Source organism: Fundulus heteroclitus, chromosome 11 (genome assembly GCF_011125445.2).
Source record: "Fundulus heteroclitus isolate FHET01 chromosome 11, MU-UCD_Fhet_4.1, whole genome shotgun sequence".
NCBI classification, from domain to species: domain Eukaryota; kingdom Metazoa; phylum Chordata; class Actinopteri; order Cyprinodontiformes; family Fundulidae; genus Fundulus; species Fundulus heteroclitus.
The window spans coordinates 32298075-32440647 of NC_046371.1; the positions used below are offsets into that span (position 1 = coordinate 32298075).

Sequence of the window (142573 nt, forward strand, 5' to 3'; positions counted from 1 at the left end):
GTCACAAATGTGCTTCGAGCACCCTCGGGGATAAGCTCTGTTCGCTGTGCTCCAGGGACCAGAGGGAAGGGAAACGTCTGCGCAGCGCAATCTGATTTGTGGTTACAGGGTGCAGCAGCCCTCACCAAATAATCAACAGAGTAACACCGTCGGCCCAAAGATCCCGGGAGCGCCAACATCCATTTAAACTGCGAGTTGCTCACAACAGCAGATGTGTTTCTGCATTGTGATGAGCTCTTCTGGAATTGCCTTGGGAGGCCCATGAATGTCTTACCTGCTGTTGACAGGTGATTCCCGACCTGGGGGGCCCCAGGGGTCCCCTGGGAGTTCCAGTGAATTTGCAGCTAAATTATGCACATCAGCTTTCTTTCCCTCTTCGTGTTTCAACAGATTTGCAAACCTCAGCGCCCTGAAACAAATCCCACTTCTTTTTTGTGTCGAAACAACAAACTTTAGTGTGCTTAAATGGATGAGGTGTGAGACCAACAAAAAGTTGAACAATACTGTGAAGAACGATGAACAGATAGCTGTCAAACATTTTGACATAAGATCTCAAAACCTTCCAACCCCCTCCCTCAGATACCCGTGAACAACCAGCACCACTGAGACCGACCAACACAGCAGACAGGTCGGGGAGAAAGATGCGGAGAATTACAGCAGGAATCAGCTATCAAACAACGTCACAAGCCTTGGACAACTCACAGGGCTCTCCTAAACCCAACCAGTTAAAGGTATACTATGCAACCGGGGTTGATTTTCCAGCGAGGCTCCCCCCAGAGGGCAAAAGTAAAAGTGCACTGTCATAAAGATGCTCAGCTGTTCTGGTTTCTCCGTCAAGCCAGGCGCCGTTGTTTTGAGCTTAGCGGTAGCATCTCGCCAAAAATAAAACTCGATCTGCTTGCATGTTTATTTGACGTTAACACGCGGTTCTTTGTTGTTGCTTTCGCGCGTGCATATAGTGAATGGCAGGGAAAAAACACATGGAGTTCTCGCCGTAAAGCAAGACCAACTCTCGCGGTCTTGCACGAGAGTTCTGAGCCTGTGGGTGCGAGCCGAGGGCTCTTGCAATTGCGGTATTTCCCCCACAGACCACCAGGGCGGCCGAGAAAACCTTTGTTCGACCTGAAATGACTCATTTAATCATCCAAAACGGTATGGAACACATTAATTAACGGAAAAATGTTGCATAGTATGCCTTTAAAAAAGAACAAATATGTTTAAGATGGTACTTAGTGCTCAGCCGGGTGTGACTAAAATTCTACTTCTTGGTCTATGTGCAAAGCGCTCTATGTGGTGGAAAACTAGCACATCAACCTGAACACATCATGCCATTGTTGAAGTAGGTGGTGATATATGTTGGTGGGAGGACAGATGGAGCTGAATACAATGCACTTTTACAAAAGACTTGGTATTGGCATGGAAGAAGAGACGACCCAAGGCAGAAGCAAAGCGGGCCACCACCATCAAGAGTCTCCCATAAATGCTTACATTTTAACACAAACTCTAGATCTACAATTTCTATCGTTTTTTTATGAGAACAGGAATACTATTAACTTTGATTTGACCATTTTAGCATAGACAAATTAAATGATTTGTTTCACATTTAAATTGAAGATTTAGAGGAATTAGGAAGTCTACTCTGTAAATGTACACATAATAATCTTCAAAGTTTGATTGTTGTGTTAACATAGTTGCAATCTGAAGCTACGTGTTTATTTTTTTCTTTGTTTTTGAGCTTGGTTTGTTCACAAATACATCACAGCACATAAAAGCCAATCAGCTGTAATTGCTTTTAAGCTCAGGTTAATTACACTTCCCACTGTAATTGCGATGGATGGCGGTTTCACAAAGTAATGGCTAAATGCAAATGAAGGTCTACCTCTCCAAATTTCTTTATTTTTCATGTTTTGCAAAAATTTATGTTGGTCCTTCACATGAAAGCCCACAGAATACCACAAAGTTTGTACAAAAACAAAAGGTGAAAATATCAACAGATATGAATAATTTTACGGTTTTGCACTACAATGATAATAATATAAATAAAACATTGTATATTCTTGAGAACTTTTACAGTTTTGAAAGAAAATGTGTAATCCGCTTATTAAAAAAGCTGTTTACACATTTGAAAAGCTTCCTCTTGATAAGTCCATTCAGGTTAAGGAAAGGTTGTCTTGGAAGTAGAGCAGAGGTAAAAGAGAGAGAACGAAAATGAAAGCCTAAATTATTCCTTTCCTTGATCCTCATGAGGAATCTAAGGAAAAAAGTCCAACAATCTTGGAGCACAGGTTGTAGTCACATAATGAGAGTCAATGTTGTATGTCACCGAGACATGGCTGCAGGCACGTCTTCCAGACTCAAATTCTTCTCTGTCTCTGTCAGGATGACAGCAGTAAAGACGGTATCGCAGCGCCTGTTGACACTAGACAGCGTACCCCTGAATATGTTTGTACAAATGAATCTCTCTGTGCATAGTGCATTAACCAGTTAATGTGAGGTCCTTTCCATGATGTTCGTCTAAACGCCAAGAGGGGACATGGTCCTTAGCTACGAACAATTATAAAGTTGCTTGATTAAATTATTAGAGATTACAGTAATACATCTCTCATTTTCAAAGCAATGTAATTTTTCTTTGAGAATGAAGAAACTTTAATTGTTATCCAAATAGTTGTTAGTGACGTATTTGTTTGCTTCCTTGGTGGCGTGGACTTATGCAATTATGTTACGGTCCTTTACACAACAAAGTAACAGCTGGTGCTAAAGAACAGAATCAAGAATCTTTGTTGTCATTATGTGTTACCATAATGACATTTATGATGAGACAGACGCCAGCTCAGAAAGCACACAGATTACATGTAACAAGCAGATGCAAAAATAACACATGCATTGAATCACAACTACCTGCCTGTACTTCTACCTGTTAGCTCAGTACTACTCAAAATACTGTATAGATAATCTACTTTGTGTTGGTAATCTACCCCTGTTTGTAAATACTCTTCATATACTTATTATTCTCTATGGTCTGTTTATAACTTGTTCCTAGTTCATAGGTTGTACATTCATAGCCTGTATATACAGTACTTATAATTGTTTATATTTACTAACCATAGCACAATCACAACAATGTCATTGTGCACTACTGAAGCACTTCTGGATGGATGTAAACTGCATTTCATTGCTTGTACTTGTGACATATGCGATGACAACAAAGTTGAATTCTATTCTATTCTATTATCTTTCCTAACTTTTTCTTTTTCTTCCTGAAATCAGGTGATTGCACTGATGGACAACACTTCCTGAAAGGCTTAAGGTGTGCAAATGGTCCTTTGCATCTAATAATACTCATTTTGGAGTCATAAAGTCAGATAGCAGTCCCATTAGAGCAGGCATGTGCAAAGTGTGGCCCGGGGGCCATTTGTGGCCCCTGTGCTGATTTTGCGTGGCCCCCCCAACTGAATTTCAAGAAAGATTTGGTCTGCCAGTACAGGTGGCTGATGAAAATGGAAGATTTTAGTTTTAATTTAGGGCAAAATTATTACAGCACAGTTAAAATCCCACAATTGAAAATGTTAAGTACATTACAACAAAGTATTCATCTTTTAGTAAACACATATTTGACATTCTCTTTAAATTCATAGTGACATCTATCCAATGACATTACTCAAATGCAGACTTTGGTGCATTAAAGTCTGCTTTGAATTTAACTATTAAACTTGACTAATTACAGCAAGTGTTTTCAAAGTGACACAAATACTGTTCTTATATTGCTAGACCAAAAAATACTAAAGGTTATTATTGTTACAAAGTCAAATTTAAAGTTAGAGTTAAATTATTCAAAATAATTTGCAAACTTGATCATCAAGTTGGTGACCGTATACAACAAATGAGCAAACCCCCTTTTTTTTATTTTGGATCTACAATGGTTTTTTTTGGCCCTGGAGTTCCTTTGACTTGACTATTTTGGCCCAAGTACTGAAAAGTTTGGACACCCCTGCTTTAGAGGATGTAGATTAGTGTGCAGTTGCATGAGTGTATCACTATGCAACATGAAATGGCTGTTGTTCTACTGGATTTTGTGAATAAAAATAAATGTCATGTATACGCGTCAATTATCAGACTTTGTTCTTTTCCACACCCCTGATAAATGTGCTGTGGTTGTATTTAACTTTGACAGCAAAGCCTTTTATTGTGGCAGAAGTGTTGCAGTTACCATAGTGTTCGTCAGGGGGCGGTGTAGCCGTCACATGGCTTCATACGGACGCTCCTTCAAGCGGAAGGTGCTTCTCGTTGACTGAAGCAACATGGTGTCACCCTTTAGGCAATGCGAATGTAAACAAGTGGCTCGCCTTTGTAACTGTATTCCGTGTTTTATTTTCTGGAGTAGAGCAGCTTCGTGTTGAAGAGCCTCATGGCTCTCAGGGTGTGCGGCCGTCTGCTCAGAGGCGGAGCCGTCAACCCGGGGCGGCTGGTCGGAGCCGCCCGTCAGGAAAGAGCGGCATGTCTTCTCCCTGCTGGTTAGTGCTAACACCAAGGTTCCTGCTCGTTTATCTGACGCTGTTTAACAGGCAGGGAAACTTACCCGAGCGGTACTAAAGCAAACCATCGGCTGTAATCATGTGAGCTTTGGCTTAATAAACGTCCACGTAGGGTTTTACGTCGAGAAGGACGCTAATATTATGCCGACTAAATGTTTTACAATAATCACAAACACAAAGCCTGCTCCTGGTTCAACAATAATTACTGTTCTTTAACTTGTTTATGTTATACTTACTGCCGAAGTAATGCAAAATTATTCTTCTTTTCGTACTGAATTATCTTGACCCCGTTTCAAATATTGATTTGGAGTAGTAATGAGTGGGCGTTCTTTTAATAATCGATTCATTGTGATTTGTTTTAAGTGTTTTCTGTATTTATTGGTTTGTTTTAAAAAAATGCCCAATTACAAGCAATTATCCACATATTTTTTATTGTTTTATTATTAGAATAGTTTATTTTAATAAACAGCTTTTTATCAGTAAATTGTCAGTTTTCTACACATTAAACTTTAATCTAAACATGGCACCATTTCCACAAATTTAGTTTTTGAAATCAAATATGTTTAAATTTAGATCAATCCACTCAAAATGGGACCTTTTCAGTTAAGTAGTTTTATTTAATGTTTAATAGCTTGTCCTTTAAACATTGGTATTCTTTTCATTTGATTATGTAAGAATTAAATGTAGTATTTTCGTTTGTCATTGCAATATTTAAACTAACTTGAGAAAGTGTTCAGTTCTGACATGTAAAAGTGAAGCAAAGAAGGTCATGCAATAAAGGAGAATATATTAGGTTCACAGCGCAGAGAGCAGACCCCCGCTCTCCGATTGTCGCAAGGAGTCTGGGGCCTGGAGGAGAGGCGGGCCACCGGGTCCGGAGTCTGGGTTGTTGTGCGGCCCGGGTGGCTTGCCGGGGCTGGGGCTGACACCTCTGCTCTCCCCAAAAAGGAGTGGGGGGAAGGGGTGGCTAGGGTAAGGAGGGGGAACAAGTGGGCTTAGGTATTTAAGGGGGTGGGGGGGGGGGGGGGGGGGGGCTCTGGTTGGGTGGCCCGTGCAGTTCATGTTGGTCCCCTACCCCGGGGAGCTTGGGCCGGGGGTGTCTGGTCCGGGTGCGGGATGGGGGTTCGGGACCGAGCATATAAAGTGGATTGTGGTGCCCCACCCCCACTTGGGATTATTGCATGTGAGTGTCACGTTCAAATGTGTGTACGGCATCGTGCGTTTTTATTTTTATTTATTTATTTATTTTTAGCCAGTGCGTTGTGAGTGGGGCACTAGGGTGGTAAGGTGTGAATGAGATTGTTTTTTTTTTTTTTCTTGCCAGGTTGGCAAGTTCAGGTCCGATCCGCTCCGTCTCCCAAGAACATCTCAAGTCTCCGCTAGGTGCGAAGCCCATCCCCTCTGTCCTGCCCCCCTCCGCTGGCTGGCGCTTTGGCCCGCTGGTGCATTGGTGGCCCTTGGATTCGGGGCGGATCCCGGGGTGGGTGTTGGTTCATTCCTGGTGGCTGCTTCGCGGGGCCTGGCCCCCCGGGCTCGGTCGGGGCTCCCGCCGGGGGGCGGGTGCCCCTGGGGCCAGGGGGCTCTAGGGCCCATGGCTGGTTCTACTTCAGCGTAGCTGGCTGCCGGCGGAACCCACGGGCTCGCCCCCGTGGCTCCTGGGGGCTTCGGCATTGCGGTGGCTGGGGGATTTCCTCTGGGGCGTCTCTCCTCTTCCCTTGGTGGGGGGGGGGGTTCTTCACATCCACTATTGAGCAATTTTCTTTAGGATAAATTTTACATTCACAAGTGCACTCTCACAAACACCTACAGGTGCTGGGTTCCAGGTGATGTTCACTTCTATACAGAATGCCCATCATTTATTTATTTAAATATTTATTTTCTCTCAGCTATCACATTATACATGTTAGTTTAAATAATACATATAATTTAGCAATAATATCAAGGTGTTACTTCATTGTATCTGTTATACTATATCTGTTGGTTGTGCTGTTCTTTTTACATATCTCTTTGCAGGTGATGAAGTAGACTGAAGCCGTTTTATCACTCTCTCCCTTTTATCTCCTTTTTCTTTCACGTCTTTTTTTTCTCTTCTTGTTCTTCCTTTACTCTTCTACTTTCCCATTGTCCACATAATGTGATTACCTCCAGCATGAATCACAATAAAGCTATTTACATGCATGAATCAAGCGGAGCACTATGTCAAAAGCTGACTGCTCCACTTGTGATTTATGTCTGAGAAGCTAAAACACAGTTTACCTCAAAGCATTAAATATAATTTAGGATTTACAAAAAATAGGCAAAGGTCTTTGCTATTCATTTGTTTTAAAACAAGATGAATAGTTAATACAATAATAATACAAAGTTATTACAAAGGTTCAAAAGCGTTTTTCAGTGTGTCATAGGAATCCCCTCACCACCAAAGCAAAATAACTTAAAAAAGGACAAAAACGTTAAAACAAGCCGACAAACAAAAAGATTGGTCCAAAGTAGAATTTAGTATAATACATTTTAATGAAAATATTAAACTGGTTCATTTTAAGACAATTTAAAGGTGATCTATTGTGAAAATGTCACTTTTTGCATGTTTTTATGCTTCCATTTGGGTCTCTACTTCTTCTAGAAACAGTCCAAGCTCTAAAAAAATAAACACCCAGCTGTTTATTGGCAATAATGAAATGTTTTTTTGTTGTTGTTGCCGGTGTAGGTCACAATCAGTAGGAACTGCTCCTCACCTACCAACCCGTGCGAAGTAAAACTATGACATATAAACACACAACTTTTTTATCACATCTTAAATTTAACTTCTAAATGTTATTGGAATAAATCATATACAAAACTTAACATTGGCCTTAATACAAAACAAAAATACAGCTGTGGGCTGAAGTTGTGGAAGGTTTACTAATGATTTAAAAATATTTGTATTTGTCTTCTGTATGTTGTATTGAAAAACGGGAATCTCAGTGTCGTCTTTGTTTAAATGTAAGAAAGTCCAGAGAGGTTCATGCTTTCGTTAATGCATTTAAGCATAGATTTAAGAAACCATTATGATTCTTGTTGCTCATTGGGTTTCATCTGAGTGCTTTTAAATTTTTCAAGTTTCTTGATTGTCCATAAAAGTTTTTCGGCCCTATAGTTAAAACATGAACTAGCCTGTCCCCATGTTTGAAAACCAGCTGGGGAAGATATTAAAACCTAGATAGAAACAATCCGAGACTATGGATTCTAATTATTAGGTTTGCTAAAGATTTATTCAGAGGCTATTCAGTGTTGCGCTATGTTTGCTTTGAATGTTGATGAATAAATATACTGACGGTTCCAAGCATCACTTCAGTGTATTTTTGTGGATCTAAAGAAAGCACATCAAAGTGTGCCAGGAGAAGAGCTCTGATGCTGAAAGAGGCAGCCAGGTGATGGAGACATGGTGCTGGACATTCACAAAGGCAGTGGGACAGTGGTAGGGTGTGTTGTAGGAGTGATAGCTGGCATAAAGATGGGGGATGGGTTAACATTAGGGATCAACTCCAAGCCCTTTGCATAATAGAGCTGTTTGGTCTGATTTCAATGACCAGAGTTTTATTTTTTCTTGTTTTTTGGGTTGTCTACTCTGTTCAGGGCAGGTGTAAAAGCTAACCTGAACTCTGGTACAGAACAAACAAGCGAACTCTGGTCCACCTAAAAAAGTGGGTCTTTGTTTGCTTCCCAGTAAAACCCTGGTGCTGCTCACCTACACCGGCAAAGCAAATGAGCTGTCCAGTGAACCACAGAGAGGGCGTAAACCTGCTGCTTTTGACTCATGTACAGAGCAATATGCACCATCCTCTTGACAAAGAGGATGGTCAGGTTGAAACAACAAAGTAGAAACTGACACCCCAGATGTGCAGGAATTTGGTGTTTCTCCAGTTGTTTGTTTTTGTTGTAAAGGTTGCTTGGTTGCTGGAGGAGATTGACGTTGCAGTTGGAAATCCGACTTCGGAAAAATCAACTGTAATGCCCTCTAGTCGGACTTTCCCCTTGGAAAGTCGGGGAAATTTTTGAAGGCTGATTGTTGGCTGTGATAAAACATGTTTATTTTATAAGACACAGTTGTAAGAGTGCATCTAAAATCAATGTTACCTGTAGCAGCTGCAACTGAACCAAACAAGTTAACTGGTCTTTCATGTGGAAAGTACAGCTTTAAAGGACATAAGACGTACTATGAATAAAAAAGCTTTCCTGGCCGTTGTCGTATTTTGGTTTTCCGAGGCAAACGGAATGCCCTTTTCCAAGGGAACAAAAGCGAATGAAAGCGGGAGATTTGTCAGTTTCCCACCCAATCAGAACGTGTCCTTTGGGCCCTCATGGTGTAAAAGCGGAGTGTTGATGAACAGGTCGACAGAGTGGGCCCGGATTATGATGTTTGCAGATGACGCTGTGATCTGGACCGTGAGAGAGGAGCAGAGTAGAGGGAGCAGGTGAAGATGGAAGTATGTCCTGGAGCTTAGAGGAACGAAAGTCGTCGCAGTCAAGGAAGACCACAAGGGAGGTTTGTGACTAAAGATATGCAGAAGGTCGTGGGGTGTGACAGGAGAATGTTGTGGATAGGATGAAGTGGAGGAAGACGATCTGAAATGGAAAAGCCTGAAAGGAGCGCCCACATGAAGAAGATAGATTTTTATGAAAAAAAGGTTGTGAGAAACATATATATATAATAATGTATTATAATTCCCATAATGTGTCAAATCAATTTGCGTCCAAGAAGTGTAATCCGTCATCTTGCTGCAGTGCAGGCATCAACGTCACTGAGATTTTGATGTCTTAACAGGAGCCGCTGCCTGCAGCCGAGGCGGGAGGCACGGATGCATCTTCACTCCGGCTTGTTTTATTACATCTGAAGCGTTTCTCAGCGGGCTGATGAAAGGCAAAGCAGCAGAGACGGACGGCAGCGTTTATCACCTTCCAGCCTCGGTTCCTCCAGACAGCAGTAAGCATGCCGCTGCCTCAGAGATTTACTGGTCTGATTGCGCAGGCCTGGCTTTATATTTCAAAAAGTGCTGATGTCATGCTGCCACCCGGCTGGCGTGCTGATTATTTGCTCTCTAATTATCTTCCTGTGCGCTGTGACTTTAAAGGCGAACAGGTATCCTTGCTGCTGAGACATCCTGATCAGCCTCCTGACTCGAAGGTGTTGAAGGTGGCAATAATCGGAGCTCCAAATGCTGGGAAGTCCACGCTGTCCAATCAGCTCCTTGGCAGAAAGGTCTTTGTCCGTCTTTTAAAGATGCTTGCTGCAGTCGTTTCAGCTCACTGGTGCTTACAGGTCTGTTATCGTTGCTTAAAAGGTGTTTGCCGTGTCCAAGAAGGTCCACACAACTCGGCGTCGTGCGCTGGGCGTCCTAACGGAGACCGACACTCAGATTGTAAGAGCTTTATCAGAGGTTTTGGGTGGATGATGCGGCCCGTGTGAATCATTTCTTGTTTATTTTTGCAGATTTTGCTGGACACCCCTGGTCTCACCACACCATCAAAAGTCAAGAGGTGCATTTCGTGTTTACTTTAGCTTGCTATTTAATGTTTCGGCTCTCTCTGAGGTTTTCATGTATGAACGGACCCTTTGTTTTCACAGACACCAGCTGGAGAAATCCTTGCTTGTGGATCCCTGGAACACTGTCAAGGAAGCTGACCTCAGTATGAGACGTTTACTGAGCTGTTCATCAGCTAGACCTGAGCTGCACTTCTCCTTAGTTTGTTTGTGATTGGCGTTTTCAACGTTTGAAATGCTTATAAAATCTGTCGATTAACAGTGGTTGTCATGGTGGACGTATCAGACAAATGGATGTGCTCCGGGCTGGATATCGAGGTGCTGAAATGCCTGTCCCAGCATCCGCATGTCCCAGCAATCCTGGTCCTCAACAAGGTACTCTTTCCTGTGTTTCAAATGTTTTCACTCAGCACAAGAAAAACGTCCACAGATCACAATGCAGCCACAACCATGTTGTACGGTGACGATATTGTATTCGGGTTGCTGTGTGTTAGTTGTTAATTTTCTTCAACTTCACAGTTATGCGCTGCTTTGTGTTGCTTTATAACGTAAAATGTCAGTATGATAAGTGCATTTGTGGTTGTGATCTAAGGCAGTGTAGACCTTGTGCTTCTTAAAATGTCAATGGAAATCCCTTATTCATTCATCGGATCTCTGAAGGAAGCAATGATAATAAAAGGTCAATCAATTATATATTTGTCAGTCTGCCATACCGTCTATTCTAACTCCTTAAATCCAGTTTGTGGCACTTGGCTTCAAGCCTTTTGGCTGCCGCAGCTCTGCTATGGTTCCCCTCTCATCCATTTTTAATATATATCATGTGGAGGAGCCAACGTTTTCTTGAACATAACCCAAAACTGTAAAAATGGCTACGCTTTCATGTGCACTTTACCAAAAGTGTTTGCTAACGTTGTTCTGGTTTTAAGGTGGATCTGGTGAAGGCCAAGGACAGGCTGCTGGATATTACGGACCAGCTGACATGTGGAGTGGTGAACGGACGCAGAGTGCGGGTCAGGCCAGTGATCAAGCCTCCGTGGGCTCAAAAGAAACCCGAGAGCACCAATGAGTTATCTCCTGACGAGGACACGGCAGCGCCTGAGCACGGCGCAAAGCCGACCTCCGCGCTGAGCAAAGAGAAACCGAAGGAGCTGAGGAGGCAGCAAGGCTGGCCTCGCTTTAAGGACGTCTTCATGCTGTCGTCTGTGGACAGAGAGGACGTGGAGACGCTGAAGGTAAACAGTTTACAGCCATATAAGGAAAGAAGATATGGAAGGTTTAAAGTATGGGTTGAAAAAAATAACTTGGTGTTTATGGTAACTCTCTATCCTGGTTATGTAAAATAAATCAGGAAACGAGTACATTGAAGTAATTAACCCAAAAAAGGTAAAGCATGGCTATGCTGTAAATATTAGAAGACACAGAATCAGTCCCTATAAATATATAAAAGTGCTAACTTGGCTGTTCATACTGTTTGTGTTGTCATTATGTCTTGTATACTCCACTGATAGTTTGGGGTCATTGAGCCTCTTCTGTTGTTTTAGGGTTCAGAGCAGGAAGGTTTTGGGAAACACTGCAATTAATCCCGATTTTTCTGACATCCCTCACCTGCAGTGCCCTGCTAAAGTATTCATACCCCCTAAACGTTTTCTCATTTGGTCATTGTCATTACAGCCAAACATTGTAAGTATTTTATCAGGGTTGTATGTTATAGAACAACACAAAATAGTGGGTAATGAAGTGGAAGGAAAAGACACATACACGCTCTTTTACAAATATTGTTGCAGTGTGTTTGTGTTCAGCTCTCCTGAGTCAGGACTTTGTAGACCCCCTCTCTGCTGCAGTCACAGCTGGAGGTCTCTACCAGCTATGAATATCTAGAGACCAGCGGTGGCTTGTCAACAGGGGGCGCTAGGGAGCCGCTCAGTCAAAATTGCAGGAAGAAACACATGAACATGAATTACAAAATAAAAAGTAATCATCACATCTGTTTTTTCAGCATTCTTATTCCATCATGGGTTCATTTGAGGTTATTGTTTAAATTGAGATTTTTCTGTGGCGAGGGATGCCGGCCAGATGAGTGCGTATGTGGCCTTTTGCTTCCATTTGCTGCTCTCTAATTGGTCAGATGCTCCAGGTTTTTGACCAATCAGCTATTTTTGTGTTATTCTTCGTCCAATCAGATTAAATCACGATGCCCGTCAATCAAAGCCGCACCCCTGGCCGTTTATACACACAGGCGTTGATATCACTCAAACATACGGACGCAAACAGAGGAGTCAGACAACGACAAGACAGGAGAAAATGGTGCAGAAGACAATTTGGTCTTTTATTTAGAAAATCTTAATTTCATGAGGCATTTGCTGGAGGAAAAAAAGTAGATGAAGGAACTTTGAACGAACCGACCAAACCTAAAAATACAACAGCCGGCGTGTGACCGGTGATGGGTTTATGTTCAAGAACAGTTTATTGTTGTGTGGTCATTTTTAAATTGGGAAAACTGTTCACGCTTTTCCTTTTATTCCATGATCATCCGCTCCTTTCTGTTGATCTGTCACAGCAAACCCAATAAATGCGCTGACGTTTGTAGTCGTCACGTGTTTTATTTTTATTATGAAAATTCAGTTTAAAAAATAAGCACAACTATATGCAAAGTCATCCTGTTTACTTAAAGCAGGTAAATGAAAAACACGTGTTCCGTTCTCTCGAGGTTCTTCCAACACCCTGTTGGAGGAAACTAAAAAAACAAAACAGGTATACTTATCTCTCTCTGTCTAGTAAGGTTCAGCTTCTCAAATTCCTGAGTCTCAGTAATCCAAAGTAATTACGACACGTTTCCTCACGCCATGCCTATACCGTCCTGCAATGTTCTCTCAAAAATCCACAAAACAGTTTCCAACAATCCACAGTTTTTCCTTCAGAGAACTGAAAATTCAGTTAAATTCAATCCCTTGCCACCAGGAGTAACCTGTTGACATATGAAAACAAACACACGTTTGCAAGGCAATGTACTCGACCGCCAATTACAAATACCTTTTTCAGCTGTAATATTACACAATGTTACACTCAACTCTTTTGTCCTCACGTTTTCTCGTGCTTTTTTTTCTTGCAGAGCTACTTCCTGGCTGCAGCTAAGCCGGGGTCCTGGCAGTACCACAGTGAGGTCCTCACAGACCAGAGTCCAGAGGAGGTCTGCACCAACATCATCAGAGAAAAGCTGCTGGAGTATCTGCCACAGGAAGTGCCCTACTCCATGACACAGGTGGGTGGTGTAGCGGCTGAGGGCAGTATTTGTGACAAACACTATGACAGCCTAACGTCTCTTTAAGGAGTTTTCTACTTAAAAGTAACAACACACACAAAAGGAGAAATATATTTACACCCTCTGGATCTCCTTTATGAGCTCTTTTTCTAACTCCACAGCCGTTCAGTTGACCTGACATGTAGTTTTTGTAAGTTAGTGCGGAGAGTTTCTCTTTTCAACGCGTCTCTGCTTTCAGTCTATTGAACTCTGGCAAGACGGAGAAAACGGCGAGCTGGATATATCTGTGAAGCTGTACGCCAAGAAAGAAACTCACATGGTAAGCACTCCCATGCGTTTCTGTCCAGTGGCGAAGCGACTGGCGGGCTCACATGCCTGTAGGTCCGCTTCAACGCCCCCCATGTTTACCTGCAGAGTGGCTTGTGTTTACGCCAGGTCACGAGCTGTGGCAGCTCAGCCCAGGAGCGTCTCCGCTCTGTTAGACGGAGACAAACGTACGTGTCCAAGTCAGTGTAAACGCCAGAGACTTTGGCTTTCCTCAAGCTCTTCATCCAGAGACATCAATAAGGAAAAATGTGCAGCTGCACGCTGTTTACAGATGAGCGGCACATAAAAACGCCCATGTCAGCATTTGCCTGCGAGTGTGTGGCCTCACAGAGTTAGCCTGGTTAGATTAGCGGCTCTTAAAACGCTGCATGGGATGTTTTGTGTAGAACAATTCTTTTTATGCTCGATTTGGTTTTACAGGGTTCCCGCGGATCCTTAAAAAGTCTTAAAAGGCATTGAATTATGTAACTTAAAACTAAGGCCTTAATTGGCATTAAAATGTCTTAAATCAGTCTTTCTTATGTCTTAAAATTGTTACCAGGTCATAAATAGGATTTTATTTTTGTAATCCTTACCAAACAGTAAAATAATTGACACAATTATATTTTTTTAATTTACCGAACGGCTCAATGTAACAATTATTGGTTCCGTCCCGATAGCGGAACCAATAAAAACTGTTGCGGCCGGACCATAGCTGGGAAAAAGAGTTGGCACTGGTTATGTTGTGGTTTTTAAAACTGATCTATAGTTTATTTTAGTAGGGAACAAAACAAAGTTTGTGAATTCAGTTCAGTAGTTGTTAAAAATATATCTGTAATTTGTGTTTTTTAGCTTTCTCCCTATATGAAATGTTTTTTCAAAAATTTAAACATGTCTACTGGGCCAGAAAGTAATGGTTTATGTTAAAATAAACATTTGGGTGAAGTTGTCGGAACCAGGTTTTTCTTGTTTATCGTGAATTTGGTCTTAACTTTTTATTTCAAGTGGCATTAAAAAGTCTTAAAAAGTCTTGAATTTAACTTGCCTTATGCTGTAGGAACCCTGTTTTAGTTTATGATACAAAGTTTAAAATTTTATGTAAAATGTGTAATGTGTCTTAATTAATTTAAACATGGACATTTGACCACCACTAACAAAACAGCTTGGAAAACTCATGCCATCATAGGTTCAATAAGATATTTTTCTTTTTTGGTACCTCTCCAGACTTCCCTCATCATTTTGTAGGTCAGAGTAGTTAGTGAATCAGAAATGTTGTGACTATTTTAGGTAGCTGAGGTTGAAATGAATGAATGAATCCCTTCTCCCTCTCTGATGGTCTTCAGTATATATATATATATATATATATATATATATATATCTTTTTCCCGGTTGTGTTTTTAACTCTTAAATATTTAAGGAGCCTTTTTGGGCTCTGCATATTGGATGAGAAAGAACATTTGTAGATGCACATCTGTGGTGCTGAATGGTTAGAGGCCACTGCCCTTTTGAGAAGAGCTACTTAGAACGTCTCTGTTTTCCAGGATTGTTAAGGAAAGTAATGACAGAAGTCCTCAGGAATGCAGGTCAGAGGTCTGTAAACCGATGACTGACCAGAAGTTTGCCCGCTTCTTAATATTTTTTGACACCAAGCTTTTTTTTTTCTGGTCTTTTTATTGTACTGCCTCTGCCAGGATGAACAAAATCAAGAGAAGGCTCAGACACAGTGTTGGTCACAATTACTGGTGTCCCATCTTACAGTAATTTGTAGAGCCTCCCTTTGCCAGTAGCAAAACATTAGGTTGTCTAAAGGAGCCTAGGTTTGGAGTATACAGAGATACTTCCTCCACCGTTCCTCTTTCCACAGTCTCTGGATCATCTGGTCTCCTCAGGCTTTAGGTCTTCTGCCGTGGTTTAGATCAGGGGACTGAGTTAGCCCCTGACGAAGGTCGATTTTGGTACCGGAGTGGTCCTGGGCTGCTTGCCAGTTCTAAGGTATATCAAGGTTTTAAACAATTAGGGGTGTTACGCTGCAATAATGTTTCCTCACAGTGTTGCTACAGTTTAAAGTCCTTTGACTGAAATGCCAAAGAAGGTGGCAGAGTGACCTGAACCAGGGCGCAGTGCAACGCAGAGCTCCTTCTCCGCCGCCTGCTAGCAACGGGGCCGCTACACCCTCCCCCCATTTACATGAAAGACAAATTCACCCGAGCAGCCAAGGTGTCTGTAAGGGAGCGCCACAGAAATTTACTGTTAAGATACAAATGTTAAAACTACTGGTGGTAAACGATGATTCAAGCACATAGCATGTAAAGCCAACCCGATTATTTAAAATCATCATCACACTCCCACTGTTTATAAAATGACCAAAAAATGTGGAGCATTCAAGGCAATATGCAAAATGGCAATAAATCTATGTTATAGATGACATATAGGTGATAATAAAGACATATATAGGTATAGCAGGCTTGGAAGAACGCCGGATTTTGGGTCTGGTGAGCTGTTGCTGTGTTGATCAGGCCAGATGTATTAAATCATCCTGTTGAAAGACAAGATGACGATCCGCTCTCAGTTTTCTGGTTGGGTCCGCTAGATTTTTATTCAACATTTCCTGAAATTTGAAAAGGTTCATGTCGCCATGCGTCATAAAGAGGTACCCTGTTTTTGTGATTATTATTCATTCTTTGTTTGAGCTGCATTGCTGTTCTCAGTTTGACTTTTTATCTGTGTTTGATACAAACGTGCCTGATCAGTTTTAACCAGACGGAACCAAATCCGTTTCTCCTCTGGTGTCTTTAGAGAATGGTGATCGGCACGGCCGGCCAAATGGTGGCGCGGATTGCCCAGGAGGCAGGGGAGGACCTCAGCCGGGTCTACCTGAGGAACGTCAGGCTGAAGCTCTCTGCCAAGCTAAAGAAGTGAAGAAGACTGATGAATCCTGTAAAATGAGAGCTGTCTCTGGCCGAGCTGTTGCGACTCTTTGCCTTTGCCAAAGACGGAGCTTGAGCTAAAGAGGTTATGATCTCATCGTGAGTCTGACATGGAGCCGGGGGGGCAGCATATGCTCTATCTGCGCTCCAAGAACTGCCGGTGACCTGTCGGAGGAAAGGACAATTTACTCCTGCTTTGTTCCTGGAACCACGTTATCATGTTTTAGAACCCGTTTACATGGATATGTTACTGTACTGAGAGTGAAGGGTGGCCGGCTTTCATACACCGGCAGACAAATCTAAATGTTGCAGCAGAATAAACCCCGCTGAAGTGTTGGCATATTTTTTAAGCTCCGATACCTTTTTGGTCACAAACACGACACGGCGGCTCATCAAATGGATGTTTTGACACGACTTTGACAGCTCCTTCATGGCTGAGCGGTTTTGGCAGGCTGTGAAAGGGCCGACGTTTTATCTTTGGCTCTCAGGGCTTTTCTTTTTTTTCTTTTTTTTTTTTATCCTTGGCGGGCACAAACGTGCACTGTAGATAAACCGAAGGCAAGAGCTGCACCGTCATGTTCACTCACATGTCCCCGCTGTACCGTCCAACCCAGTTCCCTCCACTCCCTTCATCACTTTAGCCTTCTCAGCTGCCTTTTGAAGTGTAGCCATCCATCTCTGCGAGCATCACTTTTTTTTGTTCTGCTGCTTTCCTCCTCTCCCTCCCGTCTCTGCTCGCTCTGCTCTTTTGGCTCTCATAAAGCCCCGCTCTGCCTCCCAGGGCTACATTGTCTCCCTAATGGACGGCAAAGTGGAGCACTAACCTGATGCTAAATTGGGTCAGATAATGGCGATTAGATCCGCCCCTGCTGCCCCTGGGTTAACTCAGCAGCTCAGGGCATCTCGACGAATAACCAGCTAGTGTCCGTCCCTGAAGCTCGCCTTGTAACCCAGTGATTTGACCGAGCGAAGATCGCTGGCAGTTTTAGGCCAAATGCAGCTTAAAACCGTGAAAATCATGTTCATCTCATGAGAAGCGATCCAGATACAGAAACATTTAGTGCAGATTATCCAAATAAAGAGGCGCTCATGCAAAGGGAGGCGTTCATCATCTTTATTTTACATCATTTATCTTTCACAACACATCAGTGTGTCCGGTCCTTCGTCGACATCGAGCGAAGGCAGGAGAACCCTTACCATTACTAAAACTCAGTAATGGTAACGGTTTACCTGCCCCCCTCTGCTGAGCGTTCGGTCCGTTCAGCCCCGCGTCCCTTCTGGTGGAGGTGGAGGTGGAATGATACCCTGGATAGTACATCATCTATACTGTAGTGTCTCTTTAAAAAACTTACAGTATAAGATGATATCCTGTCCAGGGCACAAGACAGAGCCGTGGCGCAGCTAGTCCCACACGCATTTGGAATCTGCATCAAGAGTGAATATGTAAACTATTTAACGGTAGAAATAAAGGATGGTTAATAAACTCTCACCTGTCTGCGCGTCATGTTGTCGTCAGACGTCTTCATGTCTGGTCCGTGTCTCCTAACTGCTCCGTCTGTTGGGCTCGGACACTTAAAGAGGGCCCCCCCTCAGCTCATTAGCATACCGCGATGACATCTGGGGTGGACCAGAGAACTTTTTTTCTTCCTTATCTGCTCTCAACCTGATTGCCACAGTCTAGTAATGGTCCACACCCTCCTTAACAAACACCCAGATGGTCTCAACAGCAAAGAGACACTCTAGTCCCAGTTTTAGCCTTTACTTGCTTTGATATTTACCTGGCAGTTTGAAGTAAACGTGGCCCAGGTTTGATTCAGTGATGGATGACACAAAAATAGTTTTTTTTCGTGTGCACAGTCTTACGGCCGTTCTGCAGTCACCACACGGGTTTTCTGAAGGCAAAAGGATCTGTACCCTAATGATTATTGTCACGTTACAACTACAAACTGCAGCGTATTTAAAGCTAGGGCATGAGTGCACTGTAAAATAATCCATGCTTTCTGAAAGTTTCTTTACATACGTTATATTCAGCCCAGTTTACACTGTTACCTCTTATTAATATCCAGACCAATTGGAGTCGTTTTTTTTTATTGGTTGCTTAGGAAAATATACCGTCCGTATAAATCCAGTTGTTCTGTGAAGGCCTTGGAGGTTCTTTAGAGAACATCAGTGAATAAATGAAGACCGAGGAATCCAGCAGACGGGCCACTTACTGACCTCCACAGCTCAGGTAGGGGAATCGGTCCACAAAACATCCAGAGATCTGCCCCTTTCGTCCAAGAGGGGCAAGAAGAAAGGGACTCTGGAAAGAAAACCTTACCAATCCAGTTTGTAGTTTTCTACAAACCACATCAAACCTGGAAGAAGATGGTCCGGTTGGATTAGACCTAAACATAACTTCAGTACACAGGTACATCTCCAGAAATTAGATTATTGTGGAAACGTTCTTTGGCCCTCTTTTCAGAATATATTTCAAGCTTTTTGTGTATTTTTGAAGATTATGGTAAACAGACCATGAAAACCCAAAAGTCAGTGTCAGAAAATTAGAATACTGTGAAAAATATATTAGTGGAAACTCGTGGTGTCACACCCTAATCAGCTAATGAACTAAAAACGTCTTCCCAGGTGACCCGAGCCTCTAAAGTGGTCCGTCAGTCTGGGTCAATAGGACAAACGATCATAGGGAAGACATCATTGACACCATCCACACTGAGAGTTCAGAGTGCTACATCCAAGCAAGATCATGGAAGGAAAAACTGAGGCTGGAGTCCGTGCATCAAGAGCCGCTACATATAGATTGAACCCCGCATTTTCGATGAAAGTAAATCCTGCATTTCATTTTAAAATCAAGGTCTCAGCGTCTGGAGGAAGAGCGGAGAGGCAGGGAGTCCATGTTGCTGGAAGTCTATGTTGAAGTTTCCACAGTCGGCGATGGTTTGGGGTGCCATGTCATCCGCTGGTGTTGGTCCACTGTGTTCAGCTAGCTTTATGTGTATTCTGATTTCATTTCACAGCAGAACTTGTTACCTTCATTTTCACCAGTTGAGCACATATGGCAAGCCCAGACAAATAGACGTTAACCATCGTGTTTTGAGCAAACGTCTAACATGTTTCTGTATTTAGCTCAATTTATCTTCCTGTTAAACCTGACCTGCTCCCTTGCCCCTGCTGGAGAAAATCATCCACACAACATGATGCTCCCACGGGCATGTTTCACCAAGTGGACTTCTTATTTATACAAAGTTTCAGACTTTTATTTGGAATTTTTTTTTTCCTTATCTCCATCTTGTGGCCTTTGACCTTTCATGGCTGCTCACAGAAGAATCCAAGGAGAGTCCAAGGGACCAGGATGACGTCGTTTTATAAAAACCACTAGGACCCATATCTCCCCACCTGGAAATAAATCATTAAACATTCAGCATCCCTTCGCAACTCTGGATTTATGAGCGACGCGTTCACTGTTTGCAATCTAATACCACTATATGACAGCTGATGTGGTGTTAGCTGACTTATTAAAGCTACCTTGTTTCCGTTTTCATGTGCCCGGCTAGGCTGAAGGATGTGGAGGACGTGTTCTTGTCAGGTTCACAGCATCGAATCATGGCTGAGCTGTGATGGAGAGCGCTTCCTGCTGTGTTTTGTCTGTAATCCCTGACAGTTTGTCCACATGTGCTTAAAAATAGGCTGTTTTTCTGGAGGAATCAAGTCTGACTTGAAGGTTTTCAGCCCCCCGCCTGCCTGCCAACCCCCCCTGTAAAGCGACAGCATTCAGCTTCCAAACGGGCGGCAGGAAGCTGGTCGAGCTGTAAACAAACAGCTTCAGGGTGATTTAGTGCAGAGGAATGCACAGTAGGAGGAGGTTTTGTCCAGGTATGCTGACTTTTCAAGCAGCACTGATGAATGCTCCTCCTCTGAAACCAAGTCATTAATATGGAAATATCCACCGTATTCCCATGTCTTTATGCACTCTCTAAGGTCAGTGTCATTTATCACAGTTCCCCTCGTGTACAGCTCCAGTAATTTACTTGGGTAATTATGCGGGAGCTACGTGTAAGCCAGCGGTGTGTGCTCCTCCGTCAGGGCCCGGGTTAGGTGGGACCCGGTAACTCCTGGTCAGGGTGTGGGATCTGCTTCGGGGTGTGAGGAGGACTCCTGCTGGGGCTGATAAAGACAGAGGATGGACTATCTGGGTGGTTTCCCTGGCGTCCAGCATCTTTATCTGCAGCAGAAAAGCTCCGGCTCTTTCTACAACACACTGATAAGTTTTGGGTTGTATCTAAAAGTTGAATGACCAGATGAGGAGCACGCTTTCACTGCACATTAAACATGCTTTATGCAGTACGATCGAGGTAACCTGTTGGTGTTGGATTAAAACAGGTACTCAAAAAACAAAAAAGGTTTTCAGTTGCGATTTAACTCTTGGTGCAGCTCCAAGTCCCTCATCGGCCACATGAAAGCAGCCTTTAGGGCTCACCCAGACCGACCTGTGCAAACAATTCCCCCCAGGCTCATATCTGATAAAAAAATTCTTCTTTTAAACACAGTCAGACTCATTAGGAGTTGACAAAAACAATAGAAATGTAGAGACACAATAAAACAGCAACAGATCTCACTAACAAGCAGAATAACGTCTGAGCAGCAAAAACAATGTGCAGTTCAATTGCAGTCTGCTGCAGATGAGGCTGATCTCCCACATCAGTGTGCATTCACACGATGAGGTTATTAAGCTCATTAAGACTTTTACAGCCAATTAGAACATTTGCAGCAAAGTAACAGAGGGATTTTTTTTTGTGTGCTAAGAAATGAGCTTCACTGGGCTTTCTTATCAGCAGAGATGAGGCTGAGCAGAACCGGGTACAGCTAGAGAAGACTTAATCCTGCACTGAAGGGGAGCTTGGGACGTTTTATATATTCAAGAAAGTTTCTCCAAACAGGTTCCTGAGTGTCGTCGGGCTGAGAAAAGTGAAACAAGGTTGTTTAGAAAAAACAAATAAACTAGTACTGTTAGAACATATAAAATCCCTTTTTATTTCAGAAACAGGTTATTTAAAGTGAGTGGTCCTCCAACCTTTCTTCTTCAGAAATAAATGTAAAACATTTATTTAGCAACCAAAGCCTCTAGTCAGGCAATTAAGCATATCAAGACAACAGAACAACCTTGATTTTACGTCTTTTCAAGTTTTTTTTTTTAATCTGCTGTATTGATTATACCATAAATATGCTTGACCACCATAATGTTTGTCTTTCAGTTTGATTTCTGAAGAGGATCTCTAAACCCCCACATCTGTTAATTCATGACCCCTGACTTTGGGAACAGCAGATCTGAGTTACTGAACAGACAACAAATTATCCTGCTTCTACATTTTCAGATCTATTGCCACCCCCCCCCCCCCTCTCTCTCTCTCTCTCTCTCTCTCTCTCTCTCTCTCTCTATATATATATATATATATATATATATATATATATATATATATATATATATATATATATAAAATTCACAATTTAAGGAGAACACAGACCCTTTTGAGAACTTCAGGCTGTTGTGAGTGAATTGGGTTTGCTTTGTTGTGTCAGAGGTCAACAATAAGGCTTTTCTGCTCGGGGCCTAAAAAACATGCCGGTACGCTTATCCTCCTGAAAGCTGAACGACAGTAAAATCTAAAAAATAATGACAGAACAACCTGATAAGTGCACTCCTGATGAAAGTCCATTCAAAAAAAGTTACAAGTTTACATGAGCGGGGTTTTAGTAGACTTATTCAGCACTGCCGTCAAAACAAAAACAGGCTGTTTATCAGCTGAGAAAAACTGTAAGAAAATGATGTAAATAAATAAATCCCAACACAGAACTAAAAGCTTCAATGCATTTATTCAATCTTTTAGAGGACCCGCCAGGGTTTTCCAGAAGTGAGCTGGTCATAGTCCTGGAACAAGTCCACAAAGGTGTCGTAAACTACAGCTCAGCTCAGCTCAGCTCAGAGTGATCCCTGCTGCAGCGTCTCCACACAGCCAGCCGTGGTTTGATGTCCCTGGACAACCTGGGAGAAAGATCCCAGATTCTGATGGAACCAGTGTACCAGGGAGAAAACATCTCTGTCATTTCAGTAACGTCGGAAGCCAGGTTTTTTTTTTTTACTTCTTATCAGGAAATAAAACTTTCTTCCATATTTCAGCGTCTCATGTTGAAGTTAAAGTGGGGAAGATCCTGTTGAGGAAACTTTAATTCTGTAGTTTGATTAAATTCAACCTGGTTCTTCTATTCGCTTCTAAAGAGAAATTGACTGACAGTTCTATTTTTTTTTTAAGTCTGCTGCTAAACTCATTTACAGTCCATGACTGTTTTTGATTAAATTCTTTTGTGTACATGACCAGACAATTATCTGACTACTTTTTTTGTACAAGAAATAACAGCATCTTACAATTCATTTCTTGAAGGTTAAAGAAAAGTGTATTTGGGGAATAGTCCTTTATTAATCCATCTGCAGAACCTTTTCATCGGTAAAAATACTGCAGGAGGGACTGTCTGATCGCCACTTAGAAAAATTGTAAGAAAAATTGTCAAAATTAATCATTTGGAGGGTAGAATTTGAAGGATGTCAGAAAATTATCTTCCAAAACGCTTCAAATACTGCTTACATTTCTGTAGTCTGAAAATGTTTAAAATGTCTCTGCAGCAACCCCTGCTGGTTCGAATTGACTCTCTCAGGGTTAATGATCAACACACCCTGTAAAGCAGGCAGATCTTTATTAGGTTATTTTATATTTACTATAATTCATTTTATTTCCGATTTTTTTTTTTTTTTACACTAAACCTGAATCATGAGCATACATCTGACCTGATGTGACATTAAATCAACTACTTTTAATCCTGAAATCACTCTTCTAAATCATCTGTAAGTTTACCGCGAGTCCAAAACCAAACATTTACGTGCAAAAGAGAAATTTCACACAGAGATGGACTGAAGGTGCTAAAACCTTTTATTAGAGTGTGACACAACACAATAACATGAATACATGCTAAATTTTCCATGCTGCAAGACAGTCATCGGTACGTGAGAAGCCACAAAATAACTCCTAGATAAAACAGATTGCAACAGATCGTTCTGATTAAGATGAGAGTTAAGGCATAGGTCAGAAAGACTTGGTGATTTCTCTCAAATGCTACACCAAGTCACAAGAAGTTGCATCTGATTAGACAACAGGCTTTGCATTCTTTGGCACAAATATAATGGCCAAATCAACAGACGAGGTCAACGTTTCAAAAGAAAAGCTTTTTAGGTATATAGATTTTATTTATTGAATAACAATTTAGCTATATATATATATATATATATATATATATATATATATATATATATATATATATATATAGATATCTATATATATAGATATATATACTACCGATATATATATATATATCTATATCTCTATATAACTGTATCTATATATATGTCTATATATATATATTCATTCATCTACAAGATTAGGGTAAAACACATTTGTAACCAAAAATCCCATCACTTCTTGGAGGTATGTACTGAAGACAGTCAGTCTGCGCACTGAGAGCAGTGAGCTCATTACTTTAACAAAGGCACTAAGGAAATCTAACTTCCTAACTTTAAACATGTATTACAAAGAGATTCTTAGCACTCCATTTAGTGAGGTCGTGCATTAACAAACTTGTTTCTGCACTGAAGTTCAAAATGACAAATGTAGGTGATATATCTATAACTGAAGTAAACATTTTTTACACAAGTTTTAAAATGAAAAAGTGAGAATGTAAGAAACCGGTGACATAATGTGACCCGAAGCACGGAGTGATGGAGAGAGCTGCCAGTAACTGAATACGCGGCCCAATGACAGACATCGGAGTCATTCAGTGATTCTCACTGACAGGAGAACTACCCATGATCCACGGCGGGCGCCCCGTCAGCTCCCAACCACTCACTTCCTGCAAATGGCTGATCACGCGGTCAAAGCACTGGCCGGTACACACAAAAGGGAAATGACGTGACACGTTCACAGGGTGATGCGATTCATCAGCTCAGAACAAAAAAAAAAAAGACAAAAAGGGTTTATTTCACACAAAATACAGACGGCGGAAGAATAAATCAGAGGCAGAATGTAAGAAAATGTTTATGGTCACAGATTTGGAAAGTGGTCATAAAATTCCTCACAAAGTGGTTCATCAGGTGTTCACCAAAAATCACCTATAACAAAAAAAATAAGGCAAGACAAACAGTCACAGTATGCCGGAAAACAGACGACTACACAAAGAGTTCAGATTTCTGTCACGTAACAACTTCCCTTCAGTCGACCCTTTAGAAAACATTAACCAGGAAATTAGTGAATGACTAGCGTAGGACATTAAAACCAACACGTTTATGTCGCAATCAGCACGGTCTAGTACAACAAGCAACACGGAGGACTGGATCAGCGGCAGCTCTCTCAGGTTCTTCTTCACTAAACCAAAACCGTTGTAAAGAAATCAAACTCCTTCACTGGCCGCCTGACCCGCCCATGTGCTTCACTTCACGGCTACTTCACGGCTAGCGCGTCTCAAGTGTTGCCAAACTGGTCACATGCTTGTTTTCCAACTCGTGACATTTAACTTCTGTTCGGTCATCATCGGTGGGAGAGGAGGCGCGGGGTTTACAACGCGAGTAGTTGTGACGCAAACACGGTTTGAAAGCGGGAACGGGAAGACTTCAGCGCGGTGACGGTCTCATGTAAGCTGCTTGAGGTCGTAACGAAGGGTTGAGTCCGGGTCTGCTGTAAGGCTATGTATGGCTTTCTGTTTGCTTAGCAGGTACCCACATGTTTATACATGTGACAAAAGTGACTGACTAAGCCCGTTTTAGAGACATAACAGACCCGAACTGCAGCGGGAAGGTTTGAACAGGCACTGCACCTCCCAACAAGACGGACGAGGTGACAAACTGAAGTGAGGATTATCATACAAAGCGATTCATACATGGGCATTTTACAGTTCCACTGAGAGGAGGCGGTGGAGATCTATCAGAGTTAGAGAGGAGCTAAACTCGTCTTTACCAACAGACAGGAAGAGGCGTGACCGTACAGCTTCCCGGAGGTGAAAAAACAACAACAACTCTACACCTGACTGGAAAAGGGAAGGACTCCAGACTCCAGGAGGAATGTGACCTGCTCCCCGGAGGAGGACGATACGTCTCTGGTTGTTTTACAATACGCACTGCTCTGGTTGGGAGAACATGGAGGAGTGAATGAACAAAACCAAGCTTAGATACAATTTGACGCAAATATAATTTTTCCTATAGAAAACTAAAATCCTCTTAAAAACAGTTATAAAAAAAAAAAAAACTCTTGGTTGGCGTCAAGTGTTCCTGGTTAAAGGCAGTTGCACGAGGGATATCTGACTGAAAAACCATTCCATGCTCGAGGCAGACGCACGTCTCAGGCCAGATCGTCTCGTCACACAGCAGCTTGGCACTGTGGGCCGGTCATCTTCTGCAGCAGAGGGATCTGTGGGATCAGAAGGAGTTACGTAAGAAACAGAAAAGATTTTCTACTGCTGCGCCACTCAGGAGTCACCTCTGACCCCACCTTCCCTCAGGATGACCCCGTCGTAGATGAACCTGCCGCTCTGAATAAACATAATTGTCTTCTACAGGACGACAAGATACTGCACGCTCTCAAGTGAATAAACTTTTCAATATCAAATGACCAATTTTCTCATATGTCAGCTACAATCCTTAGATAAAAGCTCTGAGTCACATCAAGATACGATAAAAGATGGACTTTTATTTTCCCGATGGCGTGCAGGTGCGGACACGAGGAGCTGACGGGATGATTTTCAGCTTTCCTGACCTTCACTGTCCGTCTCTGCCTGGTGAACGCACAATACCTGCGCCCTCACGGCTTGTGCTGTTCGTCTTCACTGGTGCTGAAGCTGTTGTCGAGAGAAGAGAGCTCAAAGACGGCTCCTTTCAATATCAGTGAGGGGTTTAAAACGGAGTCAGAGGGCTCAGGAGGCATAGAAAGGCTTCTAGAGAGCAGCCTAGAGTCATGGCAGCTCAACAAAGAGCTAGGCTTCAGATAGAGCTGCTCATCTTGCTCCATGGCCGTAATTTAGCAGTTTCACTCATCCTAGGATGAAAAAGTCTAGGATGAAAGGGAGCAGTCTGCCCCAGGATATCAATCCCTGCCTACACTGTGGACATTTTGTCAAAGGAGCATTTCTGACCCGGCCAACCTGAGCACATCACAGGAAGGCTGAACATATACCAGCAAAGTGTCTCCGTATTATCCCTTTAAGATTTGAACCTGACGGTGAAAGAGTTTTCTGGATTGGGAAATATTGGGAACCTTTTGAAAAATCTGCGTTAAGATGAGGATATTTACAGTTGGTAAACGTGATCATCGTGAACATAAGAAGAGCTGGACAGCTTTACGGCAACTCCTCTCAAACACATGGTGTGACGTATTTGCTTCTATTATAAAGAAACTTACTTGGCTACAAAGAAATATAAGGACTAGGGCTGGGGGATAAATCGATTTAATCGATTAATTCGAATTTACAATTCTTTAAGATTTCATTTTTGGAAAATCTGGATTTTATTTTGCCAATACACTCATTGGGTTTCCATGAAGAGAACAGCATGTGATGCTGAATATATGTTTAGGCAAATGTATTGTCAAAATATTGTTAAGTGGAAACTTTTTTTTACCATAATATGAGGTACTTCATTTACTTATTTACTTTTTTAAGTGAAGCCTGTTCTTAGCTCAATGTGTAATACCACTAGCAGCAAATGTTTTGTTATATTTTTCATTGTTTATAATGGCACGGCTGCCATCTTGTTTTACAAGCATGTTTCACAGCTTTTTAGTTGTGCTTTCAATTCAGGTCAACTCCCTGACGAAATGCTTGACATAAAGGCAAGGTTTTAAAATAATTTCTTTAATTTCTTTTTATGAAACAAAAAGGAGGAAGAAATCGATTAATCAGATTTGGTATGATAAAATCGGAGATTTAATTTTTAATCCATATCGCCCAGCCCTAATAAGGACTGCTGTTTACTATGATTGCTTTTTAAAGAGAAAGCAGAAGCAACTAAAATCTGTATGGGCAGGTTAAAGCTTTAGGAAACCCAGAGTTTAGAAATGGGTCACAAACCTTTGATCAGCTCTACCGTACGCAGGAAGAAAACAATCTAATGAAGCTGTTCGGTATGGTTTTAGGTCAGGACAGATCATCTTTCAACAATAAAAAGGGAAACCTATGACTAATAAAAAAAGTTCAACTAAGGCAGACCCGCTAAAGTGTGTCAGCTCTAATGGAGAACCGAGGAGAAGCGGAGCTCTCACCTTGGTCAGATCCACCCCAGTGAGGGCGTTGACAGAGACGGGGAGCTCAGCCAGCAGCCGATTCACCTCTCCAGTCAGCCGGCTGCCTTCGCCACTCAGGATGACAATCTCATTGGTCTTGGACAGAGGCGCCGCCACTTTACTGGCAATCTGAAGAACAGCAGGAAAAACATTCAGGCCTCAAGCGATTGAGCTGGATGACAAAAAGGTCTGTTTATATGGAAATTATGCCAAGAGAAGCTTCAAAACCTAAAGACTTTAAGAGAAGCAACACTTTCTACTCCAACTCAACATTAAATTGCCAGAGGTCATTAATGCTCAGCAGTTTACAATGAAATCCACATTTAAATAAGTGTGCCCCGCAGACCTTAGGTAGAGCCTCCAGCACCAGAGCCGTCTTGGCTGCGTCTCCATACTGCTGGTAGGCTTCAGCTTTCAGCCTCATCTTCTCAGCCTCGGCTTTGCCCACAGCTTCGATAGAACCCGCCTCGGCCTCACCGATGCAGCGGATCTTCTCTGCTTCTGCCTGTGCCGTCAGCACCTTCTTTATCCTTGGATAAGACACGAGAAGCACAAAAAGGACTCATTAGTGACTGGGAGTGCCGGCAGGCTTGTGCCATATGCCAAATACAATTAGTTTCATTCAAATGTTTATCATTCCCTCTTTTGGTTTCAAAGCTATAACTTTTCTGACTATTTCACAGCAGCTCTTGAAGTTCACACTTTGACTTTGATTATAGCTATTTGAGTTTGGAACAGTTGCGTTTTACAGTCGGTTTCTTCAGGCTTCGAAACTGCTGATAGGGCACTTTTTAAGTTTTCTCTGGCTTGTTTCAGAAATTTCAAAAGTTAGAATATCAACGCCTTGCTTCCTATGTCATTCAAACCAAGTTCAAGAACCTTGGATCCAGTTTAAACCCCCGAACTACAAGTACAGAGGCTTAAAAAGAAGTGCTAGTTTGAATAATTTTTCAGACTGCAGGGGATGGAGATAAGAAAGTAACTAAAGTTACTTCTGTCCCTCGGCCAGCTGTTGCATCTTGTAGGCTTCGGCCTCTGCGGGTCTCTTCACGGTGGCAATGAGCTCCTTTTCAGTTCGATCGATCTCCTTCTCTTCGATTGTGATCTGCTTCTTCCTCTGCACCACCTCGATTTCAATCTCCTCCAGACGGATCTTCTGCTGCTCCTTGGCCGCCTGCAGCTCATACGCCAACTGAGCCTCTGCTTTCTAAAAAAAAAAAGAAGAATTTGCAGCTTTTGTTGTTATGTTTATAATGTTAACTTTTCATTTATTTTCCATTTAAACTGGATACCTTTGTGTTCACTTCTTGGTTGAAGGAGGCTTTCTGCATTTCCAGCTCTCGTTTGGAGTCGGCCATTTTTGTATCCGCGACGAACTTAACATCCATCATTTCCTTCTTACACTCGGCTTCCTGAAGAAGGAATCGTTTAAATTGTTAAATTAGGATTGGCTGCAGCCAGAAAATGAGTTCTCTCTCTTGAATCTCATCTTACCCTGATGCCCGCATCTCTTTCTGCCTCCGCCACGCCGATGTCTGCATCCCTCTGTACTGCAGCTGTCTGAGTTTTCCCCAGTGAGCTCAGGTATTCCACTTTGTCATAAACATCCTGTCAGCAGGGAAAATAAAAGGTACAAAAAGGGAAATTATGAACATATTCTACGTGTTGCAACTAAAATGCAAGCCCAGCCCAAACAGGCTGCGTTGAATAAAGCTGTTACACACTTTGATGGTGAAGCTGAGGATCTCGATGCCCATTCGTCCAACATCAGGAGCAGCGACCTCCCGCACCAGAGCGGCGAACCTGTCTCTGTCCTGGTAGATCTGCTCAACAGTCAGGGTGCCTGAGGGGAGAAGCAGCAGATGGTGCCTGTTAAACATTTAACCATCTACCAGAGTTGGAAGAACGATGAACTCGTTTACAGAAACTTCCTCAAAGCATTTATGCCGCAGCACTAACTTGCATGAAGCCACCATATGAACGTCTGTCTACACCAGGTGTGTCAAAAGTGGGGCTGCATTTCAACAACGATTTGGCCGACCAGCCCTTTTTATTTTTAATCACGGCAACATTACTGCGGACAACTTTAAATATTACAATGAAATGTTAGGTACAACGCAAAACAGTTGTCTTTTCATAACCAAACTTTTTCATTCTTTTTACATCCTAGTAAACAGGACCACAGCTACCCAATGACCTTTACTTAAATTAAGACTTTGGTGCATTAAAACCTGAGTGAGGTTTATTTATTAAAATTAGCTAAATACAGATGGTTTGAAATGATCATATTTTGCACATCAGATTAAAAGAATTCTTTATTTGGTTATGTCATTTATTTGTATTTATTTTTTTTGGCCCTCGAGTGCTTTTGATTTGACAATTTTGGTCCAAGAGGCGAGAAGATTGGACAGCCCTGGTCTACACTATTCACCACATGGTATTGTTGAATTAACACACAGTATTTGAAAGTAATTTATCAGTAACCTGTTTTTGGACACAAGAAGAAGAAAAAAAAATTGTAGCGTAATAATCACGTCAGTAATCATAAGCAGTCCTAACTGGGAGCTGCTCCCCCCCCCAACAATATCACAGCGTGATACTAGAACACAAAATGTTGAGTTACAGGACATTCCAATAATCTGCTGCTCCCGAACATATTTATTCTTATGTCCAGGATTCCTTTCCCATCATTGTTCTAGACATGCTTATCCTTCCAGGGTCAAAAGTGGGGGGGGAGACGACGACCCTGGACAGGTCGCCAGTCCATGACCATGCAACAGAAACACACAGGACAAACAACCTTGCACGCACACATTTATACCTGAGGACAATTTAGAGAGACCAGACACATGTTTTAGGACCGTAGGAGAAAACCGGAGCACCCAGAGAGACGATTGGGGGGGAATATGAAACTCCATGCAGAAAGATGCTGGCTGGGACTGAAACCTACAAATATAAAGAGCTAATAACTGAACACCCATGAAGTTATTCGATAGGGAAGTATGTAGTTTGGCTCGTTTCTAACTCTATAGCTATATAACTGTCAAGTTAATAGATTTATAATCCAAAACCTTCTTCCACTTTTACTTCACTTTGCTGTAATAAATACCAGAAAATATTATGATACAAGTTAAACTCTATATTTAGTAGTGTTCTACATTTGTTCTGCTTTAGAAAAGGGCTCTGCGGTGCTTTAAAAAAAAAACCTCTTACTACCTTATTACCTTGCAATATGAGAAACTACCCACCCAGGATGGCACGCAGGTGACCCTCGAGGGTTTGCAGGATGACGCTCTTGATCTCCATGACGGACTTTCCCAGGAACTGTTCACAGGCGTAACCCAGCAGCTCATTTTCAGTCATCACCTTCACCTAGCGCCAGCATGGACACAGATTGTCAGCTGGACACACATTCACAGAGCCAGGAGTGGCACGCATGAAAACATGTTAGCTTTTCTGCTATCTGCAGGCAAACACACAAAGTCCTCCCACATTGGGTTCGACATCATTACTGTGCTATTAGGAGCAGTTGACTGAACACTGTGAGGCGTCACAGAACAAGTGATAAAACTGGTGACATTATTCACAGAGCTCTTGCTAAGTTTACGGTGCTTTGGTGACATGAATGCATAGTGATTTATTTTTTTATAAAAAGACATTTTAGAGGCTGCAGCTTCACAACTGATGCTGAAGCTAGCAGACTACAAAATGTCATCACCACACATTGAAATGGGGAGTTCAAAACTAATGGAAATTTCCCTAGGGACATATTTTCAGATACAAATATTTCATATAAATCCCTTAAGTTAATGTTTCTTTGTTTTATATAAACCCAAACTGCATGGTCAATCTTTATCCCCAACTTTCTCAATTGAAAATAATAAATTTTTATATTAGGAGCACTTTATAAAAGATCTGCATAGCACTTTTAAAATCTATACTGCTTATAGATATTATAGTGAGCTTATATATATATATATATATATATATATATATATATATATATATATATATATATATATATATATATATATATATATATATATATATATATATATATAAATAAATAAAAGCACATTTGGCTGCATCTTTAAAAATCATAAAAAAATTTCTAATATCCCACTATGATCAGTCTACTTCAAATCTGCATATTTAAAATGATAAAATCATGCAGAAATGTACTTTAAACATTACTCAAATGGGGCACATTTAGTTTCTGAACCATAGTCACAAAGCTACAAACAATGAAAATCATTTAAAATAGGAACAATAAAAAGCCTATTTGCTCTTTTTTTTTTATTTAACAAAAAAAAAACTGCATTAACCTAATTTTCATAAGTTGAGGGCATTTACAGGTAATCAAAAAGCACTAAAGGAGGTTTGGCCTGATAATGTAGTCCACAGGAGCTGAAAGAATACAAAAGACAGTGAGCTGGGTCCTTAGGCGAGAGGTCGGCACGTGGTTTTGCTTTACAACATGCACTCCATTCCAGAAACGGGGAGAAGGGAGGGGGGGGGGGGCACACACAAATATCAGGAAAGATGGTCTTCGTTCTGAGGAAACACTGTCTGAAGATAGAGAAGGTCACAAGCCAACCACATCACCACACACATGCCAGCTCAGACAGACAGCAGGGGGAGCTGTGCCTTGTCTCAGGCTCTCACAGGGACTTCAGGATGGTGACGGTGATCAAAACTCTGGGTCTTATAGGCAAACCCTCCCATCCCTTATGTGAAACCTCCCCTTTTTCCTCCAACTCAGGTTATTTTAAAAACTGAGACATTTCAGATCCTTATTCCCAACTTAAGTTTGACTTGAAGCCCAAAGAAAACAGTTTTAGATCATAGGTGAAAAGGTCTAATTGTGGGATTTCACCTCCAACTGTTGATGGAGCCGTCGCCTGGAATTTACACGTAATCAAATAAACATCCCAATCTTAATATAGACATTATTTTCTGCTTCAGTTCCCTCTCTAGAGGTTCTGCAGAGTATCTTTCCTCAAATCAAAACACGTTGAACAGTGGAGGACGATTCAACGTGTTGCCATGGAAAAGGCGGTGATGGCTGTGGATTAGGCTTGTGGCCCTGATGAGCCTCTGGGTTAAACGGTGGGAGTGAGAGGGGGTGTGTGGCGGTAGACAGAGGGCTCATTGTCAGTTAAAACTGGGGAAACACAGACAGGAACAGTGGCATTGCTGTGGCTAAAATGAAGAACTGATAATTGACTCTGACATGCAGACAGGAAGAAAAAATGAAACAGAGAGAGATCGTTTGGCGAAAAATGCTTAAAAAGGTGTTTTATGGGTTTTTAAAGACAAAATCCACCAGAATCTCAGGGTGTTGGTGAAAGTTTCTGTTTAGGTCTCAGTATTTACAGCATGTTCCCATGAAGTAAGTGAAGGATCGGTTTGCTTCTTGAACAAACTAGAGCCTAAATCCGTTTCTAAAATACTTGCAAACTCAAAAATGTAGCAGGAGTGTTTGAAAACTGAATGGCAATAAAAGTTTTTAGTACTGCAGCCTAAATGTAATGTACCTAACCTGCTTTAAGTTGTTCTCCGTTAAACATTAATGTACCCTGTTGTATGCAATGTGGTGATGGTTTTCTTTCTGTATGACCAAGCTGTTGGACTTGAACTGCACAGAATAAAGAGAGACTCTAAGAACAAACCAAACATGTCTTCAGTGATGTGGGAAGGGAACCTGGGTCCTAAAAAAGCTCCTAAAAGCAGTAGTTAAACTTAAAACAGCTTCTAATTAGCTCTGGCACTACAAATAATTTCAACCTCAAGCTCTATAGCTACTGAGACCTTGATGCATTTATTTTTTTTACTCCAAACACTAAAGTAATGGCATGCCAAAAGCAGGGGCTGTCACAGGAGACCACTTGCAAGAATAAAGCCTGCTATAAGCACAAGCTTTCAAGTCTTCTCACTGAGTTAAAGGATTCTGTTATGGTGGATTTTGTCTTTATTATCTTCTTTGTTTAAAAAAAATTACACTGAACAACCCCGGGCTGACGCTGTTTCAAACAATGTGTCATTGACCTGAAACCCAAATATGAACGATTAACCCAAATTAAATACATCTGATTTGATAAATTTTGGGGTCTCTACTCCTTTCTGTACAGGCAAACAAGTCCTCTGATTGGTAGCGGTTTTAGACAGATGGAGATTTTCCACTACGTGGTATGGTTCGGCTGTTCATAAGTCAACATGAGAATGAGAATCCTGTTGTTGGCTGGATGAGCTGTTTACGCTCTCAGCGTGTTGAGAGCTTTTGTTGAGACGCATGTGTTAACATTTTACTACCTTTTACTTTGCCTGTGCTTTATAAAAATAAGCACTACAAAGAAGTAGGGAGCAGTTACTGAACTTAATGACTGATACAAAAAGCACAAAAGCCTTTCAATAACACTTAAAATGACAGGCTGTTGTTGCATTTATACATCCTCATTTAGAAAGGAAAGTTAAAGTATTGTGGATGCCCCAAAGGTTACAATCCAGACATTTTTTAATAACCGCTGTTAGAGTCCCTGACTAAAACTCAACCCTGATATCGGTTTTACGTCAGCTGCCCTACCGAAAACATAGGCAGTCTGTTTATAATAACAATGGCCCATATTTTGTGCACAGTTTACAAAATGTAATTATATTGAGCCTGGTTCTGCTGAAGCTTTTTCCTTCCTGTTAAAGGGGAGTTTTCCTCTCCACTGTCGCTTCATGCTTGCTCAGTATGAGGGATTGCTGCAAAGCCATCAACAATGCAGACGACTGTCCACTGTGGCTCTACGCTCTTTCAGGAGGAGTGAATGCTGCTCGTCAAGACTTGATGCAACCTGCTGGGTTTCCTTAGGTAGGAAACTCTTTGACCAATCTGTATAATCTGATTGAATTTGACTTTGGAAAGTGCCTTGAGATGACATGTTTCATGAATTGGCGCTATATAAATAAAATTGAATTGAATTATATGGCAGGCATGGACACAATTCTACTGATTTGTTTCCTCTATGTTATTCCTAACTATCTAACTTTTTCACCCTTTACAATATACAGGGGTTGGACAATGAAACTAAAACACCTCTCATTTTAGTGTGGGAGGTTTCATGGCTAAATTGGACTAGCCAGGTGGCCAATCTTCTTTAATTGCACATTGAACCAAAAAGAGTGTGAATGTCCAATTAGCAGGGTAAGAGCACAGTTTTGCTCAACATATTGCAATGCACACAACATTATGGGTGACATACCAGAGTTCAAAAGAGGACAAATTGTTGGTGCACATCTTGCTGGCACATCTGTGACCAAGACAGCAAGTCTTTGTGATGTATCAAGAGCCACGGTATCCAGGGTAATGTCAGCATACCACCAAGAAGGACGAACCACATCCAACAGGATTAACTGTGGACGCAAGAGGAAGCTGTCTGAAAGGGATGTTCGGGTGCTAACCCGGATTGTATCCAAAAAACATAAAACCACGGCTGGCCAAATCACGGCTGAATTAAATGTGCACCTCAACCCTCCTGTTTCAACCAAAACTGTCCGTCAGGAGCTCCACAGGGTCAATATCCACGGCCGGGCTGCTATAGCCAAACCTTTGGTCACTCGTGCCAATGCCAAACGTCGGTTTCAATGGTGCAAGGAGCGCAAATCTTGGGCTGTGGACAATGTGAAACATGTATTGTTCTCTGATTAGTCCACCTTTACTGTTTTCCCCACATCCGGGAGAGTTACGGTGTGGAGAAGCCCCAAAGAAGCGTACCACCCAGACTGTTGCATGCCCAGAGTGAAGCATGGGGGTGGATCAGTGATGGTTTGGGCTGCCATATCATGGCATTCCCTTGGCCCCATACTTGTATTAGATGGGCGCGTCACTACCAAGGACTACCGAACCATTCTGGAGGACCATGTGCATCCAATGGTTCAAACATTGTATCCTGAAGGAGGTGCTGTGTATCAGGATGACAATGCACCAATACACACAGCAAGACTGGTGAAAGATTGGTTTGATGAACATGAAAGTGAAGTTGAACATCTCCCGTGGCCTGCACAGTTACTACATTTAAATATTATTGAGCCACTTTGGGGTGTTTTGGAGGAGCGAGTCAGGAAACATTTTCCTCCACCAGCATCACATCGTGACCTGGCCACTATCCTGCAAGAAGAATGGCTTAAAATCCCTCTGACCACTGTGCAGGACTTGTATATGTCATTCCCAAGACGAATTGACGCTGTATTGGCCGTAAAAGGAGGCCCTACACCATACTATTAAATTATTGTGGTCTAAAACCAGGTGTTTTAGTTTCATTGTCCAACCCCTGTAGTTCATAGTGTAATGGCTGGCTATACCGGCTGCTGCAGCTTCAAGATGTGACCCCAGACAGTTTAGACAGGAGAGCTGTGCAGAAAGAAGCTAAAACAATGGTTGTTTCATTTTATACTGTGTAAAACCCACTGCTAAGCCTAAAATGGAGTAGAACGGTGTTCTCTGGAAACTTTCTCCAGACATGATTCATTGGATTCAAATTGAGACTTTCTAAGCTGAATTATAAAACAAGGATCAAATCTTCAACACAAATACACAAAGAGTAAAGATGCTAGCTTAGCCTAGCACTTCGGCTAACGGCCTTGGCATGAAAACATCAGCAGCAGTAGGAGCAAGACACGAGTTTACTGTGTAGCTGTATGTATCCAGGTCTAGCAACATTTAGAAACAAATGGCTGTCCAGTAGAACCCCCCCTCCCCCCCTTAGCACATTATAGCTGTTGCTGTCAAGAAAAACAGAGACTGCAGCACCCAGAACCCCACTGAAGAGCAAATTAAGGATTACATCATCACAAAACTAATTTAGACCATCTAGTGCTGATAAAATATAGTGCTTTTTAACTGCAACTTAAACCTACTGAGCTTCTAAATATATATGTGACAGAATTTAATCAGACAGAACCTCTGTACTCTTTTAAGACTGATCAGTATTAGCTATGTTTACATGGACAAAAGTAATCGCAATAAAGGGCCGATCGGAATACAAATGTGTCATGTAAACAAGCCAATCAGAATATTGGGATTGGATTAAGCTTCATCAGAATGATGTTGTATTTTGAATGAGAGGGGTGCTGGTGAAGATTCTCAGTCATCCAGGTCATGGTCATTCCAAAAAAAGGTAAAAAACAAAGCAACTGGACTTGTTTTCCGTAGTTGAAGACGTTTCGCTTCCTCTCCCGGAAGCTTTCTCAGTTCAAAAAGTCTGGAGTAATGATGAGTAACAAGCTTTATACCATTACCAAACAAAGGCCTGTAATGGCTTAGATAACATGCAAATTCAATCGAAACAGGTCCACCCCTTAGTAATGGGCGGTTGTTAAAGCCATTAATGGACCGAAACTGGTCCACTCCTCTGTAACGAGGAGTCGTTAGAGTTGTTATTGGCTTGGCTTAAAGGAACAATGTTTTGATCACCTGAATGAGGGTGAGAGTTAAGTTGACGATTGGCTGGAATTAATCCTATAGCTGTGTTGTAAATTTTTGAGAGTTGGAACCTAAGGCCTCCTCCTCTGTTTAAGGTTGGTCTTTCTCTCTTGACGTAGATGGCTTCCTTCACATCCCTTTCAAACCATCTGTCTTCTTTGTCCAAAATGTGAACATTTTGGTCCTCAAAAGAGTGTCCTTTGTCCTTTAGGTGTAAGTGGACAGCAGAGTCTTGACCTGAGGAGGTAGCTCTCCTGTGTTGAGCCATGCGTCTGTGGAGAGGTTGTTTGGTCTCTCTCTCCACAGACTCGATTGAGAGACATTGCTTTTTGAAATTCACAAGGCATGAGACTATAGTGAACAGGTGAAATATTATTTTAAAATTAGAAGAATGCTGTTTTCAATGCCTGATACATGTAAGAGCTTTTTTGAGTTGATATCAGTTTGAATAATAGTGTTAGACAGATTGGGCAGATGATATCACATGATCAGACTTGTGAACTGAACTTTGAGATATCAAATATCGTATCGCCATCCAAACAAATTGATATAACAGTGTATCATGATACAGCTGGTGATTTACACCCCTACTCACAATCATATGCTATTTATCACCAGATCGTTAAAGAAAAATTCTATAATGCGTCTAAAAGGACGTAATTTGAAAAGATAAAAACATATTATAAAATTTCTAAATGCAATTTTTTTAATATATTGCAGTAGTTTTATTTCCTGTCAGTTTTATTTTAGTACACAAAGGGCACACTATATTTTAAGCATTAATTTGAAACCGTACCATGTAATGGAAAACTGGCCCATGGCCAGACTCTGTACAAACTCAGGAAGACATTTTCCTTTGGGATCCAAGTTGGGGTGAAAAGAGCCTTTAAACAGCATGGCTCAATTATTTGTGTTAGCTTATGGGTACAAAACGTATCACTACCAGAGGACAGCAGACAAATAGGAGCACAAATGGAAACTGCTGCTTATTTAAGCATTAAAGTTTTATGTTTTTCACTATGGCACATTAGTTTAAATACATTTTCATTTGATCACACATTTCACCGTTGAATAAAACACGACAGCCCCGACCCAAACAGAAAACACAGCACTGTCTGCAGCTCATCGGGGGATTTCAGCTCAATGCAATCTGGTTTGATATGAGGGAGAAAACATGCAAGCATTTTGGCCCAAAGTCTGAGAGTGCATCTGGAGCTCTGTATAGAAACCCCTCCTCTACTTTGATTACGGTCTTTCCTGCCAGAGAGAGGAAGGTATAAGGGTAGGGGGAGATGGAGTCTGATCTGGCATTCCTAGAAAAGTGTGATGATTTACCTGAGCCACCCCAGTGACAGTTATAGCTACACCCTCCGCTGTCTCTACATCCTCACACTTGGGCTGCAGGGTCATAATCTCAAGCGTTATCCTGTGAAGAATGTGGAAAAATATCAAATAAAAATTGACATGTACGCAGGGAGAGGAAATGAAGGGAAGGAACAGAACACAAAAAAAGACAAAGTGAAACCATTCACCCAAGGACTCCAGATCACCAGCAGCAGAGCAACGAGACAAATCTTACAGAGTTCAGACTCCTTTGAATCCGGATGTAATTCAGGCTTACTTATGTGGGATTGCAACGCGACTTTCTTTGAACTCCTCAGATCCGCGTTTTAGAAACAACATTCACTGCCAAACACGGACAGGTTCGTGGGTTAGTTTGTTAGTTGGCACCATTGTCCCTTGCCTGTCTTTGGCCTTGAGCGCCAGCACCTGCGTTTCTTTTCGGACCTTTTCAAGTGCGTTACCTGAGCCACCCCTGTCACATCCAGGGGAACACCCTCCGAGGTTTCGATATTCTCACAGCGACAGAGGATGGTCATAACCTCCAGAGACATTCTATGCAGGCGGACAGGCAGGCAGGCGGGCAGCAGAAATAGCAGAGGCAAAACAGTAAGTTGGACAACAGCTGTTAGGAGCATCAGTAACCAACGTCAGAAAGAAGAGGGAAGGGAGGAGGGGGGTGGGCAAAACACACTGCAGGGCTTTTCTTTTCCATTAAATTTCATTCTGATAGCTGTTTAGCACATGATAGACTTGGAAGATTCAGTAAAAGACAGGTTAAAAATCCTAGTTAGTATTTCCAGGCTTTTTGATCTCAGCGATAAATACTTACGTCCTGCTTCAATACTAACTTTCTATCTGGTTAGTAACATAGACTTGGTTTTATTTTGTTTAAAGCTTCAGAGCTGCAAACTGCAGTAGGAAACACGAGAATACAGCTCCACCCCCAGTGCTTACCAGAACAACTGGATCAATGAGTCAAAGGCCTGGACATTAAGATAATTACTGCATCCAGACAGGAAGTCAGTCTCTCTCCCCCCGTTTTAGAATGGCGTCTAAGACATCTTGTAAAAACAGGCTTTCAGGCACACATTAAAAAATCTGGGAGGCCCCAAACACTTTCTCCCTCTCACCTTCATCTCAAATGATGGCTAAACTACACATGTAGAAAATAAAACAACATGTGGATCCCTGGGGCTGTTAACATCTACATGTTGCATAAACTTCGAGGTTTCATAACTGAGGTCTATCCTAAGGTTTCCTAGCAACCACAGACAAAAAGCACTTAATGCGAGCTGAGCGACTTTAAAGCTGAGACAGGCTGAGATCTTCAAAGACGAAGCAAAGCAAGTTAGATAAGTAGAAACAGGGAGGGAGGCAAACAGGTTATTGAAACATAAATAACTGGAAGGTCCAGAGACATTGAAGATATGCTCACTTTCTTCTAAACTTATTACTATACATGCTATTTTTCTTCAGGAAACCATTATTTTTGGTAAACAAAAGCAGTTACCGTGGACAGATTTGCAAACATCACATTTGTAATCCCCCCCACCACCACCACCTGTTTGTCTTTCCAGAGACACGGTGAAGCTGCACTTCAGATGACGACATTGAGCTGATGTGTTTACACGCGGGTTAAACGCCAGCTACTAGGAAAAATATAGTTTGGCTTGATTAGAAATCCCTAATAGATTCTTTATAGATTCATTATTTTGCGTAAATGTTTTTGGCAGTGTACTAGTTAACGACTAATGGGATGCAATTCTGTAAAAAATGCAAATGTTACAAAATGTCATTTTTATTCATTAAAAGGTCCTAACATTTCAAAGCCAAACTCAAGACCCATTTATCTATTAACTTTTATATTTTAACTTTGAAATTTTGTCTTTGAGCATATTTCTAGTTATTCAGTCTTTGTTTTAATGTATTCTGTATTCATTTGTTTTTATGCCAAAAAGCACTTTGGCTGATGCAATGCATTGTTGGAAGCTATATAAACAAATAATTGCTGTATAAATGAAGGTTGATTTGACGGTTAGCTACTAAATTTAGTTTCTTAATTCAGGACACAGATTTCTCTATAAAACAGAACCAATGCAAACACAGTGGAGAAAAACATGTATATAATTAAATAAACACTTTCTGTCAAATAAATACCAAACCTTCAATAATCAAATAAAATGCAGAGTAGTTAATTATATGTTTAAATAGGTTTGTGTCAAGCTTTGAAAAATAAAAATAAAAAATGATGTCCAAAAGACATTTGGACCAAAACTCACTGCAGGCTTTTGACTTAATGCTGCTAACTTAAAGCTTGATCTGAACATTTCACGGATGACGCCTTCGTTCCCTCTGGCCGGCTCAGTCGGTGGCAGCAGATACGGCTGACCACCCTGTGAAACAGCGTATGCAAACTCCCTTTTTACTCAGATTTTAAATGTAAATTTTTAATGCAAATAAGTATGACCACACCGACAATGGCAATGTAATACATAGCAGAAAAGAACACATGAATGGGTTAGAAGAAATTATTAGATTATTAGAAAATGAAGGCATCCTCATAAGATTTGTAGAGCAACATCATAAAACAAGATAAAATCAGAATCCCTTCGATGTTAAACCTGTTCAGTTTTAGATTTGATGATAAATCTTGTTTTATGAGTCAACATCTTTTTTAAAATGGGGGTCAGTTTTACCACACATCCTAGGCGTTGCATAGTTTAATATGAATGTGGCTGAAAACTGGACCCTTCTCTTGACACTAGCGAGCAATAACTGGTGGCAGCAAACAAAAGACAAATTAGCTGTTCAACGTCATCAGTCCTGAGCTTTAAATGCAGTTTAAAATTTTTGTGTATTTTCTAGGGCTGTACGGTTTTGCCAAAAATCAAAAACTAATATATTTCAACCATAATTGCTATTTAATTTGGACTTTTCTCTGCATTAACCACAAGCAACTTAAATGGCTTGTAGATAAAGATGTTTGTAAACAAGAACTATTTAAAACAAGAAATTTAACAGTTTTTATTAATCAGAATATTATTATTCAAGAGAGTAGCTTTTAATTGAGTTGTACATCAACCCTTGTTGAAGATAAAGTGCAACCACCAAACAAGTCTATTTATTAAACAGTTTGACTGGTACTTAATGCTATGGTGAGATTCCTGAACGTTTCTGGTAAAACAGTATGATTATATAAACTCTAAAACAAATAATAAAATTAGATTATCTCACTGCTGCAATTTTCTTCCCTTCCATGTCGAGGCAAACTCACTTTAAACATATTAGCGACCTCTAAAGAAGTGTCTGATCCATTAATTGTTCCATAGCCAGAAATAGCAGACCTCAGACCTGTGTTTCTTTAACATTGCGATTGTATTGCAAATGTGATTAATTGTCCAGCCCTAGTATTTTCACAGGCATGGTAAAAAGGATGTTATGCCACTGAAACTCTCATGCACTTTCCTTTTCATTCAGGTAAAAGAACCAGTTTACCCAGTTTCTGTCTGATCAGCAGACAAGGTCTGAATGGGATTCTTCTCAGACGTGGAGAGTCTGGAGACCATCGGGTTTTCTGCTCTGAATTGTCTCTCGACTGAGTCTCACAACATTATAAGAAAATTTACAGCAAGCCGGGTTCTTACCTCTGGATGTCAGAGATGAGCCACCAGGCCCAAGCCCAGCCCCCCACGACATAAGTCTTCTGATCAGAACCGCAGCAGCCACCTTTGAAAAAGAGAGACATTAAACAGGTGTCACATGGTTGTCCTCATGTAAAATATCCCAAATACAAATATAGGTTCAGATCTGTTGGAGTTCTAGCACAAAACAATTCAGATCTAACCGCAGCGGGACACTTTTTTCCAAAATGTACCATTTGTGGGTTTTTTTAAAGATCAGTTAAGGACCCAGTTTTTATTCATTTCTTACTTAAAAGGGAGCTCATGAGCAGAACTGAGCCCAACACAGTCCCCACAAGGTCTTTATGGTTAAACAAGGTAAACACCTTGCCTCTGCTTTCCACAGAGCGCCGCTTCACCTTTTCTGATGATTTGATGCTGCTCTAGTTGAGGTGAAACGGCTTGCAAAAAGCTTGCAGCATGTGGTTTGACTACAACAACCTTCCCACGACACCCAGAGCTTGCAGCCTCTTCACATTCAGAGCTTTAAATCAACACAAGACTGACAGTGAATGTGGAATCTTTGGGGTTGGGAAATGAGCCAGCTGCAGAGCCGGTCGTGGCCTTTCCCTCGCCTCAGACTGATAGTTTAATCTGGACTGTTTAGTGCCACATTCCCAGCTGTCACGTGTTAACTGACAGGCAAAAGAAAGGGGGACCTATCTTTACTTCCTCAAAAAAAAAAAAAAAAAAAACACAACCCAGCAACAACTGACAATTATTTCAGGGCCAACTAACACACACCTCAACACCACATTGAGCAAGATGTGTGTTGTTGTTGTTTTTTTTAGCAAGACATGTTAGACATTTTTAAGTCTCATGATTTAAAAAAAGACTCTTAGTAACAGTCCTAGTGACATTTCTGGTATAAAGCACAAGTGTCACTGTTGGACGAAGGGTAATTTCCAAAATCCACACTACCAAGGCAATCCATTAATCTGATGTAATGGTGGTACACATATGCAAGGACAGCCTCTATCACCTCAAAATTTCTAAAATACGAAATCATAGCAGCAACAAGTCAAGAACAAGCGAGCAATTACCCACCGATGCCTTATTATATACGGGCATTAGGTGTAATTATTGTCCACGTTAAGCTTGTTGCCGTTCTGAAACTTTCAGGTGTGAGTAAACATGCTGCCAATGTGGAAGGACATTGGCTATGATCTTTTTGCTGCCAACACGATTCATACCAATCTAGAGTATTTTCTATCCTTTTTATCACTAATAATAGAGATATGCTGCTGCGTCGATGAGATGACATGGTAATTAATTCTCAAAGTTACTTTTAATGGTTGGTTACTTTGAATTTACTGCAGTCTGTGTATTAATGTCCAAATTCAAATTGCAATTTGGAAAAACAGAACCTTTAACTATGTCCATCTCCTGGTTAATGCCAGCTGGTCTGCCTCACCTATAGCAACACACCAGCTATAGACCAGTTTAGGCACCAGCATAGCTGAAATTCCTAAACGTACTCCTTCCACAAAGAGCAAATTACCAACAGCTCCTGGATTGAGGACCTGATTCAGCTCTGCTCTTATAGACCCCAATCTTCCACCTTCCTGTCCCTCTGTGGTGGAGCAGGCTAAAGACCGCCTACATACGAGGGACCCGGGTTTCAATCCCGGTTTCGTCAGGAAGGACATCCGGCGTAAACACTCTGCCAAGTCTGTGTGCAAGTCGTAAGGACTGGCTGTGGTGAGCGCTGAATAAGGAAGCAGCTGAAAGGACTCACACTGAAGCTGAGAAAGTGCTACAGGTTCAGTTAAAGAGGCAAGTTGGAAATCTGTGCAACAAACAAAAAACTATGTCAACTAAACACAGGTCTGTTACCAGTATGAAGAACCACTGAGGTTTTAAAATATACATTTTAATGCTGATTAATTCCATCAATACTAAGCAGAGTATTTGACATATACTGCTGGTCAGCTGGCTGAGAAAAAAATAAAGGGATTTCCCTCGTTTACAAGAAAGTAATTTAAAGCCCCCGAAGTCAGAAATCCAACTGAGACAGTCAAGTCTCTGAGCCGCTCCGGGTTCAGCCTCCAATATGGCTGCGGCACTAACACATCACAGTGAAACCTGCCGATTTAAACCTTTTCTTAGCTCTTCTGAAGGTCTGTATCGATGCAAGCCAAGTGAGATACCTGTTGTATTACTGTACCACCTCCATCTGTGTCGAGCCATGTTTGAAAGCATAACATGGAGGATTGTTTTCAGTATAGCAACTAGTAATTAGCACAACAATGATGAGAAGAACCTGCTGGTTTTCTGATTTACAACTAGAACAGAATCAAGTGGCACTCCGCAAGGCTAATTGAACGCAACATAAAAGACAGCGAATAAGTCCTCTGGGCCGGAAAAAAAATATTACTGTCAAGCGGGGTTTGATCTTAAGTACTTTAGCAGCAGTGGGAATAACTGCCATAGATTTTATGCAAATACTGAGGTATCCTGACACCGTGGCCTTATTTTCCCCATGAAAATCTCATCCTGACTAGTTTCAACATACAACAAGATCTATAAGCACAGAAAACATTTCAAAGCCTAACAGCGGTCCATGGCAGTTTACACAGAATCCAGAGAGCCAAATAGGTTTTGACTGACTACAATTTTGTTAAGAACAACATGATTGTTTAGAGCAATTTCGTATTTCTAATACGTAAATCCACTGCAGGCTTTTGTTCCTAGTCCCCCCACAGACATCATATACGTAGACGCCTTGTTGGGCTTGAGTTCGTACATCAACGTCACCGCCATATCGTATGTGGCAGAAAGAAGTTAATGTGAGAAAAAAGACAAAAGTGGTAATATGATGAGGAAAACGTCATATTATGAGAATTAAGGGGGAACATTTCCAAAATAGTCACAGTTTGCTGAACTATTTCAGTTCTGGAGTAATAGGGCCAGGTTAGATTATTTTAATAAATTTTATTCCTACGCGTATAAAGTCAGGAGAATGAAGCCAAAGGGATTCGAAAATAAACTTGTAATATTACAAAAACAAAAATATGACGAATATAAAGTATGTTCTGAGATTAAACTCCCTCTGATACCGTTTAAGTGACTCAGACTAACTGCATATTTGACACATTTAACATGGCGGACGCTCTGACGCATCCGCAGCATAGGCAGAACCCGCCCGAAGAGGCGTCTACGTATATGATGTCTATGCCCCCTTCCTTTTCTTTAAGACTTATAGTTTTTACTTTTGGTAAAAAGTTGGTTGAATAAAGGTTTTGTTTGAATTCACTGATTGTGTGTTGTCTATCTAAAAATAGGTAATTAAGAAACAGCATAAAATGACCAGGGCACTTAAAAAATATATGTTTTGATAATCAATATGATTTCCATTTTATCAATATGATTTTTTTTCTATATCGTCCAGCCCTACCATCAGCACGCATTTTTAAAACTTTTTCTCAGAGTAATAAGAGACAAGTTAAGGGTATGGCCTCCATACATGATTACAATATTGCAGTTCCTCTACACTCACAATCTCTGCAGCCCATTTTTGTCATCTAATGTGCCGGTAGTTTAGGAGGAAAATGTAATCAGTCAAAAGCAGAACTGGTAGGTCAGATCAGTAAGGCTCACTGGTGTATCTCTCTTATAAATTTGTGACATTTTGCTCAGACCCACGTTTCGAGGTTGACCCCCAATGTTGGCATTGGCCACTTGTGAGAACCCAGCTTTGACGTGATTAACACATCACATGTATATCTTGAGCCCAAAGTCAGGAGTTAGAGAAAATGGTACTATACTGAGATCCCACGGACTCAGTATAGTGCATGGAGCCGCCCTTTTTTATTTAATTACCTATGTTTCTGCAGCACAGCCCCACCATATCATTTAATCAGTGATCAGAGGGAGGAAAGACACAAGGATGCTCAACAACTTGGCTTCAACATAGCTTAATAACACAATGGTTGCTTGATCTCAGCGAAATACCCTAGTGTAAGTTATTATTAATTCATTAAAAAAGCTAAATGGTTCAAAGCGCGACACAAACGTATTAAATCTATGGCCCAAAACCTGTGAGTATGTGATGTGGATAAATACGGTAATTAAACAGAATTTATATATAATACTTTTTCAACTATATTGAACGGTTCAAACTACGTAATAACATCGCAGAAAGATTTATTTGGGGACATACTGTACACAAGCAAAAAAATATGGCGGATATTATTATTCAAGTCACAAGTTAGCCAATTTTATATAAGTCCAAATTAACACGAGGACATAGAATCTGCCATATCCCCCTTCGAGGCGAAGAAGAAGCAGGGAGTGTCGACAGAAGATGGAGCGAAATAAAAACAAACAAGACAGCAATTAGTTGTAGATAACATTCGGTGCTTTTTAAAACAGAAAAAGAAAACATTTGTTACTGGGGGGAAAAATAAGACATTTGTTGAAATCTTCAGCGTCGCTATTATTTCACGGTTTCTGTAAGGCGCCAGCCAGGCAAGCACAAACACGTCGCCCCGCAAACGTTGACGTTACCTGAGACGACGAGGGCCTCGTTCGGTCCTACGGTGTGGCAGTTTCCCATTTTAACGACACGAAAAGCCGTGTATCCGCACACACTTAACGCAGAAAACACACACACACACACACGACTGTTTCTCTTTATAAACTTGGTCGTTTCACGCCCCTGTCGTCAGTAACGGGAGGAGGTTTATCCGTTTCCTTTTTTATTTTTATTTTTTTCAAAATGGAGAACGGAGACCACTAGCTCGCCGTGCGGACACACTGTACTTCCGCAACGCCCTTTCAAAATAAAAGCATTATCGCGAGATTTTCGTGGAGGTACCCATATGCAGGTACCCTGTTCCAAACGCCTTTCTGCTTTGCTCCCCGGCAGCTTGACTCACTGACTCGCTGTGGATTACTGGATTGAATAATGTAGGCGTGGTAGAGTAAATATCCGCACAAGGAATTCTAAACAAGATCCCTACTCCTTTACAAGAGGGAAGTTGTTGTGTTACTGAATTTATCACATGATATGAGTGTCATCTAAGAGTCTGCCACTGCTAAAACGGAACAATGGCATGATCTAAGAAATAGGATGGGACTTTTGAGAACGCTCTTATTGTTCTCTGTTTTGTAAAACTGTTCATAACAGAAACATCGGAAATCCATCTAAAGCCTTAATGCACGTCATGGCACAGTAATAAACTTTTATATCTATATGGTAGAAACATGGACGTGTAAATCCTTGTATACTGGCACGGAAGGACAAGATGTACACAGATGTTCTTTGCACTGCATTTTCTTCCTAGTCCAGGCTCCTCTGCTTCCCCGCCCCCTGCCTCTCCTGCATCTAACAGATTACTTGTTGCACCATGCCCCCGCTTCCAGCAGAGTTGGTTGCAGCACAGAGAGTGATCTCCTGACAATATGTGATTCACACACACACACACACACACACACACACACACACACACACACACACACACACACACACACACACGCATATTTTTGTCTAAACTCTCAGAAATACTTTTTTTTTTTTTATGAAAAAGAAAAACAAATCTTTCTACCCTAAACACTGGTTTTACTATCAGGTGACATGGCTACAGTCAAGCAAGAATCCATATCAAATGAAAAGGTTTGGACATTAAAAGTCTGTATTTATTATGAGCTTTAGTTTACTGTAAGCTTTATTTTAAAGACCTTTACTTTTGTGTCATTCTCACATTTTTACAAATACACTGCCCTGTAAAAGTATCCTTACCCCCTACCCACCATCATCTATGTCTCTGGCAGCTTCACACATCTAGAGGTTGACCTCAGCCCGTTATTCGTTGCAAAATCTTTAATGTAGAAGTATTGCCCGAATCCTCGGCTTGATTTCTGATCTGAACTTTGACTGGGTCCCTAAAAAAAAAATTAAAAGGCAATGATCTAAATCATTCCATTGCAGGTCGAGCTGTATGTGTGTGGTCGTTCACATCCTGGAAAGTAAACCTCCACCCCTGGTTGTCAAGTCTTTCTTTCAAGATTTGCCCCGTATTTAGCAGCATCCATCCTCCCATCGGCTCTCTACAACTCCCATGTCCCTGCTGAAGAAAAGTATCCCGGCAGCATGATGCTACCACCACCATGTTTCACTGTGGGGATGATGTTTTCATGGTGATGTGCAATTTTCTGATTGTTTGGGGGGGTTTTAAGTTTTGTTTTGACACATGGAATTTTGCTTGTACTTGTGTCATTTTTGCTCCTCATACCTGGGCGTCAGACTTGGTGAATGGGCCTCTCGTGGTTTGCCGTAGTGCCATACTATATTTTAAGATGCGGGTAATGCGTGTGGGAGCTATGAATTGATGCTATTTTAGTTTTAAATTAAAGGGCATCAGAGCATAAGGGGCTGAATAAAAATCTATACCAGCCTTTGTTTAAAAAGATCGAAAAGCATGTACAATTTTTTATTTATCATATATAGTGATGATCTTTATTTGTCATTGCAGCATGCATTCCTATGAAATTTGTGCTCTACATTTAACCCATCCCTCAGGGAGCAGTAGGCTTCTACTGTGGAGTGCCTGGGGTGGATTTTGGGGCTTTTGCTCAGGGACCCAGAGTGGCTGTCTGTGGGATTTGAACTGGGGATCTTGTGGCCTTTCCGGGACAAGGACCCCGGTCTAACGACCAGGCCTCCGTGCCCTCATAGGATATAAGTCATAAAAATACTTTGAAGTTTGTAATTGTATTGTGTCAAATGTGGTCATTTTCAAGTCATTGAAATACTTCAGTAGACTACACTCTAGAGTAAATGTTTACTACTGTTTTTAAGCACAATTTAATTTCTTCCTTTAGTGACAACAGAAAACAACACACCAATCTATTCCAGAGTTAGTTGAATACACGCACACGAAGGAAGTCAAACTGAAGCTCTTCAAAAAACTCTTTGTGGTCAATGCTGGTAGTTGTTATTCCTCTAAAGAGCCTGCATTTGTCCTCTATCTGCTGACCAGAGACATGTGACTGAAAAGATTATCGTCTGGCTGTCATAAACACACAATGTACAGAAACATGTTTTGACGGCAAGATTTATGTGAATTTGTGTTCATTCCAGAGTGTTTAACAGCAAACCAATGCTGGATCGTTGGCTTTGAGATGGTTATGAACAAGCATTAACATCTATTTCATGTAGAAATTATGAATACTTTCCTTGTTAATTGTCATTGAATTTTCCAACACGTTTTTTAGAATGTTTAAGAAATTTTTTTAAAGTTTTCTTTTGACATGCTGTTTTCAAATATGGGCTTTTTGTTGTTGACAAACAATAGTAATGTTGTATAGTCATATTCAATAAATATGAATATAATTTATTTTTTTGTTTATTTCAGTAAATTCTTTACTTTGTTTCAGCGAAACACTTTATATATATTCATAAGCCTTTGAATGATGTTTTCATTCATTTGTTTCTGTTACAAATGATGATTTTCTGCTTATAGCTAATAAAAAAATACCATTTAAGATTCATATATTATTTCAGGCCAATAAGAAAACACTTTTAATACAGAAATATGGGCTTATTGAAAAAGACATTTAATACACGGGTTGTTACTTTCAAAAGGCTGAAAATAAAACCACAACATCTTAAAAAAGTGGCCACAACATCTTAAAAAAGTGGCCTTATGTATTAACTTTTCCTCATATTGATCAAATACCCCCTTTCACCTAGAAGTCATGTGAAGAGGCAGCTGGAAAGGTTGAACCGGCACAAAGACGCAAGTCCAGCAGGGCAGCTCTGTGGGATTCAACAGCACCTTTTCAACCTAAGCCTGACCCAGTGCAAGATTTCAGTGTTGTGGAAGACCTCTTCGGTCAATCTTTTCCCCAGGGTGGAAAGTTTGATTTCATGATGAAAAGTATGGGCCTAAAAGCATGACATGACTGAAACATCATTAGTTTAACTTTGTAGTCTATCGGTTTTTAATATTTGCTTTTAGTTTCTATTTTCCCATGTTTTATTTTGTTTCTACATTGTATTCCAACTTGTTTTTATTCTGTTGGTCCACCCGAGTAAGCAAACAAGCAGCTATCAGGAACCCCTGCAATTTGTTAATTGCCATGGAGTTGAAGTTGATGATTGCCCGGAATTAATTCTATAGAATTAATTCCGGGCAATCATCACCTCAGTTCTCACCATCATATGGGTAATCAAAACATCGTTCCTTTAAGCCAGGCCAATAACAACCCTAACAACTCCTCGTTACAGAGGAGTGGACCAGTTTCGGTTCAGTCTGCTGGCTTAATGGCTTTAACAACCGCCCATTACTAAGGGGTGGACCTGTTTCGGTTGAATTTGCATGTTGTCTAAGCCATTACAAGGCCTTTGTTAGGCAGTAGTATAAAGCTTGGTACTGCACATTACTCCAGACTTTTTGAATTGAAAAAGCTTCCTGGAGAGGAAGCGAAACGTCTTCAACTACGGAAAACAAGTCCAGTTGCTTTGTTTTTTTACTTTTTTTTTTTTTTTTTTTACTTTTTTTTGGAATTAACTAAACTACCAAGCAAAATTAAGACAAAAGTAAGCTAAGGAACGATGTACGCACACACAAAAAAAGGGACAATTTAAATAGTTGAAAACCATTATCAGAATTTTTCAATGAATCCTGGTTCACTGCAGATCTAAGTTAGAGAACCACAGTCCATCTTAAAGAATATGGAATGAGGTTAAATTAGCTTAACGAATTAAGAACAACATTTGATATGTGTTTTAACTCATTCAAAATGCAAATCGTGACTTAAATAAAACATTGTTTGAGAAAATATTTGAAAATTATTATTTGCTCAGTAAAAATCAATACCTTTAGGACACTTGATTTTATGCAATTATTCCTCCGGGAAGCTTGGGGCACTGTAGCAATTGGTCTCTTGATTCGTTAATCCTACAGTTACATAAAGCAGAATTAAATCTACAATAATCTTCCCTATTTATAAAGAACTAAGGGTTGTAGCACAAACATTATGTTTAAATTATTTTTAAACATATTTTCAATTTTTTTTATTTTATTTACATGATGTTTAAAACTAATCGTATTTAAGTTTCCTAGGGCCGTAGCACTAATGTTACCTGGGAAGCTAACCCTAATGCTAGCGGACATTCAGCACTAATTTAAAAGACTTTTAGGTTTTATTTGGTCGTAATGAGCAGACTGGACAACACAAACATTAATATCCCATCGGTGTATAAAACCCTTCTGGAAATAAAGTTTGTTATAAAAATAAAAACACAATCACAAACCACATCAGCAAACCTTGGTTTCCAGAACGCGAGAGGGGCTAAGGTGTTAGCTTGGCCAAGCTTTAAATACACAGTGAAAACACATAAAGTATACCACTTTACTTTCCCTGCCTAACTCTGCAAACCTGTCTTTGCCTCTGTGTCAGTTTGGTTGACTTTGGTCATCCATTTGGAAGAAGTTGGGCCAGGGTTAAGGCTGATTGTCTGAGAAGCAAGCAGGCAGCTAGCCTGAAAAGGGAAACAGCTGTCGTTTAGGAAGCCAGGCCAGGCTGGGCGAGCTGTACACGGCTCTGGGGAGGGGGTGCGCTTGGCCTGTGAAGGGGGGTCGCAACATGGACTCTCTGCAGGGCCTTTCCAGCGTTGGGCACCTCCAGACGGCCTTCGTGGCGTGCATCTTTCCTGCAACAGCTGAGAAAAATCACAAGGCTGGGTTCAATATAGACAGATTCTTCACTCCGGTGTTTGATAGGCTGCAGACTTAGCTCTATTCCTAGTTGAGCACGTTTGTGAATCTGCAAACCCCATGTGAATCCTCCGCAGAGGAGAGTGTCCTCCCCAATGCTGCTCCAATTTAGGAGTGGGAAAAAAAGAGGGTGATAAATCTGGGCAGCTAGTCTTTATACTGTAAGTCCCCCTGCTGTGAGAGGTAGTCCCTGTGTGCCCGTAAAAGTGTCACATTTCATGTTGTTTGCCAATCAGTCTGATTTTATTTCACAACAGCAGGACACAAAGAGATTCAGGCAAATATCTAATAAAATAAAATCTAAAAGTACAGAGAATACAAAAATAAACACCTAAAATAATAAGCCCATATGTCCATCCATCCATCCATCCATCCATCCATCCATCCGTCCATCCATCCATCCATCCATCCATCCATCCATCCATCCATCCATCCATCCATCGTCTTCTGCTTATCCGGGGTAGCAGTTTCAGTAGGGAGGCCCAGACGTCCCTCTCCCCAGCCACTTGGGCCAGCTCCTCTGGGGGAATCCCAAGGCGTTCCCAGGCCAGCCGAGAAACATAGTCTCTCCAAGGTATCTTGGGTCTTCCCCTGGGCCTCCTCCCGGTGGGACGTGCCCGGAACACCTCACCAGGGAGGCGTCCGGGAGGCATCCTGACCAGATGCCCGAGCCACCTCAACTGGCTCCTCTCAACGTGGAGGAGAAGCGGCTCTACTCTGAGTCCTTCCCGGATGACTGAGCTCATCACCCTATATCTCTAAGGGAGAGCCCAGACACACTACGGAGAAAACTCATTTCGGCCGCTTGTATCCGGGATCTCATTCTTTCGGTCACAACCCAAAGCTTATGACCATAGATAAGGGTAGGAACGTGGATCGACCGGTAAATCGCGAGCTTCGCCTTTTGGCTCAGCTCTCTCTTCACCACAACGGATCTGTACAGCATCTGCTTCACTGCAGATGCTGCACCAATCTGCCTGTCGATCTCCCGCTACATCTTCCCCTCATTCGTGAACAAGACCCCAAGATACTTGAACTCCTCCACTAGGGGTAACACATCCTCCCCAACCCTGAGAAGGCACTCTACCCTTTTCCATGGTCTCGGATTTGGAGGCACCGATTCTTATCCCGGCCGCTTCGCACTCGGCTGCGAACCACTCTAGTGAGAGCTGTGGATCACGCTCTAATGAAGCCAATAGGACCACGTCATCCGCGATTAGCAGAGACGCAATCCTAAAGCCACCAAAACGGATCCCCTCAACACCTTGCGCCTAGAAATTCTGACCCTAAAAGTTATGAACAGAATCGGTGACAAAGGGCAACCTTGGCGGAGTCCAACTCTCACCGGAAACGAGTTTGACTTACAGCCGGCAATGCGGACCAGACTCTGACACCGGTCATACAGAGACCTGACAGCCCTTATTAAAGGGCAAGGTATTCCATACTCCCGGATTACCCCCCACAGGATCCCTCGAGGGACTCGGTCGAATGCCTTCTCCAGATCCACAAAGCACATGTAGACTGGTTGGGCAAACTCCCATGCCCCCTCCAGGATCCTGCTGAGGGTGTAGAGCTGATCCAGTGTTCCACGGCCAGGACAAAAACCACACTGCTTTTCCTGAATCTGAGATTCGACTATCTGACGGACCCTCCTTTCCAGAACCCCAGAATAGACCTTACCAGGGAGGCTTAAGAGTGTGATTCCTCTGAAGTTGGAACATACCCTCCAGTCCCCCTTTTTAAATAGGGGGACCACCACCCCAGTTTGCCAATCCAGGGAAACTGCCCCCGATGTCCACGCAATGCCGCAGAGCCGTGTTAACCAGCACAGCCCCACAACATCCAGAGCCTTAAGGTACTCAGGGCGAATCTCATCCACCCCCGGGGCCTTGCCACCTAGGAGCTTTTTAACAACCCCGGTGATCTTTGCACCAGAGATGGGAGAACCCGACCCAGAGTCCTCAGGCTCTGCTTCCGCAATGGAAGACGTGTTGGTAGGATTAAGGAGGTCTTCCAAGTATTCCGCCCACCGACACAAGACGTCCTGTCATTGCCCACGTGAGCGTTGAAGTCCCCCAGCAAAACGAGGGAGTCCCCAGGAGGGGCACTCTCCAGTACCCCCTCCAAGGACTCCAAAATGGGTGGGTAATCTGAGCTGCTGTTCGGCGCATACGCACAAACAACAGTCAGAACCCGTCCCCCCACATGTATGCGGAGGGAGACCACCCTTTCGTTCACCGGGGTGAATCCCAACATACAGGCACCGAGATGAGCGGCAACAAATATGCCCACCCCAGCTTGGCGCCTCTCACCAGGGGCAACTCCAGAGTGGAAGAATGTCCAGCCCCTCTCAAGGAGACTGGTTCCAGAGCCAGAGCCATGCATCGAGGTGAATCCGACTATGTCTAGCCGGATCCTCTCAGCTTCGTGCACTAGCTCAGGCTCCTTCCACACCAGAGAGGTGACATTCCACGTCCCAAGAGCCAGCTTCTGCAGCCGAGGATTGGAACGCCAAGGTCCCCGCCCTCGACTGCCACCTGTTGTACAATGCACCCAACCCCTTTGGCCCCTCCAACAGGCTGTGAGCCCATCGGAAGGGGGACCCATGTTACCTGTTTGGGCTGAGCCCGGCCGGGCTCCATGGGCGAAAGACCGGCCACCAGGCGCTCGCCAACGTGCCCCACCTCCAGGCCTGGCTCCAGAGTGGGGCCCCGGTGACCCGCGTCCAGAAGAGGGAACACGACGTCCATTTATTGTATTCATCATAAGGGGGTTTTGGGCTGCTCTTTGTCTGGTCCCTTGCCTAGGACCTGTCTGCCTTGGGTGACCCTACTAGGGGCATAAAGCCCCTGACAGCATAGCTCCTAGGATCATTGGGACACTCAAAACCCTCCACCACAGTAAGGGGGCAACCCAGGGAGGGGTAAAATAATAAGCATGAAGAAATAAGTAAAGAAGGCGCAACCTAAGGAACATAACAACAAAGCATTTGTCAAAATATGTACACAAAAGAAAATAAAAAATCCAAACACCTGGTGATTGTGACAGTATATAGAATATATATAGTTTACATGTTACATGTTCATTCTGTCTTGCTACGACTAACCTTCATTACTCTCATTTCCAGGGCTAACCTCCATCTCTCTCTAGAGTTTCTTCCATCTGTTCCCTGGTCTCATAACAGGTCACAGTGTCATCTGCAAACTTCATAGTGCATGAAGATTGCTGTCTAACCTCATTTGTTGGCCTGTCCATCACCACAGCAAACAAGAAGAGGCTCAGAACGTTAATGCAGTCCCACTTCCACCTTGAACTCCTCTGTATTCTTCTGTAGTTGCCACATGTCTGCACATCTTCCTTGTTCATGAAAAGTGGTGCCAGCACACTTCTCCATTCCTCGGGCATCTTCTCGTTTTCTAAGTCTCTAGTCAGAAATTTGACTGCTGTCTCTCTTAGACATGTCCACACCTCCACAGTTATACCATCAGGACCAACTGCCCTTCCATTCTTCGCCGTTTTCAGTGCCTTCCTTACTTCTTCCATACTAGTCTTTGCTACCTCCTAATCCACAATGGCCACTTCGGCTGCTTTTTGTTGCCTCTTATTTTCCTCATTCATCATCTCTACAAAGTACCCCTTCCATCTTCCCATCACACCTGCTGCCCCTCTCAGTACATTTCCACCCAAATCCATAATCACCCTAACCTGCTGAACATCCTTCCCATATCTGTTTATCTGCCTCGCCAATCTGTATAAATCCCTCTCTCCCTCCTTACTGTCCAACCTATCATGTAAGTCACCAAATGCCCTTTGTTTTCCCTTATAGGTCTACCTTCACTTTACGTTGCATCTTGCCGTACTCCTGGTGACTCTGTTATGTCATCACCATGTCCCACTTCCTCTTAACTGATCTTGTTCTCCGAGCATACTCCTGTACTTCCTTGTTCCACCACTAAGTCTACTTATCAACTTTTCTTCCAGAAGACATGTCAAGTACTCCCCTACCTGTCTCCCTGATAGCAGATGTTGTGGTTGTCCAGTCATCTGGAAGCACCTCCTAACCACCCAGAGCCTGTCTCAACTCCTCCCTGAAAGCAACACAACTTTTTCCTTTTTCCAGCTTCCACCACTTTGTCCTCTGCTCTGTGGTTTGTGGTAGGCTAATCATTAAGGATAATAAAAAAAAGGCAGATTGCACCACCCCAGGGCCGCTTAAATCCCTGTCAAGCTCTCCATGGAGTTCGGGCCCAAACGAGCAGCCGTTATGAGCAAGGAGGAAGTCATGGATCAGCAGCAGCCCAGCAGACCAACATGGAGTAGGCAGATAGAGTTCACCTTGGCTGGAATCGGCTGTGCCGTGGGTCTGGGGAACGTTTGGAGGTTCCCTTATCTCTGCTACAGGAGCGGAGGAGGTGAGAAACAGCTAACAGAATCCTAACACCCTTTCTACGATTTTTCTACACCTTAGAAGTCAGAAGCGTAGGGGCAAAGTTTAATCAAACACACTTTGTTCTGGAGTGTTTCTGTGTCAGGTTACCTAGTTTTAGTCGATCCTGAAATGAACTCGGTATGTACAAGAACGTTTGATAGACTGATTAAAACAGTTAATGCTGCCAAGAGTAGTAGGGAATATATGATGTTTTATAGAGTTAAATGTCACCTGACTGTGATTTTAAAGATGACTTTTAAAAAAGTTAAAGTTTTGACTTACCATTCCTGTCTGCCAGGTGCCTTTCTGGTGCCCTATCTGCTCATGTTGGTGGTACTGGGAATCCCTCTGCTCTACATGGAGCTTACTGTGGGCCAGTACACGAGGAGAGGCCCTGTTCATGCTCTGGCCACTGTTTGCCCGCTCTTAAAAGGTACTTTGCCCAGTTTTTCCCTCCAGTTAATAAAAAAAAACTGTCTACACTGAAAAAAACAACAACAATATGACAGTAGGTTTTGTCTCACCCCAGGGGTGGGCATGGCATCTGTGGCTATCTCCTTCATCATGTGCACATACTACAACGTCGTCATCACCTGGGCCTTGTATTACCTCTTCAGCTCCTTCCAGGCACCTCTTCCATGGCAGAGCTGCAACAACACCTGGAACACGCCCAATTGCACGGACCATGCCACCAACAGCAGCTACTCATCCACGGCAAGCCAAGAGTTCTTCAAGTATGTCCCAGTTTATGTCTTAGTTCAGGCAAAAGCATCGCCGTTCTCCATAATGACCCAAACTTGCAAATGATTAGCTTATAGCTGCATTACTAAATAACCTACCGCTTCCAGGAGGCTTGCACAAGTTATAACCACAGAAAATGTGTGTAGAAAAAAATAATCAGTGGGAAAATGTTTTTGAAATCACATAAAAGGTTGATTAAAAACAAGTTATCTAAGTCATGTGAGGGATATCAGTTAAAGTGAAGGTCAGTGATAAGGAGCTAACAGATAAAACATTTTAAGGAAGTATGAGAAAAGTTGGATCAGTTTCAGCCTTTAGTGTCAAAATCGCCCAGATCTAAAATGCTTACATGTTTCAGACTGTTCAGGTTTTTTATTCAGAATTAAGTGCAGAGGAGGTTTTCCGGGACTAATCTTTGTATCTCACTTACTAATGAGACAATATATGCAGAGCTGATAATGTTTTTGTCTACTCATTGACCTAATCCTCCCAGGAGCTCTCTGTACAGAAGCAAGGCTGCACATGTTATGAAAACACAAAGTCCACACTGCACAACCTGCTGCCATGATCAGAAAAAAGGACTGAACAGTAAATGTAAAGCAGCAATAAAGTCAAAAGAAACCTTTGAACAACACTCAGAAAGCCTTATAACTGTTGATTAAGACTACCATACCACTGAAAAAGATAAGAAGAAATACATCAGGTTAGCTTAATACCTGGACTCCATGTTCCTATTCAGAGGTTGTTAAGATATTTTAAATGCCACATTTATTTGTTGCTCAAAAAGATAAACAAGACATTTTGAAGACACGTCCAACCAGTCGCCAACGCCCGTAGACACAGAACCAGATTACAACTATGGGCCAAAAAAATTACAGTACAGGTGAGGGCTATTCCTGAGTAGGGCTGGATTATATATAGCTATATTTTAAGTGCAGCCTTGACCATTTGATGCTGTTGCTTAGTGACCTATTTTTAGATAAAGAACACACAAACACTGAATTCAAGCTCAAACTTTATTCAACCAACTTTTTTACCAAACCGCAAGTGCTTAAAAAGACCCCAAAAAAACCCACATATGCTCTCTGAAGTTTCTAAAGGGGTGGGAGTTTAGTAACAAACCATTTCTGGCTCTGTATTGTTGGGAGGATGTAATGACTGTAGTGTTAACCTACATGATAGGGTAGAATGCAATGGAAAACTGTTCTTTTATTAAACTTTTTACCGACCCATTTTTTTTCCTATTGCACCACACGTTTGTTGATTGATATAAATTATTATTGAATTATCGTCCGGCCCTATTCCTGCGGCTTTGTTGCATTAATAAAACAGTTTGGATGTATGTTTGGGATCAATGTATGGTTGGACTACCCAGTTAGGTCCTAGTTTCCAATTCTTATCAGCTGAACTCATACGTTTACATACCCTTCCATTTTCTTCAGAGAACTTGATTACTAACGCTAATTTTTTGCCCCACACACGTTTGTGGTTGGGTGAACAACTTCAAACATTTGTGTTTGCGCCTGAAAAAAAACACTGTTTAAAAGTTTACATACCCTGGACTTTTTTGATTAATAATATACTCATAAGGGTTTGAATGAGTTATAAACCCTCCTCATATGGGATCTGTTTGATTGTAATTAGCCTGGGAGTAAAAGACAGTGAGGTTCTAGGCTTCTGACAGACAGACCTCTGCATGTTACCTCCGCTTCTGCACAGATGTGGCTGGATTCAGAACCACGGAAAGCAAATTAATTATCAAATGATCTACAGCAGAAGGTTATTGGACTTTATGAATTAGGAAACTAATATAAGAAGATATTCAAGGCAGTGAAAATGTCAATCAGCAGAGTCCAAACCCTGAGCAATGAGTGGAAAATGAGAGAGACCTACAAAAGTTTCAGCCACAACTGCCAGCATGCAATAAATCAATAAATTCCTTAATTAAAAAAAGACAAAAAAGGGAAAGAAAAAACACATAACTTCAGCTCTCTTTTAGGAAACAAAGTGATGGGTCCATTTAAAGATGCGCAATGGGGAGGCACTTGAAGAAAACATGGTCTCTTTTGTTGAATGGCCAGAAGAAAGCCGTTACTACTCATATGCCACAAAGCTGCCGGCTATGCCAAAGAGCACAAAGGCTAGCCTCAAAACATCTGCAGCAAAGGTAATCGGAGCGGCAGCAAATGTAAATGCTAGATTTGGAGAGGAATCTACAAGGCATCTGATGGAAAGTAGAGCATTCCTACTGTGAAACATGTAGGTGAATGACTGATGTTATTGGGAGGTGGGAGTTACAAAAGCAACAGGAGGTTGGTCAAAACCGATGGTGAGATTAATGTAGCAAGTTATCTAGAAAAAATAGGAGGAAAACTTGCACTCATCAGCCTGAAAGCTCTACATGGGGACCTACTTGAATGCTCCAGCATGGCAGTGATCCAAAATACAAGGCCAAGTGGACCTGTCATTGGTAGTAAAGCAGGAAAAATGGAAGGTTCTGGAGTGGATCTCTAAGTCCCAAGATCTCAGTTTCATTCATCCACTTTAGGGAGATCTTAAATGTGCATTTCATGCAGCACAGACCAATGTTTTACAGGAACTGAAAGCTTTTTGTCAAGAAGAATGGGGCAGTTTTGCCTCATCGACAACTTCCAAAGAGGACTTCAAGCTGCCCTGGATGTTAACATTGTCCAGAACCAGGTTATGGAGACTTCTGATGAGGGTCATTTGGGTGGTTTCTCTTGTCATTATGATTTAAAAAGAGTGAATACTAATATTTGATGATTAATGGCTTCAACCAACCACCAAGCACAAGTGAAAGAAGGTTTATTTTGCAACTTCAAATTTCATTTGCCCCTGTACCTGTGGATTTTGGTGCAAGAGCTTTTTCTTGGTCAAAATCCTCATCATGCATTGAATGAGTGGGTGCAAATGTCTTAACTATACTGTAGGGGTTTCCTTATTTGTGCAAATCAAGGTGATGTTTCATTTCTAAAGCTTTGAATTTCCATATGTGATTGTGGCATTCTTCTGCGGCGTCCAACCTATAGATTAAATATTTTAGACCAATGCTTTCAGGGAGCATTAAAGGAATTTCTTTGGGCACCTAACAGGGAGCACTACACATAGAAAGGCGTAAAAACACAATGTAGCACGTCTAATCTAATCTGCTTGTTGTATGTTACACTACAGTAAAATATAGAAAGGACAGGATGAAAATGATTTATGGCAATGTTTTAATAACCCCTTCTGTTTACCTGCTTCTGAAGATATAAGATGCTCGGCCAGACAAACGGGGTAGAGGAAACAGGAACGCTGCGGTGGGAGCTTTTCCTCATCCTCATCCTGGCTTGGATCCTCATATATCTTTGCATCTTTAAAGGAGTCAAGTCAACGGGCAAGGTGGGCTAACCTAGAGATGACTGCAGCTGGGGATAAAGGAATGGACCTGCCATCAGATGGTGTTTTACAATCCTTTACCCTCTGTTTGCAGGTGGTGTACTTCACCGCTCTGTTCCCATACGTCATCCTCATCGCCCTGCTGATCAACAACGTGCAGCTTCCAGGCGCATCGGAGGGGATTGCTTTCTTCATCGTGCCTGAGTGGGACAAACTGCGCTCCGTGGAGGTAAGACTGAAAAAGCATGAGGCCCTGCAGAGAAAATACTTCAGATGGTGTCGCTGGGACTTCAACGGATGACGTGGCCTGTTTTGCAGGTGTGGGTGAACGCTGCAGCTCAAATCTTCAACTCCATCGGGATTGGTTTCGGCTCCCTGCTGGCCATGTCGAGCTACAACTCCTTCAACAACAACGTCCTTAAGTAAGGAGCCACAAAATCACCTTCTCCAGACGTCCCATCTGAAGTTAAATAACAGTAGAATGCTTATGCTTAGAAAGCAAACCAAGGAACACGTTCTCCCTTTCCACAGGGACACACTATTCATATCCATCACCAATTCCCTGACCAGTATCCTGGCAGGCTTCGTCATTTTCTCTGCCTTCGGCTACATGTCTTACCTGCAGGGCATTCCTGTCAGCCAGCTGGCAGTGGATGGTAAGACATCAGCATTGTTGCATTATACAGTTAAACTGTTTGGAGTTGGAATCTGTCATACTTTAAGTCTTTATTCTTTTGAAGAAATGACTTTAATTTTGATCACAAAATGGAATTTGAGCCACTTTAAAACACAAAGGTAACACAGCAAATGTTTGACAGACCTGGTGAAAATGTTACGAATAAGAAGAATTGCACTTTTGTTCAATAACTCAAACCTTGGCAATCATTGTTCTTTCTGGATCTTCCCAGGTCCAGGATTAGTTTTCGTTGTTTACCCACAAGCCTTCGCCAACATGCCGGTGTCTCAGCTCTGGGCTGTCCTGTTCTTCTTCATGCTGCTGTGCCTGGGGCTGGACAGCGAGGTAGTGAAACCAGAACGCTGCAGTGCCTCGGAGATGTGTTCTTAAGCCCAGAACGTTTTCACATTTTGTCACTTCACATCCGCAAATGGGAATAAAAATGATCCATCGCTTTTAGGCACAATGAAAATCTGAAAAAGTGAGGTGAGATTCAGTCCCACTGAGTCAACTTTCGCTGCAATTTTAACTGCAGGTCTCTATGACTGACATTTCTGCAAGTCTTTATTTGCAAAAAAAATCCCCCAAAAAACAAGCTCAATCAAATTAGATGGAAAACATTGAGAAAAATTAACCTTTGACTATTGCCAGACATTTAATGTAGTTCTGCATCTGGGCCCTTCCAATACATGAGTCTGCCTTGACCTGAATTCTATCATCAGAGCTCTGGTCACATGTTTAGGGTCGTCAACTTAGTAGCATAATGCCGACCCTCAATGTGTGACAGTATTTCCCTTTTATGTCATACAACTGTCGTATTTGGTGGTTTGCAATAGAATAACCTTGGTTTCTCCACAGACTCTGACTATAAAGTGACAGCTTGTTCAGTCTTTCTATCTTACAAATCTTGTATGTGGAATCATTACAACAAGTTAAAGCTTTAATTACTCACACCATAATGCTTATTTGCTGTAGACCTAACACTCCTCATGCTTGGATGCTATATTACTTTATATGCAAGGATTTCAGAGGATTTTTCCATTAATTCTGTGAGAGACCCGTCATGCATGGTGATAAGGTGAGATAAGGGGGCTTGAGACCTCCAACCCATTACTACACCATCCGGTACAGCAGGTGTTAATTTGATGTCCTAGCTGAAGTCATCGCTCATTTTGTTGCTCTTTCTGGGCAATGCGATTGATGTAAAATACATGTAATCATTTACCTGCTGTATCATAGTGTAGTATAATACAAACCACATCTAGCTGGAAGGTGAACACAGTCTCCAGTCATTTGCACCATCTAGCAGGTTTTCATGCAGTAACCCCATCAACTCTGACCATCTTCCCTATCCCTGCTGAATAAAAGCATCTCCACAGCACGATGCAGCCACCACCATCCTGGGTGAAAAGACGAATGATTTGATGTTATGTTCAGATTGATGCAGGGCCAAAATGTTAGATTTTGGTCTCCTTTCACCGCACACGTTATCTTAATTTGTCCCAACAAAACGCATTAAAGTTTGTGGATGCAACGTGACAAAATGCAGGGCATTTCGAGTGATGCTCCACATGGCAACCCCAGACAAGAATTAAGGCCCAACCTCTCCTTTGTTTCGTGGCAGTTTGCGATGGTTGAGGTGTTGGTGACCAGTTTCATGGACCAGTTTTACCAACGTGTGATCCGAATTTTCAAGAGGCAGGAACTGTTTGTTCTTGCGATCTGTGGCGTGGCCCTTCTCCTAGGGATCCCATGTGTCATGCAGGTGAACCTTATGACTTATCGGACAGCGTCTAACCGAATGATGACCAGCGAGCAGATCAGCAACTGTTTTATGTGCTTTCAGGTAGGAATCTTTGTCTTCCAGCTGATGGACCATTACACTGCCATCGTGTCCATTATGTTCCTTGCATTTTTTGAGATTATAGCCGTCTGTTGGAGTTATGGTGAGCTAAAGGTGGTTTCAGGCTGATATTCATTCACCTCCAACAACGGAGACATTCTATGAAATATCTTTTGCTATTCAGGTGTAAAGAGACTTTCAAGCAACCTGGAGGAGATGACCGGAAGAAAGCCAAACATCTTCTTCAGGTTGTGCTGGCTCGTAGTTGATCCTGTTCTCATCACTGTAGGTTTACAGACATATTTTTGTGAAAAAAATAAAGAAAATTTTATCGCTTTCCCCTGACAGTTTCATGATTCTTTTCACTCTTCCTGCCAGGTCATTCTGATTTTCTCCATCATCCAGTTCAGACCGGCTCGCTACGGGGACTATGTCTTCCCTCCCTGGGCTCAGGGTGTTGGCTGGGTCATTGCGCTGGCCTCCATCATCTGGATTCCTTTGGGTGCCATTCACACCTTGTGGGTGCTACCTGGCTCGCTCATGAAGGTGATTTACACCACCACTGTAATTTAGTGCCTCGTGTAGAGGCAGCCATATTTATTGGTATTTTTTTTTCCCCCAAAGAACATAAAATAATCTGATAGCACAGACGTAAACTTATACACACATAAAACAAATCTGAAAAATCTAACCTTTAATTAAAATACATTTATTCAGGTGAATTTTTTTTAACAGTATCACCAGTGGGATAATTATTAGTAATCCAGTTAATGCTTTGTAACAAAAAAAAAAAATACCTTTTGCCCATAGGACAGCAACATTTCACATGGTCGGAGCCTACATAGAGAGAGATACTGTTGGCACAATCTTTTTTTAAGATCATCCAGAATCTCGATACCTCCCTTATGCTCGCTGCTCTTTAGCTCACTTTTCTAAAGTAAGATTTGAGGACTAAGATGGTCATGGAAAACCACTGACTTGGGGTCTGGCGAGCCATTTCTTCGCCTATGGAAGAGACAAGCCCCCAGCATGACAGACCCTCCACCCCCCACTCATCTAAGTTCCCAGTAGATTGTTTTTTGTTTTTGTGATAAACTTCACGTTTTAGTTAGTGATAGTAGTATATAAAAGCATATCCCCCCCCCCCCAAAAAAAAAAACAACCAGTTTGCATTTAGAGAGCATCTAATGGTCGTCATGGAGATATAGTAACTCCAGGATGGCGCTCTGTGCTCTGGTTCTCTAAGTGAGCTTTACCGGCTTCCTCCTCAGTGCCTGGAGGTAAATAAACATGGGTTGTTTTCCAAATTACTTGGCAGGGCCAGAAATAAATTTGTTTCTGTGTGACCTTGACGAGAAACAGAGTCCGGGATTACTTTATATCTAAAAGGAAGTACAAGTGTAAAGGAAAATGCTACATTTACACTTATTCAGAGAGAATTTACAGGGCTACCAATAATTTAGCACACTAGATTAAAATACATTTAAATACGTTTACTCAAATGTAACACCAGTTTTTATTTTCTGCATGGGATTATGCTAGTGATGTATATTTTAAGGTGTTTCTACATATCTTACTCACACATACATTACCAGGGTGTATGTGTCATAACATAAAAGCAAGGTAATATTATTGCTGTACATGTTTTCCAGAAACTGAAGCTGTCCATCACACCATACGCCCTGAATGAGACTGAAGGTCTCTATAAGGAGAGGGGTGGAGGAACTGGAGAACCGTCCATATCAGTCATCAGCTCCAACACCAGCCTACCTGAAAAATCTCAGTTTGAGACAAACTTCTGACACCTTTTTGCTCGTAATGCTCTGGCACCATCTGAGGCAAAGTGTTAAGCTCCAGCTAATCTTTAAAGAATCCCAGTCTTTGAATCTTGCACAATCTGCTCAGGAAACTTCACAGATGTGTTTTATAAAAAATAAATAAATAAAATTATACACGATTAGGGGAACCTGTTTTATGCATATCTGCCTTGCAGAGAAATGAAAAGATCAAGTTATTGTAACCTGGGCAATGTACTTTTGGAAATTGTAAATTGTATGAAGCGTACAACATTTGTTTACTCTGTTTTAAAGGAATAGAGAGGTTTTAGAATTGCTTCTGTTTACTGTATTTTACCAACACAGACCCACTTCACTGGCCTTATTTATTGACTTTACGTTGCACGAGAGAGCCATCTTTTGGTCAAATCAGTTCAACACATGCGATCAGGCAAGCAGCATGTTTTTCTAGTAAAACAAGATAATAGCGCTGTTTAACAGTCACAGTCCAAGGTGGAACTGCCATGATCTTATTACTGCTGACTCATTTATTAGGTCAACTACAACAGGGAACTGCAGATAAAACTACTTGGTCATGCTGTCATGTAAGATATAATAATAATAAAAACAAAACCTGTGACCAAAGTGCAGTTGGTGCATTTCTGTTTCAATCCTAAGACGATTTAAAAAGCACACGTTAGAAAAAGCACGAAGAACATGAGGGGAATAGTATTTATTTTGTTTATTCAGTACATGAGAAATTTCCAATAGAAGGATACGTGTATACGGCTAGCTTCCGTTTCTGAACTCCACAGTGCAGAACAGATGCTACACAGGCAATTAGGTGGACTGTAATAAAAAACAACCTGTGACATAAAAAAAAGACGTCTCCCTAAATGTACCCTGAACATCTGTAAGAAGTCATCAGATCCAATCACGGACAACTGAATGCGTTTGTGAGATGAGTTAATAATGGAGTGGGATGTACAGACTGTTCCTGGTTACTCACAGTAGGTGTGACACAGCTTTGTCTAGGATTAGTTTGTGTAAGACCACAGCTATATCTGGAATTAGAAGTCAGCATACTTATTAAAAAAAAAAAGAAGGTTCTCCTAGAAACAGCAATTATTATTCTTATTATTTCAATTAAATTCCAAAAAGATATGTCACGTGACCTACAAAAACAAAAGAAACGAACAAAACAAAAATGTGCAATCAACAACATATTCCCTCTGAGGTGGCAGCCGTGCAGACGACCACACGGCGCAGCAGCAACTCCGTCCCAATTTGTTCCTACTTCGCTTCAAAGTCGGTTCAGTTCAAGACCGAGACCAGCAGCTGCCAACGTTGCTGTTCAGTAGTATTTTATTTGTTGTAGTGGTTTACAGAGTCCATGCATGCTATTCCTTGCACAGCCTCTTTAAGGCTCCAGCTCTTCTTGGTTAAGCTCCTGTAGACCCCCTCCCACACACATCCCCCTCCCTCCCTCCTAACCCACATGGCCAGCAGAGGCCGCTAAGGAGTCATGGTGGCTGCCTTCCAGTGTCACTGCTATGATACCTGTTCCACTGGTCTCATCTGCACATCTCCGATCTGATGGGGGTAAAGGGAAACAGCGGACGGGTGAACAGGGAACTTTACCACTTCGAGAACAAGAGAAGAACAGATGGCGGCGGAACGTACCTGAACGTGAGGCGGGGCACTAAGGACAAACGTGACTGCGCTGGCTACATCCTCTGCCTTCAAACACTAAAAGATAGAGAAGCATCCCGGTTCCAACAGTACATCACATTACTAGATCTAACTGTTAACCAAATGGAAAAAGGCTTACCTTTATACTCTCGTAGACTGCAGCTGCTTTCTCTGCATCGTTGTTGTGATGTCGGAAGGCAAACTCAGTCTCGACTATACCAGGAGATATACACTGCAGGGACAGATGAGGCAAGGTTCACTTCCCATTCCTGACCTCCTCTCCTGCCCCGGCGGCAGACACCCTGAGCGAGCTGTGAGATCTCATTCGCCACTAACAACGGCACCCTCTAGTGGTGTCGTGATGGCAGCTCACTCACCGTGGCTCTTATGTGAGTCTTTTCCTCCCGGAGCTCTTGCCGTATCCCCTCAGTCAGAGCAGTCACGGCAAATTTGGTGGCACAGTAGAAATGCTCGTCGGCGCTCGGCACGAGTCGGTGCCCGCCCATGCTGGAACAGGTCGGGAGAAACATGAGAGTGATAGGATCTTGAGTTTAGGATCTCAAACAGCTAATATGTTTCGAAAGCTTAGATGAGTTCAGTGCTTCACATGGCAGCTGAAATATCAAGGCAAATACAGTGAAAGAGGCCCAAACATCATAAAGGTACAAGAATTGGTGCCGTCTCTGAACCCAAAGCACACCCCGCCCCCTTCCAGGTAGCAGAGCGTTCGACTCTTCACCCATCAGCCATTTCTCTAGTACGCTGGGGGGGGACGGTGTACTGAATTGTGAAGGTTAGTACACAACCACACAACTGAACATTTTGACTTATCCACTTGTAGCGTCGGCATCCTTCAGCTCAGATTACAAAATTGCGGCAAACATACAAAACAAACAAAAAATAATGGTGGATTCATGAGCTAAGCTGAAAGTCTATGACCTTGTTTAGCAGCTCTGCAATAAATACTGCAGTGTATTATATGCCTGGCGGGTGACTAGGGTTATTGCCCCCCCCCCGCCAGGCTAGGCGTATTTTATTTGCCTCGAAGCTTGAGAGCGACATTAAAGTTCCCGCCTAGGAGAAAGCCTCCCGCTGTAAATAAGCTAACACGCTAGCTGTTATTAGCGTGTTAGCTATAACAGAGAAAACTGAACAGATTTAAAAATAGAACAGAATATAAAGAGATCAATGCAACACATGGAGAAACTAATTTAAACTTTTCTGCACAACAAAATGTATTTAGGGGCTAAAAAAGTGGATTTTGCGTGTAATGTCCCAGTTATTAAATTAAATCATTTGAAAAGTGAATTGTAGATTGTCTCAGACCATCTTTGTCTGACTTCAAGATTTGGTTAAGCAAATTTGAAAGTGCAACAAAAAGGTAAAAACAGAACAAATCTGTATATGTGGTACAATTTTTGATTAATATCTGTGCCGCCCTTGCTTTCTGTGCCCGACTTTACCATTGCATTAAAACCACCTTGAACAAACTGCCTCTTTGTTCTTAGATTGATTTCCAGGGAGCTGGAGCAGCTCACCTGTTGATATTGATGATGTGGCCGTCGTCCACGTTCCTCTCTTTCATTGATTGGTAGGCCTCGCGGGTGCAGATGGACAAGGCTAAGACGTTCACCTGCAGACAAAGGGAACACATTCTGTAGCTGCTTATTTTAAACTCCCCTGTGAAGCTTTAACGTAAAGCATACGTTCACCAATCAGGTGTCCCGATTATACGCAACCAAAGGGCTGGACTAGAAGTCAGGCTGGGGTTTTCTTTTTTAATACAAAATGCTCCATATTTAATTGAGGGGGTGGCGTTTTAACGTTCACGTGCAGTGTTAGTCTTCACCCACATGTAGACCAAATGGGTCAAATTTGGTGTGGTTTGAACAAAGCGTCTTTTGTACAGGTCTGAAGCGCTCCTAGGGAAAACATTCGATTTGACTTCTTACGACTATCTTTGAGAAATGGGCATTTTTTTCCCAAATTAACTTTTCATATTTTTATATTGATAAAAGAAAGAAGTTACATGCCACCTTATGTTGGTCTATAACATAAAACGCATAGTTGCCACATGGCTGGAAGACATCAGCCAGGCCCTGTAACGTCTGCGGGGGTATTCGTGTTCACCTTCCCAGAGCGCTAAACCCCGTGAACCCGCTGTGCCCGTCCAGCTCCCGTCCTCTAAGCTCTTGTCTCATGGTGAAATTGACAGATCAGTGTATCGCCAGCGTGGGCGCAACATAGAGGGAGGTGACCAAACAAGGTCAGCGTACAGATTAAACACACAGGCTAAAAATACACCCCTGTACACGTTTGTGCGGGCTGCCATGACAACAGATGGGAGAGCGTCACGAATGCTGGACCACGGAGACAGAGAATTACAGCGGGAGGGGGTCTTTGGCGGACGAGAGCTGAATGAATCAAAATGGAAAGTCACTCGAGGCCCCGGAGAAATAGTGCCGGCTTTCATCTGCTGCGGCAGAGCCAGTCGAGCTGCCTCTGTGTGCGTGGGGGGGGGGGGGGCTTGTGGGTGTCCAACACAATGAGGCTTCAGCTCCTGTTCCTTTAACAGCACAACGTCCGCATGCACAACCCCTTCCATTCATGTTGGCCCGGCATTCCAGCTCCTCCCTCTGCCCGTCTGTTTACGAAGACGCCGGAAACTCAACGCAAAACACGAGGAGGAGGTCCAGCTCTTTCGTTCCACTGTGGCTCTGCCCTCTTACTTTTTATTCTGCGCTTTTTTAACGTTCACTTACATCAATCATGTTCCTCCAGCCCTCTGTCCTTCCCGACAGCAGGGGTTCATTGTGAGCCAGCCCGGCATTGTTGATGCAAACGTCCACCCCCTTGTGAAGCGTTTTGATGGCGGAGAACATGGACAGGATCTCCTCTTCGTTGGACAGGTCACATTTGTAAGGGATCAGCGTGCCACTGTAGCCCGCACTCTGACATTCGGCGGCCAGTTTCTGAAACGCACAAAGGTGGAATTTGGTGAGTTCGGCCATTCGGGACATGACGACAGAATGAGACAGCAGGGAGGTGAAAGCTAGAGATGATTAACTTACGGCAGCACAAAAAAAAAAAAAAAAAAAGCCCCACCCTATCGGGCGCCGAGAAAACAGAGAGAGATAAAATCGACGTCACATCACCCGAGCGCCACACTTTTTTTTATTTTTATTTTTTTTTAATAGCTTAAGATAAAAAACATTTATGACCCACGGTCATACTAACAGGTATCCTCATCAGGGCCGAGCAGGCTGGGTGAAATGCCACTGTCTTTAAATGTTAAAACCAGTGACTCCAGATATAAGAGCCGCTGTGCAGTGACGGGGTCAGGCAGGCCGCTCTCCATTCAGGTCACCGCCACTGCAGCCCAGGATAACACCTGACAGATCCTGGGGCGAGGCGCGGGATCTCAGTCACCTGATGTCCTGCACTGGGAGCCAGTTCCACAGGAGGCAGCGTCGGTGATGAGGGCGGAGCTGCTGGCCCACAGAAGTGATGCGCCGCACTTCACCAGACTGCCTGTGCAAACATTTATCCCACTGAAAGAAATGATCTAAGGCAAAACTAATCTTCCAGCGCAGGGATTTAATTTTTCCACGCTGTGATTCAGAGCGTTCATTGCATGCACTGTGAAGCACTACCACACAACCTTGTTCTAAATATATTATTCTCTTCATTTAATGTTTTGCCACTTTTGTTTTAAAACCCAGAAGGATTAGTTTCGAGCCAGCCCTCAAATCACCACCCAAGGGAGTCAGACTTTCTTTGAACCCTTTCACAGCAGGGGTGTCAAACTCCAGTCCTGAAACCTTTACATGTGCGCCAGGACCAAATAATCAGCTCCTTAGCAGAACTCTGGAGAACTTGGCTGCAGACTGAGGCGCCAATTCAGCCATTTGACTCAAAGGTGTTGGACCAGGGACACGTCTGAAAGTTGCAGGACGCATCCCTCCAGGACTGGAGCTCGACACCGCTGCTTTACAGGGACCATGATCGACATTTGTTTAGGCTTTATAAGGGACAGTTTTCTTTTTTTCTTTTTTACATTTTAATTTTCTGTTACAAAATAAATGCTTTCCTGATTTGGGCTCTAAACATAAATACAAATTATTCAGGCATAAAAAGCGTCCTAAACTGGAGTGATGTGTGTGGGGATATATGAGAAGAGTTATCTGTACATGCAGTCAGTAGTAGTATGAGTAACGAGGGATTCTGGGTAATCCCCAGAGCAATGGTTTTGTAACGTAGCTAAGGCAAGGCAAGGCAAGTTTATTTATAACACTTTTCAATGACAAGGAGATTCAAAGTGCTGTGGATGAACAGAACACAAACCAAACTGAGGAAATAAAGCATTACAGGGACAAAGGACATTGCAGTGGAAAAGTAGCAGCAGGTCAGATACAGTATAAGACAAGTTGGACAACAAACTTTAACATTAACATTTAAAGGCAACTCTAAACAAATAGTTTTATAAACTATGATTTAAAGGAACTCAGGCTTTCGGCACTTTTATAGTTTTCTGGAAGTTTGTTCCAGATAAGTGGAGCATAGGAACTAAATGCTGCTTCTCTGTGTTTAGTTCTGGTTCTAGGTATGCAGAGCAGGCTGGAGCCAGAAGACCTTAGTGGTCTGGAGGGTTGATACACTGATAACAAATCTGTGATGTACTTAGGTGCTAATACATTCAGGGATTTATAGACTAAAATAAGGATTTTAAAGTCTATTCTCTGACATACAGGGAGCCAGTGTAAGGACATTTTGCCAAGATCAGTTCTAGTTGGGGACAGCTTTGGTAGATCTTTGGTAGCTATGACATCCATCCATCCATTCATTTTCTAACACGTCTATCCCTTGTTGGGTCGTGAGGGGTGCTGGTGCCTATCTCCAGCATTCAATGGGCGAGAGGCGGGGTACTCCCTGTACAGGTCGCCAGTCTATCACAGATGTCTGTGGACAAATAATAATAATAATAATAAACTCCTAAAAGGGGATAAAACTTAATTAACTGTGGTTTGCCTTTGTAACCACCTGTTTATTTGGTCATGGTAATAATTGTGTTATATGACTTGTGTTCATTCTCACTGTGCACTGCCCCTTAACCACACCCTTGTCTGTTAGCTGTTGAACATTTTTTCACAGACAGACATGAGCGTGTTGTAAAGATAGGCATCTCAGTGTCGGGTCTTGGCGATGCTAATAAATCACAGAAAATGCTTCGAGGGTGCGTTGGACTTTATAACGTCTAATATCAAGAATGGGACTTTATGAAAGCAGCAAGATAAAGGTGGTGTGACTCACATGTAGCGCATGGTTACATGTGACTGTATCTCTCGTAGTTAAACATTTGGTGCCAGGGCATACGCTTGCTAAACATCAACTGCTTTGTCGGGGAAATTATTACCAATTATGATGGTTAATAACTGCCATTCATTTATTTTTGTGAAAACTATACTTGTGCGACCTTTAGTTAAAATCAGGGGCGGGTACAGGATGAAAGGATCATTTCAGTTCTTTCTCCAACAAAACACATGATAGTGTGTGCATCCTTTCTATCGCTTATGCCGGGCGTACGCTGTATGAGTTTTTGCATTATACGGGCCGATTCTTCAGTCGTGGCAGAATTTTTTGGATCGGGCCGAGTTTCAGCTGGATTGTGCGTCCTGCTTCGTGTAGTATACAGGGGGTAACGAAGGGCGATTCGCCTCTCACGACCACCTCCCGATCAGGGATCGGACGGTCGGTTGAAAATCAAACACGTTCGAAATTCAGTCGGCCCTCGTGAGCGATCGTGAGTGATTGTGAGCGATCGTGAGCGCGTCCTGCTGTTGAAGCGGAGTTACGACCGATTTCCCCCGACCTCGCACACTGCGCACACGCAAACAAGTAGATTCTTCTTCGTCTTCTCAAACGAAAACGTAGGAGTGGAGAGAAGCATGGCGGCGGTACGTGTGACATGGAGTAAAACTACGGAGGAGCAACTCGTAGGATTTCCAAAGCAGTGCATTTTGTTCTAGTAAGTCTCATATTCACGTGAGCTGTGAACTTTTAAACCCTGCGGTTCCGTCGTACAGTTTGAGATGTATATAAGTACCACTACTGAAAAACTCGTACAGTGTATGCCCGGCATTAGCGAGCACCGGTTTCTCTTCTTCCTCTAAGCTGTTAAACTCAGATTATCCAGCAAGGAATCATTATCTGAAACACTGAAAATAACAACATGATGTGGTGTCTATCTCCTACATGGGCGAGCCCTTTCCTCCCTTTCTTCCATCCTCTGTTATGTGTGACCGCTGGTGTGTTCGGCTACAAAAATGTCTTTAGAAGTTAAATATCTGAGAACAAAGCCGTTTACTACATAGGCGCTCAGGCAGGACTGGGCCAGCGGGCTGCCTGGTTGAGAAGCTCAGCTTTATTTGAGAACGGAGGGTGAAGCAAAGGGGAAGCTGGGCCAGACTTTTGTCGGAGAGGAGGATTTAGTTGTGTTACTACGGCTGAAGAGGGAGCAGCAGAACAAACAGCCTGTGATCACAGTCCAACCACAGGAAGTCCCAGGCTGTGAATCTCTGCGTGGATCGCACGTGGGTATGTTCTGGCAATGTTCTGCTGTGGTCAGTCCCGGGCCTCGCACGGCCCACAGATATGGAACCGGGCCCGGAGATTAGAACAGCAACAAACGCTTGATTCCTATGGCACAATGTGGCTGAACTTTATCACATGACGTTTTAGTTATCCTACAAGACACCAGAAAGGAATGGGTGTAAAAAAAATGCTGTGGTTTTCTCACATCGGGTCACATTTGTAAATCTGAATGGTGTTGCGTATTTTGGCCCTCTGTGTGTCGTTTGTCAAACCTTCTTCACTTTCAATTACAGCTTTTTAAGTCTTTTTGAGTTATGTCTCCAGCAGCTTTGCAGATCTAGAGTCTGAAATCTTTACGTTCTTTTTGGAAAACAGCCCAAGCCAGTCAGACTGGATGGGAAGGGTGAGTTTATGCCACAGATTCTCAATTCTATTTAGCTCTGCTCTTTGACCACGCCATTACAGCACACGAATATACTTTCATCTAAACCAGGGGTGTCAAACTCATTTTGGTTGAGGGGCCGCATACAGCTTAATCTGATCTCAAGAGGGCCACACGAGTAAACTCATTGCAAGATTAAATAGAACTAATAAATGTGGACTTGTTGTTGATTTTTATATTAAATTAATTTCACTTTTACACAATATATTATGAATAACCTCAGCGTTTTTAAGAAAAGTATGTGCAATTTCAACAATACTTTTACTCAGTTAAACATTTACTTGTGCATTATGCATAAGAACTGATCACAGTGATTATACAATGTTTAAAAACATTTATTCACATTTTTTGGACCCTAAAAACACTGTCCTGCATGACAAAATACATCAAACAGATAAAAATTAAGAAATTATTTAAATTTTTCCACACCTGAAGCTTAATCTGCTAATTAAAACACAGCGCCCCTTGTGGACAATATAGGAACTGTATATTTTCAATTAAACAGAGTACATGTTTTTTCAATAATTGTTTTATCATTCTCTTCCATTTATCTCCTCTTTCTTTCACCTTTTGTTTTTTTTCTTCTTGTTCTTCCCTTCCTCTCCTACTTTCCTATTGTAGTGTCCATATCATTTGAGATATTCCCCGCATGAATCATACCGGCCAGGCATATTTTTACCGGCCAAAATATTAACCCTCACCAGACCTCTCAATATTTACAAAAAATTAAGAGTGAGATTATGTTAATTTGGTGGTGGTGGTGGTGGTGGAGGGGGGGGGGGGGGGGGCGTGGCTGGGGGTGTGGCTGACTGGACCCTGGAAGAGAAATCTTTGTTTCCTACCTTTGGTAGGAAAATATTTTCAAGTTTATTATAAAAGGCACAATATGAATTATCAGATTCACATTCAGGCAATAAGAAAACACTACATATTATCATTATTCTATCCATGTTGGTCTCATTAGTGAATGAGGCAGAGTTTCATCAAGCCTATACCGTCCAACATTTTTCCCTCAGCTGCCACACTTAAAGCACGCTGTGGTTCGCGCTGCGTCTTTACGCTGATCCAGCTGCTGGATAAACAGTGGGGAAAATGCATAAATGAAGACTGTAAAGTAAAGGGCTCCTTTAGAGGGTAGAGAAGAAAAAATGGGTCTGAGCTAAAGCCCCTGATGTTACAAGTTCCTTAAAATGACCCTTAAAAGTGCGCACCTAAATTATATGTAACGTAATTTTGAGCACCTGAATTCAAGCGCAAGGAACCGCGCCCACCGAAGCATCGCTGGTTCTGTGTCGTTAAAAACAAAAGAGCAGGAAATACAGCTACTGACTCCACTATTGATTTCAATTGGGACATTTTGGTACGAGTGGAAGGACATTAAACGTAGTGATTCACGTTTTGAAGGCTGGCCGCTGATAAAAGCACCTGGCTCCGAGAGGGCGGGGCGGGGGGGGGGGGGGGGGGGGGGCAGTAAGAGAGGTGAAGCACAGAGACACAGCACACGTAGTAAAGCAAATGCAGAATAAATAAGAACGAAACTTAAAAACAGACTAATTGGCGTTTTAGAATGCATCTGGTTAGCAGAACTGTTTTATGATCCAGCGTGGAGCCATGACTGGTTCTGAATAAAGGCTTCATCTGCGAGCCGCTCTGCCCCCTTGCCTCCTGCTCCGCAGAAGGCGCAGTTTAGATTGAGCTCTGGATGGACAGAGCTGTGAACGGGTAATCCGTAGCCCACATGGGTTTTGTAATTTATTTAGTACAAACATTTACTCGCCATGTGGCAGCTAGCCCTCTGAAATTCACTCGCCAAACGGGAAATTTACTCGCATTTAGCGACTGGCTAGTGTTAATTTCGGACCCTGCCTACACCATTATGCTACCGCCTCCGATTTTTAGTGCAGATGGTGTGCTAAGAGTGATGTGCAGAGCTACTTTCCTGCATGTAGGCCAGAACATTTACTCCAACCTCCACACGGCTTGTGACAAGCTTTAAATCGGACGTCTCATGGTGTTCCCTCAACGCTGCTTCAATCTTCCAGAAACATCAGATTTTTTAAGTGCGTGACCAATATCTGTCCTAAATGTAAAAACATGGTGCAAACGTGCTGTGTAGTTAGCTGTTACACTCCTTGACACGATCGCTACGGGGGGAAAAAAACGACAGGTTGAGATTATTTGGTTTTCTAATGTGGAATCAAAGCCAAGGAGCTCAGATGTCATAGCTAACAAAGAGACGACCAAAGACGCCATATCCCGATACATGTGTGTGTTCTCAGCATTTTCAGACTGGAAAGTTTGAATCAAAGCTTGTGCTGTTTTACACAGAGCTTTTAGCAGATTGCTAGCACTAGCCCAGCCTGCTGAGGCTAGCAACCAAAGTAAAAGTCAAGGAGACCTGATGTGACAGGGTGGGTGGCTGCGGCAGGTCATGTCCTATGTCCAGTTATCAAGCTCAAATGGATCGATCAAACCGGTCCTAGAGCTTTTTCGAAACAATGAACCTTCAGTACGGGGTCTAGCTCGTCTTGGTACAGTCCACTGCCGTTCTCTTTAGTACGGTCCATTTTTTAAGCTCTGCGTCTCTATCTCTCACAGCACGGCATCCGAATCAGCCGTTGCCCCAGAAATTGGCGAACACATCCCACAACGCATTGGAGAATCATGTCCCCTTTCGAGCCCCACAAGTGGACTCCCGTGTACTAATTTCACGGACTCCGTTGTCTCTTATTTAAGGGCCTCGCAGTAAATGGGACTGAATACAAATATATGAAAACCTTTTGGGAAATAAGTTTGAAAACTGCGCGTAACTTCGCAATAAAGTGTTGATTTGCCGATAAGATCAAAGGCCAGTGAAATACGCTGAAGCTTTTGGCTCTAACACAATAACACGTGGTAAAATGTAAGGGGTATGCTGCTGGACGCTTTTAGCACGGCGCTGTACCTGAAATCCTGGCCTGTAACCCCTGCAGGGTGAAACACATTATTATTGTCCATTATTGTCCTGCATCATGCCCATCAGTTATTGGCCTTACCAGGGCGGACAGGTGTTGACGGACGAGCAAAACACCTCACCTAAGAAGTGAAGAGAGATTAAAGTAGAGCTTCCAAAGTGCTGAGGGCAGAGAGCTTTGGGGGGGGGGGGGGGACAGATCGATACCACAAGGCACCAGCGACGGGCAGAGAAAGCTGAGGAATTAGATTTGACTCAGGCTGGCTGAGTAGCTCTCTTGAACAAATGAGGGATTGTGTAATCAGACACAGTGTCTCCTCTCACTCCCTGAAAGAGTGGTGGATGTCCAAAAATGACTAAAATAGCAAGAAAAATATAATTTAACCCCACAGCTACACCCATAGCCAGTAATTTTTCCCTTTCTTTAGCCAAATTGCACCTCTTAAGAAAATGTGGCACATAAAACAATTATGCTGTCAGATTATATTTTCATCCTCATTACAGAGGAAGGGACAAAGGGGGGGGGGGGGGTTGGGTTGGGGGGGCACTGGCATCAGAACGTGAACCACAAGGAGAGTGCGAGAAAAGACAAAACACAAAGAAGCGAAGAGCATAAAGACCAGCGGCCATATTCACAAAGACAAATTTCCTGAATTCTGAGATTTTTCTTGGCTTTTTAAGACTTTTGTGAGATAAAACGTTATTCACAATGCCTTAAGAGAGCTCCTAAAGTGATGTTAGGAGTAGTGAGGAGGACTTTGAGCGGGCCTAAATTGATTTAGTTTCTGTGGCCAGACGAGTTTAAGGTCTGGCTGTAGTAATGTAATTTTATTGAGGATAAATAAATAATAGGACAAATATTGAAAAATCATAGGGCTGGACAATATGGCTAAAACTTATATCATGACATATTTCTTAATGTCTGTCGATACGATATAGTTACGATATTGATATAAACAAAATAAAAGCCTCAGAAAGACTACAAAGACTGCCCACAGCAGATGCCTGTACAAACATATTTCAATTATTTTACCATGTTTATAAAACATTTGCTTTAAAATATTTGCACATAAAATTACATAAAACCCAGAATGCTGCAATCATAGATCATGATTTATATTGAAGTATTAGAAATGTTATATCACAATATATATTGATATTGAATTATTGCTGAACTCTAAATAATCATGAATACAAACTGAAGAAATATACAAAGAATATAGCACAGAGGAATTTTATTTACAGAAAATGCTCTCAATAATAAACATTTTAGAAGAATGTAAAAAGAGGCAGAAAAATCTATGCATAAATGCACTCTAGACAAGACAAAAGAGGTGAGAAAGTATTTGCTGTATTGTACATGATGATGTCAGTAGCCTAAATGGTCATCTAGAGGTTTCTGCTGTAATGCCTTCTCCTTCCTAACTTTTGATTGCTGCACAAAGAGCTTCTCACTTTCCAGGCTGGTGTGTAAAAAGCTCCAAGACGCACTGAGAAAAATGTAACCTGACCCTAGCCAAATGAATTTTGCTCCGCCTAGCTCCACTCATCCATCTGGAACTGATCCATAGGAATGGCGTTTCAGAAGGCTGGGCCTTATCAAAAAATCCTTGCATATGATTGGATAAGCCACTTGTCTGTCATCTTTATCGATGTGCTATTTCAACCACTCACACCGAAGCCAACCTGTGACGCTGATGAGAGCGACGCAGGAAAAAAACAAAACAGAACAGCCAACATCTTGGATATAGCAACAGTGGAATCAGCGCAATGTCGGTAAATGATCAATGTCGTCTGTGCCATGAAAATGTGCGGATAAAAGGCAACCTTGTGCACAGCAGACTTATTTTTAACAAAGAAGCCAACCAAAAAAGTATAGACGTACAACTTACAGAACTCCGTTTTGATCCTCTATGAGAGCAATCAGCGGGGACACAATGATAACGATGGGGTGCTGCACTAGTCCCATTTCCTTAACTACCAGAGGAGCCATTTGGTAGATCAAGCTCTTGCCAAATCCGGTCGGGAGAAGGGCGAAAACATGGTTTCCACCAACAAAAGCCTTCAGAGCCGTTCTCTGATGTTCTTTTAATGAAATAATATTAGGTAGATTGGACAACACGGAAGAAATAGCAGCATCAATGTTAACGCTTGCTTCCTCGATGCGAGCCGCCATTGCTGTCTAAATCAAAACAGTCTCACGTCACGGTCGCTTCTCCACTACGTCACATCTATGAAACTCCAGCCCTGCGTCCTGATTGGCTTGACAATAAAATTGGTTGAAGAAATCACTCTCTATGGAAGAGGTCCCAGATGGATGTGAGTGAAGCTAGGTGGAGCTAAGAGGAACGAGATTTATCTGGCTCGTCAGGTTAAGAAAAAGGTGCATTGACCTCAGCTTCAGAGTCCGCCTATTTGTGCTGAAATCCAGGGACCAATTAACCTGTTAAACCCTCCCAGAGCTGTGCAGGCAGAGGAGAACCTCCTCTCAGTTTTCTTCACCTTTTTTCTCCATTTAATGTCTGTCTTTTTGACAAATCCAACCGCTTTATACAAGCAGGAAACCTCAGTAAAATGCTAACAGCAGAGTTTGCATTAATAGATGAAGTAGGAAAATGACCACTATGACGAGTAAACATAAACACTTAATTGCTGTGTGACAATTATTTAATTTAAGTGTCATCATCATTCTTAATCCAGTTTAACCTGTTAATTTTTCTCCTTTGATTACTAGGAGCGCATTTGTGCCATTTTGTTTTTTTCTTGCACCATCAACCAATCACAGCTCTTAAAAGGCATTGCGCACCTAGCAACAGGGTCAACCACACCTCTTTACTAAGATCAATATTTCCGCCATCCCCTTTGTCGGAGTCGCGCTCAGCCGCAATCTAAATCACTCTAAAGCTAAAGGTCCTCAGTAGGAATTTTTCAGCTAAGATAGGAGCTCCCTAAGAAGACCCTGAGAATCTTTGTGAATACGGGCACTGCTAAAACAAGTGTGGTTTCCAGGTTGCTTTCGCTTCTAGATGGGAACAGACAGAAGCTGCAGAAGCTCAAAACAGCACAATAGGAAGTATAAAAGTCACACTTCTTATAAAAACTTCAATTCTGCTGAACTTCTTCCTTCAGTTAAAATTGTCCCAAGTTTTATCAACAGCGATGCAATCAGAGAGGTTAAAGGTGACACCGGGAAGAGTAATCAGAAAGGCAGCAGGGTAGAAGGGACAGTTGTGCAATTATCTCCTCTCTAGGGCGCAACACTAAGCTAAGAGGGTCTAAAGGTGGAACAGGGTGGGTTTACAACACGCCCTTTAAGACCGTCTAATCAGCCATGGAGATAAGGGGAATGATCACACTATTTGTTAGAAACTACAGATAGAAGTTCCCCACCTTCAGTGGAGCAAAGTCAAAAGTCTAACAGATCTGTGAAACTGTGACTTATTTTTAAAGTACCAGTCATCATGAAGACATGTAGTTTAAACAGGACGTTTTGCTGGGGGATGTTCAGATAGGTTAGCAAAGGAAAGCCTTGCAATTGAAGGCAAAGGCAGACAATGTGAGCAGTGGAGCATAAAGGGATACATCACAATTATGCAATTATTAGTGCTAGTCTGTCACATAATATCCTAATAAAACACATAGACAAATACTGCTTGTCCATTATTTATCTAAAAAGTTTAAAGTGCTCTTGATTCCAGGTAAAGCTTTTCCTTCTAAGGGGCTGACATTAATCCCGTTCCACGGCTCTCTCAGATGATCGGCTGTCTGTGCGCCTCATTCAGGCCGTTGTTACTACAACCGTGCAGCCTGGATACCGGCGGTGAGTCAGTGCATGCTGCGGTGGGAGAAAACAAGGAGAACGGACCCAGTGGGACCCCGTGGAGACAAAGTTGATCTGACACAGTCCAAATTGGATGGCCTTACAAGCGGGCCAACTGAGGGGCTTTGGTGTTTTCAGCCTGGGAGCTCCTAGTAGACATAAAAAGGCTTCCAAAAACCAGACAAACACTCGTTCACAAATCCAATTTGGCCCCCGTTGAGTGGAGGAATAAAACAGCATTTGCATTCATCCCTCGTTTCTGTGGACACTGCACTCGATGAACTCGTGCGTTCTCTCCCATTTGTATTTTAAAAGGTAGAAAAATTTCCCACTTTACTCCCCTCCCGCTGTTACACATGTATATATATATATATATATATATATATATATATATATATATATATATATATATATATATATATATATATATATATATATATATATATATATATATATATATATATATATCTCCCCCTCACACATCAGGGCAGTTTCTGGAAACATCATAAGCGTTGGCATGTCGCTCCTAGAGAGGACCGAGCAACAGCAGACAGAACAGGAAGTGCTCTACGTCTGACTGCAGGAGGCTCTGAGAGGAACAATTCCTGCCAGTAAACCTTAAATCCTGAAATATGAAGGCACAGGAGGACAGCGGAGGGGTCATCCGTGTCACCCAGCAGGCTAGATACCATCAACTTTTTAAAATATCATCTAAACAAACCACTTCTACTGGTCTCATTTGACATTTTATCCGCAATCTCCACACATCGAGGTGTGAGGTTTCGTTGTTTTTATCTTTGTTTTAATTGTGTTGATACAACTGAAATGTCCCCTTGAGAGCAGAATCCATGGAAACAAAATGGATTATTGGTCAGGTATATGTTGTTGTTAGCCTTCAGCTCAAGCGGAAAACGCGGAGTCAGTGGAAAAGCTTTCTGCATGGGTGAGACTTACGAGCTGAAGACGCCGTAAGGTAACCTGACGAGTTCCCAGGATTCACAGTGAAAGCAGAAGGGCAGCTGGGATAAAAAAGCTCACTGTTGAACATATGACTGGGTTATGAACACAGTGCCTCAAGTTTCAATGCACCTGATGGGATTTTACAAGACGGTCAACAGAACGCGGGGAGCAACTACCGTGGGGAAGGAATAGGATACAATAAAAATCTGAAATGTGCGGCGTGCCTTTCTACTCATAGGAAGTTGTGTTTAAAGTTTTATCACGGTGAAACATGGTAGCGGCAGCGTCAAGGTGTGGAGATGCATTTTTTTCCTCTTAGCAGGGACAGGGAAGCTGCAGCTGATGGAGAGATGTGTGGAGCTAAACGGGCCACCATCCTGGAAAAAAACCTGAAACTGGAGTCGAGCTCACCTTCCACCAGGGCGACTCTCAGTCCAGCCAGAGCTACATTTTCCTCATCACTCTTTTTCCCTTTTCTGAAATCACAAGGCCGACTTCCTGGCCACTAAAGTCTACATCAGGTTGGGGGATCCAGGGTTTCCCCCAGCGTATTATAAGCGCTTTACTCCCACCCCGCCAGACTAGGTGTCGTTTGTGTATATTAAATGCGCCGATGTTTGAGAGCGACATAAAACGGTCATTAAAGTTTACGTGTGGGAGAAAATCTCCCAGACTAAATAGCCTATGCGCTAGCTGTTATTAGCTTGACACACGGTACAATACGTTCACACTGCGCCCCCCCCCACCCCATTTGACCCGTATGACGCAACGCTACCACAAACAAACAACTGCAAATCAACATATTGTGCAGCTCAAATGGAGGGGTCTAGATCTAAACAGTCATGTGTTAGAATGTCAAAGTCCAGACCTAAAGCCAACAGAGAGTCTGTGGCAGGGTTTGAAAATGCATACATGTTCTCCTATGCTTTATATTCAAACTAACAAGATCTTATTTTGCCAAAAATAGAGAGAGAAAAAAGTTTCTAGATGTGCAATTCTCTAATGAACTACATTAGAGAATGTGGAATGGCTCAAGGGATGTAAACACCTTTGCAGGACACCGCAAGTTCTGCATTAGATTCACTTGTACGTAAGCATTTTAAAATCTTGCCGACATGCTGAAAACGTCCACCTCCTCATCTACTGAACACAAACTAGCCAAAGGAGAATCTGGGCAAGAACAAAAAGAGGTTTGCAAAATAAAGCTAACGGTATGAGACAAAGAAAGTACAGGCTGTCTTATTTGACCCACTTTAATTCCTCTCCAAAGGGGACAACTGCTCACCGTGACACTAGAAGACAGGCTGTCTAGACACAACCCCGCAGGACAGGACTGAGACGGTCTACGCGTCTGAGAGCTGAGATACTTCATGTGCCACCTCTGATTGTGAAGCATGACCGAGCGCCTTTCACCTCCCGCAGAACGGGCGCCAAGTGGAGCCAGATCAGCCAAGGTCTCACATCAAGCACCTGGCTCACCTGCCAAGAGCTTTCAGGCTTAATTCAAGATTAACTCAAGGCAAAGCAAGGATGCTTTGCCAAAGAAACTAGTGACAGACAAAAACGCCTGCAGAGGTGTGGAGGCGCCCTAGCTGCATTGACAGATTGGCAAGTCAGAAGTCTGATGACAGACGGTGCACAACAAATGTAGCCTCAAAGGGCTGGGCAAGGATTTCCAACGCAACATTAAAAATCCATCCATTTTCTGACCCGCTTAATCCCTCATGGGGTCGTGGGGGGTGCTGGTGCCTATCTCCAGCGTTCACCAGGCGAGAGGCGGGGTACACCCTGGACAGGTCGCCAGTCTGTCGCAGGGCAACACAGAGACAGACAGGACAGACAACCATTCACGCACACACTCACATCTAAGGCCAATTTAGAGAAGCCAAATAACCTAACAGTCATGTTTGTGGACTGTGGGAGGAAGCCGGAGTACCCAGAGAGAACCCACGCATGCACAGGGAGAACATGCAAACTCCATGCAGAAAGACCAAGGGTTGGATTTGAACCCTGATCCTTCTTACGAACATTAAAAACACCCTCCTAATTCTGCTTTGTCATGTATTTGTATTGATGGCCTGTATACAGCCGTGAAGTTGAAGCTGGTCGGCTGGCAACGGTAAACGCTTTGGCAGATAAGCAGCTTTTGATGGATTCTGAAGCATTCGTGCCACAACGGCTTCGACCTCACATGCCTGATCAAGAGTTTGACTGCAGTGCCTCCCAGGTCCTGCTGGATGTCGCCGCAGACGGCGAAGAGGCAGCCAATGGTAAGGATAACAATGATCCGCTTTGGAAGGGTAACAGTACGCCCGCACACTGGCACGGCATGCAGCCTGACCTCATGCAGCTTTAGCTTAGCCAACCAACTGTCCTGCTTCTGACTGCTGATCCATGGTATTTCTAACTTTTTTTTTTTATTTGACGATGTAGATGGTAAAGGCTGTACTGCAGGTGCGTGCACGGCTGGCCTAACTGGTAGAACAGGGCTCATTTTAACCCGAATACAACAGAACAGTTGCAGTTCTGCAACAAACACCGTGGGGCTTAAACATTACCTCCATGGAAAAGGTTGATGAGACCATGTGTTTTATAACAAAGCAATGAAAATGACTGCTAAATATCATCAATAATGAAATCTGGCCATTCCAGCATGCCCTTGTCTTCTTCAGCAACACCTTCCATGGCTTTTACTGATATCCAGCCAGCAATTTCCCCTTAGAGCTCCAACCATCTGCTACAGCTGTGCAGAACACAAACATCTTACAGGGTATACAGGGTAAATATACTGATAAGTTTATCTCATTTCTATTTATGTTCAAATGATTTAATTGATTTGGAACAGAAAATTGTATTTAATGTTTACCAATTGCTTTTTATGTGGTACTTGGTTGTTTGTTTGAAGTATTTCTGAAATTGATTTATTTATTATTATTATTTGTTAATTTCTGAAATGTATTTATTTCTCAAATTGATTTGTTTATTTATTATTATTTGTTAGTATTTTTATTTGTTAAATGTATTAATTGTTAATTGTTTGAAATAAACTCCTTTCATTCATTCATTTACTCATCTTGAAGGAGGGAGGGATTTGATTAAAACATGCAAAAATAAACCCAAATACAAATAAAATTGCTCTTCAAAAACTCTGAGCAGTTGCTTTATGTGATGTCACCATGTGCGCATGAAGCTTGCATTTCAATTAAATACATATTTAGAAGAAAACAAACAGAACATCTGACTATGTCGTGTTTTTCTACGACGTCTGAAGTAAGTTTCAATGATTTTAAAGAAACGCGTAGCTAGTAGCTTTAAACTGGCCAAGACCGGACAGAGAAAGGCACTCAAGTGTCATTATCTTCCCAGCCCGTGTGCACTAAACGGCCTCAGATAGAAAGATCATGGGATTGTAACTTACACCACTTATATTCGCATTATTCTTATCTAAGACTGCTGCGTTTACAGCTGAGGTTCACAGCTTGAACACTGTCTCCTTCTGACAGGCTTTATGCAGAGTCTGTGTGACGCCCTGAATTATGAGAGCTACATTTATTTAATCTCAAATCGCAGCAGTGACAGCTCTGAATTTGGCGTCTCCTTTCTGTTAAGCTCAAAGTACCATTTTTACAAAAGCAATTTTTTTATTTTAAATAGAGAGAAAGGTTATTTTTACATGAAGTCTGGGTTGGATTAACAAATATGCCTGCCCTCTCCGAACATGAAGATGCTCTCGTTCCTTTAACAGAAAGCCGTACCGTCTAGAAAGGGTATCAATATTCCACATACCGAAGCTTATGCTCTTTGGTATGTGATCATTTCACAGGTTTCCCGAAAGCGTGCTCAGACAGGGATGCAGGCGCTACATTCCACACCGACGCCCGACCTCTGAATTTGATTATGTGACCGGAGTCCGCCCTGCCTCCACCTCTGCAGCTCCGCTCACAGGCCCAACCGATCTCCTCGACACCAACCCTGATCTGCACAATCACCACTTAAAACAAAAGGAAACCATATGTGCTTATCTTAAATAAAAAAATAAATAAAGTGCAGACAAATGCTTAGGCTTTTAACTACAGCTGTAAATATGCATCACTACAAATTTGCCCTGCAGAAATCCCCCATAGCCCTTGAGCTTTGTTTTCCAATTACATTACGAAACACAGCATTGCATAATGGTAAAGAGGAAAGGACATTGTTTCCAATTTTTGAATTCAGCCTCCTTTACTTGGATCCCCATAAAAGAATTGTAACGCAACATGGCGCTCTGCAATTAACCAGAAAAGATAATAATAAAAAAAAGACAAAGATTTTCCTGTCACATAACATTTTTTGAACAACTCTATATTGATGAGCGATAACCCAGCTTGTATTTTGAATGACTCGTTTTTAAGCATTTAGCCCCCCGTCCACTTGAAGATGGACACGGTACATTTTCATCATCCACAAAGAAAATAAAAAGGTGCTTCCAAACAGCGCCGCCGAAAATGCTGTAGTAGGTATGCCAGGCCATCGGTGGCGCTGTGACAGAACAAAAAAAAAAAAAAAAAACACCGGGCGGGTACCACCGAGCTATATTATACACTGGAGTGCTAATCGCCCGCTGTTAGAACGAGTCGCTTTGAAGCCACCAGCCGCCATATTGGTACTCCCTATTTTCCTCCAGTAACTAGGGAATATGTGCGCTACAGCATCGAATAACAAGGATTTTCTCATGTTCCGGGGGGGGGGCTTAAAACTTTTAAAATGTCAAATGCCATATACTTTTATGTTATGTTCTAAACCTATCATGTACAGAGAAAGTCATGTGCAATATTTAGCATTTTATTTATTTAAATATATATATATATATATATATATATATATATATATATATATATATATCTATATATATATATATATATATATATATATATATAATATATATATATATATATATATATATATATATATCTATATATATATATATATATATATATATATATATAGTATGAATAACATGTCAAATATTTCAGCACCTAATTTCTCAGTAGTTGATAGTGTTGGTACATCCACTGACTGTAGAATTACCTATGAAACGTTTTCACACAGCCAGAAAACTGCTTGTTGTTGCAACCAAATCCTGTGGGATTCTGTGAGAGTAGGGAGTAGTAAGATGGCGGCCAGTGACTTCAGTTTTTCGTCCAAATCAGCACTCCAGTGTATAACATAGCCAGTGGCGGGCACAGACAACTGGTGAAGTAAACACAGTGGGGGTTCAGACGTAAACATCTACGCGTGTTCAAGGTGATCTTTATGTTGGCTGGCAGGGAACACGGCGTTTAGAGTGGGCTCACTAGAACGGAAGAGTCCGAGGACGCTACCGACAGCCATAACAAAGCCAACATTCGCCTAAGGTTGAACGCAACACAGAACGCCGCCATCTTTTGTTGTTATCTGTGAGAGTGAGGCACATGCGGGTCACAGAGAGAGGCGGAGCTACGCCGTCATTGCAGCCCCTCTGGAACACGGTTTTAAAAAACAGATAATTCTCCCAAAACTCCGGTCAGTGTGAGCGCACAGCCTAAGTGACAATATGACTTTGCTGCTAGACCTAATCTCCTTTCTGTGTGGACGGGGCCTTAGGGTCACATTCCCTGCGTTTTGATTGCAGCCTTCCGCTGGGTGAGCGGAAAACGAGGCCCATGTGGGCTATGTGGGACACACTGTTTGTAAGGCCTGAGAGAGACCTTCGATGGGATCTAACATGGCACAAGAATCAATATTCTTTTCCACAGCAGCTTCTTTCTCCACCCCAAAAGGATTTCACAAGTGTTAATAAGAAGCTGATTCTCTGCCGCTTGGCTCCGTCGCCTCCATTCCTGCAAAGGTCCCATGGTGACCACACATCGCCTTCCAAAACCTGCCTGCCTCCTCTGTGTTTTCTCACCAACAACAAAACAGTGCTGCCGCCACAACTCTCCACTCCACTTCACTTTCTCAGAGTTCTGTTTATACAAGAAACAGGCAGTGTCGACGTTGGGATGCATTTAGCCCAGTCCTCGTTGATTTATCTGCTTGATTACAGAGAACGTTGAAGTGAGGAGCGTTGCTTCCTGAGGGAAAGCAAAGAAAGCCAGAGAAGAAGTTGGGAACAATTGCTCGGTGATGCATGGCTCCATGCATTGCCCTGCGAACAGCATGCCAGCTTTGGCACAACTGCAAGAGAACATTGCCAATGCCGCACTGGCTCAGCCCCACACCCTGCACAGACTAGGGGTGGGCAAAATAATCGTCATGACAATGCATCGCGATTCTAATTTTCGCGATCTACTGCATCGATTCTTGACGCCAAAGTATCGATTATTAATATAAAAAAATTAAATTGCATGAATGGTTGGCAAACATCAGCCAAAAACAAGTAGAATAAAACTTCATTAGTTTAAAGGCCCACTGAGGCCATGTAAACGGCACGGATAATCTTTATTTTGTTATTTTAAGTTTTATAAATCCTAAGCACTTTTTGTCAGTGTGTCCACTCCAGTAATAGTAATATTTGTTTTCATGGCAATACCTCCAAAAGTCGTTTCAATAAATACGGCTATGTATGAATTCAGTTTCTTTCAGATATGTATCAATTGAAGACACTATCCAGATCATACACCGCCAGTCAGCCACTGGTAATGGCTGTATTTTTTCTAACAGTGTTCAGTGAAAATATCGCAATGCATCGCGATACATAGCAATGATTCAAGTATCGTGATCCATCGTGATAGAATCGGATCATGGCATGTGAATCGTGATTCGAATTGAATCGTGACTTCTTTGGTAATACCCACCCCTAACACAGACACTATAAGGGCGCATTCACACCAGCCCTGTTTAGTCCGCTTTAATTGGACTCTGGTTCGTTTGCTGATGTCGCCTCAAAACCTAGGTCTGGGCTCGGTTGAAGTGAACGCCGGGCCAGAGGCCACTCCAAAAGCAGGAAGTGGACTACAGCGCAGGGCGATCTGGGTAAATAAAATTGTAATAATGCCAATGCAGTAACTCCTATCTTGTAAATGTCTTGCTCGATTTCTGTGTAAACGTGACATCAGTTCAACGGAGCTGAACGCGGCCCCGCTCACACCCAGCCGCCTCATACAGAGCCGTCTCACCGCCTTGTGTAAAATATAACCGTCCCTGTGGTCCTCTGCCTCATCCTCCGCTCATGCTGAGCCCACTGGTCTGGCACACTTGCCAAAAGACGACGTGGCAATAACACAATAACACAGCTAAAATCTGTTGCCATTTCCATTTTCTTTAAATTTTCCCGCTAAAGGAAGCTGTGCTGTGGTGTTGACCAGGCTCTTTTCTTCTGTAATTCTTGATGCAGTGTAGGGCTGGACGATAATTCAATAACAATATATATCGATTGATAGATGTATATCAATGATAGAAAAAAAAGGGTCAATAAAAAGTTAAATAGAACAGTTTTCCTTCCTTTTGCATGCTAGCCTATCATGTAGGTTAATACTACAGTCATTACATCCAACCAATCCAATCACAAATGCAGATCCAGGAACGCTCTGCCACTAGGCTCCGCCCCCTTCAAAGAGTTCAGAGAGCACACATTCTTTTTTTACTTTTTTAAAAAGCTTGCAGCTTTGGTAAAAAAAAGTTGGTTGAGTGTGAATTAAGTGTTTGTGTGCTCTGTATCTAAAAATAGGTTGCTAAGCAACAGCATAAGATGGCCAGGGCTGCACTTAAAATATGTTTTGAATTTGTTGATAATCAATCAATATGATTTCTATTTTATCAATGTTTTTTTTATCGATTTTATCTATATGTTTTTTCCCCCCTATATCGTCCGGCCCTAGTGCAGCGCCACCGCAGGTTCGTTTGACAAAGTCCAGTGTGAACTTTGCAATGTGGTCCCCATTCAAACCGAGTCACCCAGAATATCAGGTGTGGAAACCTTCTGGAAGAAGCTCTGACATCATTAGAAGAACCACTAAGTAAATTCTATGCAGTGCTATTTTGTATTTTTTCCTAAAAAATGAAGTCTGCTCAGCCTGTAGAGAAGTAAAAATGAAACTCTTATTTTTTTTAAGGGGGGGGGGGGGTTGACCTTGTTCAGACTGACACAGGCTGTCACAGTTAACTATTGACAGGATGAGTGAGGCCATGTGACTGGGGTATGAATGGAGGGAGGATAGCTGCTGCACAATTCCCACTCATGGGCCAGAATGTGTGTTTCTAATCAGGCTAGGAGGAAAATTCCCACACAGGTAACAAGCAACACATTATGAAAGCATTAGATCTATCCAACTGAGATAAAGTATGAAAGATAAATAAAGATGATCAACACAGTATGATAAGCGTCAGCAAAAATACACTGGCTCCAGGCTGTGATAGTATTCATCTACACAAAAACATTAAAGACGCAATAAAAATGATATTATCAAGCCGCTTACCAAAAAGAAATAGAATAAAAACTCGCTTAATTTCGAAGTCGCTTTCGAATCAACATGTTTATCACACAGAAAGCGATCCCTTTCCCCTCATGCTCTTTAAGAAGCAACACTGGGCGTTTGGACGGCTGATATTTGCCTCAAAGCAGCCCTACTGGGGTAAGAGTGATGGGGTGGCGCTCCTTTCATTTCTCGAGAGCCAAACTGTTTCTAACCAGCAAACTTTGTTCGTCCCGTAAGTAGCTGGGGCGGCCTCTCTTCTGCCTGCTGACTGGCCGTCATGCAGCAGCAGGTAAGGGGGAGAGGGGGGTTGGAAGCCGCTGAGGACCTTTCTCCGCCATCTCATAAACACGCCTTTACAATAAAGGATCGGGTTGATGGAAAAATAGAAGCAGTTTTGAAACGGTACCTGCTTTAAGCTATAACTGCACATAACTGTAAAACTGGTGTAGCCGTGTTGAGAACACACCTGAGTGTTTCTTGGAAGAAACTGGGATGATTCTGGTGACGGCAGGAACTAGCTGGCTGAATAACGAAGGCTCTTGACTTGGTTAGCGAGAGGTTATCCAACAAACAGCAGGTAGAGCGAGCTTTTAAAAAAGCCATTAACAACGAGGCAATATTTTTTACATTCTAATGCTTCTAGGGTTTAAAATCCTCTGCGATACCAAAGATGGGATGGCTGGAGTTTTTCTGCAGCTGTTTAGGACATAGAGTAATGCAGCTTTGCACCCTTCTTCCATCATCGCTGCACACTGCCGGTCAACTGGCTGGGGAAAAAAAAGGCCTCTTTGTTTTTTTTTCCCCCCTCATGCTCAGAGAAAAGACCAGTTGGATGGTGTGGTTTACCTTCTGGTCCAGTGTTGGCATATCAAAAAGTTACCATGACTTCAGCAAACATCGCACGTTAGGGGCAAGCTTCCAGCTGGTGGTTGCCAGGTTATTTTAGAAGCACATATTTGTAGTTTAGCTGTGTTTCTACTGTCATTATGCCACAAAGAGCTCATAGCGACCCATGTCTAATGCTGCTGCAGCTAGGTGTTGCTATTCAAATCCAACAGTGAAGTAGTATCGTCGTGGTAACGTAGCTCTCAACCAGTGTTATAGGCTTTTGAAAGTACAGCCCTGATATCGACAGAGCAGAATGGGCGAGGCCTAAATATTCGCGGAAAAGTTAAGCAATGTGCATAGCCTTAAGGCTTACGCTTGGATCAAAACTTAGTGGGGCGGTGCGAACGAAACCCGTTTTAAAAGAGTCCGCCGTCCTCCTGCTGACATTCCAGCAGAATGTCCCGACCAGATCTTAACCGTTATTAAGTTTTAACTTAATAACGTTAAAACTTAATAACGGTTATTGTTTTAACCAATAGATACAAGAACACACCTATAAAGTATATAATCACAAATTATTTCTGCAATATGATAAAAAAAAAAACCTGAATGAAAACTACAATATCCTTTCATGAATGTAATTCAAACTAGTAATATCCAGAATTAAGCTGCAATAGTTAGACATGTGGCTATCAGTCAGAAATTACACCCAGTAATCAAACATTCTCAGTAGAGAAAGGCTGACACTTGAAATGTTATTATGTGCTTAATTTACAGTTCCCCCTACTAACACTATAAAAAGCAATGTGGGTGGGTATTAAATATTAGCCAGTAGAATTAGTATAACCAAAGCTTATTAGTTCAGTACAAGTGTATTATCAAAAACAATTATCTACAAATGCTGATTAGAATTCAACAGATGTTGAGAGAACATGAAGTATGATTTCAAAATACCCTCATTTTGGGTTGTATTGAACTGTATGAGTAGATATCCACTTGGTAAACGTTAGAAGAATCGAATCTTATGATTCCAACTATAACTAACTTAGCGAGGGCGCCAACCCTAAAGTCAAATTTGCCAGCAAGCTGTGCTGCTTCACCCCAAGAGAGTCGTCGCCAATGAACGGCGCGTCTCAACACATGCCACCTTGGAAAAGAACTTCAAAATCTACAACTATTTCTGTAACTTCTGCTGCTTTAATCGCTGACCTCCCTGATTAAAGTACAAAACAGACGACCTCAAGAAAGTCACGAGGTGATAAACGGACCATCGGCAGCCATAAAACCTGTTGGCGCAGACTTAATGGTTGCAGCGGTGAAACTGTATCCTTAGATTTAAATGATATCGATCCGTCTGAGCTTGCCGTTCTTAAATGTACATTCAGGGAGAAGGTTCTGGATTGAGAAACGTTAAACACACGACATCATCCTGCTCTTTATGAATGATTGACTTAGGACTTTGCTGATGCGTTGCTACCTCCGTTTGATGAAGGAAATGGAAAGGGCCAAATAGTGCCTGCTATGTCTGAAGTCTGTCATTGTCAATCAGAATAGAGGGAACCTGATGTGTTTCAGGAAGGCGATTCATTTTGTCCTAAAACAAAATAATTATAGGAGTTGACTATCTTTAGTGGGCACATCAGAAAACCTATGTAAGAATGTAGGCAAGCGTGTTTACATGTCTTTTTCCTGCTAAGCTTACCTAGTTTCTAGTTACTTCAGAGTGAGGGGGGTGGGGGGGGGGGGGGGGGACTGTATGCAAAGTCCTACATGAGTTCTACAAGTTTGACAGTTTGTTTTCCCAGTAAAGCAGGCTATCTTCCTTGCTTCGGCCTTACTTGGAACTGCCAACACTGATTTCTGGGCAGTCCTTTGAGAAGGGTGCTCATAACGGAGGTGATCACATTTTAGGAGTGGGATGGGCACTGGTGGGTGAACCGGATACAGAGGGATTATTATTGCTTCTTACAACTTCTAGAAATGTGCGACATCCAGTATCATTGGTCCGTGAAACTCGGTCTCCCGTGATTTAACTGTTAATGTGTTAAATAAGGTGTAATTGTGAACTAACGGCTTGGTTTAATATTTCCCCTTTGATTAATTAGCCAAACATAGCAGGGCTTGTTACATACTTTTGAATAAATAACCCAAAGCGTCTGCTTCCCCACCCACCCCTGGTTAATATCGACTTTGTAACAAGCTGTAAAACAGGGGCTAAAGGTCTGTAGCTTCAACAGTAAAGCTAATGTTAGCTAGCCGTTAACGTTAGTTAGCAGGACTGTTGTTGCTCTGGCAACACTCAACTTTGCCTTTATATATATATAACATTCCTCTAAACGACGTAGCTTACCTCTATTTTGTCGACATTCCTGGCGCAGCCGACCACCCTCATGCCCTGTTGGACCAGAGCCCGGGTTACAGCCGCTCCGATCCCCACCGAGGCTCCTGTTACCAGGGCCACTCTCCCCTTCCAGCGCTCCATCCCCAGCAGCGTCTTCACCGGGACCGCGTCTGACGCGAACCTACAACTCCGCGCGCCGCACTCTTCTGCCGAGCCCCAATAAACCAGGCGGCTGCGCCTCAGGGTGTCGCGGGGTTACGTGCGGTATTCAGAGTACGGGATGCACCCGTTCCGGAGTCCCGTGTCGGAGTGAGCAGCCTCCAGGACTGCGGCAGCAATAAGGCGTCGTAAAGATCGATCCATGCGCCTCTCGGACTGAAGAGTCCGGTTGAAAATGTTTGGTTGGTTCGCTAATCGCTTCACCTCCCACTTTCATTTCCAGCCACAGGGCTTTGGGAGTGTTGAGCGTAAGCTGTTAGCACCATCTAGTGGAGAGGATGGAATAATACTAGAAGCCCAGGTTTTGGTGACTGGGTTCGCATTTAGGGATACTCCAGAAGAAGCATGGAGGACTCAATACTGTACTTTGAGTAAGATTGGTAACATGTAGCGTGGTACAGAGTGAAGCTGTCCTTCACTACACATTTAGTTTGAAAAATCGGCTTTATTGTAATCTGCAAAGAGCCCTGGGCCGAGTACGGCTGGGTGTGAATGTTCGTTCGGCCAATCTAACTTGTGTGGCCTCCACTGTCTGTAACACTAACTTCTTAATTTCTAGCACCTCAGCCTTCAGCGCTTCTATTGAGTCTAGCTCTGCTTTGTCCTCTGCTTTCGGGCCTTGATATTTCTTACTTCTTCCCCCTTGTTCACGGTTAACAGTATCTACTGCTGCTGCCTGCACTTCACTGACTTTTGGGGGCTTGTTCATAACTGTCTTTCTCAGTTTTTGTTGTTTCTCATGTTCTAAGTTTGTTGCCTCATTGATGCGCTCAATTAACACCTCATCTGTGACAGTACGGTCGCAAAGATACAGCTTGAGCTGGAACTTAACTGCATCACTGTAAATACCCGTCTCTATAGAACGGAGGAATTTTCTCTGAATTAGCTCAGGACTAAACTGCTCACCTTCTTCGCTTTTATCATCATTGCTGAATTTTCTTATTAGCTTCTCTTTCAGTTCTATTGCTCTGAATAGTAAGTTCTGGGCGGACTCCCTTGGATCTTGTGTCATGTTCATCAGACGATGCAGTAGGTCAGAGGAAGAATCCACTTTGTAGTGACCCTTGAGTATGGTCTTCAGGGTGGGTAGGGTCAGTCCTCGCTTTATTTCCAGCATCTCCCGAAGATGAAGACCTGGGCTCACAGCACGTGTGACTGCTTCAATGATCTCCACTTCTCCATGTCCTTTCTGCAGTGCCGACTCGATCTGGTTTATGAGGCCTGTGTAGGACAATCTGTCCCATTATCCAGAACTCCCACCTCAGCGTAACCTCAGGCAGTCTGGCTGGTGCGGTGGTGGCAGGCTTTGTGTTCACTTCTTTTGTAGTAATGGGGACAGACGCAGTGTCTCCTTCTGCTGCCTGTGTCCTCTGCTTTATCTTTTCCTCCAATGAGCCGATTTCCTTTTCCATCTGCTGCTGTAGTCTCTGGTACTGCATTTTCAACTTCTCTAACTCACTTTCCTCCTGAACTACAATCTCAGCCTCATTCTCTCCTAGCGTTGGATTCAGAAAGGCCAGATGGGACAATACATGCTGGACATACGTCTGATATGACTCTGTGGACTCTTCACCCTCCTGTATTTCATCTAGTATTTTCTCGACCAACCTGATTAGGGTGCGTCTTGTTTTGCTGGCAAAACCCCCGACAGGTGCGCTACACTTTAGATCAGGGATGGGCAACTTCCATGATAAAGAGGGACACATTTTTTTCAGCAGGACCATTGGAGGGCCACATGACGGAGCACTTCAAATAATTGGATATGAAACGCGCTACAAATATATTCTCAATAAAAACAAATTTTAGATGAATTTATATCTGTATGTTTACTGCACCAACATATAACTATTTTCTGCATATAAATGCATTTTAATATGTCCTTAAGCAAAAGACAAACCGTTTGCTTTAAAAAAAAATTGCAAAAAAGGAATTTAAACTCCTCCATATCAATGCATTCAGGAGCATGGGACATTTCAAATTTACAAGAAAAGAGGCATAACACGGAATAGAACTTAACTCATACCGTATTTATCCAGAAACAGAGTGAGCTTTCTTACAATACTGAATGCTCTATAATTGTATTTCTGTTATTTTTTGATTATGCACATCTTTTAGCTTTGAAAAATCTAATGTCCCACGCTCCTGAATGCAACATAGCTTTCTGATGCTCGCGAATGCATCACACTGGTCTAATGCAACATAGCTTTCTGATGCTTGCGAATGCATCACACTGGTCTATGAACATGGTGCTGTGTAGATGCACGTTTGATCTTCTGCTTAAGACAAAGCTTTGCAGTTTCAAAACTCACGTCGGCTCTCACGGTTTATTGTTGTGTGTGAATGACAAGAGACCACAACAAATAAATCAGCCGTACCTCTAGGGAACACAAAAACCTTTGCGAGGGAACGCAAAAAAAAATGTCCCCATGTCCGTACTTCCTCCCATTTTGTCTGAAAAATGTGACTTTCTCGTTCAAGTTTTCCCTTAATGCCACTACTAGTGGCCATGGCTCTTGACTTTCTTCCTCGCTGTTGCAAAGCGGCCCGTGCCCGCTATTGTTTGGGTACGGTGCACCCTCTATCGGTCAAAAGTATAATTACAAGTTTTTTTAAAATTATTATTCAATTATTATTGATCTATTCGCGGGCCGCACTGAGTGATGACGAGGGCCGTGTGCAGCCCCCAGGCCGCCAGTTGCCCATCCCTGCTTTAGATGCTCACATAGGGGAATGAGCTCCATCTCCTCCAGCGTCAGTAATATCCTGCTGACTTCGTCCCTTGCTTCCTCCATGATGCTGCTCTGGTTGGTGCGTCTTCACTTCTATGCGACTGGGCCGTGGGCTGAATCAACCATCCTCTGCTACCAAAATATGTAGCGTGGTACAGAGTGAAGCTGTCCTTCACTACACAAGTTTGAAAAATCGGCTTTATTGAAATCTGCAAAGAGCCGAAAAAGTTATTTTTAACAACAAACCACAAGACTGAATGGCTGCATGAGTGGTTGTCCATTTCATCATTGAAATGAAAACATATTAATATACTATTGGTATACACTAGTACGATTATTAAAGAACAGCAGATTAAACTTTAAGATATGTAAAGGCCTATATTAAATTAATTTTACGACCACATCAACAGGTCAAATAATTTTTACTTTTTTGGTGTACCAAATTACCCTTGTAATGATGTAATATTTTATGGGCTAAGCCCCTGATGATGAGAATGTCTAACTCCGCCCCTAGTTTGCACTAATTTACTAATGGACAGTGTAGAAACCTTTGTACAATAAAAACAATGTAAATGGTGTTCCTTGGTTGTATTTGTGGTAATTCTAATTCTAAAAGTAGAAAAAGTGAAATAAATAAATAAATACCATAAATACCATAAATATCATTTTGTGGAATCCTAATTACGCTATTATAAATAAGTAAAAGTCTAAACAAAATATAGCAGTTGTTTAGGCAGCATCTAGTGTTGTTGTGCTGTATATCATGTAAAAGAAATATCACCTGCTATTTATACCTGAACTACATCAAGGGGTCAACAAAAAATTAAGCAATAATAGCAACGAAATATTGTTAAAAGGGAAACCCTCACCTTTTCTTTTTCAGGCAGCTGTGGCTAAGAATCAGAATTTTTAATAACCTTTGCTTTTCCATCTTTCCAGCGGTCTTCAGAACTCCTGCCTGGCACAGAATATTTAGTTTTATAAAACAGATTAGGTTTCTGTTAATAAATGCATTATACTTCAGAATTAGATGCTATTTTGAGATGCTAACGTTGGTTACATACATTTCTTAAGTTCCACAAATATACACAGTCTCTCCTGCTTCTTTACAGAACTGCACTCTGCGGATTTCACCTATCTTAGTGCAGATAATATCTAGTTTCTTAACTGGGACTAGTTTCGTAGCCTAGTATTAATTGTGGTAACCGCAGTATCCCAGTAGGAATCAAAACATCTCGTGCTCCCATAGACATCATATAAGTAGACGCCTCGTCGGGCGGGTTCTGCCTATGCTGCAGATGTGTCAGAGCGTTCGTCATGTTGAATGTGGCAAATCTGCAGTTAGTCTGAGTCACTTTAACAGCATCAGAGGGAGTTTAATCTCAGAACATACTTTATATTCGTAATATTTTTATTTTTGTAATATTACAAGTTTATTTTCATGTCGTTTTGGCTTCATTCTCCTGACTTTATACTCGTAAAGAATAAAAATAATTAAAAGAATCTAACCTGGCCCTATTACTCCACGACTGAAATAGTTCTGCAAACTGTGACTATTCTGGAAATGTCCCCCCTTAATTCTCAAAATATGACGTTTCTCTCATAATATTGCCACTTTTGTCTTTGTTTTCTTTTACTTTATTGTCCTAGGACTTTTTTCTCATATTAGTAACTTTCTCTTTAATACTCCAGCAAAACGTCTGTTCCAAATCTGTGACTATACCAGAACTTAAAAGGTTCTTATGTCACACGGTTTTATGAAATAATGAAGACCACAATGAAGATTTAACCGATTGACTTTTATATTCAAAACACATACACATACTCACACACATATACATATGTGTGTGTATGACCATACACACACACATATACATGTGTGCTGCATCGCACACATACATGTGTGCTGCCCTGCTACTACCGCTCTGCCCGGTCTGTCCTCCCTCTTTAAATCTGCAGCACATGTGACTGTGCTGTTTAACTCCACTGTCATTGGTTATACTGCTTTAAATTCCGCCTTCCCTCTTTCTGATTGGCTGTTTTCTAGTGCGTGCGTGTGTGTGCGCTTGCTCACACACACGCACATGTCTATATGTAGACGCCTCGTTGGGCATGGGTTCGTAAGTCAACGTCACCGACATATTGTATGTGGCAGACAGTTATGTTGTAATGAACGTCGATCAGAGAAGATGCCTCATTCCTGTGCTGCATGGAAATGTACCAAACGTTTTACATATATATATATATATATATATATATATATATATATATATATATATATATATATATATATATATATATAGTTGTGCAAATCAAAACTGGTCATTCACATGAAAAACAGGACCATCTTGCTACCAACCAATGGTGGCCCACTTACTGTTCCCATGGGGCTGAATCATGCTCATAATAACAGGAGGTGGTCAAAAGGGCAGGTGATTTTGCAATGCCTTGTGGGATGCGGTCGCCATTTTCTGGGGCAATGGTTTTTGTTTACATTGCAAATTCAGATGCCATGCTGTCAGAGATAGAGATGCAGTGCTTAAAAAATGGAACATACTAAAGAGACAGGCGATGAACTGTATCAAGACGAGCTAGACCCTGTTCCGAAGGTTTGCTTTTACGAAAACATTTGTAGGATAAGTGTGATTGATCCATATGAGCATAATAACTAGACAAAGAATTTATATGACCTGTTGCTGCCACCCACCGCCATTCTCAGTAGCTGAGCTTGTATTCGGTCTCGTCAGTGGAGTTAGTTTTCATATCGGTGAAGAATTCAGAAATACCGTCTTTAAAGGTTCATGGACAAAGTAACTTTGGGTGGGTTAAGAATCTTCAAACTTTACATCTTAAAGAGAAAGCCTCTCATTTCAGATGTGTGTAAACAACACATCGTCACCTCACAACACTCCTCCTTCGCTTTAGTGTCTGCGGGACAAATTTGCTTAAAGTTATTTTTAATTGTTTAAAATTGTTTTAAATTATTTAACAGAACTAGTTATACAAATAAGAGTTGGCAAAATTCTTTCAAGGAAAAAACTCCACAAGGCAGTATTATAAGTCCTTTATTATGTTCAATTATGATAATTGATGAATTTAAAGAAACAAAGAATGAATTGGGCTGGTCTCTTTTTGCAGACGATTGAGCTATTTGGAAGCGTGGAAGAAGTATTAAATGTATTGTATGGAAATGTCCAAAAAGCAATTTCAAAGATTGAATAATGGTCGTATGAATAGTTTTACATTTTCGGTTGATAAAACAAAAGCATTGCTTTTTACTCAGAAAAGAAATCAAAAAGTAAAACTGAAGTTCTGTAATCAGGATATTGAGAGAGTTAAGCAATTTAAATTCTTAGGAGTATGGGTTGATGAAAAACTATCCTGGATTTATTGATAAATGTAAAAAGATATTTAATATTTGAGACATTTAGTTGGGTATGAATGGGGTCTACAACTAATCTACAATTGGTCTACAGTTGATAATGACAATATTGTGTGTGGATCAGCATCTGAGAAGGACTCAAAAAACTGGATACCATCCAATACGAAGCTTTGCATTTGGTTACGGGAGAAATTAGAACAACTCCAACATCAACTTTACAGGTGGAGGTGGATTAAATGCCATTAGCACTGAGAAGGATTTAGCTGGGATTAAATTACTGGGTTAATTTGCAAGGACACAATCAAAATCATGCTACATAACTTTACATTCCTGCAGAGAGAAAGAAAGAACCGATAATTTTTTGTCTGGCTTTAAAATGTCAAATGCCATATACTTTTATGTTATGTTCTAAAACTATCAAGTACTGAGAAAGTCATGTGCTGAAATATTTTGCATTTATATTTATATTTATATATATATATATATATATATATATATATATATATATATATATATATATATATATATATATATATATATATCACATTTATAAATATATAAATAACAATATACAAAATAACAATATACAAAAACATATTTACATATATGTACACATATATATACATATAAACATACTTATATATACATATATTTAATATGAATAACGTGTAAAATATTTCAGCACCTAATTTCCTAGTAGTTAATAGTGTTAGTATATCCACTGACTGTAGAATTACTTATGAAACGTTTTCACTGAGCCAGAAAACTGCTTGTTGTTGCAACCAAATCCTATGAGATTCTGTGAGAGTAGGGAGTAGCAAGATGGCGGCCAGTGACTTCAGTTTTAGCTCAGTGGTAAGGACAGTCAGAGACATAGATATCCATAATAAAGGGTTAGGGTTATTTATTATGGATATCTATGGTCAGAGACGCCAGCATAGACATAATATAAGAGTAGACGCGTCATTGGGCGGGTTCTGCCTATGCTGCGATGCGTCAGAGCGTCCGCCATCTTAAATGTGGCAAATCTGCAGTTACTCAGTCACTTAAGCAGTATCGGAGGGACTTTAATCTCTGAATATACTTTGTATTCGTAGTATTTTGTTTGTAATATTACAAGTTTATTTTCGCATCCCTTTAGCTTCATTCACCTGAATTTATTCTCCTAAAGAATAAAAATATTTAAAATAATCTAACTTGGCCCTATTACTCCAGGAGTGAAATAATTCTGCAAACTGTGATTATTCTGGAAATGTTCCCCCTTAATTCTCATAATATGATGTTTTTATCATAACATTATCACTTTTGTGTTTGTTTGTTTATTTTTACTTTATTGACCTAGGACTTTTTTTTCCTCATATTATTAATTTTACCTCTTTAATACTCACCCAAAAAGTCTGTTCCTAAAGGTTCACATGTGACACGGTTTATGAAATAATGAAGACCACAATTTTATATTTAACAAATTGATCCTTATATTCATAACACATACACACAAATATATATATATATATATATATATATATATATATATATATATATATGTGTGTGTGTGTGTGTGTATTTATTGCAGCACAGGATTGAGGCATCTTCTCTGATCCACGTTCACAATAACAGAACTCAACTTTTTTCTGCCACATACAAAATGGCGGTGACGTTGACGTGCGAACCTGCGCCCTATGACGCGTCTACTCTTATATTATGTCTATGGTAAGGACCACAGACATGAATATATGATATATATGATGTCGTATATGATGTCTATGGTAAGGACAGTCAGAGACGCCAGGGCAAGCAACTGGAAATGCTTGGTCTGTGCATATAGCGCCCCTTGTGTTGGGGTTATTTATTGCAAGCTAGTCTGAATACATACACTTGAAAAAAGTTTCGTTTCCCCATACTTGACAGGATATGTTTTTGAAATGGGCGTTTCAACAACACAACATCGTATGCGCTAGTAAGCAACAGGATAATGGTTCCAGTTAAACCGGATTAACACAAAGGAGTGGCTGGCCCTATTTTCAAACCGTGGTAGGAGGTAGGACACTGAGGAAAGCAAGACATTTATAGTCCATATTAATAAATATTCTTTATTTAGTAAATTTTTCACATTGCGCTCTTAACACACCCAAAATTTATTACAAACAGCTGTTTATTCTCTGTAAAATTTTATATTTATATACACATCTCATGGTGCAACCTTTTAGCACTACACTGAAGTGTTACCGTAAAGAAAAAACACAGAAAAAAAGGAAACTAAAATTCATCCCCAATATCTCAGCTTGTAAAGCTTGATTTGTTACTCGACTGTGTTCTAACCCCAAAACCCAACACAAGACCAACAATAAATAACTACATGTATGAATGTGGTAAAGAGATGAACTATGTCGGTGTACAAGTGCAAAAGAGAGAGATGTCAAGGAGATAATAATCATGTTGATTTTAAAGAAGAAATGACACAACAAGACACCAAAGGGTACACCTGAAATGCATCTTTTCTAACAATCTTGCAGCGATGGCGATGAGTGCTTTTATTTCCCACGGGAAGATGTTACTTGACACTGGCTGTGGCAAACCACTTTCCACAGACTCGCTTGCTGTGATCAGTGGCACGGCAGTAGTTGGTGAATTTCTCTTTCAGGAGCTGTCGATACTGGTGGCGGTTGCTGTAGAACGACTGGTTTTGTTCTAAAAATGCCTGGATCTCATCTTGGGTCAGACCGCTCTCTTCATCAGAAGTTACCTCAGAATCATCCTGAGCAAGCAGCAAATGAAATAAGCTGGTCATGCATGATCACAATCGAACCATGTAAAAGTTCCTTTAAATGTTAAACAGAGTGAATTACAACTTTTCAACCGATGCTGGTCATAATAAGGCAAATCTTACCAGAAGTTCCACAAGGCTTAAATTTGCCTTCGTAGGCCTTGTGTGAAGGCTGAGGCTGTTTTGATGTCCTGTCCACGGTAACCGTAGTGCAATGCTAGCAAATTTATCACCACACAGAGAGGAAAATATTTCTTTGGTTCGACAATTGTTTGCTGATGTCAGAATGTGGCCTGTGGAGTTCCCGTCGGATGTGCATCCTTCAGTTTTTGGGCCCTGCAGCAACATCACAGTGCTGTTAAACCTTCCGTGTCTCTTAATGTTCTGTATGCAACTTAATATTTCCTCAGCTTGTTTCCTCACCTGATCATTGCAGAAGCTCTTGCTCTTTTTCTTCTTCTTTTTACTCTTGCACTGGCCATTTTCCTCAGAGAGCGGCCAGCAGTCCACACAGCTGTCGGTTCCGTCCTCCTCCTTGTCTTCAACACAGTGATGGACATTTGGGTAATCCCCTTCAGAAGGTAAATAAAAGACTAATGAGATCAAAAGGGACAACACTGCAGATAAAAGGCCTAGCAGGAAGTATTCACACCCCTTGCACTTCTTTTGTCACATTACAACCACAAACCTTAATGCACTTTAATGAGCTTTTATATGAACGACACAAAGTAGCACATAACTGAGGCAGAAGGGAAACTAGACACGGTTTTTAAAAACGTTTTGCAAGTAAGGATCTGAAAAGTATGACATGGGTTTGTTTTCTGTCCCGGTTAGTCTGATATCCTGAAATAAAGATCCAGTGCCATCGATTCCCTCAAAATAAAATAAGAGTATATTTCTGACAGAAAGCCATGTAGGGCACAAAGTAAACATGAAAAAAAAAAGGTTCTCTGATCAGCTAAGCTCAAGCTGAACCCACATTCTAAACACTATATGTGGAGGAAAGACAACTATCTGCATCTCACTAGACACACAGTCCCCAGGGTAAAGCATGGTGGTGAAAGTGTCATGGTGTGGGGATGATTTTATTCAGTGGGGACAGTGAAGCTGGTCAGAGTGAAACAGCTTAATGCAGGGTAAATCTTCAAAGCAAACCTGTAAAAAGCAGTAACCAGTAAAAGGCTCAGGCAGGGGTTCACCTCCCACCAGGAGATCGTTCATAAACATATAGCCTGAGCTTCAGTGATCAAAGCATATTCAGGTAACAGAACAGATCAGTCAAAAGCCCAAACTTTAATCCAAATGAGAATCCTTGGTTTAAGGTTTACGCTTACGGCTTCCCCAAATCTGACTGAACTTGAGCGATTTTTGCATGGAGTAATGGGGCAAAAATATTACAATTGATGGAGACGTAATCCAAAACGACCTGCAGCTGTGATCACAGTGAAAGGTGGTGCTACAAACTGTTGACATACCATCATGAACAAATGGTATGGTTGTGATTTTTGTTTGTTAAATATAAAAAAAAAAGAGCATGTATCCTTTCCTTCCACTTCATAATTATGTCCTGTTTTGTGTTGCTTTGTCACATAAAATCCAAATGAAATGCATTTTTCTGGCTGTAACCTAACAAAATAAAAAGTACGAAGAAGTGAATATTTTGGTGTGCTTATGCCGGACCTGATTCATGGTTGCAGATTCCCTCAGAGCAGGCAACATCAGAGCCCTCTCGTGATCCCGTCTCGCTGCCTTCCAAACTTGACGAGTAGCCACAGTCGCTTCCGTTACTGTTGTGGGACAAATCTGAAGACGACAACAATATGCCGCAGATCCTTATTTGTCTTTAGACTCACACACAGCAGGACTTAAAAAGTGTTTGTTTAAATGTTTATACCTGGCTTGGTGTTGTCTGAACAGCTACAGGAGCCGTTTCTGCTGGCGGCGACTGCCTCTGGGCACCCAGCCTCTTCTTCCTCCTCCTCGTCGTCGTGACTACCGCAGGCCTTACAGCTGCCATCGACAGATTCATAGGAACCCTGTAACATCGAAAAGAAAAGAGCTCACTGGCATGCAGATACCCAAAGATAAATTGGTCTTCAAACCACAGCCCGTTAGCCTTCTGTGTTTAGTTCCGATAGATTACCTCGTCCAGGACTTTCTCCTTGTTCTCTGCCTCCTGTTCAGACAGATCAAAACCGCACTTGTTTTTGCGTCGATTTTTTCGCTTCTGCCTCTTCTTCTCCAGTTTCAGCTCCTTGGCTCTCTCCTCCTCCGACAGCTCTTCGACAAACAGCTCAAGCCGACTGATGCCCTGCATCTTCTCCACTGCCATCTGGGGTCCGAGAAACATTCAGTCAACCACAGAGAATTAAAACGGTCCTCGAATGAACACGGAGCACACAGTGAAAGGGACCTCGAAGCTTTTCCGTAGTGCATCGATTCCCAGGTGGAACAGTATCTGCCAAGTCTGCTCCTCAGCCCGTAGCTTCTGCCAGATTCTGTGCAGCCGCTCGTAGAGATGAATACCCAGACAGGTCAGAACTTCCTCTTGTGCAATATCGATTGTTTTTGCATGTCTCTCTCTGCGCCTTAGAAATAAGGAAAGCCATTATAAGCTCAATTACTGAAACCTCTGATAGGAACGAAGTGTAATACTGCACTTATTTATCCATAATGCATTTACCAAAGAACAAAACCCAGTCATAGCGGTCATCGTTTCTGAAATCCAACTTACTCATAACCTCCCGAGAACTCAGGCTCTGCCCTGCCGAGTAAGTGAGCGATGAAATCCGTCTCACAGCACACGTGAATGTGCCGCTCGTGGGGGCAACAGCAGAGACCCTCATACAGAGCGGCACAGTATCCCTTCTCCTCACTGGAGTCCACCTCTCCAACCAGGATGTTGTACGCTCGGATCACCTTATTCTTACAGTCTGTGCAAAACCTGTTGAAAGTCAAAGCCGGTCAGCTTCTCTTTGCTCTCGAAACAGCGTTTTATGCAGGGAAAGGATTTTGGTGAATAAATGCTACGGTTAGGACGGAGTACCTGTGTTTACGCAAGTATGTCTCCAGCGTCTCAAGGAGACAGGCACTGTCGATGAGGACCACCTCGTCCCTGCATTCTTGTGACATCAGCTCCCACACATCCATCCAACTGCCCCTGCGGCATTCACAACAATGGTATAACATGTAATAAACATCACGTCTACAAACAGTTTCTTTCTCCTAGCACCAGGGAAATATGATGTGCACACACAGCACTGATGCCTAAATAATTTGGAGATAGCGGTGTGCTATACTGTCAGAAAAATCACTTAAAATAAGTTTTAAGTGTAAAAATAAGTCATTCGTTACAAGAAAAATTCTGCAGCAAAAACTTCTTAAAATAAAAGGTGAAACTGGGCACGTCACTTACCCCAATGGTTTAGGTTTGTGCGTGTCTAAGGAGTGCAACTGGCAGCGTTTATTCTTTTTACTTTTAGGAATGGCATCAATAATGTCATTTAACTTTGACCTGAAAGAAAACAAAAATCACAATGTAATACTTGAGAAGATGATTATATACAATAACATACAGGGCTAGAACATTTTGAAATTGTACATTTCTGTCCGGTCTTTGCTGCAAAATAGCTCCATCACTGTCAGAGGGGAATTTATAAATGCGGTCGGTGAGCATCAGTTCCCAACTCTTTGGTCAGGTCGGGACTTTGACTGGGCCACTCAGACGCTGTAAACTCTGACCATGTTCTGCTGGAAGGTAAACATCTGCTCTCAGTCTCCTGTCTTTAGCAGCACCTAGCATATTTTCGTCGCTGGTCCGAGATTTACCGAAGCAACCTCATCCCTGCACTACCGTAGAAGGAGGTCGACTTAAAAATACTTTCTGATTCACTTCGTTCAAAGACTGAGAGCCGCTTATCTCCTGGTGATCGTTTTGGCCAAACAAAGCACCCGAAGAGCCCAGAGACTTGGGGGATCCCCTCTTTCCCTGCTGCCTGATGGACCTGCGTTCGCTGAAGCGCTCCAGGACATCCGCGGATTTGGAGCTGGGACATCCCCGTGAGACAACACAAGTAAACGGGACTTTCCCCTTTTATTTGTCTTTTCACCCTTAATGTGATCCAATTGTGCCTGGGCAGAAATTTATTAAGATTTAGTTTAATGCTTAATTACTCCAAGGCGGAGTTTGTGTAACTGCTAGATATTTCTGATGTATGTGCACGCATTTTGTAAGTAATTTTGGCTGTGTTCTGGTTTGTGGTTCTTATAAGTGGCTCCGCCGAGAGACGATTTTTCCATCTTTTTCCCTTTCTCTTTCCTGTCCTCTTATCAGTTCAATCTCTTTGTGCACCCCTCTTCTAGTTCACGGCCTTTATTTGAATTCCTCATTCAGGACCGCCTCCCTAGTCAAGGCACCATCCCACATTAGCGTAAGCGCTGATTACGTAATTAAGAACCCCCCTTTACGCATGTGTTGTCATAATCGCCATCTTGGGAAGGTGCAGCGTAGCTAAGCTGTTAGCTAGCTTATTGAAAACATTGAAGCGCCCATCCAGTTCTCAGAGCTATCTCTGTCTTTCAATGCTGCTACGTCAAGTGCCGACGTCTTGAACATGATGTTCAAACAACTGTGAGTTGAACTAAGATTTGCTACCTCTCATTTTAATACATTTTTTTTAACTTTTATTTTCATATATTTCCGCATGTTTATTTTAGTATTGAGTAGAGTTTCCAAGGTTGTGGAATTAGAATAATTTCTGTAACAGGCAATTGCTTTGGTTCAATAAATAACAACCTGTGGAATAGTAATTGTTTGTGTTTATTTCAATCCAGAGTTTGCATGGTCTTTCAAGATACAGAAGTATCTCTTTTTGAGTTAACATCTGACATTAATACAGAGACATAATCATTGGATGGTGATAAAGGAGTAACCATTTAAACTCTAATTGCAGTTATATTGGGGTTCTCATAGCTTGCTGGATAAATCTCATCGGTCAGAAACTGATCAGATAACCTTGTTCCGGCATAAATGAGTTTATAACAGCTAATTAATAAATGCATTAGTGGTATTAGTCATTACAAGCTTATAGCCCTGGGATCACCACCATTTGAACCATATTTTGTTATAGCTACTAATTGAGTTTGAATGAGCTATTATTAAATGTATAATACAAAATTATAATTAATATTAATAATAATCATATTCAACCCCTAGGGGGCGCTATTACCACTCTTCACAGCAAGGAAGTGCAAGTGAGGCGAATTTGTGGAATGGCCAACAGGATTTTAGAAGCGCCTCCGTCCCTAAAAATCAGACGTTTGGGCACATTTTTGGTTTCTGTGATACGTTAAATGCATTGAACCAAATGCACTTTATTTTCCTGTTAATATATCAGTGTTCAATAAATTGAACATAAATATAATATTTGGCTGGTTTTGTTGATTGAATGACTTTGAGCATTAATTTAAAAGGTAATAAATATCGATATTGGAGTCAAATCAAATCAAGCTGAGCTATATCGAGAATCGTATTGTATCGAGAGTCCTATCGAATCGGCTCATCCTAGATGATACCCAGCCCTAGTTGCAGCTACAACGGCAAAGCCAGCAAAAGGCAATCCTACAAAGTACTAACTTTTTGAAATAGCCTAAAACAAAATTCAAAGGGTAAAAACACTTTTAGCAAGGTCCTATAATATTCAAGACTAAATATAAATACACCAATGGTGTTTGGTAACAATGATTAAGAGAATAGTCATTGTCACTACAGTCAGAATGATAAACCTAAAGGGGAGATCAGTGTGCATTATGCTGCTTATTACATAATTTTCACTATGACAATGAAAGGAAAACATTTCTTTCCCTCACCCATGGATGTAGAAGAGGCTATAAAGCTTCTTCACGTCTGCCAAACAGGCCTTGGTGAGAGTGAGCATGCCCTTGGGTTTCACTGTGAGAGGCTCCAGTGCTGGGTTCCCCATTTCCACTGCGTGTGAAAAGAGGCGTTCCACGCTGCGCCTGCAGCCCACACACGGCACCAGCTGGGATAATGCACTGTACACCTCTCTGGATGTCACCATCAAGGCAATATTCAGGTCCTGCTGCTTCAGCTTGGAATAAGACTGGAAAGGGGGGGGGGGGAGACCAGTCAATTTCACCTCCTCCACACTAAAAGCAAAAAAACTTTTGGCCTTTGTCTGTGTGTTGCGTAAGGACGTCTGAAATATGGTGTGTGTAGTGAGAACTGCTTACCTCAGAAAATTGTTTCCAATGAGTAGGGTTGATATTGTGGCCTTCAACATCCATTACACTGTCAGGAAATTCCATCACCATCTGACAACCATTATCACACACCAGTTAATGAACATCAAACTCCACAGCCGTGTTTTGTCCACAGGCACAAGTACATCTCAGAGAGCAGGAAAATCAGTTTTGGTCTTCAAATCAGAAGTTCAGTTTCAGACTGTTCCTTCTGTAATTTAAACGCAATCTAATCAGTTTTTAGAGACTGGATGTCTCTTAACGAACAATTTTGACAAACTACTTCTGCAGAACTACAGGTCCATCTCAAACCTCCCCTTTATCAGTAAGATTATTGAAAAAGCTGTGTTTCAACAATTAAACACCTTCTTAACAATGACCAGCCGCTTTGACGTCAGGTTTCCGTGCTCACCACAGTAGAGAGACCGCCCCTGTCAACGTGTTTAATGACATCCATATCAATACAGATTGTGGAAGAACCACCGTGCTGGTTCTATTGGACATCAGTGCAGCATTTGATACTGTTGATCACTCCATTCTGTTAGAGCGCCTGGAAAACTGGGTTGGCCTTTCTGGAACAGCTCTCCACTGGTTTAAATCCTACTTAAAGGACAGGGACTTTTTTGTATCAGTAGGTAACTTTACATCAAAGATGACAAAAATCACATGTGGCGTTCCCCAAGAGTCCATCCTGGGTCCCCTCTGAGTCAATATCTACATGCTCCCTCTAGCTCAGATCATAAAAAACAACATCAGCTACCATAACTACACAGACGACACACAGCTTTACATCACCATGTCACCAGGTGACTATGAACCTGTTCAAGCACTGAGTAAATGCCTAGAAGAAATCTATGCATTGATGTGCCAAAATTTTCTTCAATTGAAAAAAAAAAACTAAACTCAAGTAATAATTTTCTGACTAATAAAGGAGAGATCAAAAGTTAGCACAGAGCATCAGCTGCTTCTGCTAATAATCATTGATCAGGCCGGAAATCTAGGAGTAGTGATGGACTCAGACCTGAACCTCCAAAAGCATCTAAAGACAGTTACAAAGTCGGGCTTTCTATCACCTGAGGAACATCTCCAGCATTAAAGGACTAACGTCTCAGCAGGATCTGGAAAAACTAATCCATGCGTTTATTTTTAGTCGAATTGATTACTGCAACGGTGTTTTCACAGGTCTTCCTAAAAAGTGGATCAGACAGCTGCAGCTGATCAGAACGCTGCTCCCCGCGTCCTCACTAGGACTAAGAAAGTAGAGCACATAACCCCAGTTCTAAAGTCCTTACACTGGCTCCCTGTATCTCAGAGAATAGACTTTAAAGTACTTCTGCTAGTCTATAAATCCCTGAATGGCTTAGCACCTAAGTACATCACAGACTTGTTATCAGTGTATCAACCCTCCAGACCACTCAGGTCTTCGGGCTCCAGCCTACTCTGCAGAACCAGAACTAAACACAGAGAAGCAGCATTTAATTCCTATGTATGCTACACTTATGTGGAACAAACTTCCAGAAAACTGTAAAAGTCCTGAAAGTCAGAGTTCTTTTAAATCAAGGTTAAAAGACATGTGTTTAGGACTGTCTTCGACTGTTCTAGTTAAACTGTTTTACTAAAACATCATTAGCTCAATTTTGTAGTCCAACTGTTTTTAATGTTTGCTTTTAGCTTCTATTTTCCTATGCTTTATTTTGTTTAAACTTTTCTACATTTTACTGCGACAGTTTTTTTTTAACTTGCTTTCATTCTGTTTTTATTTCCCTATATTTAATCACGTAAAGCACTTTGCATTTTCCTTGTACTGAAACGTGCTATACAAATACATTTGCCTTGCCTAATGAAGAGCACAATCATAACTCAGCTTTCCAACACCAATATCCTTACTAGCGCTGTCTGATTATACCTCAACTGGAAACCGAAAAACTACAAAACTGAAACAATACCATCTCCTCCAGAAAAATCTGAAAAATTTCGGAGCGTTTTTTCCGTCTTCTATGGTACGTTTTGGCAGAAATAACACAGATTGTACTCAATAACTCAAAGTCCTCTTTGAAAATCAAAATACACTCAACACTTACAGGAATTGCAAACTTCAATTTCTCTTACGCATGTACTGTACGTGACAATGATCCACAGGGGCCTATCTTCTTAAATCCTAACTGTGTCCGTGTCACGCAGTTATTAGATGGATTTCCTGGGAAGATGGGGGGTCTTACCGTGATAGTGTCATCAATATACAGGGGAATCTGTCTGGCCAAAAACGCGTGGTCCTCCTCGCCTTCCCTGCAGACTGCTACCAGGCGTGCCATGTCTTCTTTGGGCTGTAGAGCAGCTCACCTGCAGGTTACACGCACACGCAGCGCCGATCACAGGTTGTGGGAAATGTGCAAAGAATGACACTCACTGGCTACACCTAACCTTAGCAAAAGCCCCACCAAGCTAATGCTATCCTGCTCAAGGGATGCAGGGCGGCCGAGGTCATCTCGGAGGTAGCGATGTATCTTTTGGGTTCGTTATCATTAGAGTATGATTTAGAATACGAAGCAAGCAGCAGAAGTTACAGCAAACTACTGTTATAGCAGCCGCTAAAGTGACTAACAGGGTTGTCTCGACCCAGATTTACTCTTCCAAGCTAGCACACGAACGCAAGGATTGATAAATTATTAAGTTATTAGCTTTATAAGTTATTCCTCCCATTTTTGGTTTACGTTGTACAGCTTAGAGAGCCGCGTCTAGCAACGCTCGCCTGTATTTATTTGCCTTTTAAACCATTACCCACAGTTAGCCTTCCTGCTAACTACACTAAACAACTTCAGAAATCAAGTATGCCGTCCCGTCAAATTTGGGAACCGCGTTATTTATCAGGCGGCGTTCCTTCCACCATCGACGGCATGTCGGAGTATTATTGTAGCTTGACTTCGCCCTGTCGAAGATGGCAAACCTGGCTAACCTGCTCGTTAACGTCGCTGTTCCTCAACGCTAACGTTAGCAAGCTAATCTAAGCTAATAGAAAGTTGGAACTGTGAGTGGCTACTTAGCCGTGAGTTTCTTTGGAAATATGCCGAAAATACTGACAACAGAATGGCGTTTCGGTAGCATAGACGAGCGCCTGCTTAAAAGTTTATATCGTCTCGACTTACCTTCGTCTGAAAGTTATCTTAAAGATAAACAAGTGTGACTGAGCCTGCTACGGTGGCGGAATCTTCATTACGGATTTCACCTTTGCCCCCTCCTCCTCGTACGTACTGCGAATGTTGTAGTACGCGCCGCCTCCAGAGGGCGCAAGTGAGGTAACTTGGCCGTTGATCAAAATGTTTTCGTTTTGATTTGATTTATTGTAAACCACTGAGCTATATTATACACTGGAGTGCTAATCGCCAACTGTTAGAACCATAGACATATATAAAGAGTAGACGCGTCGTTGGGCGGGTTCTGCCTATGCTGCGATGCGTCAGAGCGTCCGCCATCTTAAATGTGGCAAATCTGCAGTTACTCAGTCACTTAAACAGTATCAGAGGGACTTTAATCTCTGAATATACTTTGTATTCGTAATTAAATGCCTTGGCAGAACATTGTGGCTTGTGAGCTTGTTAAGAAACAGCAGGATCTTCTTAGAGTTAACTTTAAGCAGGAAAATAAATATAATGTGGACATCATGAAAGCCAAAGATTCCCTTTTACAGTAAAAACATGTGCCCAGCCAGAGATGCACTGAGTAATCAGTGTAAAAAGAAGGGTCACTATGCAATAGTGTGCAGATCTGGAACAAGAGAAATATGGGCAGCAGGTGATGACGGTGAAGAAGTTGCATTTCTGGGCTCAGTAGCAACAGATGAAATGGAGGAAGCTTGGATCACTGAAGTCAAAGTGAACAATCTGAACTATTTACTCAAAATAGACACAGGAACGGTTGTAACCGTGTTGCCAGGAAAAGTGTACGTCTCTCTGTCACAGACACCACAGCTGCAACCCACAAAATATACATTGTATGGTGCAGGTATGTCTCCACTAGCAGTTAAAGGGAAGTTTACCGCTAACCTGAGCACTCCCAGCAAAACTACAGTACAGCCTGTGTATGTAGTAGCCGATCTGACACAAGGGTTACTTAGCCGCACAGCAAGCGTAGCAATTGGGTTGGTGGCCAGGGTAGAAGCAGTAGAGGAGCAGTTCCCAAAACTATTCAGCGGCTTAGATCGCATGGAGGGTAAATACAGAATAGATCTTTAAGCAGATGCTAAACCATTTGCTCTGTCAACCCCAAAACATGTCACTCTTCCCTGTTACTCAGAGTAAAAAAGGACTAGCTCAAACAGAAGAGAGGGGTAATCTCTAGAGTAGAGCAGCCTACTTACTGGTGTGCACGTATGGTCCCAGTACCCAGACCAAATAGAGAAGAAGTTTGTGTGTGTGTCGATTTAACTAAATTGAGCAATTCTGTTATAAAATAAGGACACATATTGTCATGAGTGGAGCACACCCTAGGATAGCTAGAGGGTGCAAACTCGATGCAAACTCAGTCAGTGCTTCTCACAACCTATATCACGCCCTTTGGAAGATATTGCTTTAACACACTTTGTCTTAGAAACTCTTCAGCTTCCTGTGGATGGAATTCTAAACAACTACTGACTTCCCAGAGTTATTGAATAAGGAGACGGTGGAGTGATGAAGTTCCAGCACTTTTATTGAGAAACAGTATTTATTGAAAAACAAGATAACTCGTCACATAAATATGCAAATACAACACCAAGGACTCATAACAGTTACAGATCACGTGTGCTGGAACTTTTAGTAAAGATCAGCTTGAATGCTTAATGGAGTTTTAACACACAAGATCAAAGGTTTAGCATTCACCTACAATTTAGGGTTCAACTAATTAAGTAAGGCCTGTTTTAGGTCCCTATGTGCACATTATTTTAGTATATTAGACTACTTAAGCTAAGCCTGTATACTAATTTAGGTCGAATCCGTCTACCTTCTCCCCACCCTGAAAACCCTCCTACTCGAGCCTCCACTCACCACTTCGATGGATAACCATCCACCACCCTCAAACTTAACAAACCAGGAGCAAAAGCAGGAGAGGTTCAGTGTGGCCGGGGAAACCCAGAAAACGCTACCCACAGGGGTAGTAAAAATTGGTGAGACCCCCAGGGAGATCTGCTCTCGGCCAATCTGAGCCAGAAAACCCTGTGTTGAATCTAGGAGTTACCATTACTAGCTAATATTAAAGGATCTATAGAGCCAATCAGATCCCGCTCTGTCCTTCCATAATAAACAAAAATTGCATAAATCAGTGATCTTTGGTGTGAGAAAACTTCTCCATTTCTTTCATCAAGCAGTGACAACAAATACGAATCATGTCAGGAAAAACATTTGAAATTCCAAATATCAATTTTAACATTGCTTAAGCAAAACTGAAGTAACACAACTAAACATTTTCATTCATGCCTAAATCGAAACTGATAATAAAACAAAATAAAAACGGAAAAAGTAACGGGGGGAAAAAAACAACAATCTGACAATACTACTGTAAAACTGCAAATCAAACAAATATATATTATCAAACCCACAGGAACATTTTTAAAAGCATTACAAGGAACAGTCACCAAGAAGGAAAAAAAAAAAACTTGTGGTGGGCCGCTGTCCTCACAGCCAGCTCGGTGGCTCAGGTCGATGACGATGATTCCTGGCGTGTGATCTTTCTTGTCCTGCGATTTGTCGGCCCCTGGTGGTGGCGGCACCTTCCTGCAGTTTGACGCGTGGATCCAAGGAAGCCGTTGTTCGACCTTCACTGCCGTGTAAGTCGTGAGGAGCACCTCCAGTGGCCCTTTTCTAAACTTTCCCAAATTTAGTCACATTACATCCACAAACATAAGATAATATTTTATTTAAATCTTATGTGAAAGTCCAACATAACATATACAATTGTGACGTAGAAGGAATATCCTACATGATGTAAAACATTCATTACAAATAAATGAAAATTGCTCTGTGCAAAGGTATTCAGCCTCCTTTTCTCTGATGCGACCAATTGCTTTAAGCAGGAAAATTTATATAACGTGGACGTCATTAAAGCCAAAGATTCCCTTTTACAGTAAAAATATGTGCCCAGCCAGAGATGCACTGATTAATCGGTGTAAAAAGAAGGGTCACTATGCAAGAGTGTGCAGATCTGGAACAATAAAAGAAATATGGGCAGCAGGTGATGACAGTAAAGAGGAAGCTGCATTTCTGGGCTTAGTAGCAACAAATGAAATAGGGGAAGCTTGGATCATGTCACATAATGTGTATATTGGGAAAAAAAAAATCACAGCATTTACACATTAATGGTGTATACTACAGGTCGACCGATACAGGATTTTTTTAAGGCCGATACCAATCATTTTGACATCAGGCAAAGTGATACCCGATACGTGTGGACGATTTTTTTCTGGCCGATTTGAAGCGGATATTGATTTTTGATTTCCCATTTACATGAGAAAAATTACACAATTATAACAAATGTTACACAACTGCCAATTTAAACCAAAATATAAATATAAAATAATCATTAATTAAAAGGAGCATAGTTCCAGAGTTTTTGCAAAAGTTCTCCCCTCTGCCCAGATGTTGAAATGACACCAGTGTTGTGCATGGGAGAAGAGGAAAAGTATTAGCTCTGGCTAGCAAGCGTGGGAAGCTCTGGCTAGCAGGTGTAGGAAGCTCTGGCTAACAGGCGTAGGAGGCTCTGGCTTGCAGGCGTAGGAAGCTCTGACTCTCGGGGGCGTAGGAAGCTCCGGCTAACAGGCGTAGGAGGCTCTGGCTAGCAGGCGTGGGAAGCTCTGGCTAGCAGGCGTAGGAGACTCTGGCTACCAGACGTGGGAAGCTCTGGCTAGCAGGTGTAGGAAGCTCTGGCTAGCAGGCGTGGGAAGCTCTGGCTAGCAGGTGTAGGAAGCTCTGGCTAGCAGGCGTGGGAAGCTCTGGCTAGCAGGCGTAGGAAGCTCTGGCTAGCAGGTGTAGGAAGCTCTGGCTAGCAGGCGTAGGAGACTCTGGCTACCAGACGTGGGAAGCTCTGGCTAGCAGGTGTAGGAAGCTCTGGCTAGCAGGCGTGGGAAGCTCTGGCTAGCAGGTGTAGGAAGCTCTGGCTAGCAGGCGTGGGAAGCTCTGGCTAGCAGGCGTAGGAAGCTCTGGCTAGCAGGTGTAGGAAGCTCTGACTAGCAGGCCTAGGAAGCTCTGACTAGCAGGCCTAGGAAGCTCTTGCTAGCAGGTGTGGGAAGCTCTGACTAGCAGGCGTAGGAAGCTCTTGCTAGCAGGTGTAGGAAGCTCTGGCTAGCAGGTGTAGGAAGCTCTGGCTAGCAGGTGTAGGAAGCTCTGACTAGCAGGCGTAGGAAGCTCTTGCTAGCAGGTGTAGGAAGCTCTGACTAGCAGGCCTAGGAAGCTCTTGCTAGCAGGTGTAGGAAGCTCTGACTAGCAGGCGTAGGAAGCTCTTGCTAGCAGGTGTAGGAAGCTCTGGCTAGCAGGCGTAGGAAGCTCTTGCTAGCAGGTGTAGGAAGCTCTGACTAGCAGGTGTAGGAAGCTCTTGCTAGCAGGTGTAGGAAGCTCTGGCTAGCAGGTGTAGGAAGCTCTGGTTAGCAGGCGTAGGAAGCTCTGGTTAGCAGGCGTAGGAGGCTCTGGCTAGCAGGCGTAGGAGGCTCTGACTAGCAGGCGTGAGAAACACGAGGCAGGACGAGGTTTGGATGAAGAATGATGACGATCCAGCAGAGAAGAGCAGACTGACGGAGGTTTAAGTAGAGGTGTTGGCACGTGCACTGAATCCAGTCTTAATTAGGAACGACAGGTGGAACTAATAAGGAGGTGGAGTAAGAGCTGGGCTGCATGACAGGTGGAAAGTGCTGGAAAGTTTATGAGGAGACAGGCAGGCCAATGCAAATTGCCTTCCTGGAGAACATCTTCTGTTTGATTTATATATTAAACTTATTTTTTCTACTTAAAAAATGTCCATGTTTTATTATCCAATCCATTCTGCTCTAACTGGCCTGAAGGAAACTGTCAAAGATGGACACACAGAGGAAGACGCTCACATACGCACACAGAAAGAGCGCTCGTAGCCAATCTACGCCACTCTGTCACATCTTTCCTGCTCCAACACGTCTTACTTCAAATAGCGTTGCGACTCTTAAACTAAACTTAATGACAGCGAGAAAAGAACTTCTTGTTGTGGGGACGAGGAGGAAGAAAAAGGCCACCGCTGAACATTATTTTCTACAAAGTTAAATGCTATAAGCGTTGTGATTGTTTTCATGCGTGTACACGCCGACTTTTCATGGCAACGAGCACTAACACAGCGGTGGCCAGCTGGAAACAAACATGTTTTTTTAGACAGTGGGATGGAGTTTTATACCGACTTTAAACATTTAAAAGTCAACATTGACACGCGAGTTTCTGTGAGTGAAAATGGAAGTAAAAACCCTGCTCCATTCTCAGTGAAACCGCTGTTCCCTCCCGCTCACAGTGACCGAGACAGATATTCAAAGGGCAAATACTAAATCAGACAGTTAAAAATACAATATTTGTGTTTTCTGTTGTATCGGGATGGGACGATACACTGCATGCATTGGCCGATCCATTGGCGCATTCAGCCACCATGCTTTGACGTCCCGTGACGCGCATACGTTGCCGCTGCCTCCCTGGCAGAGAGCGCCTGCTAATGTCAGACTGATTGACAATTTAGCGGTATTTGCCCTTTGAATGTCAGTCCCTGTGAGCGGGTGGGAACAGCTGTTTTACTGAGAACGGAGCAGGGTTTTTACTTCCACTCAATGAAACTCGCAGGTCAATGCTGGTTTGTAAATGGTGGTTAAGCTGTTAAAGTCGGTATAAAACTCCATCCCACTGTCTAAAAAAAACATGTCTGATCTCCAGCTGGCCACCTGCCACCGCTGTGTTAGTGCTCGTCGATATGAAGCCATGTATGCGCATAAAAATAATCACAACACTTGAAGCATTTAACTTTGCAGAAAATAATGTTTAGCAGTGGTCAGTCTAGGAGGTTTCCTCCTCCTCCCCACAACAAGAAAATCTTTTGTCGCTGTTATTAAGTTTAGTTTGAGAGTCACAAAGCTAGTTGAAGTAAGACGGTGTCTTTGACAGTTTCCTTCAGGCCAGTTGAAGCAGAATGGATAGGATAGTAAAACATGGTCATTTTTTTAAGTAGAGCAAATATGTTTAATATATAAGTCAAATAGAACATTTCTCGGGAACGTAATTTGCACTACATAGGCCTTGTGCTGCTACATGAAGTGCACAAACAATTAAGTGTTTATTTTTTATTGTTATATTTTAAATGTTCTATATTGTTTGCTAGCCATCGTTAATGTTTTGTGTTTTTTAAAAGGAGCTTTGCACAAGTTAGAAGCTTTTTATTTCACCCTTTTTCATACATGTCTGACATGTAAAATGAGTTTTCATCCATTTACTGCAGTTGCCTCTACAGCAGGGGTGTCCTAACTTTTCGGTACAAAATTGTCAAGTCAAAGGAATGAAAAATGACCACAATTGTTTTTTAAAACCAAAACAATCACATTAATGTTTTACCTGCTCAGCAAAATATAACTATTTTAAATGTCAGATATTTTGTAGAAAATTAACGTGTAAATTATTTTAGATCCAAAATTTTAAAAAGGGTTTTGCTCAATTGTTGTATTCACCAAGTTTATAGATTATTTTGAATAATTTAATTTGACTCTTTAACAATAAAAAATGTAACTTTTTTTTGGTCTAGCAGTATAAGAACAGTATTTGGGTCAGTTCTTTGAAAACACTTGCTGTAATCAGCCAATTTTAATAATCAAATTAATAGCAGATTTTAATTCACCAAAGTCTGCATTTGAGTAATTAAATATAATTGGGTAGATGTTACTATGAAATTAAAGAGAATGTCAAAAGTGTCTTTATGTTTATTAATAATATTATTATTAAAAGATAGATACTTTGTGTTGTACTCAACATTTTCAATTGTATTATTTTTACTTTTCACGTATCGGGTACCGATTTGCATGTTGTCAAAATAATCAGTATCTGCCCTAAAAACCTGTATCGGTCGACCTCTCACTTAAACCAAATCAAGAATCTTTGGATCTGATAAGGTCTGAAAACTGCTATTCACAAACTAATCTGACTGTGCTTGAACTGATTTGCAAAGAAGAATGGCCAAAAATTTCAGTCACAAGACGTGGAAAACTGGCAGAGACTTGCAGCTGTAATTACCGCACAACGCGGTTCCAAGAAATATTTACTGGGGGATGCTGAATACTTTTGCACGTTGCTCTTTTCAGTTTTTTATTTGTTAAAAAAAGAGACCATGTATTAGTTTCTTGCTACATCACAGTTGTATACCACTTTGTCTTTCACATAACACTCCAATAAAATGTATTTGTATTTTTTGTTTGTAATGTGACTATATGTGGAAAAGTTAAAGAAATGTGACTCATTTTGCAAGCCCTGATGGCAGGTGCGTTAGCTCTTCAAGGGCTGGAAAGAGAATGCAAATACATTCAGACGTCTGTAATTACACAACATTCTTAATACGTAAACATGCAGACCATAATATGCCAAGTACCTAGTTTTTAATTCTGCAGCAGACTATTTTGTGATAGTTAAGGGAGGTCAAATATATATTGAGTGTTGAAACAGAGAAATTGTGTGTAAGTGCATATGCATGATTCTATTCAAACATCCTGAATCCAGACTAGACAGTTTTCATACCAATCTTTCTCGGGAGTCTTGTCTTGACTTTCAGACGCAGGTTGGATGTTGTCTTGGACATCAGCCTCGCTTTCTTTGCAGTCCTCTTGGTTGTTTATGCTGGTAATGAAGCAACACAAAAATCACCACACAAAAACAGATCAACATGACTTTTCATTTGAAACTTGGAAAAACTATAAAATATAAATATTATTGAGCTCCAAATAATAACTCACATCTGTGCTGTGGCAGTAGAGGACAAGACAGTCTCTTCCACTCTGCTGTTCTGGCCAGTTTGGGAGTCTCCTTCTCTGGAAGATGCAGGAAAACCATCCAGTCCTCCATCTTCGACATCCCCAAAATCACCAGTGCATTGTATACTATGAAGAAGACACAAAAAAATTAAGACTGTCCACAAGACAGTTATTAGTTTAATTTGAGGACAAGTGGAGAAAAAACTAAACAAGTAACCAATGATTCCTGGGGCAAAACAATCTCACATTTGTATTTGTATATTTATATTTTACTTTGTAATGACTGAAACTGGGTTGACCTCTAAAAAGTCTAATGTAAAGAAACTCATACGTGGTGGAGCATTGTGGGACTACTTGGAGATGCGGCTCATGGTGAGCAGAGACAGGACTGTCAAGAACAGGTGAGGCCCTGAACTCGACACCAGTCTCTCCTCCCTGAGACTTCTCACTTGTGCAACAACTGTAAAATAAAGAAAAAAATAAAATTAATTCTGTGGTGGCATAAACCTCTATAACGACAACTTAAAAATAGATGATAGAATATTAAACTGCAGTTGATGAAGTTTTAATTTACCTAATTTCTGTCACTGAAGGTGAATGGATTGTGACCGCGTCCACATCTTGTTGGAGATGGCTCTGCTTTTTCTTTTAAGTATACACAGATGAAATCAGTCAGACCATGCTGAGATTTAAAAAATGCAACCCCTTTTCTTTGCTGCTTATTTATTATAATAATCAGCTCTGCTATACATACCTTGTTAAGAAGACGCCAACAATGCCAGAAGGAGGTTTTTCTAGTTCTAGGAGCCTCGCTGGTTGTGATGGTAGAAGGAGATGGTGCTTCTGTCTGCTGGCTGATATCAGTAAGATAAGCAGAAAATGTCAGGTTTTGGATGTCCAAGTCATTTGTGGCAGGGGGAAAAAAAGTAATTAAAACCACGTGGAAACAAATTAGGATTGTTATAAAACTTTACCTCTTCTGAAGACTTAAGCTTTCGCCATTCCCAGAGCGTACATCACTTTGAGGGCTTATCTGTTTAAAAGTTGTAAAAACAGATATTTAAGTTTGATAGTGTTGCCTTTTCACAAATAAGTAGCAACAAGTTAAAAATAATAACCTAGCAATGCTGTTCAAAAATAAACATTTTAAGTGTATTTGTGTACATTTTTAAAAACACAATTGTTGGGGCCTCCCATAGCAACAATTAGAGATATAATACAATTTTATGCCCCATTAAAAACATAGAAATTAAAATTCACTGTTTTTCAGGCTTTACTATGTTGTCATACTTTCATGTAGAAACACAGTTTAACTTTCTGTTTTTAGAGAAATCCATCATATTGTTTTAAAATTGAAGACACTATTTTCATACCACCTACAGTTTTTCCAAATTTTGCATTGAAGTGCCACAAACTTTACATGTAAAACCAACAGCTGCATTTAGACGGTAGTTTGTTAGAGTGGGAGGAGGGAATTAGGGAGTTTTTCCTACATAAAATAATAAAATATAAAACTGCTGTTGATGAAAACTGCTGTTTTACCTCCTTTCTGTCACAGAGGGTGACAGGATTGTGACCCTGTCCACATTTTGTGGGAGATGGGTCTGCTTTTTCTTCTAAATCCACACAGATGAGCTCAGACTGTGCTGACACTCACAAATTACAACCACTTTTCTTTGCTGCTTATTAATTAAAATGATCAGCTCTGCTATACATACCTTGTTATGAAGAGACCAGCGTTGCCAGAAGGAGGTTTTTCTAGTCCTGGGAGCCTTGCTGTTATCAGGGGTTGTGGTGGAAATGGGAGACCATGCCTCTCTCTGTAGCCTGATATCAGAAAAATAAGCAGAAAATGTCAAATTTGTGGGTGTCCAAGTCATTTGTTACAGGAAAATAAAATCTGATAAATTAAAACTACATGGAAACAAGTTAGGATTGTTATAAAACTTTACCTCTTCTGCAGACTTGCGCTATCACCATCTCCAGAGCGTACATCCCCTGGAGGGCTTTTCTGTTAAAAAGTTGTAAAAACTGATATTAAAGTTTGATAATGTTACCTTTTCACAAATTAGTAGCAACAAGTCAAACTAAATTACGATCAAATTGAGTGGAAATCATCTTAGTGCATTAAGTCAAATCAGCAGATTACACAAAGAATCAGGTTCATACCTTTTGTCTTTTCCAAATGCAGGAAAACATCTTCACACTTACTGAGCAAAGTATCTCAAAAACCGTGATAAATTTAAACAAGTACTTCTCTATCGCCGTAATATATGGAAAGTGGGTTTTCAAATGTCTGTTAAGGGATATCTTAAGTGCTGATATTTGAATGAAATCATTTTTGGCATCATGCGGACGCATAATTACCTAGCAGCTGTTCAAAAATAAACATTTTAAGTGTATTTGTGTACATTTTTAAAAACACAATTGTTGGGGCCTCCCATAGCAACAATTAGAGATATAATACAACTCTATGCCCCATTAAAGACATAGAAATTAAAATTCACTGTTTTTCAGGCTTTACTATGTTGTCATACTTTCATGTAGAAACACAGTTTAACTTTCTGTTTTTAGAGAAATCCATCATATTGTTTTAAAATTGAAGACACTATTTTCATACCACCTACGGTTTCTCCAAATTTTGCATTGAAGTGCCACAAACTTTACATGTAAAACTACCAGCTGCATTTAGACGGTAGTTTGTTAGAGTGGGAGGAGGGAATTAGGGAGTTTTTCCTACATAAAATAATAAAATATAAAACTGCTGTTGATGAAAACTGCTGTTTTACCTCCTTTCTGTCACAGAGGGTGACAGGATTGTGACCCTGTCCACATTTTGTGGGAGATGGGTCTGCTTTTTCTTCTAAATCCACACAGATGAGCTCAGACTGTGCTGACACTCACAAATTACAACCACTTTTCTTTGCTGCTTATTAATTAAAATGATCAGCTCTGCTATACATACCTTGTTATGAAGAGACCAGCGTTGCCAGAAGGAGGTTTTTCTAGTCCTGGGAGCCTTGCTGTTATCAGGGGTTGTGGTGGAAATGGGAGACCATGCCTCTCTCTGTAGCCTGATATCAGAAAAATAAGCAGAAAATGTCAAATTTGTGGGTGTCCAAGTCATTTGTTACAGGAAAATAAAATCTGATAAATTAAAACTACATGGAAACAAGTTAGGATTGTTATAAAACTTTACCTCTTCTGCAGACTTGCGCTATCACCATCTCCAGAGCGTACATCCCCTGGAGGGCTTTTCTGTTAAAAAGTTGTAAAAACTGATATTAAAGTTTGATAATGTTACCTTTTCACAAATTAGTAGCAACAAGTCAAACTAAATTACGATCAAATTGAGTGGAAATCATCTTAGTGCATTAAGTCAAATCAGCAGATTACACAAAGAATCAGGTTCATACCTTTTGTCTTTTCCAAATGCAGGAAAACATCTTCACACTTACTGAGCAAAGTATCTCAAAAACCGTGATAAATTTAAACAAGTACTTCTCTATCGCCGTAATATATGGAAAGTGGGTTTTCAAATGTCTGTTAAGGGATATCTTAAGTGCTGATATTTGAATGAAATCATTTTTGGCATCATGCGGACGCATAATTACCTAGCAGCTGTTCAAAAATAAACATTTTAAGTGTATTTGTGTACATTTTTAAAAACACAATTGTTGGGGCCTCCCATAGCAACAATTAGAGATATAATACAACTCTATGCCCCATTAAAGACATAGAAATTAAAATTCACTGTTTTTCAGGCTTTACTATGTTGTCATACTTTCATGTAGAAACACAGTTTAACTTTCTGTTTTTAGAGAAATCCATCATATTGTTTTAAAATTGAAGACACTATTTTCATACCACCTACGGTTTCTCCAAATTTTGCATTGAAGTGCCACAAACTTTACATGTAAAACTACCAGCTGCATTTAGACGGTAGTTTGTTAGAGTGGGAGGAGGGAATTAGGGAGTTTTTCCTACATAAAATAATAAAATATAAAACTGCTGTTGATGAAAACTGCTGTTTTACCTCCTTTCTGTCACAGAGGGTGACAGGATTGTGACCCTGTCCACATTTTGTGGGAGATGGGTCTGCTTTTTCTTCTAAATCCACACAGATGAGCTCAGACTGTGCTGACACTCACAAATTACAACCACTTTTCTTTGCTGCTTATTAATTAAAATGATCAGCTCTACTATACATACCTTGTTATGAAGAGACCAGCGTTGCCAGAAGGAGGTTTTTCTAGTCCTGGGAGCCTTGCTGTTATCAGGGGTTGTGGTGGAAATGGGAGACCATGCCTCTCTCTGTAGCCTGATATCAGAAAAATAAGCAGAAAATGTCAAATTTGTGGGTGTCCAAGTCATTTGTTACAGGAAAATAAAATCTGATAAATTAAAACTACATGGAAACAAGTTAGGATTGTTATAAAACTTTACCTCTTCTGCAGACTTGCGTTATCACCATCTCCAGAGCGTACATCCCCTGGAGGGCTTTTCTGTTAAAAAAGTTGTAAAAACTGATATTAAAGTTTGATAATGTTACCTTTTCACAAATTAGTAGCAACAAGTCAAACTAAATTACGATCAAATTGAGTGGAAATCATCTTAGTGCATTAAGTCAAATCAGCAGATTACACAAAGAATCAGGTTCATACCTTTTGTTTTTTCCAAATGCAGGAAAACATCTTCACACTTACTGAGCAAAGTATCTCAAAAACCGTGATAAATTTAAGCAAGTACTTCTCTATCGCCGTAATATATGGAAAGTGGGTTTTCAAATGTCTGTTAAGGGATATCTTAAGTGCTGATATTTGAATGAAATCATTTTGGCATCATGCGGACGCATAATAACCTAGCAGCTGTTCAAAAATAAACATTTTAAGTGTATTTGTGTACATTTTTAAAAACACAATTGTTGGGGCCTCCCATAGCAACAATTAGAGATATAATACAACTCTATGCCCCATTAAAGACATAGAAATTAAAATTCACTGTTTTTCAGGCTTTACTATGTTGTCATACTTTCATGTAGAAACACAGTTTAACTTTCTGTTTTAAGAGAAATCCATCATATTGTTTTAAAATTGAAGACACTATTTTCATACCACCTACGGTTTCTCCAAATTTTGCATTGAAGTGCCACAAACTTTACATGTAAAACTACCAGCTGCATTTAGACGGTAGTTTGTTAGAGTGGGAGGAGGGAATTAGGGAGTTTTTCCTACATAAAATAATAAAATATAAAACTGCTGTTGATGAAAACTGCTGTTTTACCTCCTTTCTGTCACAGAGGGTGATAGGATTGTGACCCTGTCCACATTTTGTGGGAGATGGGTCTGCTTTTTCTTCTAAATCCACACAGATGAGCTCAGACTGTGCTGACACTCACAAATTACAACCACTTTTCTTTGCTGCTTATTAATTAAAATGATCAGCTCTACTATACATACCTTGTTATGAAGAGACCAGCGTTGCCAGAAGGAGGTTTTTCTAGTCCTGGGAGCCTTGCTGTTATCAGGGGTTGTGGTGGAAATGGGAGACCATGCCTCTCTCTGTAGCCTGATATCAGAAAAATAAGCAGAAAATGTCAAATTTGTGGGTGTCCAAGTCATTTGTTACAGGAAAATAATTCAATTCAATTCAATTCAATTTTATTTATATAGTGCCAAATCATGAAACATGTCATCTCAAGGCACTTTACAAAGTCAAGTTCAATCATATTATACAGATTGGGTCAGATTATACAGATTGGTCAAAAATGTCCTATATAAGGAAACCAGTTGATTGCATCAAAGTCCCGACAAGCAGCATTCACTCCTGGGGAACCGTAGAGCCACAGGAAGAGTCATCTGCATTGTACATGGCTTTGCTGCAATCCCTCATACTGAGCAAGCATGAAGTGACAGTGGGAAGAAAAACCACCCATTAACGGGAAAAAAAACCTCCGGCAGAACCGGCCTCAGTATGAACGGTCATCTGCCTCGACCGACTGGGGTTACAGAAGACAGAACAGAGACACAACAAGAGAAACAAAAAGGCACAGAAGCACATTGATCTAGTAATCTGTTCTACATTAGATGGTAGTAGCGGGTGAGCCGTCTTCTCTGGATGATGTCACAGTTAACAGAACGCCAGACCAGGTGTACCTACTATGAAGAGAAAAGAGAGAGAACAGAAAGTTAAAGCAGAAATGACAACACATAATGCATAATTGAAGAACAGTAGAACTCAATATAGTGAGAAAATTAGATCCTGATATACTCCAGTAACCTAAGCCTATAGCAGTAAAACTATAAAGGTAGCTGAGAGTAACATGAGTCACTAGTTATAATTTTTGTCAAAAAGAAAAGTTTTAAGCCTAGTCTTAAAAGTAGACAGGGTGTCTGCCTCACGGACCAAAACTGGGAGTTGGTTCCACAGGAGAGGAGCCTGATAGCTAAAGGATCTGCCTCCCATTCTACTTTTAGAGACTCTAGGAACCACCAGCAGACCTGCGGTCTGAGAGCGAAGTGCTCTGTTAGGAACATACGGGGTAATCAGAGCTCTGATATATGATGGAGTTTGATTATTAAGGGCTTTATACGTTAGAAGAAGAATTTTAAATTCTATTCTTGATTTAACAGGAAGCCAATGAAGGGAAGCTAAAATTGGAGAAATATGATCCCTCTTGTTGATTTTCATCAGAACTCTTGCTGCAGCATTTTGGATCAGCTGAAGGCTTTGAACTGCATTTTGTGGAATTCCTGATAGTAAAGAATTACAATAGTCCAGCCTTGAAGTAACAAATGCATGGACCAGTTTTTCAGCATCACTCCTGGACAGAATGTTTCTAATTTTGGCGATATTCCGGAGGTGAAAAAAGGAAACTCTGGAAACCTGTTTAATATGGGATTTAAATGACATGTCTTGGTCAAAAATAACACCAAGATTTTTTACTTTATTACCAGAGGCCAGGTTAATGCCACCCAGATTAAGTGATTGGTTAAGAAGTGCCTAGAAATAAAGTCTGATAAATTAAAACTATGTGGAAACAAGTTAGGATTGTTATAAAACTTTACCTCTTCTGCAGACTTGCGCTATCACCATCTCCAGAGCGTACATCCCCTGGAGGGCTTTTCTGTTAAAAAGTTGTAAAAACAGATATTAAAGTTTGATAATGTTACCTTTTCACAAATTAGTAGCAACAAGTCAAACTAAATTACGATCAAATTGAGTGGAAATCATCTTAGTGCATTAAGTCAAATCAGCAGATTACACAAAGAATCAGGTTCATACCTTTTGTTTTTTCCAAATGCAGGAAAACATCTTCACACTTACTGAGCAAAGTATCTCAAAAACTGTAATAAATTTAAGCAAGTACTTCTCTATCGCCGTAATATATGGAAAGTGGGTTTTCAAATGTCTGTTAAGGGATATCTTAAGTGCTGATATTTGAATGAAATCATTTTGGCATCATGCGGACGCATAATTACCTAGCAGCTGTTCAAAAATAAACATCTTAAGTGTATTTGTGTACATTTTTAAAAACACAATTGTTGGGGCCTCCCATAGCAACAATTAGAGATATAATACAACTCTATGCCCCATTAAAGACATAGAAATTTAAATTCACTGTTTTTCAGGCTTTACTATGTTGTCATACTTTCATGTAGAAACACAGTTTAACTTTCTGTTTTTAGAGAAATCCATCATATTGTTTTAAAATTGAAGACACTATTTTCATACCACCTACGGTTTCTCCAAATTTTGCATTGAAGTGCCACAAACTTTACATGTAAAACCAACAGCTGCATTTAGACGGTAGTTTGTTAGAGTGGGAGGAGGGAATTAGGGGGCGTTTCCTGCAGCTGGCAGGTTGTCGGTTCAATCCCTCGTCTGACCGTCTTAGTGTCTTTAGGCAAGACACTACCAGGGTCCTCACGGGGATTTTTTTTTCAGCATAATGACGCAGTGAAATAAACACAGGGCCAAAAATTAAATGCAACAAAAAGGAGCCATTTATTCAATAATTGATCAATTAATCAGCTACACCACCCGCATTTAATGCAGTGCAGCTGCCATCCCACACTGTCATGCTCAGTGCTTTCACTCCTGGCTCTATAAAGGCTTTTGAGCAGAAAGTCCAATGCGTTTCAGTTGCCTGAGAAAGAAGAGCTGTTGTTGGACCTTCAACACATGCTCCACCACCTCCCCGTATATTAAGAGAGGAGCGTGTTCAGTCTTCCTGGACCTCGTGTAGTCCACGATGAACTCCTTGGTCTTGCTGGTGTTCTGGATGCGGTTTTTCCTGGAGCACCACTGTGTAATATTGAGGACCTCCTCTCAGTTGTGGGTCTCATGTTGGAAATGAAACACAGTTTTCCTTCGTCCGGACTTTCGCAGTACTCAGCACTGCTTAAAACCCCCATCTCTCTCTTTGAATCTACCACTTTGGTGGCGTTTCTTTTCCCAAAAGTGTCTGGTTGTGGTGTTATGCCCTTAAATCGGGGGGAGTTACACTTTAAAATAAAACATCTCCTGTGATCCAAGAATACCTAATGTATTTTTTCACACAAGTGGACCAGGGAGAATGCCTTATAATTCATCCTCCCACCTCCTGCCATTTTCACCAAAAAACTGCAGCAGTTCAAAAACTGAATACTGAATTTGCACTGTAGCACTATAGAGACGTAATCATCAAAATAAGGATTGTGTGCTATAAAAGCAACTGTTTTTCTTTATACATCATTTGAGAAGTGTGAAAACTGCTTGTTTTCACACTTCTGATAAGAGGAGTTTAATGTTGTTAATTTTTCAACAATGTTCCTGCTCTTTCAATTCACTCATTCATTGGTCATAATGTGATCATTAGTAAGGCGGCTAGACTTATGGTACACTTTTATTAAAGGGGCCACATCATGCTTTTTAGCTGCATCAATGAGTTGTGGTCCATATAAAGTGGAACTGCAATGCCTTGGTCAGAATTCCTTATTAATTACACCCCCCATTCCCTCCTTTTAACCCTGTTCTGAGCTCCATCTGAGAGCAAATCTCCTTAAATCTATCCTGTTCTGCCATTTTTGTGGTATGCTGGTGAGGCACTGACGTCACCAGAGTCAGATTTACAAATATATACACTCTACAGAGTAGACTCATTGGAAAGTGCTGAAGGAGACTGATTGAGCCAAATCAATTCACCAAGAGACATGGAAAAATATTGATTCTTTGATGAAAAAAATAAAACTAAATTATTTGTCATCTGATTGGTAACAGTTTATGAGTTCTGTTTATCGCTGTCTTACCTCTACTTACAAATGAAGTCCATGCGGAGCTCTTTCTGAACAAAAATATTATAATTTTCCGGTAAAAGTTCTCTTTATCTTCTTCAGTTTTAAAAGTCTCTCAGTGTCAGTGGAGATCACTGCCAGGGAGGAAAGCCTTCCTTGATCAGTCCCGTTCCAGCTGTATGTTTAGAGTCTTTTTAAGTGCTTTACTTGTTTAGCAAAACTCGCTAATAAAACATCCATAACTTGCTGTCACTCTACAGTTTTAGGATCAGGAGCGGTGCCCCTTGAGCGCCCCCTGCCGAGAGGCCAAGGAACTGCCGGCCTCACCTACCGGCCTCACCGCTATAGAGCTGGGTAATAGCCAGGAGCGACTCCAGTCTCCCCAGAGAGTAAATGTGGTACCCAATAAAACAGGTGCTTTTCCTCCCTCACTTCCCACACAACAATAACAATTGATTCAGCACTTTACTTGTTCCCCACAGAGAGACATTCTTAAGTAGCTCCCAGCAGAGGGGTCAGTGGTCAGGCTGGGCTTCAGGACTGCGGCCCCAGAGCTGGTTAGGAGTTCAGCACCTGCAACTTGATACATGGAGCTTTAATACTTTGCTTAGTTAAATGACTTAAAAATGTATTTATTTTTTGTCATGTTTGTTCTGAGTCACCACCCTTTTCTACACATGAAGGATTTTTTTTAACTTAAAGTTGGAGTAAAGTTGTGAAAGCATAATCATATCCACTGGATTTGTATTTGTGTCTACATAGAATCATATAAGCTAGTATTTGCAATTTAATCACTTGTCTTTATTAAAGGATTTAAAAACATGTTATTTTTACCGACTCAAAGCAAGGTAGAGTTACCAGCTATATCAACTGACAAGATCTGGAAATAATATCAGAGGGAAATTTAGCCGGTATTATTTTCTCAGCAACATGTTGATGCTGTTTTATGTCGTCAGCCTTGGGCTATAATCTAAATCTGATCTAGATTGGTTAAAGTCGTTGGCCGGTAACCCCAGATCTCTGGGATCGAAGGAGGAGTCACGGTGTGGGTGGGGTGAGCCTGGATTTGTATTTTGAGAAGAGCTGCAGGTGTCAGACAGTTAGCCCCCACCAGCACACACACACATACAGACAGCCGTTACCCATCACTCACACACCAATACAGTCACTGATTTTTATCACTTAAGAAAATCAACTATGACAAGGTTTTTTTTTTTTTTTTTTTCATACCCCCCAGGTCTAAAAACAAACAAAGAATGCAAATGTCTGACTGGATTTAAACCTTTAAGACCTACGCATAAAAATCACAGGCCTGCATTTATTTTCTATGGTAAAATGAAAGAACTGAAAACTATACCCTGCTAAAAAAAAATAAAAACAGAAGACATTAACACTTTTTAATTAGAGTTTCAGTCATATCAAGTCAATTAAATGTGTAGATTACTGATGTGGTGATTTCAGTAGTTAGTCAGTGTTTAGCTGTTCTGGTGTTAATGACATTAAAACCCAAAAAGAGGAATGGTTTTTCAGGTGGAGGTCTAAAGCCTGGCCTAATGTGGCAAGAGTGTACAGGCAGTTCCTGGATTATAAATGAATTGATACCACTGACCGGCCTCAATACTTCTAACATAAATCCAACAGAATATCCCTGGTACATCATCTTTAGGTCCATCTGACGCCACCAGGTTGCACCACCAATTGTCCCGGAGCTCACTGATGTATTGGTTTGGATCGGGGGGGGGGGGGGGGGGGGGGGGGGGGGTGATACCCCAGTACACCATCTATCATCTCCTAAGGAGCATCCCCCCAACATTGTCAGGCATGCATTGAAGCACCTAGGGCCCACACAAACCATTAAGTACCATTCTGAGTTGCTGCACTGACATTTCAGCAAACCGGACCAGAACTGTTGAAGCCGTCTGCTTCCCCGGGTTCGTTAATTTGTTGTGCAGGACTTTAAAATAATAACTCAGCCATGGACGCAGAATTTCAGTTTCACCTTTGCAAAGGGGAGAGATGGTACACCTGCCGATTCCGGGCAACAACTCTCGTCTCTCTCCCGCTCAGGTTGGTTTTTATTAAAGTTAGAACATAGATTATACAAAGTCACACAATGAATGACGCACACATCCTATCGCTATCTTACTCCCTAATAACTATCTTCCCTCATTATTTTCTCCAGCTGCATGTGAACCGGAGTTTCTGTTCTTTCCCACTGCCTCGGACTGGCCTTGAAAGTTCTCTTGATACTCATACACAGAACCTATTCACATTCTCTTCTTCTGATAAACAGACAGGCCTCAAAGCAAATATATTGCACCCTAACCCTAAACAAGTAAAGCACTTAAAAAGACTCTAAACATACAGCGCGAACGGGACTGATCAAGGAAGGCTTTCCTCCCTGGCAGTGATCTCCATTGACACTGAGAGACTTTTAAAACTGAAGAAGATAAAGAGAACTTTTACCGGAAAATTATAATATTTTTGTTCAGAAAGAGCTCCGCATGGACTTCATTTATAAGTAGAGGTAAGACAGCAATAATTATTCATGTTTTGTTTTTATAATTAAATGTGTGTAATGGGGTTATAGTTTTTAAATGTGTTACAAATGCAGAAATCCATCAGAACTCATAAACTGTTACCATAATTTAGTTTTATTTTTTTCATCAAAGAATCAATATTTTTCCATGTCTCTTGGTGAATTCATTTGGCTCAATCAGTCTCCTTCAGCACTTTGCAATGAGTCTACTCTGTAGAGTGTATATATTTGTAAATCTGACTCTGGTGACGTCAGTGCCTCAAATGGCAGAACAGGATAGATTTAAGGAGATTTGCTCTCAGATGGAGCTCAGAACAGGGTTAAAAGGAGGGAAAGGGGGGTGAAATTAATAAGGAATTCTGACCAAGGCATTGCAGTTCCACTTTATATGGACCACACAACTCATTGATGCAGCTAAAAAGCATGATGTGTCCCCTTTAATAAAAGTGTACCATAAGTCTAGCCGGCTTACTAAACTAATGATCACATTTTGACCAATGAATGAGTGAATTGAAAGAGCAGGAACATTGTTGAAAAATTAACAACATTAAACTCCTCTTATCAGAAGTGTGAAAACAAGCAGTTTTCACACTTCTCAAATGATGTATAAAGAAAAACAGTTGCTTTTATAGCACACAATCCTTATTTTGATGATTACGTCTATAGTGCTACAGTGCAAATTCAGTATTCAGTTTTTGAACTGCTGCAGTTTTTTGGTGAAATGGCAGGAGGTGGGAGGATGAATTATAAGGCATTCTCCCTCGTCCACTTGTGTGAAAAAATACATTAGGTATTCTTGGATCACAGGAGATGTTTTATTTTAAAGTGTAACTCCCCCCGATTTAAGGGCATAACACCACAACCAGACACTTTTGGGAAAAGAAACGCCACCAAAGTGGTAGATTCAAAGAGAGAGATGGGGGTTTTAAGCAGTGCTGAGTACTGCGAAAGTCCGGACGAAGGAAAACTGTGTTTCATTTCCAACATGAGACCCACAACTGAGAGGAGGTCCTCAATATTACACAGTGGTGCTCCAGGAAAAAACGCATCCAGAACACCAGCAAGACCAAGGAGTTCATCGTGGACTACAGGAGGTCCAGGAAGACTGAACACGCTCCTCTCTTAATATACGGGGAGGTGGTGGAGCGTGTGTTGAAGGTCCAACAACAGCTCTTCTTTCTCAGGCAACTGAAACGCATTGGACTTTCTGCTCATAAGCCTTTATAGAGCCAGGAGTGAAAGCACTGAGCATGACAGTGTGGGATGGGAGCTGCACTGCATTAAATGCGGGTGGTGTAGCTGATTAATTGATCAATTATTGAATAAATGGCTCCTTTTTGTTGCATTTAATTTTTGGCCCTGTGTTTATTTCACTGCGTCATTATGCTGAAAAAAAAAATCCCGGTGAGGACCCTGGTAGTGTCTTGCCTAAAGACACTAAGACGGTCAGACGAGGGATTGAACCGACAACCTGCCAGCTGCAGGAAACGCCCCCTAATTCCCTCCTCCCACTCTAACAAACTACCGTCTTAATGCAGCTGTTGGTTTTACATGTAAAGTTTGTGGCACTTCAATGCAAAATTTGGAGAAACCGTAGGTGGTATGAAAATAGTGTCTTCAATTTTAAAACAATATGATGGATTTCTCTAAAAACAGAAAGTTAAACTGTGTTTCTACATGAAAGTATGACAACATAGTAAAGCCTGAAAAACAGTGAATTTTAATTTCTATGTCTTTAATGGGGCATAGAATTGTATTATATCTCTAATTGTTGCTATGGGAGGCCCCAACAATTGTGTTTTTAAAAATGTACACAAATACACTTAAGATGTTTATTTTTGAACAGCTGCTAGGTAATTATGCGTCCGCATGATGCCAAAATGATTTCATTCAAATATCAGCACTTAAGATATTCCTTAACAGACATTTGAAAACCCACTTTCCATATATTACGGCGATAGAGAAGTACTTGCTTAAATTTATCACAGTTTTTGAGATACTTTACTCAGTAAGTGTGAAGATGTTTTCCTGCATTTGGAAAAAACAAAAGGTATGAACCTGATTCTTTGTGTAATCTGCTGATTTGACTTAATGCACTAAGATGATTTCCCCTCAATTTGATCGTAATTTAGTTTGACTTGTTGCTACTAATTTGTGAAAAGGTAACATTATCAAACTTTAATATCTGTTTTTACAACTTTTTAACAGAAAAGCCCTCCAGGGGATGTACGCTCTGGAGATGGTGATAGCGCAAGTCTGCAGAAGAGGTAAAGTTTTATAACAATCCTAACTTGTTTCCACATAGTTTTAATTTATCAGACTTTATTTTCCTGTAACAAATGACTTGGACACCCACAAATTTGACATTTTCTGCTTATTTTTCTGATATCAGGCTACAGAGAGAGGCATGGTCTCCCATTTCCACCACAACCCCTGATACCAGCGAGGCTCCCAGGACTAGAAAAACCTCCTTCTGGCAACGCTGGTCTCTTCATAACAAGGTATGTATAGTAGAGCTGATCATTTTAATTAATAAGCAGCAAAGAAAAGTGGTTGTAATTTGTGAGTGTCAGCACAGTCTGAGCTCATCTGTGTGGATTTAGAAGAAAAAGCAGACCCATCTCCCACAAAATGTGGACAGGGTCACAATCCTGTCACCCTCTGTGACAGAAAGGAGGTAAAACAGCAGTTTTCATCAACAGCAGTTTTATATTTTATTATTTTATGTAGAAAAAACTCCCTAATTCCCTCCTCCCACTCTAACAAACTACCGTCTAAATGCAGCTGTTGGTTTTACATGTAAAGTTTGTGGCACTTCAATGCAAAATTTGGAGAAACCGTAGGTGGTATGAAAATAGTGTCTTCAATTTTAAAACAATATGATGGATTTCTCTAAAAACAGAAAGTTAAACTGTGTTTCTACATGAAAGTATGACAACATAGTAAAGCCTGAAAAACAGTGAATTTTAATTTCTATGTTTTTAATGGGGCATAAAATTGTATTATATCTCTAATTGTTGCTATGGGAGGCCCCAACAATTGTGTTTTTAAAAATGTACACAAATACACTTAAAATGTTTATTTTTGAACAGCTGCTAGGTAATTATGCGTCCGCATGATGCCAAAATGATTTCATTCAAATATCAGCACTTAAGATATCCCTTAACAGACATTTGAAAACCCACTTTCCATATATTACGGCGATAGAGAAGTACTTGCTTAAATTTATCACGGTTTTTGAGATACTTTGCTCAGTAAGTGTGAAGATGTTTTCCTGCATTTGGAAAAAACAAAAGGTATGAACCTGATTCTTTGTGTAATCTGCTGATTTGACTTAATGCACTAAGATGATTTCCACTCAATTTGATCGTAATTTAGTTTGACTTGTTGCTACTAATTTGTGAAAAGGTAACATTATCAAACTTTAATATCAGTTTTTACAACTTTTTAACAGAAAAGCCCTCCAGGGGATGTACGCTCTGGAGATGGTGATAGCGCAAGTCTGCAGAAGAGGTAAAGTTTTATAACAATCCTAACTTGTTTCCATGTAGTTTTAATTTATCAGATTTTATTTTCCTGTAACAAATGACTTGGACACCCACAAATTTGACATTTTCTGCTTATTTTTCTGATATCAGGCTACAGAGAGAAGCATGGTCTCCCATTTCCACCACAACTCCTGATACCAGCGAGGCTCCCAGGACTAGAAAAACCTCCTTCTGGCAATGCTGGTCTCTTCATAACAAGGTATGTATAGCAGAGCTGATCATTTTAATTAATAAGCAGCAAAGAAAAGTGGTTGTAATTTGTGAGTGTCAGCACAGTCTGAGCTCATCTGTGTGGATTTAGAAGAAAAAGCAGACCCATCTCCCACAAAATGTGGACAGGGTCACAATCCTGTCACCCTCTGTGACAGAAAGGAGGTAAAACAGCAGTTTTCATCAACAGCAGTTTTATATTTTATTATTTTATGTAGAAAAAACTCCCTAATTCCCTCCTCCCACTCTAACAAACTACCGTCTAAATGCAGCTGTTGGTTTTACATGTAAAGTTTGTGGCACTTCAATGCAAAATTTGGAGAAACCGTAGGTGGTATGAAAATAGTGTCTTCAATTTTAAAACAATATGATGGATTTCTCTAAAAACAGAAAGTTAAACTGTGTTTCTACATGAAAGTATGACAACATAGTAAAGCCTGAAAAACAGTGAATTTTAATTTCTATGTCTTTAATGGGGCATAGAGTTGTATTATATCTCTAATTGTTGCAATGGGAGGCCCCAACAATTGTGTTTTTAAAAATGTACACAAATACACTTAAAATGTTTATTTTTGAACAGCTGCTAGGTAATTATGCGTCTGCATGATGCCAAAATGATTTCATTCAAATATCAGCACTTAAGATATCCCTTAACAGACATTTGAAAACCCACTTTCCATATATTACGGCGATAGAGAAGTACTTGCTTAAATTTATCACGGTTTTTGAGATACTTTGCTCAGTAAGTGTGAAGATGTTTTCCTGCATTTGGAAAAAACAAAAGGTATGAACCTGATTCTTTGTGTAATCTGCTGATTTGACTTAATGCACTAAGATGATTTCCACTCAATTTGATCGTAATTTAGTTTGACTTGTTGCTACTAATTTGTGAAAAGGTAACATTATCAAACTTTAATATCTGTTTTTACAACTTTTTAACAGAAAAGCCCTCCAGGGGATGTACGCTCTGGAGATGGTGATAACTCAAGTCTGCAGAAGAGGTAAAATTTTTGTAACAATCCTAACTTGTTTCCACATAGTTTTAATTTATCAGACTTTATTTTCCTGTAACAAATGACTTGGACACCCACAAATTTGACATTTTCTGCTTATTTTTCTGATATCAGGCTACAGACAGAGGCATGGTCTCCCATTTCCACCACAACCCCTGATAACAGCAAGGCTCCCAGGACTAGAAAAACCTCCTTCTGGCAACGCTGGTCTCTTCATAACAAGGTATGTATAGTAGAGCTGATCATTTTAATTAATAAGCAGCAAAGAAAAGTGGTTGTAATTTGTGAGTGTCAGCACAGTCTGAGCTCATCTGTGTGGATTTAGAAGAAAAAGCAGACCCATCTCCCACAAAATGTGGACAGGGTCACAATCCTGTCACCCTCTGTGACAGAAAGGAGGTAAAACAGCAGTTTTCATCAACAGCAGTTTTATATTTTATTATTTTATGTAGGAAAAACTCCCTAATTCCCTCCTCCCACTCTAACAAACTACCGTCTAAATGCAGCTGGTGGTTTTACATGTAAAGTTTGTGGCACTTCAATGCAAAATTTGGAGAAACCGTAGGTGGTATGAAAATAGTGTCTTCAATTTTAAAACAATATGATGGATTTCTCTAAAAACAGAAAGTTAAACTGTGTTTCTACATGAAAGTATGACAACATAGTAAAGCTTGAAAAACAGTGAATTTTAATTTCTATGTCTTTAATGGGGCATAGAGTTGTATTATATCTCTAATTGTTGCTATGGGAGGCCCCAACAATTGTGTTTTTAAAAATGTACACAAATACACTTAAAATGTTTATTTTTGAACAGCTGCTAGGTAATTATGCGTCTGCATGATGCCAAAATGATTTCATTCAAATATCAGCACTTAAGATATCCCTTAACAGACATTTGAAAACCCACTTTCCATATATTACGGCGATAGAGAAGTACTTGCTTAAATTTATCACGGTTTTTGAGATACTTTGCTCAGTAAGTGTGAAGATGTTTTCCTGCATTTGGAAAAAACAAAAGGTATGAACCTGATTCTTTGTGTAATCTGCTGATTCGACTTAATGCACTAAGATGATTTCCACTCAATTTGATCGTAATTTAGTTTGACTTGTTGCTACTAATTTGTGAAAAGGTAACATTATCAAACTTTAATATCAGTTTTTACAACTTTTTAACAGAAAAGCCCTCCAGGGGATGTACGCTCTGGAGATGGTGATAACGCAAGTCTGCAGAAGAGGTAAAGTTTTATAACAATCTTAACTTGTTTCCATGTAGTTTTAATTTATCAGATTTTATTTTCCTGTAACAAATGACTTGGACACCCACAAATTTGACATTTTCTGCTTATTTTTCTGATATCAGGCTACAGACAGAGGCATGGTCTCGCATTTCCACCACAACCCCTGATACCAGCGAGGCTCCCAGGACTAGAAAAACCTCCTTCTGGCAACGCTGGTCTCTTCATAACAAGGTATGTATAGTAGAGCTGATCATTTTAATTAATAAGCAGCAAAGAAAAGTGGTTGTAATTTGTGAGTGTCAGCACAGTCTGAGCTCATCTGTGTGGATTTAGAAGAAAAAGCAGACCCATCTCCCACAAAATGTGGACAGGGTCACAATCCTGTCACCCTCTGTGACAGAAAGGAGGTAAAACAGCAGTTTTCATCAACAGCAGTTTTATATTTTATTATTTTATGTAGGAAAAACTCCCTAATTCCCTCCTCCCACTCTAACAAACTACCGTCTAAATGCAGCTGTTGGTTTTACATGTAAAGTTTGTGGCACTTCAATGCAAAATTTGGAGAAACCGTAGGTGGTATGAAAATAGTGTCTTCAATTTTAAAACAATATGATGGATTTCTCTAAAAACAGAAAGTTAAACTGTGTTTCTACATGAAAGTATGACAACATAGTAAAGCCTCAAAAATAGTGAATTTTAATTTCTATGTCTTTAATGGGGCATAGAATTGTATTATATCTGTAATTGTTGCTATGGGAGGCCCCAACAATTGTGCTTTTAAAAATGTACACAAATACACTTAAAATGTTTATTTTTGAACAGCATTGCTAGGTTATTATTTTTGACTTGTTGCTACTTATTTGTGAAAAGGCAACATTATCAAACTTAAATATCTGTTTTTACAACTTTTAAACAGATAAGCCCTCAAAGTGATGTACACTCTGGGAATGGCGAAAGCTTAAGTCTTCAGAAGAGGTAAAGTTTTATAACAATCCTAATTTGTTTCCACATGGTTTTAATTTACTTTTTTTCCCCCTGCCACAAATGACGTGGACATCCAAAACCTGACATTTTCTGCTTATCTTACTGATATCAGCCAGCAGACAGAAGCACCATCTCCTTCTACCATCACAACCAGCGAGGCTCCTAGAACTAGAAAAACCTCCTTCTGGCATTGTTGGCGTCTTCTTAACAAGGTATGTATAGCAGAGCTGATTATTTTAATAAATAAGCAGCAAAGAAAAGGGGTTGCAATTTTTAAATCTCAGCATGGTCTGACTGATTTCATCTGTGTATACTTAAAAGAAAAAGCAGAGCCATCTCCAACAAGATGTGGACGCGGTCACAATCCATTCACCTTCAGTGACAGAAATGAGGTAAATTAAAACTTCATCAACTGCAGTTTAATATTCTATCATCTATTTTTAAGTTGTCGTTATAGAGGTGTATGCCACCACAGAATTAATTTTATTTTTTTCTTTATTTTACAGTTGTTGCACAAGTGAGAAGTCTCAGGGAGGAGAGACTGGTGTCGAGTTCAGGGCCTCACCTGTTCTTGACAGTCCTGTCTCTGCTCACCATGAGCCGCATCTCCAAGTAGTCCCACAATGCTCCACCACGTATGAGTTTCTTTACATTAGACTTTTTAGAGGTCAACCCAGTTTCAGTCATTACAAAGTAAAATATAAATATACAAATACAGATGTGAGATTGTTTTGCCCCAGGAATCATTGGTTACTTGTTTAGTTTTTTCTCCACTTGTCCTCAAATTAAACTAATAACTGTCTTGTGGACAGTCTTAATTTTTTTGTGTCTTCTTCATAGTATACAATGCACTGGTGATTTTGGGGATGTCGAAGATGGAGGACAGGATGGTTTTCCTGCATCTTCCAGAGAAGGAGACTCCCAAACTGGCCAGAACAGCAGAGTGGAAGAGACTGTCTTGTCCTCTACTGCCACAGCACAGATGTGAGTTATTATTTGGAGCTCAATAATATTTATATTTTATAGTTTTTCCAAGTTTCAAATGAAAAGTCATGTTGATCTGTTTTTGTGTGGTGATTTTTGTGTTGCTTCATTACCAGCATAAACAACCAAGAGGACTGCAAAGAAAGCGAGGCTGATGTCCAAGACAACATCCAACCTGCGTCTGAAAGTCAAGACAAGACTCCCGAGAAAGATTGGTATGAAAACTGTCTAGTCTGGATTCAGGATGTTTGAATAGAATCATGCATATGCACTTACACACAATTTCTCTGTTTCAACACTCAATATATATTTGACCTCCCTTAACTATCACAAAATAGTCTGCTGCAGAATTAAAAACTAGGTACTTTACAGAGGTCTGAATGTATTTGCGTTCTCTTTCCAGCCCTTGAAGAGCTAACGCACCTGCCATCAGGGCTTGCAAAATGAGTCACATTTCTTTAACTTTTCCACATATAGTCACATTACAAACAAAAAATACAAATACATTTTATTGGAGTGTTATGTGAAAGACAAAGTGGTATACAACTGTGATGTAGCAAGAAACTAATACATGGTCTCTTTTTTTAACAAATAAAAAACTGAAAAGAGCAACGTGCAAAAGTATTCAGCATCCCCCAGTAAATATTTCTTGGAACCGCGTTGTGCTGTAATTACAGCTGCAAGTCTCTGCCAGTTTTCCACGTCTTGTGACTGAAATTTTTGGCCATTCTTCTTTGCAAATCAGTTCAAGCACAGTCAGATTAGATGTAGAGCGTTTGTGAATAGCAGTTTTCAGACCTTATCAGATCCAAAGATTCTTGATTCGGTTTAAGTGAGAGGTCGACCGATACAGGTTTTTAGGGCAGATACTGATTATTTTGACAACATGCAAATCGGTACCCGATACGTGAAAAGTAAAAATAATACAATTGAAAATGTTGAGTACAACACAAAGTATCTATCTTTTAATAATAATATTATTAATAAACACAAAGACACTTTTGACATTCTCTTTAATTTCATAGTAACATCTACCCAATTATATTTAATTACTCAAATGCAGACTTTGGTGAATTAAAATCTGCTATTAATTTGATTATTAAAATTGGCTGATTACAGCAAGTGTTTTCAAAGAACTGACCCAAATACTGTTCTTATACTGCTAGACCAAAAAAAAGTTACATTTTTTATTGTTAAAGAGTCAAATTAAATTATTCAAAATAATCTATAAACTTGGTGAATACAACAATTGAGCAAAACCCTTTTTAAAATTTTGGATCTAAAATAATTTACACGTTAATTTTCTACAAAATATCTGACATTTAAAATAGTTATATTTTGCTGAGCAGGTAAAACATTAATGTGATTGTTTTGGTTTTAAAAAACAATTGTGTTCATTTTTCGTTCCTTTGACTTGACAATTTTGTACCGAAAAGTTAGGACACCCCTGCTGTAGAGGCAACTGCAGTAAATGGATGAAAACTCATTTTACATGTCAGACATGTATGAAAAAGGGTGAAATAAAAATCTTCTAACTTGTGCAAAGCTCCTTTTAAAAAACACAAAACATTAACGATGGCTAGCAAACAATATAGAACATTTAAAATATAACAATAAAAAAATAAACACTTAATTGTTTGTGCACTTCATGTAGCAGCACAAGGCCTATGTAGTGCAAATTACGTTCCCGAGAAATGTTCTGTTTGACTTATATATTAAACGTATTTGCTCTACTTAAAAAAATGACCATGTTTTACTATCCTATCCATTCTGCTTCAACTGGCCTGAAGGAAACTGTCAAAGACACCGTCTTACTTCAACTAGCTTTGTGACTCTCAAACTAAACTTAATAACAGCGACAAAAGATTTTCTTGTTGTGGGGAGGAGGAGGAAACCTCCTAGACTGACCACTGCTAAACATTATTTTCTGCAAAGTTAAATGCTTCAAGTGTTGTGATTATTTTTATGCGCATACATGGCTTCATATCAGCGAGCACTAACACAGCGGTGGCAGGTGGCCAGCTGGAGATCTGACATGTTTTTTTTAGACAGTGGAATGGAGTTTTATACCGACTTTAACAGCTTAACCACCATTTACAAACCAGCATTGACCTGCGAGTTTCATTGAGTGGAAGTAAAAACCCTGCTCCGTTCTCAGTAAAACAGCTGTTCCCACCCGCTCACAGTGACTGACATTCAAAGGGTAAATACCGCTAAATTGTCAATCAGTCTGACAATAGCAGGCGCTCTCTGCCAGGGAGGCAGCGGCAACGTATGCGCGTCACGGGACGTCAAAGCATGGTGACTGAATGCGCCAATGGATCGGCCAATGCATGCAGTGTATCGTCCCATCCCGATACAACAGAAAACACAAATATTGTATTTTTAACTGTCTGATTTAGTATTTGCCCTTTGAATGTCTGTCTCGATCACTGTGAGCGGGAGGGAACAGCTGTTTCACTGAGAATGGAGCAGGGTTTTTACTTCCATTTTCACTCACAGAAACTCGCGTGTCAATGTTGGCTTTTAAATGGTGGTTGAGCTGTTTAAAGTCGGTATAAAACTCCATCCCACTGTCTAAAAAACATTTTGTTTCCAGCTGGCCACCGCTGTGTTAGTGCTCGTTGCCTTGAAGAGTCGGCGTGTACACGCATGAAAACAATCACAACGCTTATAGCATTTAACTTTGTAGAAAATAATGTTCAGCGGTGGCCTTTTTCTTCCTCCTCGTCCCCACAACAAGAAGTTCTTTTCTCGCTGTCATTAAGTTTAGTTTAAGAGTCCCAACGCTATTTGAAGTAAGACGTGTTGGAGCAGGAAAGATGTGACAGAGTGGCGTAGATTGGCTACGAGCGCTCTTTCTGTGTGCGTATGTGAGCGTCTTCCTCTGTGTGTCCATCTTTGACAGTTTCCTTCAGGCCAGTTAGAGCAGAATGGATTGGATAATAAAACATGGACATTTTTTAAGTAGAAAAAATAAGTTTAATATATAAATCAAACAGAAGATGTTCTCCAGGAAGGCAATTTGCATTGGCCTGCCTGTCTCCTCATAAACTTTCCAGCACTTTCCACCTGTCATGCAGCCCAGCTCTTACTCCACCTCCTTATTAGTTCTTATTAGTGCACGTGCCAACACCTCTACTTAAACCTCCGTCAGTCTGCTCTTCTCTGCTGGATCGTCATCATTCTTCATCCAAACCTCGTCCTGCCTCGTGTTTCTCACGCCTGCTAGTCAGAGCCTCCTACGCCTGCTAACCAGAGCTTCCTACACCTGCTAGCTAGAGCTTCCTACACCTGCTAGCCAGAGCTTCCTACACCTGCTAGCCAGAGCTTCCCACACCTGCTAGCAAGAGCTTCCTAGGCCTGCTAGCCAGAGCTTCCTACACCTGCTAGCCAGAGCTTCC

At 41.3% G+C, this 142573-nt stretch overlaps 7 protein-coding genes across 14 annotated transcripts; 3 read left to right on the forward strand and 4 right to left on the reverse strand.

Annotated features, from left to right (window-relative positions):
* Positions 1–4267: 4267 nt before the first annotated feature.
* On the forward strand, positions 4268–18031 carry eral1 (Era-like 12S mitochondrial rRNA chaperone 1). Of its 2 annotated transcripts, XM_021312281.2 has the most exons (11): positions 4269–4511; positions 9334–9492; positions 9641–9768; positions 9851–9928; positions 10000–10046; positions 10135–10196; positions 10313–10425; positions 10977–11282; positions 13160–13309; positions 13548–13628; positions 16412–18031. In XM_021312281.2, exons 1-11 carry the CDS (start codon positions 4406–4408, stop codon positions 16532–16534), a joined length of 1353 nt encoding a protein of 450 aa, XP_021167956.2. In that variant the 5' UTR covers positions 4269–4405; the 3' UTR covers positions 16535–18031. The 2 variants fall into 2 exon arrangements, with proteins under 2 accessions (XP_021167957.2, XP_021167956.2); XM_021312282.2 differs by lacking the exon at positions 13548–13628 and having other exon boundaries at positions 4268–4511.
* A 6570-nt stretch (positions 18032–24601) lies between these two features.
* LOC105919999 (flotillin-2a) lies at positions 24602–47147 on the reverse strand. Of its 3 annotated transcripts, none has more exons than XM_012855484.3 (11): positions 46908–47147; positions 42363–42444; positions 39180–39270; positions 31157–31280; positions 29633–29751; positions 29403–29516; positions 29201–29320; positions 28901–29115; positions 28255–28438; positions 27888–28037; positions 24602–26042 (listed from the first exon to the last, which is right to left on the reverse strand). In XM_012855484.3, exons 1-11 carry the CDS (start codon positions 46954–46956, stop codon positions 25992–25994), a joined length of 1299 nt encoding a protein of 432 aa, XP_012710938.1. In that variant the 5' UTR covers positions 46957–47147; the 3' UTR covers positions 24602–25991. The 3 variants fall into 3 exon arrangements, with proteins under 3 accessions (XP_012710938.1, XP_012710937.1, XP_035999294.1); XM_012855483.3 differs by lacking the exon at positions 39180–39270 and adding an exon at positions 38710–38800 and having other exon boundaries at positions 46908–46956; XM_036143401.1 differs by lacking the exons at positions 39180–39270; positions 46908–47147 and having other exon boundaries at positions 42363–42384.
* An 8213-nt stretch (positions 47148–55360) lies between these two features.
* Positions 55361–65848, forward strand: si:ch211-283g2.1 (sodium- and chloride-dependent GABA transporter ine). The gene is made up of 13 exons (XM_012855480.3): positions 55361–56535; positions 56851–56985; positions 57082–57286; positions 60563–60695; positions 60787–60921; positions 61011–61114; positions 61224–61348; positions 61601–61713; positions 62993–63133; positions 63215–63314; positions 63396–63496; positions 63590–63757; positions 64864–65848. Exons 1-13 carry the CDS (start codon positions 56358–56360, stop codon positions 65011–65013), a joined length of 1788 nt encoding a protein of 595 aa, XP_012710934.2. The 5' UTR covers positions 55361–56357; the 3' UTR covers positions 65014–65848.
* dhrs11a (dehydrogenase/reductase (SDR family) member 11a) lies at positions 65705–93490 on the reverse strand. Its single transcript, XM_012855485.3, has 7 exons — positions 93058–93490; positions 69441–69650; positions 68217–68311; positions 67056–67185; positions 66818–66910; positions 66670–66735; positions 65705–66579 (listed from the first exon to the last, which is right to left on the reverse strand). Exons 1-7 carry the CDS (start codon positions 93187–93189, stop codon positions 66538–66540), a joined length of 768 nt encoding a protein of 255 aa, XP_012710939.3. The 5' UTR covers positions 93190–93490; the 3' UTR covers positions 65705–66537.
* Positions 93491–101441: 7951 nt separating this feature from the next.
* ggnbp2 (gametogenetin binding protein 2) lies at positions 101442–111683 on the reverse strand. Its single transcript, XM_012855478.3, has 14 exons — positions 111547–111683; positions 110623–110743; positions 108395–108475; positions 108011–108264; positions 105558–105656; positions 105189–105302; positions 104877–105086; positions 104556–104730; positions 104286–104474; positions 104037–104178; positions 103823–103945; positions 102566–102714; positions 102266–102478; positions 101442–102133 (listed from the first exon to the last, which is right to left on the reverse strand). Exons 2-14 carry the CDS (start codon positions 110713–110715, stop codon positions 101930–101932), a joined length of 2046 nt encoding a protein of 681 aa, XP_012710932.2. The 5' UTR covers positions 110716–110743; positions 111547–111683; the 3' UTR covers positions 101442–101929.
* A 6874-nt stretch (positions 111684–118557) lies between these two features.
* Positions 118558–127253, reverse strand: LOC118564596. Of its 5 annotated transcripts, XR_004931964.1 has the most exons (15): positions 126663–127253; positions 126446–126504; positions 124838–124946; positions 123825–123883; positions 123591–123699; positions 122578–122636; positions 122344–122452; positions 121331–121389; positions 121097–121205; positions 120353–120411; positions 120133–120232; positions 119710–120023; positions 119361–119504; positions 119146–119244; positions 118558–118911 (listed from the first exon to the last, which is right to left on the reverse strand). XR_004931964.1 is itself a non-coding variant. In XM_036143403.1 (12 exons), the coding sequence occupies exons 1-12, from the start codon at positions 126690–126692 to the stop codon at positions 119949–119951; spliced, it is 936 nt and encodes a 311-aa protein (XP_035999296.1). In that variant the 5' UTR covers positions 126693–127253; the 3' UTR covers positions 119646–119948. The 5 variants fall into 5 exon arrangements, 1 of the variants encoding a protein (XP_035999296.1); XR_004931966.1 differs by having other exon boundaries at positions 120133–120411; positions 126446–127253; XR_004931965.1 differs by lacking the exons at positions 124838–124946; positions 126446–126504; positions 126663–127253 and adding an exon at positions 124043–124430.
* A 5956-nt stretch (positions 127254–133209) lies between these two features.
* LOC118564595 lies at positions 133210–140152 on the forward strand. Its single transcript, XM_036143402.1, has 14 exons — positions 133210–133242; positions 133401–133459; positions 133585–133693; positions 134647–134705; positions 136078–136186; positions 137140–137198; positions 137324–137432; positions 138118–138176; positions 138298–138397; positions 138507–138577; positions 138692–138820; positions 139095–139169; positions 139286–139384; positions 139573–140152. The coding sequence occupies exons 1-14, from the start codon at positions 133213–133215 to the stop codon at positions 139577–139579; spliced, it is 1074 nt and encodes a 357-aa protein (XP_035999295.1). The 5' UTR covers positions 133210–133212; the 3' UTR covers positions 139580–140152.
* The last annotated feature ends 2421 nt before the right edge of the window (positions 140153–142573 follow it).

Excerpts from the sequence above, each read along its gene's own strand:
- eral1 (XM_021312281.2), top strand. The coding sequence starts at position 4,406 with ATGGCTCTCAGGGTGTGCGGCCGTCTGCTCAGAGGCGGAGCCGTCAAC. Across the intron at positions 9,493-9,640 it reads CTCGGTTCCTCCAGACAGCA|GCGAACAGGTATCCTTGCTG; the intron begins GTAAGCATGCCG and ends GTGACTTTAAAG. Across the intron at positions 10,426-10,976 it reads CAATCCTGGTCCTCAACAAG|GTGGATCTGGTGAAGGCCAA; the intron begins GTACTCTTTCCT and ends TCTGGTTTTAAG.
- LOC105919999 (XM_012855484.3), bottom strand. The coding sequence starts at position 46,956 with ATGGGAAACTGCCACACCGTAGGACCGAACGAGGCCCTCGTCGTCTCA. Across the intron at positions 42,445-46,907 it reads CGAGGCCCTCGTCGTCTCAG|GTGGCTGCTGCGGTTCTGAT; the intron begins GTAACGTCAACG and ends TCTTTTTCAAAG. Across the intron at positions 29,116-29,200 it reads ACCAAGAAGTGAACACAAAG|AAAGCAGAGGCTCAGTTGGC; the intron begins GTATCCAGTTTA and ends TTTTTTTTTTAG.
- si:ch211-283g2.1 (XM_012855480.3), top strand. The coding sequence starts at position 56,358 with ATGGAGTTCGGGCCCAAACGAGCAGCCGTTATGAGCAAGGAGGAAGTC. Across the intron at positions 61,349-61,600 it reads CAGCCAGCTGGCAGTGGATG|GTCCAGGATTAGTTTTCGTT; the intron begins GTAAGACATCAG and ends GGATCTTCCCAG. Across the intron at positions 63,758-64,863 it reads TACCTGGCTCGCTCATGAAG|AAACTGAAGCTGTCCATCAC; the intron begins GTGATTTACACC and ends CATGTTTTCCAG.
- dhrs11a (XM_012855485.3), bottom strand. The coding sequence starts at position 93,189 with ATGGAGCGCTGGAAGGGGAGAGTGGCCCTGGTAACAGGAGCCTCGGTG. Across the intron at positions 69,651-93,057 it reads GGAATGTCGACAAAATAGAG|AAACTGGCCGCCGAATGTCA; the intron begins GTAAGCTACGTC and ends TGTGCGTTTCAG. Across the intron at positions 67,186-68,216 it reads CACATCATCAATATCAACAG|CATGGGCGGGCACCGACTCG; the intron begins GTGAGCTGCTCC and ends GACCTGTTCCAG.
- ggnbp2 (XM_012855478.3), bottom strand. The coding sequence starts at position 110,715 with ATGGCACGCCTGGTAGCAGTCTGCAGGGAAGGCGAGGAGGACCACGCG. Across the intron at positions 104,731-104,876 it reads GAGTTCTCGGGAGGTTATGA|GCGCAGAGAGAGACATGCAA; the intron begins GTAAGTTGGATT and ends CTTATTTCTAAG. Across the intron at positions 104,179-104,285 it reads AGGAGAAAGTCCTGGACGAG|GGTTCCTATGAATCTGTCGA; the intron begins GTAATCTATCGG and ends TCGATGTTACAG.
- LOC118564596 (XM_036143403.1), bottom strand. The coding sequence starts at position 126,692 with ATGTTTTCCTGCATTTGGAAAAAACAAAAG. Across the intron at positions 126,505-126,662 it reads GCATTTGGAAAAAACAAAAG|AAAAGCCCTCCAGGGGATGT; the intron begins GTATGAACCTGA and ends ACTTTTTAACAG. Across the intron at positions 120,233-120,352 it reads AGCTTAAGTCTTCAGAAGAG|CCAGCAGACAGAAGCACCAT; the intron begins GTAAAGTTTTAT and ends TACTGATATCAG.
- LOC118564595 (XM_036143402.1), top strand. The coding sequence starts at position 133,213 with ATGTTTTCCTGCATTTGGAAAAAACAAAAG. Across the intron at positions 134,706-136,077 it reads AGCGCAAGTCTGCAGAAGAG|GCTACAGACAGAGGCATGGT; the intron begins GTAAAGTTTTAT and ends TTCTGATATCAG. Across the intron at positions 138,821-139,094 it reads GTCCCACAATGCTCCACCAC|AGAAGGAGACTCCCAAACTG; the intron begins GTATGAGTTTCT and ends TGCATCTTCCAG.